This window comes from Petaurus breviceps, unplaced genomic scaffold (genome assembly GCF_028583685.1).
Source record: "Petaurus breviceps papuanus isolate PSGF00001 unplaced genomic scaffold, PetGlider_PUasm1.0 229, whole genome shotgun sequence".
NCBI lineage: Eukaryota > Metazoa > Chordata > Mammalia > Diprotodontia > Petauridae > Petaurus > Petaurus breviceps.
This window is the reverse complement of record NW_027185903.1, coordinates 19,540,415-19,679,651: the sequence shown is the minus strand read 5'-3', so window position 1 is coordinate 19,679,651 and position 139,237 is coordinate 19,540,415. Positions and strand designations below refer to the sequence as shown.

General features: G+C 36.9%; 1 protein-coding gene and 1 long non-coding RNA gene across 5 annotated transcripts; both read right to left on the bottom strand.

The window, feature by feature from the left end:
* Nucleotides 1-18,068: 18,068 nt before the first annotated feature.
* Nucleotides 18,069-90,814, bottom strand: TENT2 (terminal nucleotidyltransferase 2). 2 transcript variants are annotated; one of them, XM_069096324.1, is made up of 17 exons: nucleotides 90,364-90,811; nucleotides 90,182-90,220; nucleotides 88,974-89,000; nucleotides 86,792-86,977; nucleotides 86,131-86,244; nucleotides 84,323-84,575; nucleotides 73,399-73,513; nucleotides 73,203-73,294; nucleotides 70,877-70,943; nucleotides 65,669-65,738; nucleotides 60,773-60,849; nucleotides 60,204-60,332; nucleotides 48,183-48,226; nucleotides 37,713-37,849; nucleotides 30,329-30,420; nucleotides 21,974-22,053; nucleotides 18,069-19,554 (listed from the first exon to the last, which is right to left on the bottom strand). In XM_069096324.1, exons 4-17 carry the CDS (start codon nucleotides 86,938-86,940, stop codon nucleotides 19,480-19,482), a joined length of 1,494 nt encoding a protein of 497 aa, XP_068952425.1. In that variant the 5' UTR covers nucleotides 86,941-86,977; nucleotides 88,974-89,000; nucleotides 90,182-90,220; nucleotides 90,364-90,811; the 3' UTR covers nucleotides 18,069-19,479. The 2 variants fall into 2 exon arrangements, with proteins under 2 accessions (XP_068952425.1, XP_068952426.1); XM_069096325.1 differs by having other exon boundaries at nucleotides 65,669-65,735; nucleotides 90,182-90,814.
* An 8,553-nt stretch (nucleotides 90,815-99,367) lies between these two features.
* Nucleotides 99,368-114,009, bottom strand: LOC138167263 (uncharacterized). Of its 3 annotated transcripts, none has more exons than XR_011169846.1 (5): nucleotides 113,889-114,009; nucleotides 113,086-113,224; nucleotides 105,766-105,888; nucleotides 104,983-105,143; nucleotides 99,368-99,574 (listed from the first exon to the last, which is right to left on the bottom strand). It is a non-coding gene; the product is annotated as an uncharacterized lncRNA (long non-coding RNA). The 3 variants fall into 3 exon arrangements; XR_011169844.1 differs by lacking the exon at nucleotides 99,368-99,574 and adding an exon at nucleotides 100,862-101,148; XR_011169845.1 differs by lacking the exon at nucleotides 99,368-99,574 and adding an exon at nucleotides 103,148-104,385.
* Nucleotides 114,010-139,237: the final 25,228 nt, after the last annotated feature.

Genomic DNA, 139,237 nt, shown 5'->3' with positions numbered 1-139,237 from the left:
GGGGGGGGGGGGGGCGGGGATGAGTATGCACAGAACTCGAATTGGGGAAACATGTTTTCCCTGTGGGTGCCGCCTGCCTGTGCCACCCAACACCCAACCACCACTTCATATACATACAGCCAAATTGCAAGGGATTAATGATAGGTGATATTTATTTAGAGCTTAATATGTGCCAAGCACTGTGCTAAGCACTTTGCAATTATTATTTCATTGTATGTTCACAACAACCCTGGGAGGTAAGTGCCATTTTACAGATGTGGGAACTGAGGCAAACAGAGATTAATGGACTTGTCTAGGGTCACACAGCTAGTAAGTGGCTGAGGATAAATTTGAACTCAAGTCTTCCTGACCCCAGGCTCAGCACTCTATTCATTGCACAACTACCTGTCTATTAGTTTCATTTATAATGCAGAAGAAAAGACTGAGAGAGAAAAATGTTCCACATTAGCTCAAGGTCCAGGGCAAGTTTTCCTTTTAAAAATAAAATTTTATGAGGGGCGGCCAGGTGGCTCAGCTATAAGAGCACCGGCCCCAGTGTCCGGATGACCTGGAGATCCCATCCCGGGCTCAGACACTCAGCACCACACCCAGAAATAACTGGCCGTGTAACCTTGAGCAAGTTACTTAACCCCGATTGCTTTAAAAATAAAAAAAATAAAATTTTATTGATATCTTTTGCTTTCACATTGGGAACATTTCCTCTTATCACTCCTTCCCCTCTTCTCCCCCATCCCATAGAGTTGGAGAGCCAGTTTGAGTAACCAGGAATATTTTTTAAAAGGGGGAGGGGGAGAGAACAGCCAGAAAAAAACTGATCAATACATCAAAAAAAATTTGAAAAATATATGCAATATGCCCCACCCCTTGACCTCACCTCTGCAAAGAAGGGGGAGCAAGTATCTCATCTCTCTTCTTTGATGCCATGCTTGTTCTTTGTAAGTTTGCAGCATTCACTTTCTATTGTTTTATGTTGGCTATTCTCTCCATATTGTTGTAGGTAGTGTGTGTTGTTTTCTTGACTTTCCTAACTTCACTCTGCATCAGTTCGGGTTTTTCCATCCTTCTTTGCACTCATTAGAATCCTAGTTTCTTACAGCACAGCAATACTCCATTGCATTTATGTACCAACCTTTGTTTATCCATTTCCCAGCTGATGAGCTTTATTTCCACTTCTTTGCTACTACACAAAATACCGCTATAAACATTTGTGGGGAATATGGGGTAGGATAGGGGTTCTTAACCTTTTTGTTTGTTTCATAGACTCCTTTAGTAATCTGATGAAGCCTATGGACCCCTTCTCAGAATAATATTTTAAATGCATAAAATAAAATAGGATTACAAAGGAAACCAATCATATTGAAATAAAGACTATTTTCTCCATCTAAGTTCACTGACCCACTGAAATCAATGCATGGATCCTAGCTTAAGAATTTGGTCTAGAATTGGCCTGGAATTTCAAATAGCTACCCAAGCCACTCAAAACTTTCCCCTACACCCCAACCAAGGAGGGTAAGGGTCTGGAGGGGACATGGTGTCCAATCAACTTCCTTGGTCATACTGACCACTTTGACTTTATCACTTTGTTTAGAGATCGGAGGATTGACCCTCCATGTAGTGCCAAATTACTTCCTTGGAGCAGGCTGGATCATACCAAGCTCTTGGAAATAGGGATGCGGCAAAATGGCCATCTGCAGATATGAAATTCAGAACACCCTGCCCGATACAGCTAAAATGGCTCTGGGAGACTGAAGCCCCTTACTCTTTGTTGCTACATTATGCACTGGTGGGAAGAGAGGGAAAATTCCAGGGCTCCTTTCAGAACAATTTGTAGATAGAACTGATTATAAAAGCAAGAAAGAAAATTTCACATGCTAAAACAGACATTAAAATATGATATTAATTAATTAATAATTTATATTTTGTTAACAGAGTTCCCCAATCTACTGGCCTCAAACCTGATATGTTAAGAAACCAATGTAATAAAGTGACCACTAACTTAGGTCCTTCAACATGCTTGGGCCAAATGTCAGAAATACTCTATGTAAATACAGTCCTTTATCCAACCCTGCCCCTCAAAGACCTTTAGAATCATAAAATCATGGAAAAGGTCAGGTCCAATTACTATCCCCAGCAAAAATTCCATTTACAGCATTCTTTATTCATATGACAAAGACATATAAATTTGCCTACAATGTATAAGGCTCTTTGGTAAATAGACATTTTTGAGAAAGAAGAGAAAAATGAAACAATTCTTGCCCTTGTGGAGTTTACATTCTGTTGAGGAAATATAATTTGTACAGAGATAGCTAACCAGATGTAGAAGATAGAAAGCTGGACTTGGAGTCAGGAAGATCTGAGTACAAATCCTACCTCTCACACTTACCTAATCTGACCCTGTGTAAATACTTAACCTGCTTCTGTATCCTCTTCTATATGAGAGAACTGGATTGGATGGTCTTTGAAGGCCTTTTCTAGATCTAAATGTATGATTCTATGAACTCATAATCCCATCCAAATCAAGTTGTGTTACAAGAAGAAATAGACTGCTTTGGAAAGGTAAGTCTTCCCAGTTCTTCATACTTCAAAATACATTCCTTCCTCCCACCCCATAAGGAGCCCAACTTGTGACAGTGCTGAAAGAGATGGTATTTCTTGATCCTTCCTTTTCCACCTATCCATTCTACAATTCCACAATATCTTCCCACCTTTACCTTGCCCACAGGCTTGGGAGATACCCCTCAGCACTGAGAAGAGCAAATGACTTGAAACTAAGAGGGGCTAAGGCAGTTAGGTAAAACAGTTAATATGCAAAATCTGGACAGGCTCAAACAATGGATTTAATTTAATATGATAAATTTTAATAGGAACATGTATAAATATAGCTACCTTTTAAATTATTTAATATTTCCCCCAATTACATGTAAAAATCTTTTTTAAACATTCATTTTTTAAAATGTTGAGCTCCAAATTCTCTTCCTTCCTCTCCTTCCCCCTCATTGAGAAGGCAAGTAATTTGAGACAGGTTATACATGTGCAGTCATACAAAATGTATTTCCATATTAGTCATGTTGTGAAAGAAAATACAGATAAAAAACCCACCAGAAAAATAAAGTTTAAAAAAGAAAGCATGCTTTGATCTGTATTCAGACTCCTTCAGTTCTTTCCCTGGAGCTGGATGACATTTTTCATCATAAGTCCTTCAGAATTGTCTTGGATCATTGCATTGTCGAGAATAGTTAAATCATTCATAGCTGATTCATACAATATTGATGTTGCTATGTATAATGTTCTCCTGGTTCTGCTCACTTCACTTTGCATCAGTTTGTATAAGTCCAGGTTTTTCTGAGAGCATCCTGCTTGAACATAATTAATTTTAAAGTTAATTCTCTAATTACTGGATAGGAGAGTCATGGCTAAATAATTCGTGTAAAAAAATGTGCAGATTTTAATGGAATGCAAGCTCAATGAGTCAACAGTATATGGCAGTCAAAATAGGTATTGAAACATTAGGCAGGGGAGGCTAGGTGGCGCAGTGAATAGAGCACCAGCCCTGGAGTCAGGAGGACTTGGACACTTAACACAAAAACTAGCCCTGTGACCTTGGGCAAGTCACTTAATCCCAACTGCCCTCCAAAAAGCAAAAAAAAAAAAAAAAAAAAAAAAAAAAAAACCCATTAGGCAGCATTGAGGCATAGTATCCAGTATCAAAGAGACAACAGCCCTATGTTGGATGTACTAGTTGGATCAAATTTAGAGTGATGCTTTCTGTTCCAGGCATAATATTTTAGGAATGATGATGAAGAATGGATAAAGCTAAAATGAGCCAGAAAATTGAAGGAACTGGAATCCATGTGTGGTAGGGCCTGCTAAGTTATTGATGGGGTCATGGAACCTGAAACCTTAAAAGAAAAAGACCATATCTCTGAAAGCAACCCAGTCCCTGGATTTCCCCTGCATATTTTAGTAGCCCAGATCGCTGGTGCCTAAGCCCAAGGTATCTGGTTCACTCCAGCCCACCTTAATTACTTAAATTGGCTTATTTCACAGTCCTTAATCCTATCCAGAACCTCTTTCTGTTACCTCTGGACCATCCCAGGCTACTTGCTACTTCTTAATCCCACCCAAATTATCTCACAGTCTTTTTCTATATAAAAATACCAATCTTGCCCCCATTAAATTGCACAAATTCTTAGAATCTCACCGGCTTGTACTGGCATTAAAAATACCACAGATTTGCTGGAAATCTTGCCTGCCTCATCTGTGTATAATAAAACCTCACTACTCTGACTGAAAGAAGACTTGAGTGGTTGAATTCTTTCAAGGCAGACCTGCCCTGTACTCTTACATTTCAAGGTTCCTAGCACCCCAAAGCACAACACTGTCACCATTAATTTCATAGTGTCTGTCTTATAGTTTCTCTGGTTTTTTTCACTATGTGTATAAGGATACATTTGCTTCTTAGAATTTCCTAGTTACAAATGTCATCTAACCTCACTTAGAGGAATATAATTGAACTCATAGTTTGCTTAGAAAATAAGTGCATGCACACATACTTTTGTTTGCTGACACATAACTTTATTAAAAAGTAAGATTTTTTTTTCCTATTAGGAATTCCATATTAGCCATGTTGCAACAAAAGTAAAAAGCAAGAAAAAGTGAAAAAAGTATACTTCAGTCTGCTTTCAGATTTCAGTTCTCTCTCTGGAGGTGGATAGCATTCTTCATCATGAATCCTTCAGAATTGTCTTGGGAGATGCTATAATTCTAAGTGAAAATTTAAAGGATGATAGAATAGATCTAGAGACTAGAAATTACCCCAGAAGCCAACCAGTCCAACCCTCATTTTACAGATGAGAAAAGGGAGGACCAAGGAAGTTATTTGCCCAAGGTCATATAGGGAAAAAAAAATGATAAGAGGTGAGATCTGAACCCAGGTCTTCAGACTCTAGCATCAGGATTCCTTCCCTTGCCCTAAGAACTAATAGTACCAAACTTTTTTCACACCAAGACCTATTATTAAATGTTCTCCATCACTATCCTATTTTGGGGACTGAGTATTTAAGATCTCAGAATTTCAACAGGTTTTTGCAGGCTGGGACAGTTCACTCTCACTTGCCTCCTGCCAGGAAGCCTCTCAGTTACAGGGCTTGGAAACTTCATTATTTTGTGGGATTCCCTACCATGCCCCCTCAGTTCTAACATCTGTCATGGTCACTCCCCATATACATTCAATTCTAATGTTTCATAGTGATCTGGAAGTGAGCCTAGGTTCTGGAAAGAGAGCAAAACATAAGTGTTGGCAGAGTTCACCACTGCTCTTTGACTTTCTATCTTGTTAAACTCTGCCGACACTTGTAGTATAAAGGAAAGGTACTATGAATGGTAGTCCAGTGACTAGTAAGATGATACACTACTGGAGGAACCAAACAAAGTTCTTACTGACAGTCTAAATATAAATTAAACCCAAAAGACATGAATTTGATGTTAAGTTAATGAATTGTAAATTCCTTGAGGGCAGGCACTGTTTTGCCTCTTTTTGTATCACCAAGATTTAGCTCAGTGCCTAACAAATGTTTATTGATTGGGCTCTCCTTAGAAAAAATAAAAGCAGAGGGTGGAGTCAAGATGGCAGAGTAGAAGCAGGACCTTCACTTGGCTCCAGCTTCCACCTTCCCCAATCCATGTAAAAGGGGACTCTAAACAAACTTTGGAGCTGCAGAACCCACAAAATGACACAGAGCAGCTAACCTTCCACTGAGGACAGCCCGGCAGGCCTGCAGGAATCGGCCAGCACTGTGCTCTGGGAGCCGAGCCCAGCCCCATGCTGAGGCTTTTGCCCCAGGGTGGGCCTGACCAGCCACCAGCAGGAGGGACTCCAGATCAGCAGCAGCTTTGGCAGTTTCCAGATTTATGAACACATAGATGAGAAGGACAAAGTGAGAGGTCGGTGCAGTCTGGACTTTGGGACCCAGTAAGTGGGAGTGCATGGTTTTGGGCCCCACCCCACCCCCCCAGAAGCTGCTGAGACGCCAGGACACCCAGCCAGCCGCGGCAGCTTCAGCTCCTGGCCTGCAAAGTATAGGGGGACCAAGCACCAGTCTGAGGGGTAATTGCTCTTGCTTTAACCTTCTTGGATCTGTCTAGGGTGGAGGTCCTGGGGTGTGTGTCCAGCTTGCCAGAACATGTGGAGGCCTCAGAGAGGGCACCCATCTAATACCTCCAGCAGCTGAGAAAACCCCAGCATTTGGAATGAAAGCTGCCCTCTCTGGTGGCAGAGTCCTACTGTGGCAAAAAGCCCAAAAGTCAAGTGACTGAGGGGCAACATGACAGGCAAAGGAAACAAAGCAGACAGAAGATTCCAACATTAGACTTTTATTTTGGGGACAAAAAGGAGCAAAGCATGGAACAGGAGGAAGACAGTGAAATCAAAACTCCTGCAACCAAAAGCTTCAAAGGAAAATACGAGTTGGTTACAGGCCATAGAAGACCTTAAGAAGCAAATAAGAGAAGTGGAGGAAAAATTGGGAAGAGAAATGAAAACAATGCAAGAAAATTATGAAATGAGAGTCAACAGCCTGACTTAGGAAAATAACACCTTAAAAAATAGACTAACTCAAATGGGAAAAGAGGCTCAAAAAGGCAATGAGGAGAAGAATGCCTTAAAAAAACAGAATTTGCCAGATGGAAAAAGAATCTCAAAAGTTTAATGAGGAGAATCATTGCTTCAGAATTAGACTGGAGCAAATGGAAGCTAATGATTTTATGAGAAATCAAGATGCTGTTAAACAGATCCAAACAAATGAAAGAATAGAAGGCAATGTGAAATATCTCATGGGAAAAACCACTGACCTGGAAAACAGATCCAGGAGAGATAATTTAAAAATTATTGGACTACCTGAAAGCCATGATCAAAGAAAGAACCTAGAAATCATCCTCCAGGAAGTTCTCAAAGAAAACTGCCCTGATGTTTTAGAACCAGAGGGCAAAATAGAAGTTGAAAGAATCCACTGATCACCTCCTGAAAAAGATCCCAAAAAGAAAACTCCTAGGAATATTATAGCCAAGTTGCATTATTCCCAGATTAAAGAGAGAATATTACAAGCAGCCAAGAAGAAACAATTTGAATACTGTGGAAACACAATCAGGATAACCCAGGATCTGGCAGCTTCTACACTGAGGGATCGAAGGGCTTGGAATATGATATTCCAGAGGTCAAAGGAGCTGGGATTAAAACCAAGAGTCACCTACCCAGCAAAACTGAGTATCATGTTTCAGGGGAAAATACAGGCATTCAGTGGAATAGAGGACTTTCAAGCATTCTTGCTGAAAAAACCGGAGTTGAATAGAAAATTTGACATTCTGATACAAGAAGCAAGAGAAGCATGAGAAGGTAAACAGGGAAAAGAAATCATAAGGAACTTATCAAAGTTGAACTATTTGCATTCCTACATGGAAAAACGATGATTGTAACTTATGAAACTTTTCTCAGAAGTTGAAGGAAATAGAAATATATATATATGTCTATATATGAGGGTACATGGGCATATATTCACATAAGTGAATGTGTGTATATATGTTTACAGGTATACATAGATAGAGGGCACAGGACCAATTTAACAGGAAGGGATGATACTTAAAAGGTGAAATTAAGAGGTGAGAGAGGAATATTATGAGAGGAGATGGGGAGAGATAGAATGGGGGTAAATTATCTCATATAGAAGAGGCAAGGGAAAATGGTCACAATGGAGGGGAATAGGAAAGCAAAAGGGAATGGGTCAACCTTATTCCCATTGAATTTGGCTTGAGGAGGGAATGAAATACACACTAAATAGGGTATCTCACCCTCCAGGAGAGTAGGGGGGAAGGGGATGAGACGGGGGATGATGGAAGGGAAGGCAGGCTGGGGGGGAGGGAAGTTGGAATCACCCACTTTTGAAAAGGGACAGGATCAAAGTAGAGAATAGAACAAGTGGGAGGTGGGATAGGAGGGAGGGAAATATAGTCAGTCTTTTACAATATGTCTACTATGTTATTGTTTTGCATTAGCCACACATGTACAACCTATACTGAACTGCTTATCTTCCCGGTGAGGGTGCATGACAAGGGAGGAAGGGAATGAATCTGGAATTCAAAGTTTTAAAATCAAATACTCAAATATGTAGATATATATATATATACATATATACTATTATATATATACACACTATTATTAATACTACTTTACATGTAATTGGGAAATAAGATATACAGGCACTGGGGCACAGAGATGCACTGGAAAAGTGCAAAGGGGTATGGGAGAAAGCAGACTGGAGGAGGGGATATCCTGTGGGACTGCTATTTTGGGGCGGTAGGTAGGGAAAAAACAGGGAGAAAATTTGTAACTCAAAATCTGGCGGAAATGAATGATTTTAAATCAGAAGTTAATAAAGAATTTGAAAAAAAAGAAAAGAAAAAAATAAAAGCTGATAATTTAGTTTAATTTTATGCTCCAAAGCAAAAAGATACTGGTCATTTCTTCTTAATATGATCATAATGAATTTAAGCAAAGAGATCACTAAGAAGATAAGTGCAGTTTTGTTGCAGAGGATGAAAGAGAAATTCTATGAAGAGCTTTGCAGGATCTTCCACAAGTCAATACACAGACTGCAATGCTGGATAATTTCAAAGCAAAGTTGTCTGCGCCTATCAGAAAGAAAACTTGAGTGAAGGGACTGTTTTGCTTGCTTGTACTTATATTCCCAGCACTTAGCTTCTGGCATATAATAAGTGCTCTGTGAATTATTTTTTTGTTCATCTAAAATGGGCATGAGGGGAAGATTTTTTTAAAAGTTGGAAAATATTCTAAAGATTTTAAACATGAAAGTGACCAAAGGCTTATATAGATTACTCAAAGGTCTCATGCCTATAAATTATCACTTACTCAAGAATAAAGTTAGACCATAATTTTTTTTGTACATAACCAATGTGGGAATTTGTTTAGATTGACCTTTCATATTTGTTAAAATGGTTTGTTTTTCCACAATGGGGAAGGAAGATAGGAAGAGAAAGTAGATTTCTAATTTTAAAATTATATCTATCACACTAGTTCTCCTTGCCAAACAGAGAAGAATGTCAGCAGAGAGCACCATTAGTAATATACAAGTTCAAATTCATATTATGGAGAAGGGTAATGCTGACCAAAGACTGTATTGAGATATAGTGTTCAGAATGAGGGAAGTGATATTAAAATGCACCTTGGTTAGACTACATGTTGAGTAGTGCATTCACGTCCTGGCTACATGTTTTAGAAAGCATTTGGATAAACTGGAGATGTCAAAGAACTAGAGAGAGTAAACATAATAAAAGACTTAAGATTTATTTTAAAGTATTTTTTTTAATTTTTAAGTTGATTTTAAACATTTATTGGATCAAAAAAAAGTGTTAACAGTCTATTAAAGCATGCTCATTCAGGAGCTCAAAGAACTCTCAAAGTAGGAGTGGAGGCAATGCTGTGACTTTTTCTCATCCATGTACTAAAACTTATCAAGGGCATAAAAAAAGGGCAAGATCAGAATGAGTTCTCAATTCTTGATCTGATAATCAGATCATGGAGACCATATGCAAATCCCTTACTCTCTCTTTCCCCTACCCAGTTACAAACATATATATCAAAACTAAATTCCTGCATTGGACATGTCCAAAAACTAAACCCCTCAATTTGTCCTTCTTTATCAGGAATTATTAGACTGTCCAAAAGTTAAATCAGCTGGCTCAGGGCATGGCATGTTTCCTCTCTCACTGGATCTTTTTATGGAGTGGCTGGCTGACCACTTATATGTTGCCAAGACAATTCTCCTTCAGGTTCCAGATGATCTCTGAGGGTGTTTCAAACTGTGCCACCTCACAAAGTTGGAAAAAGACCTATGATTTCACTGTTATAAAGAACTCAGATTAGGAAACTCCCTTAAAAAAAATCTAGGTTGTTACCTTCCCTACAACTTAAGTGTCTTGAAGAATAGCTTAGAATACTGCAAGGATGTGAATTGCCAAGGGCCAGCAAAACTGTATATGTAAAGGGCAGGACTCAAATCCTCATATTCCTTGCTACAGAGTCAGCTCTTCTGACTTACTATGCCATGAGTTCCTCTCAATAGCATTTTTATATAACAGAATCACAGATTTAGATTTGGGAAGGTCCTTCTTATTGTTCAGTCATTTGGCCATATCCAACTTAGTGGCTTCATGAACAAAAGCATGCCATGGCCCTCCTCCCTCATCTCTTGAAGTCTGTCTAAATTCATTTTTATTGTTCCCATGACATCATGTATCCATCTCATCCTCTGCCATTCCCTTCTCCTCTTGCCTTCAATCTTTCCCAATATCAGGGTCTTTTCCAATGAATCCCATCTTCTCATTATGTGGCAAAAGTATTTAAGCTTTAGCTTCAGTATTTGACCTTCCAGTGAAAACAGCGTGAATTAGTTTCTTTAATATTAAATGATTTGATCTCCTTGCTGTCCTAAGGATTCTCACAAGTCTTCTCTGGCACCACAATTCAAAAGTATTGATTCTGTGGCACCCAGTTCTCCTTCCAGTCCCAACTCTCACAAATATATATTGCTACTAGAAAAACCACAACTTTGATGATTCAGACACTTGTCAGCAAGATAATGCCTCTCCTTTTCAGTATGCTGTCCTGATTTGCCAAAGCTTTCCTTCCAAGGAGCAAAATTTTTATGGCTGCCGTTGTTATCTGCTGTGACATTTGAGTCCAAGAATATAAAATCCAACACTAATTCCATTTCTTCTCCCTCTTTTTGGCAGGATGAGGTCAGTTGCCAAGATCTTACATTTTTGGATGTTAAGCATCAAGCCAGCTTTTATATTCTCCTCTTTCACTATTGTCAAAAGGCTTAATTTCTTTTCATTTTCTGCCATCTGAGTATTATCATCTGCATATCTAAGATCATCCATATTTCTCCCAGCAACCTAAATTCCAGTTTTTTGGTTCATCTAGCCTGACATTTCGCATGACATACTCTGCATATAAGTAAATAAAGTGACAATATACAGCCTTTGAGGTAATCCTTTCTCAATCTCAAACCAAAGTATTTAAGTTTCAGCTTCTGTATTTGACCTTCCAATGAAAATAGCATGAATTAGCTTCTTTAGTTGTTCCATATTTGGTTCTAATGCCACGTATGTTCCTCAGGAAGCAAGATGATCCAGTACTCTCGTACAAGATGCACTCTTTGAAGACTTTCATAGTCAATGAATCAAAAGTAGATGTTCTGGAACTCCCTTGCATTCTACATAATCCAGCAACTGTTGGCAATTTGGTCTCTAGTTCCTCAGCCTGCTCTTCTAGTAATTCTTGGTTCACATATTGCTGAAGCCTAGCTTGCAGAATCTTAAGTATAACCTTACTGGCATGTAAAATAAGCACAGTTTGGGGTTTACTTTTGGTAATTTGAACACTCCCTGGCATTGGCCTTCTTTAGCACTGAGATATAAACCGATCTTTTCCAATCCAGTGGCCACTGTTGAGTTTTGCAAATTTGCTGGCATATTGAGTATAACACTGTTAAAGATGCTGTTAAAGCATCATCTTTTAGGATTTTAAATAGCTCAGCTAGAATTCCTTATTGTTAGTAATACTTCCTAAGGTCCACTTGACTTCATTCTCCAGGATGTCTGGTTCTAGATCAGTAACCACACCATCATGGTTATTAGTGATGTTAAGAAGAGAAGGCCCTTAAAGGTCATCTAGCCCAACTGTGCCTTTATCTTGCAGATAAGGAAACTGAGGTGCCAGAGAGGTCAAAGACTGAAATATGCCACAAGGATAAGATGAAGAAATTGGCAATGGTTAGTCCAATAATGAAGACAAGATTGTCCCAGGAAGGAAAGGAGGGGTGTGTGTGTGTGTTAGGGGCAGGGGGAAGGTGGTGTTGGGATTTGATAGCTATTTCCCAAGTATTTGAAAGTAAATGAAAGAGGAATGATTTGTGCTGCTTTAGCCCAGAAAGAAGAATTAAGGGGCAGCTTGGTGGCTCAGTGAATAGAGCACTGGTCCTGGAAATAGGAGGTCCTGAGTTCAAATAAGGCCTCAGACACTCAACCATGTGACCCTGAGCAAGTCACTTAACCCCAATTGCCCTGCCTTCCCCCCTCCAAAAAGCAAAAAAAAAAAAAAAGTAAAGATGTCCTTAGGCAAAATTAAATATAGAATTGTGTGGAAAATTAGGATAACTCACATTGATAAAGATCTTTCAAGTCATTTTACATGCATTATCTCATCAGATAAAAACTAATTCTTGAATAAGCTTTTATATTTGTTAGAAGGGTACAAGAGATAAGTGGAAGCAAAAAGAGTGCCAAGAAGCTACCATACTGAAAAGTAGCAAAACAGGAGAAGCAAAATCAATCATGTCTAAAGCCCTCTGTATTGAGAACAAGAAGCTCCATATATCTTACCAGCAACTGGGGACTTCACTGCATTGCATCATAATAAAATAACTTATTAATCAGAATGACCAGTAAGAAATTGTTTCACAAACTACTGAGAAGAGGGAAGTACTTCCAATATTCAACAAGAATTTATGGGAATATAGTAAAATAGCTGGAGAGAAATTAGGTTTAGATCAATTATTTATACCACATATCAAAATAAGTTCCAAAATGATACGAGAAGTTAATATTAAAATAAGTTATACCACAAAAAGTGTCAGATTGGAAGAAGGTACATTTCACATGTTGGGTCAGGGGGAAGGAAGGAAGAAAGAGTGGAATTCTTACCTAAGCGAGGGAAGGGGGTGATAAAAAATATAACAATTTTAATTATATAAATCTTAAAAGCTTTAGCAAGGACAAAATTCATGAAGATACTATCAAATAGGAAAAACATTGCATGAAATGTCAGATAAAAGTGTGATCACACACACACACACACACGGAATGAATAAAAATATACAAGACCAAGAATAATTTCCCAATAGATAAATGAGTAAAGTATATGAACAGCTTTCAGAAGAAATGTAAATGATCAACCAAATTAAAAACACTCCAAATTACTAATCAGAAGGTAAATGCAAACAAGAACACAAGTATCCATAGCTACCCTTTCTAGGACCACTTTCACTTCTATTCATATTCCCAGAATACTTCATGCAACTCCGCCCCCCCACCCACCATTGCCACTTTCACTTTCCCAGTACCATCACACAGTGACCTACTCTCCCCTCAGCTTCATTCAATTTATGATCCAAATTTACCCCACACCAGGACACTCCTCCATTTCCCAATGAATTCAGTGCCTACCTCAGTCTTTCTCTCCTCCCCAATTCCTACTCATACCGTGTTTCCCCAATAATAAGACCTATCCCGAAAATAAGCCCTCCCCTACTGTGTAAGATTCCTCTAAAATAAGCCCTCCCCGAAAATAAGCCCTATTGAGATTGCTACTGTAGTGAAGGTGATCCCCTGCGCTACATGCTACATTACAGTACCGTCCCCCCCCCCCCCCCGGGTGAACCGCACACCACGCTCCAAGCTGCATCCAATCAGAGCTGTAGCAGTGAGCGCGTCGTCCTGTTCTTCCCCAGTGATTTGCTTATTGAATAAAGGTACATTTTTTTGTTCACATTTACCTGTTTATTAAAATTGCTGTCAATGTTCATTAAAATAAGCCCTCCCCTGAAAATAAGCCCTCCGGTGTTTTTCTGTCCAAAAAATTAGTAAGACAGTGTCTTATTATCGGGGAAACACGGTATAAGAGGACTTCAATATATATATTAACACTTCCTCAAAGCACTCTAACTTCCCAGTTCTTCAATCTGTTTCTCACAACCTATTCCTCTATCCCATCTTAGATGTAGAGATGGTCATACCCTTGATCTTGCTTTCATCCATCCTACACTAGCTACATTCTCCCACTTCTTTACTGCAATCCTTAAACCAGTTCGACGGTACACTATCCTCAACAATCTAGTCCCTTGTGCCCTTAACCTATTGTTAAACATTCCTAGTTAAGACCAACCTTGGACTATATCCCTAGCATTGTGGGAGTGGAGAGAAATCATAGAAGGTAGTGTTTGAGTCAAACTTTGAAGGAAACGAGACGCCAAGAGGAAGCCAAGAGGGCGTGCATCCCATGAATTGGAAACAGCCAGTAAAAAGACACAGAGAAAATAAATTATATGTTATGTGTCCAAAACAGCAGGTAGGATAGTTTGGCTGCACCATAGAGTACATGAAGGGGTACACAGTGATCCCACTACTGGGCAGAGATTCCCAGGAGGTCAATGACAGAAAGGTCCTATAGATAACAATATTCATTTTCGTGACAAAAATCTGTAATTGTAGTATAATAATACAATTACTAGTGTATAAAAATAATTTTAAAAAGCTTGAGACATAGGAGACATGTGGGAACTGATGTAGTCATCAGTGAGAACAATTTATGTAATGATGATAATGTAAAGGAAAATAAATGAAAAGGAATTGGTACTCTGATCAATGTAATGACCAATCTTGCTTTCAGAGGACTGACAACAGAACATACCTCTCTCTTTTGATGGAGAACAGTGCAGACTGGGATATGTGCTGTTAGGTATATTGCATAACTATGTCTTTGTTACAAGTGAAAGTTTGGGATGAAAGGGGAGAATCAGTATTGGGAAATTATAGTGTATAAAGAATCAATAGGTCAATCTTTTAAAAATGGTTTAGATCAAGTTTTGCTGCTTGGGTCAAGTTACAGCTAAGTGAGGAATTTATTTATGCAAAACAACATATTCATTCCTAACAGTACCAGATAAACAATACTTTGCATTGTAGTCAACTTTCATCTTCAAGACATGTACTAAGTGGCAAGAAAAAACTAATATTTAAGAAACTGTGTTATCTAAACAGGTTTAATGTGATTAAATTTACTTAATAAGAATGATGTTGAAAGGATTAATAAGACTACTGAAACATAAAAACAGGAACTGTTTTACTTAAGTGTCAAAAGATTCTACAGACTAGATTAGTTCCCTGCACATAGTAGATTCTTAAAAAATATTTTTTGAAATTAACTGAAAAAACTAAAACTATTTATAGGTGATAGGGAGTAATATTACAGCATTACATGTAAATCTTTAGAATCATGTACTTTTTTTTCCAAATGCTTTATTAGCTTCTGATTTACATCATTCATTTCCGCCAGATTCTGAGCTACAAATTTTGTTTTTCCCCTACCCAATGCCACAAAATAGCGGTCCCACAGGATATCCCCTTCTGCAATCTGCTCTCTCCCATATCTTCTCCCATACCCCCTTCAACTTTTCCAGTAGGGCATGGTGGATCTCTATGCTCCAATGCCTGTATATCTTATTTCCCAATTACATGTAAAATAGTATTAATAATAGTATTTATATATTTTTAAACATTTGATTTTAAAACTTTTAATTCCAGATTCATTCCCTTCCTCCCTTGTCACCCACCCTTACTGGGAAGATAAGCAATTCAGTCTAGGTTGTACATGTGTAGCTATGCAAAACATTACCATAGTATATCTATTGTAAAAGACTGACTATATTTCCCTCCCTCCTATCCCACCTCCCACTTGTTCTATTCTCTACTTTGATCCTGTCCCTTTTCAAAAGTGGGTGCTTCCAACTTCCCTCCCCCCCAGCTTGCCCTCCCTTCTATCATCCCCCATTTCATCTCCTTTCCCCCTATTCTCTTGTAGGGTGAGATACCCTTTTTAGCGTGTATGTCATTCCCTCCCTAAGCCCAATTCAATGAGAATAAGGTTTTGCCTTTTTGCGTTCCTGTTCTTCCCCTCCATTGTAACCATTTTCCCTTGCCTGTTCTATGAGATAGTTTACCCCATTCTGTCTCTCCCCATCTCCTCTCATTATATTCCTCTCTCACCTCTTAATTTCACCTTTTAAGTATCATCCCTTCCTATTAAACTGGTCCTGTGCCCTCTATGTATATCTGTAAACATATATACACAATTCACATATGTATTCATATGACCATATACTCTCCTATATATTCCATTCAACTATTTTCACACTGGGAAAAAGCTTCATCAGTTAAAATTGTCGTTTTTCCATGTAGGAATGTAAACAGTTCAACTTTGAAAAGTTCCTTATGATTTCTTTTCCCTGTTTACCTTCTCATGCTTCTTGTATCTGAATGTCAAATTTTCTATTCAACTCTGGTTTTTCATCAAGAACACTTGAAAGTCCTTTATTCCACTGAATGACCACATTTTCCCCTGAAAGATGATAACTCAGTTTTGCTGGGTAGGTGACTCTTGGTTTTAATCCCAGCTCCTCTGCCCTCCGGAATATCATACTCCAAGCCCTTTGATCCCTCAGTGTAGAAGCTGCCAGATCCTGGGTTATCCTGATTGTGTTTCCACAATATTCAAATTGTTTCTTCCTGGCTGCTTGTAATATTCTCTCCTTAATCTGGGAATTCCAGAACCTGGCTATAATATTCCTAGGAGTTTTCTTTTTGGGATCTTTTTCAGGAGGTGATCAGTGGATTCTTTCAACCTCTATTTTGCCCTCTGGTTCTAAAACATCAGGGCAGTTTTCCTTGAGAATTTCTTGGAGGATGATTTCTAGGTTCTTTCTTTGATCATGGCTTTCAGGTAGTCCAATAATTTTAAATTGTCTCTCCTGGATCTGTTTTCCAGGTCAGTGGTTTTTCCCATGAGATTTCACATTGCCTTCTATTCTTTCATTTGTTTGGATGTGTTTAACAGCATCTTGATTTCTCATAAAGTACACTAGCTTCCATTCGCTCCAATCTAATTCTGAAAGAATGATTCTCCTCAGTGAACTTTTGAGATTCTTTTTCCATCTGGCAAATTCAGCTTTTTAAGGCATTCTTCTCCTCATTGCCTTTTCGAGCCTCTTTTTCCATTTGAGTTAGTCTGTTTTTTAAGGTGTGATTTTCCTCAGTCAGGCTCTCATTTCATAATTTTCTTGCATTTTTCTCATTTCTCTTCCCAATTTTTCCTCCACTTCTCCTATTTGCTTCTTAAGGTTCTCTATGGCCTGTAACCAGCTTGTATATTTCTTGGAAGCTTTTGGTGCAGGAGTTCTGATTTCACTGTCTTCCTCCTGTTCCATGCTTTTGATCCTTTTTGTTGCCAAAATAGGAGTGTAAATTTGGGGTATTCTGTTAATTTTGCTTCCTTTGCCTACTCATATCGCCATTGAGTCACTTGACCCCTGGGTTTTTTGCCACAGTAAGACTCTGCCACCAGACAGAGGAGCTTCATCCCAAACACTGGGGTTTTCTCAGCTGCTGAAGGTATTAGTTGGGTGCCTTCTCTGAAGCCTCCACACTCTCTGGCAAGCTGGTCGCACACCCCAGGACCTCCACACTAGACCACAATCCAGATCTGAGCAGGTTAAAGCAAAAGCAATTACCCCTCAGACTGGTCGCTTGGTCCCCCTACACTCTGCAGGCCAGGAGCTGAAGCTGCCACGTGGTGCCTTCTGCGCCACATGAAGAGCCTCAGTGGCTTCCCGCCCTGGGGGAAGAGGTCCATGCACTTCCAACTACTGGATCCCAAAGTTCACAGCGCACTGACCTCTCACTTTGTCCTTCTCATTTAAGTGTTGATAATTCTGGAAACCACCAGAGCTGCTGGTAATCTGAAGTCCCTCCAGAGGGTGGCTGGTCAGGCTGCCCTGAGGCTAAAACCTCTGGCTCACATGGGCCTGTGCTCAGCTCCTAGAGCACTGCGCTGGCCAATTCCTGCTGGCCTGCCGGGCTGTCCTCAGTGGGAGGTTAGCTTCTTTGTGTCATTTTGTGGGTTCTGTAGCTCCAAAGTTTGTTTAGAGTCCCCTTTTATATGAATTGGGGGAGGTGGAAGCCGGAGTCCCACGGAAGTCCTGTTTCTACTCTGCCATCTTGACTATGCCTCTCCATGTAGTTTTCTTGAGTCAGTTATAAATGCTTTTGGGAGAAAATATATTTGTGAAATTTTCTGTGTCTTTCCCTACCTGTCCTGGATATTTATGAGAAGAACTATCTAGGAAATATGAAATTAACATAAATTCATAGGAAAAAACTAATACTTTCCATACATAAACTTTATTCCACTTGACACCATACAAAATATTAAACTTAAGAGAAAAATGAAAATGGGAACCTTCCTGAAATTAATGAAAAGCAATAGTTTAGACATATGAATTGGTCTGCAATAACAAATACAATACAGGCACAAACTGTGCTACAGCAGGTCTAAAAGAAATTTCATACAGTCTTTTTTGAAAAGTCAAAAATTTTTAATTATTTTTTATATTTCAATTTACAATAGCTGACCAATTTACAAATATTTACACAAAATTAAAAAAAAAAACAATCTTGGCTTATTTTAGCAGCTATTTTAACAGTAACCACTATTTTCTTCATGTGGAAAAGAAATATTAAAAAAAAAAAAAAGGGTACCTGATTTACTCTTTACAAATATTAAGCATCTACATATATTCATTTTACTATGGATCATTTAAAATATTTTTATAGTAATTTACTGTCTTAAGAATTCCAGGTTAGGGAGGGGGACAAAATGTAAAATTCAAGGAATTGTGGAATTGAATCCTGTAAACTAATAGGAAACAAACAAATTAATTAAAAAAAAAAAAGAAAAAAGAATTCCAGGTTAGATTATATTCCTATACTCTAGCATTCAGAAAAATCCTAATGCTGAAACTAGGATATAATCTTAACTTTGATACATATCTCTGTTGTTTCATGTTATGGGGAAAATAAAATTCAAAAATGCAGAGTGGAAGAAAAGAGCTCACTGCACTGAGCTATTATAAACACCCAGACACATTCCAGTATGTCAAAATTTGAGCAGATTCTTCTGAAGAATCCACCAAACTGGTACAATGTTCATAGAACTATGATGCAAAATGTATTATTGTTTCAACACGAAAAATTAATTCCAATAGTAACCCAAATGTACTCTCCTGTCATATGCCCCATCTATCCAAGGAATTTAAACAAAAAAAAATTATGGCAACTTTTTTTTTTGCTTCAACTTTCATTTTGTTGCTGTAGATCTGGACAATGAAATAACAACTGAATGTTGTTAAACTTTTGAGCATATTGATCACACCTTTCCCATAAATTAACAAATGTCTTCTGTGTTAATATGGTATAATTACATTTTGATCCTTCTGAAGTCCTTTTAATTGCTCTGACCACCTTCATAAATACAGTTAATTTTGTGTTCTGAAACTTATGCCACAACAGCCTCTACTATAAGTCAACAATGTATATATATTTTTAGTAAAACTAAAGTTTATAGTAGCAAATGCTATAATAAAATATGCAATTTTTTATACAAATATTTTTAACAAAATCTTAAAAAGAAAATATTTAACTAAAAAGAAACCATGATGGAGGGAACAAAATGCATCGAGGTGTTAATAATGTCCTTTATTTCTCAGAAGTAATTATGAATGCATTAGAAGCCAGTTATCTGTTCTGCATAGCAGCTCTTAAAGGTAGTATACTGTTCAAGTCTCTCTTGTTTTTCAATCTGTGCCATGACTGGGAGAGAGAGAGAAAAAAAACATTCTTAAAATCTACATTTGCTTTATTATATATTCATTAACTTTTTTTTTTAAAAAGCAATCGGGGTTAAGTAACTTGCTCAAGGTTACATGGCCAGTTATTTCTGGGTGTGGTGCTAAGTATCTGAGCCCAGATTTGATCCCCAGGTCATCCTGACACTGGAGCTGGTGCTATTACTCGCTGTGCTACCTGGCCGCCCCTATTCATTAACCTTTTTTTTTTAATCAATAGGGGTTAAGTAACTTGCTCAAGGTTGCACGGCCAGTTATTTCTGGGTGTGGTGCTGAGTATCTGAGCCCGGATTTGATCCAGGTCATCCCGACACTGGAGCCAGTGCTCTTACTCACTAAGCCACCTGGCCGCCCCTATATTCATTAACTTTTAAGGAAACAAGTAACATAGTTTAAATTTTTTCAATTGATTTAGTTCAACAATTAAAAAATGTTCTTTTTCCTAATTCTTCACCCTCACTAGCTATCTAATTTCATTTCTCCAAGAAGGAAGAGAACCAGAGCACTACTAAAATGATATATCCTATGTAACTGGGAACACAAGACCACTATTCACAAAAGAGAATTTTTATATGGGGATCCTGTTAGGCTTACTCAAGATCTGGTATTTAGCAAAGGCTTAAGTTCTTTCTACTGTGTTCTGATTTTAATTAGTGAACTTTATGATTAGCATCTGTACAAAAATCTATACATTGATAAAATCAATTAACTTTAACAAGTTAATCTTGATAAGTAAATGCTTAAATGCTATTCTAAGTGTACTTATTTACCTGAACCTCTATGCCTCAATTGCCAGTCTTCAGAAAGTGTGAAGAAATTCATCATTATTCACTTAGGGGCCAATTTTCCCAGATTAGCTAGTTTAGTTGGTATTCAAGTCTTTCCAATTTGGTAGAAACTGCCAGGGTTTGCCCACTGCTGGCATAGCCTTTGAGTACTCAGGACACCTTCCATTTCTCATTGAGGTAATCATGTAGGACTTTAAAAAAGGTGTATCTGCTTAGAAGTGAAAGTAATATGTGTTTTAAAACACCTCTCAAATACAGTATTTCACTTGATTCTTACAATAACCCTTGTAAGGTAAGTTGGGAAAAAAAGAGAAGAAACTAACGTTCAATATTGAAACAAGAAGACTGATAGTAAAACATACTTTCTACTCTCCTCTTGGTAGACAGGTTATGGACTGAAGGGGTAGAATAAGAAATAAACAGGCTACCAGAAATAGTCTATGTATTAATTTATTTTGTTTACCTCTCCTTCTTTGCTAAAAAGAAAGGTTCCATGGTAGATGAAAGAATATTACTGAGTAGGTGTGGCTAGGTGATGCAGTGAGTAAAAGTACCGGCCCTAGAGTCAGGAGGACCCGAGTTAGGTTCCGGCCTCAAGACACTTAACACCCACACAAAAAAACTAGCCATGTAACCTTGGGCAAGTTACTTAACCCCAACTGCCCTCCAAAAAGGCAAAAAAAAAAAATTACTGGGAAGTTAAGGTGAATTTTTTTTTTTAAAAAGGATAAAACTCTTTTAAAATGGGGACACCAAGGCTCAGAAAAGTTAAATGATTTGCACACTTTTCAGCGTACATAGCCATAACATAAAAACTTCTGATACTATATCCAGTGTTATTTCTATTATGTCAGAAACAATGCTGCTAGCCATACATTCACTTTTGTTCTGAGTTGCAAATCAGGGAAAGACAAATCTCAGGTACTGCTTTTAACACTCACAATGGTACTTTTAGTTATCTCAAAAACAATGTCTATTTTCTATTTTTTTATGACCCTAAAGGACCCTCACAGTTTAACTCTTTTATTCTTTGCGTTCTTACTTTACCCTTAATATAAATTTAGCAAATATTTGTTAAATTTAAATGAAATTATAAATTCTGTTTTGTGTACTTTTAAAAAAACTTTCCCAAATACATCACACTAGATTTTTATACTATGGCCTTAGGAAGAAGGGAAAGACTTCTGGTGAAAGGAACATTGGGAACATAAATATAGGGCAAAACAGAATAAGTAAAAGCTGACTTCTCTACTTTTCTTCTTGTACAAACAGTCCTTTTAAGTCAGATATCTACAGTAAAACTCCCAGAAAGCAATGAGAAGCATTCCAAAGAATATTTTTAGCTTCTGAGAGGTTGCAGTGGATATTTTCCAGAGTATAAATTACTGTGCAAATTTACATAGGCCCACATTTCCTTGGACTTCTCTACTTAATTCCAAGTAATAAATGTTTCTATTATATAAGAATCCAGGGTACACTTTACTTTAAGAGATTAGAAAAAGTAGCGTGTCATATTAAATATTTTTTATCTTCCAAATACTATTTGGCCACTTATCCTAAGAAAAGAATACCTTGAATTCTGAAGCATTGATTTACCTTTAGAAATTCATCCTTGATCATGTCAAACTTCTGCTTTTCATGCACAGCTCTGGCTGTATTTGTTCCATCAAATGGTTCTGGAATGTGAGATGCATACAGTAAGAATTTGTTAAAACTGCTGCTCATAGGGGCGGCCAGGTAGCATAGCGAGTAAGAGCACCGGCTCCAGTGTTGAGAACACCTGGAGATCAAATCCCGGGCTCAGACACTTAGCACCCACCCAGAAACACCTGGCCGTGTAACCTTGAGCAAGTTACTTAACCCCAATTGCTTAGGGGCGGCCAGGTGGCTCAGCGAGTAAGAGCATCGGCTCCAGTGTCGGGATGACCTGGATCAAATCTGGGCTCAGATACTCAGCACCACACCCAGAAATAATAACTGGCCGTGTAACCTTGAGCAAGTTACTTAACCCCAATTGCTTTAAAAAAAACAAAAAAAAAAACTGCTGCTCATATAAAATTTTACTATTTACATCTTTATGTATATGATATCCATTGGGAAAAAATAAAGTAGAAATGTTCAGTAGTTAGTTGAACTTACAAAGCCAAAGCTAAGGTGTGAAGTAAAGACAGATTTAGAAATCATAAGCATTGATGGGATAACTTGTGAGTGTGGAAGAACAAACCTTTGTAAGTTAGAAGGGAAAAAGAAGGGGAAACAAAATCTGGTTGAAGGAACAAACAACTCTAAGCAGAGACTCAAAGGAAGAAATGACTTTCTAAAAAGACTACATGAATATTAAGAAGAAATGAAGTAGGGGAGGCTAGGTGGTACAGTGAATAGAGCATCGGCCCTGGAGTCAGGAGGACCTGAGTTCAAATCCAGCCTCAGATACTTAAACACAAAACTAGCCATGTGACCTTGGGCAAGTCACTTGACTCCAATTGCCCTACCTTCCCCGTCCAAAAAAAAAGGAGAAATGAAATAAAAGAATAAAAAATGAAATTAAAAAGTTCAAAGAAAGAAGTGGAAGGAAAATAGTTTATAAGAGAAAGTGGTAAGTCTTGCCCAAAAAACAAAATCCCTGAAACCATGAAGAGACCAACTAGAAACCATCAACTCCATGAGATAGCAAGCAATATTAGAACAAAATTAAAAGATTGAAAAAGTAGGAAAAAGTTAAGATCTCGGACATCAGAAACAGCTGACTTGGGAAACAGGTCAAAAAGAGATAATTAGGAATCACTGAACTTCATGAAAACCATGATTAAAGGAAAAGCCTAAATACCATATTTTAAGAAACCATAAATGAAAACTTTTCAGATTTATTAGAACCAGAGGACAAAGCAAAGACAGGAAGAATCCAACTATCATCTCCTGAAAGGAATTTCAAATAAAAGGTCTTATGAATGTCATAGCTAATATTCAAGCTCTCAGCATCAAAGACAAAAGATTGCCAATAGCAATAGAGTTCAGAGACCAAGTTAGGATGGTTAGGATCACACAAGACCTTACAGCTTCTACTATAAAACAGGAGAACCCAGGATAAAATATTTCAAAAGGCAAAAGAGATATAGACTTACAAAAAAAAAAAAAAAACCCAAAACAATGTTCTCTGCAGAACTGAAAATAAGCCTACAAGGGAAAAACAATGGACCTTTCGTGGATTAGAGGACTTTCAAAATATTTTAGATGAAAATACCAGAACTAAAAAGAAGCTTAGAAACATAGAAAGGCAAACTAATTTGAACAAGTAGAAAGAGCTATATGATGATGAAGTACTAACATCCTAATGGAGAGAAAATAAACAAATATCCCTTTAGAATCTTTATGTCTTCAAATGGTATTAAAGAGTTAAACAAGAAAAAGAGAGGTTATAGGAGTGAACTGGTTCAGTTCTGAGGGACTGAAAAGGGGAGAGTAATAGAAGAATATACACTTGTGTGGGAAGTAGGAAGAAGAGAATGGAATTTGTTATTTCCCACAACTGGGGTGCCTGAAAAGGGTAGATGAAAACATGGAAGAAATGGAAAGAGGAATGGGCATTAGATAAATCTCACTTTTATGTAAAACAGAAAAAAGAGGGTTGAACATAACCTTATTGATGCAGAGATATATCAAATACGACAGAAAAATAAGCAAAGATAGGGGAAAGTTTAAAAGGAGGGAAATAAGAAGAGAAAATAGCTGCAAGCAAGCAAACTTCCTGAGTCTGCTGAGGAAGGATCTGTGGCATGGGGTATGGGAAGAAAAGCAAGAACCAGAATTTAAGTGTCTGCCTTAGCTTACCTCTTAGACAACTAAGGAATGGCTGAACAAATTGTGGTATATAAACATAATGTAATGCAAAATTAATGTTCTATAATAAATTATGAAAGAGACAATTTTAGAGAATTCCTAAATATTAGGAACTGACAGTGAAGTAATTAGTAGAACCAGGAAATCAAATTATATAAGGACAGCAACAGGAAAAACAATTTTGAAAGATTTAAGAGCTCTAATCAAACCAATGACAAACCAAATCTCCATGGGACTTATATGAAGCATGGTAACTAACTCTTAACAGAAAAATTACAGACACAAGGTATGGAGACATACATTTTCAGATATGACCAATATGTGGATTCTTTTTGCTTGGCTATGCTTATTGGTTAAAATGGGTTCCCCTAACTGCTTCTCTCAGTTTTTAAATGAAGGAAAGGAGGAGCTGCCAAGGAGTTTTCAAAAGTGATGTGAAAAAAAGTAGTGAGAAGTGAACACTGATAATTTTTTTTAATGCATAGTAGAGAAGAGAAGGAATTTCAGAATGAAGCATAGACCAGCAAGACAATTTTTAAAGTAGCATGTAGAATGTTCACACATATGTGTATGTATATATATATATATATACACACACACATACATACATACACAGAGAGAGTAAGCATAAGTAATATGACATTCAAATCAATGGCTTCACATAGAATTCTCATGTGCTTGGCTGTATTTATGGAAATGTTCTTTGTTGATGTTTAGAATGAAAAAAATTAGGACCAAAAGACCCCACTGGATATGGCAAATCATTGGTGATTTGTCAGATTATGGTAAAGTGAAGAAGGGGTTAAGTTAAGATTGCAGAGGGGTAAAGAATGGGTGGTAAGGAAATAGATCAAGAGATAATAGCTAGAAAGCAGTAGGGTCAACTGAAAATTTTTCCAAGCTATGTAGTATCACTGAATATTTGAAACCAGAGGGGAAAAAGGGAGGGTGAGAGGGAGAAACTGAAGATAGTAGAGACAGAGGATAATTAAGGGAACAGGGTACGAGAGGAAGTAAGAAGGCATGAGATTAAGAGCACCGATGGAAAAGTTAACCTCAGAAAAAGGCAGAGGGACACAATTTCCTTAGATAAGAGGCTAATAGGAGAGGTATATAGAGGGATTCTGAAGATAGATATGGAAGTTTACCCTGGACTGCCCTGATGTTTTCAATAAAACTGAAAATGAGGTTATCTGATTAAAGGGAGGAAGGAGATGACAGATGTAGGGATTGAGTAATACAAATTTAGAACAATCATTCTATGTAGAAGGGTGCCAATCACAGAAGACGGCTGATCAGCAGTGAGGTTGCAATTCAGTTTCTTAGGAAAGTGGGGTAAGATTAAGACAGAAACAACAGTCTGAAACTTTTCTTTGAGATGTAAAATAATATATTTTATACAAACTAATGGCCCACATTAGTGCCTCAGGTCCAAAAGTTATAGGCTAGAATAAGATCACATTCCTGACTAAAGTAGGATTTCCTTTCCAAAGGTGAAATAAATGGATGAGCATTAGTCTTGGTACTAGAAAAAGACACAGCAACTTTGTATGGGCTAATAAGAACAAGGGATAGCTTAGTGAAAGGAGATATGTACTTGAAAGCTTAGTTCCATTTGCATTTTAATTAAAAAAAAAACATATGTTTAGACTTAAAACCTCTAATACTCCTCAAAATGTATCGCCCAGATTAAAGATTACAAAATGTAGTTATGAGGGGAAGTGAAAGAAGGGAGAGGAGGTAGGAGAGGGTGGAAAAAGAGGAAGAGTGTCAAAAGAATAGGCCAGCAATGAACTAGGCCCAGAAATGAACAGAAAGAGATCAGGCTGGACTGCATTGTACAAAGCTTCTTGCAACACCCTCATGAGGTAGGCACTCATATCTTATAAATAAGGAAACAGAAGTTGAGGGAAGTTAAACTATTTTTCCAGCGTCACAAAGCTAGTGCCAGAATTTAAACCACGGGTTCTCCTAAACACTAATTAAATACTTTGTTACCTCTCAAAATTTCAAGTCACAAAGTGAAATAATCAAGGATACATATCATCAGAAAAGCTGGTAGTCTAGTCATAAAGCAGAAGTGAAGACATAACAGTGATTATGTGTTTCACTGATATCCACAAAATATTAAAAGAAGCAGATGAAGGCTTTACATATATTGGAAGGAGTCCCTAAAAAAGGTCAAGAACCACACAGGGTGAGAAATCCACAAAATATTAAAAGAAGCAGGCAAAGGCTTTTCATATGTTGGGAGGAGTTCCTAAAAAGAACAAGAATCACAAAGGGCGATAAGACTTGGATAGCTTCCATTTTCTAAGATGATGCCATGGAATCACAAATGTAATGAAACACAATTATGAAAATTTCCCTGTTTACTTGAAACCTGTGTATTTCTCTAATAGTTATTAGTAGTTAAAATCTAACCCTATCTCTCTACTAGCATAGATACCAATAGTTATAAACAGAGTCAGTAGAACACATCTATTCAGCGAATTCATCTATTTCCATGGCTTCAGCTACTAGGCAATTGTGCCCAAAGTTTCCAAAGTCCAATTTCTGTTCTTGACCTTCATTCACACTCCAGGTCAAAGGATATTTCATTTAGACAATCTAGTGTCTTTTCAAACTCTTCTTTAGAATATATTAAAGCTTATCATAGAAATGGAATGTAGGCACAGGAATTCCTAGAGGTAAAGGGAAAAAGGAGAAACCACAGGGCCAGAAGTATTTAGGGAATTGGCAGAAACTCTGCCAAAGGAGCGCAACTGGGCATAGTAGTATTATTATGAAAAAGACAGGGTACATCCAATAAGTACAGAAAGTCCACAAAACAGATAGCTTATATGATGTTACTATAAAGCTTTGCTCAGGAGCTTCCAGGAAATTAACAACTGGTATAAACCAAGTATTCTGTCACAACAGTTATAATTCTAAGTAAAAGATCTGAGAACAAAGTAATAAGCCACAACAGTGACAGATGATAAGGGAAAATTTTGTGTGACTTTTAGAGAGTGCAGTATGTTTGTGGTTTGCCATCGTTAGATAGCAGCTAGCTATTATTATGTCAGAAAACCTAGGTTGTTTTCTCTATTGGGAAAGAGTGAAACTCAAATTTCCATATTATTAAGGAGAATGAAGTGTTCCTTTAAAAACACCAAAGGGGGTGAGGGGGTGGCTAGGTGGTACAGTAAATAGAGCACCAGCCCTGGAGTCAGGAGGACCTGAGTTCAAATCCAGCCTCAGACATTTAACACAAAATTAGCCATGTGACTGTGGGCAAGTCACTTAAACCCCAATTGCCCTTCCAAAAAGCAAAAAAAACAAAAAGCACCAAAGGGCTTCATGAGGAAAATAAGGAAGAAAGAATCTTGAAGAGGCCAAAAAGAGGCCAAAGGGAATCTTGAACTGTATCAGGAGGGTGAAACACAGAGAAAGAATAGAATAAGCTCTGGAAATATGTAATGCTTAGAGGTTCTTTCTATAAAACGATCCAACCTCAAAAGGGAAGGCATATTATCTTGCTCTAAGAAATGATGATGAGAAGAGGGCAAATTCTTAAGACTATAATACAATGAGTTTGACTTTAATTCTTGGCAAAATTCTACAAAAAAATTATTAAAGTGATAATTTATGAGCAATTAAAGAAAAAAAAAACAATGATCTCTGTAAGTCAGCCCTCCATGGATTTGCCATAACTAATTTAACTTTATTTTTTAAAGACAGACTACTAGGCTGGCATATTTGTAAAGAACCTTATAGTAGATAATGACCTTAAGAACCTGAAAAAAGGTGGCAAAACCTGTGATTCTGTGATCTGGGGAAGATGGTAAAAGTAGATGGCATAGACTTCAAATGAAGATTAAAGATAATATCAGAGTTGGATGTGATTATACTTCTCAAGGTAACTTCATGCACAAGATGGAGAGATGCGGGTTATTTAATAATACAACTAGGCTGATTTAGAAATAGTAAGACGTATTCAAAAAGAAATAATTTGACAATCTGGGAGGACGCTTCTAATAGAGTGCCCCATGGACCTGTCCTTAGTGTTATGCTACTCAATATTTTTATCAATTATTTGGATAAGGACAAATGGCATACTTATCAAAATTGCAGATGGGACAAAGCTGGAGGGAAATCACTAATACACTGCAGAAAAGAGAAAAGATCCAAAAAGGTACTGAAGGCTGGCTAGATCAAATCTATTAAGATGAAATTTAACATAGATAAGGGTAAGCTCCTCTACTTATAACAAAATAATCAACTGCAAAAGTCGACCCTCATTGTGTTCATAGCTCACTAAGAACTTCTGATTTTTTTTTCATGTCAGCTGTTGTCTAGCCACAAGACCCTCATCCTATACTTCTGCAGCTGACTATTCCATTACAAGACAACAAGCTGATATAATTTTAGGCGTCATGAATACAGACAGAGTTCAGAATTAAAAAAATGAGAGCCCTGTCAGGTTAGACCACATCTGGAATAAATATTATGTTCAGTTCTGAGGTCAATATTATAAAAAACATTTTGATAAACAGCAGATATAATGGAAGGGGATAAGGACGAAAAGACCTGTAAAAACTGTTATGTGGAAGAAGGATCAGATTTATTTTGTTAGGCTTTAGAGGGCAGGGCTATCCAGAGGCAATAAATGGAAACTGCAAAAAGAGACTTCAGATTTACAAAAGGGAAAGCTTCCTAACAATTAAGAGCTGTCCAAAAGCAAAATAAGCATTCTAGTGGGTTCCTTATCACTAAGGTTAATCAAACAAAGGCTGGATGACCATTTGTCAGGCATGCTACTGTATAGGGAAAATCCTATTCAAGTATGCATCGAACTAGATAATGTCTGAGTTCTCTTTCTAATCCTGAGATTCTATGAAGATAAGCAATAAGATTGTGGTGGATTAATAGTCTTGAATCAGCACCAGGGAACAAGTGATATTAACTCCTTTGCTCTCAGAGAAATAGGAAGTGGCAGAGAGACAAAAGGAAACAAGGTAAGAACTCACAAAAGGCATACATTTGTAATGCCATCAAATTCCACTCTTTATGGTGACAAGCACTTCTTCAGTGAAACGACAAGTTGCACATATCATAATCGAGGATCAGAGTCCAGCTGACGTTTAGGCACAATCGTCAAATGCTGGTTTCTAGTTCTGAGGTAGAGGCACATGTTTTTGACAGCTCCTTTTCTCTCTCCAAGAAGCCGTGAGAAAACAAGTCCAGTAGTTGAAGGGGAGGAAGTTAGGAAGACTGACAGATAGAGAGATGTACAGATACATACTGATATGTATGAGTGGATAAAGCCCAACTCCAAATGAAATGCTACGGCAGCTCTAACACAAACATTCCTTTGGACCCTGGTGAAGGAGGTATCTATCAGTACTCTCTTGATTTAATATATGTTTCTTCAATAGAAGCTGTTTTAATTACCCATATTTAAACACTCATTTAAAATTCTTGCCAATGAAAAACTAATTTCTGCTTAAAATGGAACATGGAAATGGATAATGAAACTTGTTTAATCCAAATGCATGACAAAAATATTACAAAGAAATACTGTATTGAAATGATGTATGGAAAAAGTTCTCTACAACAATCTCAAAATATATTTTAATTCTTATCCTACAAACATATAGGATGACACTGGAGGATATACTCTCTCTCTCCTCAGAGATCTGGACTGAACTGTTTTAAGTTCTTCTAGTATTTAATTTTATGTACTTTTGGTACTTAATTTTATAAACTTTTGATACACAGACTGACTCTATATTGAATACTAAAATTTAGTGGATATCAATACCATAATTCCAGTATAACACTAATCTAATTTAATGAAATCACAAATACAATTTTTATTTAAAAGAAAAAACAATCTAAGTAAATGTGAAATTATACATTCCAGGGTTATGCTTTAAATGGAAAAAAATATTATAGTTACATAAACATATCAATAATAATTTCAAACACTGCTCTTGTATTTCGCAGCCTAAAAGAGATTTATTTTGCAATGCAGTATTTTTTAATGGGAAAATATAGTTTGCCATAAAAGTTCAAATTTTATTAGGTTTGATACTTTAAAGCAACCAATATTTAAGAAATAAAAATTACCTTCTACACAGATGAATTTATTTCTCCACTCAACACCATCAGGTCTTGGAAGGGCTTTGGCTTCACGAACTGAAATCATTTTGTTGTTCCAGCTAAAATAAGAAAAATAATTTCTGTTAATCAAGTGAAATATTTTTTTTTCCAAATAAAAACATTCTCTTTCTCACACCTGATGCCTCATATGACATGAAAGTGACTCTAGGCTCTAAAAGACTATGCCAGCAAAGTAGAAGTTCTAATAGTTTCTACTATGTTGGAAAGGCTTCAAGTGTAGTCCTAGTAATAAACTATGATTCCTTTCTGAAGACCAGCCTCGCTAAGTAGGGAAGTTAATCAAGAGGAGGCTGGCCATCTGGTTATGAGTTCTTTGGCCTTGTAATGCTTAAAATTACATAGGATTTAGACCATTTTTAAATAGTAAATTAACTCTTGGTACTTTAAATGTTAGATCCCTGTCCAAAACTGAAGCCTACCAATCATTGTTGCTATAAATGAAACCAGAAGACAAAATGGAAGTTGTAGCTTTAATGGAAGGATGCCTCCTTGGAGAGATAAAGGAATTTTCAGCATCATTTTTACTATGGATATAAAAAACAACAAACAAGAGGATCAACTCATCTTAAAGTGTTTTAAGTATTTGCAAAAAGACAACCAGAATTACTGTGTAGTTTATAAGATTACATCTATTTCACGGATAAGAAAAAAGAGAGTTTCTATTAAAAAAAAAACGCAAAGTCCTTGCAAATCAAGTCAATATATGTATATTTTAAAACTTGGTGACTTCACAGGGAGTAAGAGCGCCAGCCCCGGAGTCAGGAGGCCCCAGGATTGTTTCCGGCCTCGGATACTTAACACCCACATACAAAAAACTGGCTGTGTAACCTTCGGCAAGTTACTTAACCCCAATTGCTTTAAAAAAACAAAAAACAAAAAAAAAAACTTGGTGACTTCAATGCAAAGATGAGCATAGCAAATAACAGTGGAAAATAGGTTACAAATATGGTACAGTGGTTAAGAAGTGAGGACAAAGGATTATAGAAGCTACAGGCCTACATATCCTGAATATTTTCTTTTTCTTTTTTTTTTTGCTTTTATGGAGAGGGGAAGGTAGGGCAATTGGGGTTAAGTGACTTGCCTAAGGTCACAAGGCTAGTTTTATGTTAAGTGCCAGAGGCCGGGATTTAAACTCAGGTCCTCCTGACTCCAGTGCTCTATTCACTGCACCACCTAGCCACCCCCCTGAGTATTTTCTTAAAGAGAAATGAGAGACATTAGTGAATACCAAATAATACCACTAAATATGAAAATGATTATATTTTAAAATACAGGGAACAACTTACTGAAGTGAGTCATTTTGAATTAGCTGTCTATGTACAATCAAACTCATTAGGGCAAAGAGAAACATAAATAACAAATTAGAAGAAACAAAGATAAGAAGATATAGCACATCACTAAGGCAACTATAATCTGACCTACTTAAACTAGACACTAGGGATAGGATTAGGGTATGGACTTGTGATTTCACCACTATAGCAAACTCCTGATGAGAAGATATTATACCCATGTAGGTCAGAACCATTTGAACCATTTATGCAACTTCTAATCAGTGTTGCCTAGAGCACTGAGAAGTTAAGTGACTTGCCCAGGGTCACACACCCAATATTTATCAGAGGTAGAACTTGCATCAAGGTTTCTTTCTGGCTCTAAGTCCACCTCTTGAACCATTATAGAACATTAACTTAAATAAGCTGCTAGGCCAAAGGAGCCAAGAGGTGGAGTAAAGGCAACAACCCAGTCAAACTCTTCCAACATTTTCCTCCAAACAACTTTTAAAAACTCTTCAAATTAAATTTTGCAGTGGAAGAACCAACAAAAAGTCAAAGTTAGATATTTTTCCAACCTAAGATAACTTAGGAGGTCAGCAGGGTTATCATGTCCATAATACCAGGGTGGGAGTTCTAGCCCAAGTGTCTCAACAACACAAGGGTTGGCCTTGGTGACAGTCAGGACAGCAGCTGCACCAGTAGTGGTGGCGGCATCAGCAGCTTCTAGAACTCTTAGTTGAGAGATGTTAATGGAATTGGACAACTGGTCAGAAAGAAAGTAAAGGAGGCCAGTTACTGGCACTGGGTGCAGCAGGCCCTGACTGGCAACTCTACTGCTTAGAAGTCATTCTGGGTCAAAGTTCCAAGGTACAGAAGAGAACTTGTGGTCAGTCACAAGGGAGCAGGGTCCCTAGTCATAGTTCTAAGACAAAGAGGAGTGCTAGCACTTGTGGTTACAGGGGAGCAGGACCCTTCCTGGGTAAAGACCAGTGCGCAAACCAAGACAGCAGTGACCACATCTCTCTTCAGATCACACCACACTGGAAGCACTGAAAACAGCAGCATAAAAAAGACTAAAGCTTGGGATGGTGCCTCCCCACCCCCCTCACCCCCGGGTGATCCAAGCCCAACTTAAATATAAAGTTCAAAGTCAAGAAATAGGCTGGAAAAATTAACAAAACAAAACAAAAAACCCAAACAAACAAATAAAAAAACTTGACCATGAAAAGCTACTATGATGACAAGGAAGACTAAGATAGAAACTCAGAAGTCAGTAATGTGAAAACAACTACAATCAAAGCCTGAAGGAAAAATATTAACTGGACCAAAGTCCCAAAAGAAAACCTAGAAGAGTAAAATAAATACTGAATAACACCTAAAAAAAAAAATTGACCTAATGGTAAAAGAAGCTCAAAAATTCCCTAAAGAAAAGAATTCCTTTTTATTTATTTATTTTGCTTTTTTTTTGTGGGGGAAGGAGGGCAATTGCAGTTAAGTGACTTGCCCAAGGTCATATGGCTAGTAAGTGCTAAGCGTCTGAGGTCAGATTTGAACTCAGGTCCTCCTGACTCCAGGGCTGGTGCAGCCGCCCCAAGAATTTCTTAAAAATCAGAATTAGGCAAGTGTAAATTAATGATTCCATGAGACATCAAGAAACAAGAAAACAAAGTCAAACAAATAATAGAAAAGAAAATGTGAAATATCTCATTAGAAAAACTACTGACCTATAAAACAGATCAAGGAAAGATACTTTAAGAATTATTAGACTACCTGAAAGCCATGATCAAAAAAAAAAAAGAGCTTAATCATCATGTTTCAAGAAATTATCAAGGAAAATTTCCCTGGTATTCTAGAACTAGAGAGTAAAACAGAAACTGAAAGAATTCACCAATCACTTCCTGAAAGAGATCCCAAAATGAAAACTCAGGATTATTGTCAAAATTTCAGAGCTCCCAGGTAAAGGAGAAAATATTGCAAGTAGCCAGAAAGAAACAATTCAAATATCATGGAGCCACAGTCAGGATCACACAAGATTTAGCAGGTTCCATGTTAAAAGAGGACATGGAATATGATATTCCAGAAGGCAAAAGAGATACAATTACAACCAAGAATCACATACCCAGCAAAACTAAGTATAATCCTTCAGAGAAAAAAAACCTGGTCATATAATGAAATATAGGACTTTCAAGCATTCCTCATAAAAAGACAAGAACAAAACAAAAAATCTGATATTCAAACACAAGTCTCAAGAAAAGTATGAAAAAAGGTGGCTAGGTGGTGCAATTAATAGAGCAACGGCCCTGGAGTCAGGAGGACCCGAGTTCAGATGCGGCCTCAGATACTTTACACACTTACTAGCCATGTGACCTTGGGCAATCACTTAACCCCAATTGCCCAGCCTTCCTCTCTCCAAAAAGCAAAAAAAGAAAAAGTATAAAAAAGACAAACATGACAGAGTAATGATAAGAAATTTACTAAAGTTAAATTCTTATATGGAAAGATGATTATCTGTAACTAATAAGAACTTTATTATTAAGGCAGTTAGAAGGAGTCTACATAGACAAACAGCATGGGTGTGAGTCAACTATGATGGAATGATCTAAAAACAATGAAGGGGTGAGAAAGAGGGATGTACTAGGAGAAGGAGGAAGGGACAGGTGGATGGGGAAATTTTTCTAATTAAAAAAAAAGAAAGGCAAGGAAAAGCTTTTACAGCAGAGAAGAAAATGGCGGGGGGGAGATGGTGGGCAATGCTTGATCCTTACTCTCATAAAAATTGGTTCAAAGAGGGAAGACTATATGTATATATACACACACTTCTCAAGTAGAGTACAGAAATTTATCTTACCCATAGGGAAGGAGATAAGAAAGAGATAAGGAGAGGGGAAGTGATAAAAGAGAGAGTAGACTAAGGGAGGAGGTGGTCAGAAGCAAAATGGACTTCTGAGGAAGGACAGGATAAAAATAGAGAAAGACAGAGTAATCATGAAAATAGTAATCATAACTGCGAAAGTGAATGGAATGAGCTCAACCATAAAATGGAAACAGCAGAATGAATTCAAATTCAGAATCTTATAATATGCTGTGCACAAGAGACACACTTGAAACAGAAAGATACACACAGAGTTAAAATAATGGACTGGAACAGAATCTATTATACTTCAGCTGAAGTAAAAAGGGCGGGAGTAGGAATAATGATCTCAGACAAAGCAAAAGCAAAAACAGACGTAATTAAAAGAGATAATCAGGGTAGCTATGATGTGCTAAAAGGTACCACAGATAATGATGTAACATGAAAAAAATTTTTTTACAAAAATTTCTCTGATAAAGACCTTATTTCTCAAATATACAGAGAACTGAGTCAAATTTATTTTTAAAAAAAGGGTTATTCTCCAATTGATAAATGGTCAAAGGATAGGAACTGGCAGTTTTCAAAGGTAGAAATCAAACTATCTATTGTCATATGAAAAATGCTCTAAATCACTACTGATTAGAGAAACCAAATCAAAACAACTATGAAGTTTGTTTTTTTTTTTTGCATCTGTCACAAAGAACAAGTGCCAGAAGGGATGAGGGAAAACAGGTGCACTAATAAACTGTTGGTGGCATCGTGAACTTGTCCAAACTTTTTAGTGAACAACATGCATACCTTTGACCCAACAATACCATTACTAGGTCTATACCCAAAAGAGATCAAAGAAAAAGAAAAAGCAATTACATGTTCAAAAATATTTATAGCAGCTCTTTTCATGGTGGCATAGAATTGGAAATTGAGGAGATACTCCTCAACGGGAATGACCGAACAAGTTGTGGCATATAATCGTGATAGAGTACTTACTACTGTACTGTAAGAAATGACAAGAGATGGTTTCAGGAAAAAAAAAAACATGTCAAGGCCTGTAGGAACTGATGCAAAGCAACATGAGAAGAACCAGGAGATCACTGTGTACAATAAAAGCAATGCTGTAATGATAATCAGAAAATGATCTAAGACAATTCCAAAGGACTCCTGATGAAAAAATGTGATCTACCTCCAGAGAGAGAAATGAACTCTGCCAACGCAAGTATACTATCCTTGTTCTGGGGTTGTTGTTGGGTTTTTTTGCTTTTTTTGTGATTATGGCTAATATGGAAATGTTTTACATACATACACATGCAAAAATTATATACATGTATAACTGATATCATTTTTCTTTATCTTCTCAGTGGGTAGGAAAGGGTGAGAGGGAGAGAATTCACAACTCAATTTAAAAAAAAATAATCCTTAAAATAAGTAATAAATTGAAAATAAATTTTTAAAAGTTAAAAAAAGCTGCTAATGCCTAAAAATTGTATACAGGTGAAAGAATAGACACATTTCCTAAAGAAATTTAATCAATGTAAATAAATTTCCAGAAAGAAAACAAGAGCCTAGAAATGACTCATCCCCAAATAACTTTTTTACTCAATAGGTATGGCAGCCCAACAGTGTTTTAGAATGTTAACTAAAATATTCTAATCAGTATACTCTAATCAAAGCCCCTCATTTTAGAAACGAACAAACTGAGACTTTGTCAATTTTACCTCTGCAATACTTAGCTTCTCTACACCACTAATACCAGCCTCTAATTAGTAGAGAGAATATGATTTTGAAAGCCTGAAGACCGTGTAGAGTATTTTTTGTGAACAAATACCTTTTCTTTACACATTCCTTTAACAAGTGTGTACACAGATAATACTTATAGACACTTGGTAAAATTGGGGAAAGTAGGCATATGGGTTGATAGTTCTTATTGTCTCCGTGTGTGTGTGTGTGTGTGTGTGTGTGTGTGTGTGTGACACAGAGAGAGAGAGAGGTTTGTTTTTTCCCTATATTGCTACCCTTCTCTCAGATATTTTGAGAACTGATCATTCAACTCTATCAATTATTTCCCAGGATGGGACTGCTAGGGGGCACAGCAGATAGAGAACTGGCACTGCAGTCAGGAAGACCCGAGCTCAAATTCAGCCTCCTATACTTTGAGCAAGTCACTTAACTCCAACTGCCTCAAGAAAAGAAAAATTTCCCAGGATGGAACAAAAAGGCTACAAAAGTAGTTCATGATATACATTAATTCCATTTCCTATACTTCCTTTTAAAAATGTTTTTTTGCTCCTTAGCTTTTTTTCAAATCACTAACACATAAGACATGATACAAATATTCTCACCTTTTGGGACTTAAAATGAAGTAAATATTGTACATCACGTCTTCCTAAAACTAACAAATTCTTCAACAAAACATACTAGCTATAATGCTAGAACTTAACAAGCTATTCTATCCTCAGCTAAAGAATACTGACACATGGAAACTTCTAACTAGTATTCTATAATTACTGTGTATAATTCACCAATAAACTTTGAGGAGATGTTCTTAAAAAGAATGAACTTTTTAATATATGAAGATGAGAATTCTTTGAATGAGAATAAAAGCATTAATTTTATATATATATATATATATATATATATGTATATAAAATTCACACAGGCTTCACCATTAACACCATACTTAAATTAAATGAGGCAATGAGTACAATCTTTCCGCACAAAAATGTCACACTGTCTTTTGATGCTATTAAGGAACTGCATTTCAGAATTCTACTTAATAAAACTACTTTTTAGAGAGTTACACTGAAAAAAAAACTATTTTTGTTGTCATATACAAAATTCACTTTTTAAAGCAAATCAAAGCTGTTATGACTGGGATAGCCACTGCTTGTAAAAATATCCAAGTTTCTGTCTCTCCTTTAATTTCATAGTATAAAAGCATTCCCTTAACTCTCCCTTAAAAAGCAACTAGTTAAAAACAGGCTAATTTTGGAAATCAAAAAAGAACTAAAGTGAACATATATATTTTTGTTGACTACAGAATCAAAAGTATATTTCACTTCTTTTAAAGTATATCATGGAAATGAAAATTATATAAAATTCAGTACTGTTTTATAAAGTGCTCATTTAGGAACCAATTATACAAAAACATTTTCAGAACAAATTTACAACATACAGTTATACAAGAGTCAATAAAAATAAGTGTATGACTTACTCAAATTCTGTGGCATAATATTTGAGGAAGCCCAATAACAGGTCCCCAAGAGCTGACCCATTCTTCGAGAGGTAAGGAGGAATGGTATGTGGAGCTTGATGTACAAGGTGCAGCTGCATAGAAGAACTAAAGGATTCCTGCCAAAATGAAAAGGAAAAAATATATAGCAATTTGTAAAACACACAGCTAATGGACTTAATGTAATCTGATATAAAATGTTTTGGAGAAAACACAAGTGATGTTTTATCTTATGTGTCTATCTATGATTCCTTCTCTACCACAAACAACATGGAATTTGGGGATCTGAGGAGGCATATCTCCAATTTAGTTTTTCACCAAGATTTTGGCTGTCTTTAGTACAACCTAGGAAGTACCTAAAAAACTGATATTCCAACTCTTGGCTTGGGAAACGGTTTAAAGAGTTATAAACTGAAAGGTAGGAACCATACTGTAAAAGGAACTACTAATACTGAAGGGCCTTTACCATTATATATGGATAAGATTTCATTCATGCATAACTGAAGTTTATATAAAAAATGTTTTGTTTTGGTAAAGATGATAAAAATTTGCTGTATTTCTTTTGACATGTTCTTTTCGTTCTATTCTATCTAAAAATAAATTGTGTACAGAATTCCTTAATTAATTTTAGATTCCCTTGTATCCCAGATCACACTTTGGAAAATAAAGTACTTTAGTGTCACATACTAGGGTTCTCCACATTATGCAAAGGATAAAAATATTCTTCTCTTCTCACTAGGATGACAAGACTAAAATAAATTAAGATAGCAGCATCAGAGTTTAAGTAAAATTCCCAAATTCTCTCTAGTAGGAGATCAATATATTAAATATATCAACTCAAAATACCTCTTACTGAATAAAGCCAAAGTAAACACATCTAAAATGAAATCTGGAATTCCTTTTTTAAAACTTAAATTTACTTATTTTTAGTTTTCAACATTCACTTCCCTAAGTTTTAAATCTTCTTCCCCTTCCTCTCCCTCCCTCCTCCCTAAGATGGCATGTAATCTGATATAGGCTCTACATATACATTCCTATTAAACATATTTTCCTATTAGTCATGTTGTATAAAAGAATTAGAACGAATGGAAGGGACCATGAGAAAGAAAAAAAACAAAACAAAAACAAAAAAAAAGAAAATAGTCTGCTTCGCTCTGCATTTGGGTTCCATAGTTCTTCCTCTGGATGTGGATGGCATTTTCCATCATGAGTCCTTTGGAATTGTTTTAGGATTCTGAATTGCTGAGAAGGGCTAAGTCTATCTAAGTCAGTCTTCACACACTGTGGCTATTACTGTGTACAATATTCTCCTGGTTCTGCTCACTTCACTCAGCATCAGTTCATATAAGTCTTTCCAGGTTTTTCTGAAGTCCACCATTTCTTATAGAACAATAGTATTCCATTACAGTCATATACCACAATTTGTTCAGCCATTCCCCAATTGATGGGCATCCCCTCAATTTCCAGTTCTTAGCCACCACAAAAAGAATTGCTATAAACATTTTTGTACATGTGGATCCTCTTCCCATTTAGAAGTAGAATTGCTGGGTCAAAGGGTATGAACATTTTTTCAGACCTTTGGGCATAGTTCCACATTGCTCTCCAGAATGGTTGGAATCAGTTCACAACTATACCAACAATGAATTAATGCTCCAATTTTCCCATTAATATATTTTTCAAAGGGTAGTGGCTGCAAGCTCTCTATGCATGCTTGAGGATGCATGCTTGAGGAAAAGAACATAACTCTTGATTGGCCATGTCAGATCTAAAAATGGATGCTTCCACACTGCTCTGTAAGAAATAATTAACAATTATGTCTACTCTCATTCCTAGAAACATTAATAGTATCCTTGCACCTTCACATTATCTGTACAGCCTCCTTACTACTCTGTAACAAAAGTAATCCTGTCTTCCTAGAAAACTGATTCACCTTCCATGTGAAGAGTCTCATACTTCTTGTATCTAGGAGTTCAGAGTTTCTTTTCATTTTTTGAGCTTCTACTAATGGTACAGTGAGGGTTTGGAGTCAAGAGGATCTAGGTTCAAATCCCAGTTTGCTATTTATCACCTCAGGCAACTTGCTACTGTGAGCCTCGGTTCCCCCACCCAGAAAATGAGAAGACTATATTCTACGACCACTAGTCCTTAGTCTAGCTCAACGTCTATGATGCTATGAGAGAGGAAAGTCTCTCGTGACACATTCTTCTTTCTTTTGTTGCTGTTGTTTTGTCTAGGCAGTCAGGGTTAAGTGACTGGCCCTGAGTCACACGGCTGGTAAGTGTGTCAAGTGTCTGAGGCCAAATCTGAACGCTGGCCCCCCTGACTCCGGGCCCAGTGCTCTGTCCACTGTACCACCTACGTGCCCACGTTGACGATGGTTTCAGTCGTCCTCGGCACTTTTTTCTTCCTGTCTTCTTTCATACTTTTTCTTCTATTCTTCCAGACTGTCCCTAATTTTTGTGTATTTGAATTCCCAACAGTATGTATGTTTGAATTCCAAATCTTTTGTTCTCCCTGTTGTTTCTCTGGTGTGGTTACCAAGCTGGATTCAAATTTTCTGCTCTGTCAATTATCTCTGCTGTGTAGGCCATACATTCTGTTTTCACAATTCTTATTTTTCTCTTATAACATTCAGAAAGATCCTGCTGTGATTCCATGCTCCCATGGGAATTCACAGGGTCTTCTACTTCTTCAGATGTTGATTCATTCCATTTTCCTCTGTCTTGTAATATTTAATCACAGGTGTCTGAATTCATGTAGAAGATCTGGAGACCATCCATTCTTTTGTTAATTTTTTATCTGTTGGTCTCTCAAGCTATGTTTAAGTGAGTTTTCTTCTTTCTGAGATTTAAGTAATTTCAGTCTTTTTTCCTTATATCCCCCTATAGTTCAGGTAACTCTGATAGCAGTTTCCTGGAGCTTGCACTCAAAGCTGTCCCTGTTTCCTCCCCTGTTGGGCTATCCACATTTCATGGCCTTAGTCTCTGCTCCAATTTAGAGGATTGGGGCAGGGAATAGACTAGGGAAGGAAATACAGAATGACAGAACTAATCCCAAGCTGGATGTCAGTCTTCTTGCTTCAGGCCTGGTAAACCCATATACACACTGGATCCTACTCCACTTCCATCCTCAGTTCCTCCTAGTACTAAGTATTCAGAGACTGAGACTACTAAATCCAGCACAAAGTGTTGCTACAACGCCAGTCAGAGCAAGCTCTTGCCTTTTGGGCAGGTAGGTGGAGGCATAAGGGGGGTAGGAGGCAAGGACATATGTCTGCAAAATTGAGTTCTATTCCAAGCCTGGCAGACCAAAGTAAGGTCTAGGGTAGGGAAGAGAGTACAGAATGAGTGTATTAGGGATTAGCCAATTCCATTTTCCTTTCATTATGGATTCTGGTATCTTGGGACCAGTAGCATCAAACAGATCCCTGCTGGTCAAATAATGAATTAGTAAACCATAAATTAAGACTATCTAAATTGTCCTGTATTTTTATTTACTTTGTAAAGTATTTTTCAATTACATTTTAATCTGGTTCAGAGTTCATGATAGGCATTTGATACCTCTATCTTTAACCATCTGAAACAACTGAAATTCTTAAATTACTTTATCTCTTGTGGCATAATACTTATTTTTGGAGAGGTATGAGAAATGAGAATCAGAGAAAATGCCTAGTCCTCCTCCATTTTGCTGGTCATGTGGCCAGGAAGACCTGGTTTCCTTCACAGACTATTCCTTCCATCCACTTCAAGCTCTAATAAACACTCCTTAAACCATTTCACTTCATCCTCAAGCAAGATCACCTTGCACAAACATACCTGGAAAATATCTTCCTCAGGAAGACAACACATACTATGCACTCAAAAGCCCAACAGGTCAATGAAACAATTTGCTCAGTAATTCTTAAATGTCAAGTGGATTATAGTCTTTTGTGGTTCTCCTTGAAAACTCAATGCTAAATGACAGAGCAAGCTGCCTATTTGTTATAATACTTAGCTCCTAGTTAAAGACACTAGCAATTTAAAAAGGTTTCTACATATATATTTATGAAATTTAAGGTACCTTTTGTCTCATTAGTATAAACTTATATTATCTTAAAACTGATTTTATTACTATGTAATTTAGATTTTTCTAAAATTTACTTAATTTACTTTCCTCTGTTTTCTATCAACATAAACAGCTTTCCAAAATGAATACTATTACTTGCACTCCTGTACTTACAACTGCTATACTTACCTCCCCTCCCGACCCCCCCAAAATAAAATCAAAAGCTTTCCTCCATTTCTATAAAAATAAATAATAATATCCTAAAAGCTTGAAATTTGGCCAACTAGGCACCTTCTACCCTAAATTAAAAGCTTGTAACAAGGTCTAAGCTACTGTTTTTAAAAAAAGGACATCTAATTTTAGAATGTTTAATTATTTCTGTCTGTATAGAAAAGACCAGACTAGATAATCCTTTGAAATTCATCCAGAACCATTAGTCTATCTGGGAGATGAAAGTCATTATTAATTAAATGATGCTTTTTAATGACACCTATCAAAAAGTTAATGCAAGCTATGTTTTGTTTAAAAATTGATCATTACTAGGGGTGGCTAGGTGGCGCAGTGAGTAAAAGCGCCGGCCCCAGCGTCAGGAGGACCCGAGTTCGGTTTTGGCCTCAGACACTTAACACCCACACACAAAAAAACTAGCTGTGTAACCTTGGGCAAGTTACTCAACCCCAATTGCCCTCCAAAAGGCAAAAAAAAAAACCTGATCATTACTATATATAATGTTTGCACCACAAATTACATCTATTCTATATTCATGAAAGTTATTAAACAGTTTATTTGTCAGGGATTTTTTCTAGTTAAGAATTGATTACTTAAAATGTATTTTCATTAATTTTTAAAAAATAAACCTGAATATAAACTAAAAAAATCATACTTTAAAGGTATAATCAAATCAACTGTATAGCTTAGGTAGATCTGAGTTTTTAATTAGAGTAATGCACTTATGGAGTTCATTTTCTTTGTATTTGCAAACTAAAAGTTTTCACAACTAAGCTTATAATGTTAAAAATACTTTTGTCAGTCTATCAGTCAACAAGAATTTATTAAGAGCTTATAAGATAGGGACGGCCAGGTAGCACAGCAAGTAAGAGCACCGGCTCCAGTGTTGAGAAGACCTGGAGATCGAATCCCGGGCTCAGACACTTAGCACCCACCCAGAAACACCTGGCCGTGTAACCTTGAGCAAGTTACTTAACCCCGATTGCTTAAAAATATTAAAAAAAAAAAAAGAGCTTATAAGATGCCAGGTACTTTGGAAAATACTGAGGATACAAAGAAAGGCAACAAAGACCATTCCTGCTTTCAAGGAATTTACATTCTAATGTGGAAGACAATAACTATGCACATACAACAGGTGTAAAATAATCTCAGTTGAGACAGCAAGAGACAAGATATGGAGTGGTATTCAAGGAATTGCAAGCAGACCTGTGTAGCTGGATTATAGAGTGAATGGAGAGGAAATAAAATACAAGAAGGTTAGCAAAGAAAGAAAAGGTGAGGTTGTAAAGTTTTCTAAATGCCAAAGAAGACTCAATATCTGATCATGGAGTAAATAAGGAACCACTGAATTAGGTGGAAGAGGAGGTGAGAGAAAAAGTGTTATGTCCCCTTCTATGTTTCAGAAAAATCATTTTGGCAACCAAATGGTGCATGGACAGAGACAGGAGAAATACAAGGAAGGGAGACCTTTTAGAAGGCTACTGTGATAGTCCAGGTAAGAGATAAGGAAAGCCTACAGCAAGATTGTGGTGATGAGTGGAGAAAAGGAAATATATATGAAAGTTCTTGTGATTTTAGAAACTGGATGTGTGTATTAAATTAAAAGTGATGATCTGAGGATGACATTAAGGTTGTAATCCTGGGCAACTAGGAAAATGTTGGTGCCCTCAATGGTAATAGGGAAGTTGAGAAGAGGAAATACTTGGGGGAAAAGATAAGAAGTTATATATTCTGGAACCTGAAGAATATGCAGTTTGAGATGCTCACGATGCAGTTGGTGGCATGAGACTAGAGTTCAACAGACAAACTATGACTAGACATATTGATCTAACAAGTGGAAGCTGACACTATCATCAAACAAGATAATATAGAAGATAAGAAGGCCTGAAACAGATGCCTTAGGGGCACCTATAGTTAGCAGGGATCACAAAAGTGAAGATCCAGCAAGGGAGACTGAGAAAGAACGGTCAGATGGGTAAAATCAGGAAACAGTACTACCAAGAAAAGCAAGAGAAGAGAGCATCCCAGAGGAGAAGGTTTTCTACAGTTTCAAATGCAAAAGAGAGATCAAGGAAGATGAATATTGAGAAAAAGACAACTGGATTTTGCAATTAAGACATAACTGATAACTTTCAATAGGGCAATTTCAGTAGAACAATGAAATCTAAAGGCAACTTGCAGAAGGATTAAGAAGACAGAAAAGAGGGAGAGGAAGAAAAAGAAGAAAGAAGGAGCAAGCACCTAGTTTGTATGTAGCTTTCCCAAGAACTTGTACTGGGGGTGGCTAGGTGGCGCAGTAAATAGAGCACTGGCCCTGCAGTCAGGAGGAACTGAGTTCAAATCTGACCTCAGACACTTAACACTTACTGTGTGACCTTGGGCAAGTCACTTAACCCCAATTGCCCTGCCTTCTCCCCTCCAAAAAGCATTCCTTTTACTGAAAAGGGAAGGAATAATCCAAATATTATTCTCTCAAGATTAGTTTTATCTTATTACTATCCAATTGTTGGATATTCACTGTTGAAATTTAGTGAAATAATGCAGAAAGAATGCTGAGTCTGCAAACAGGACACACCAGTATTGGAATCCAATGCTTCTGATACTTGCAGCTACTTAAAAAGAGGCAGCCACTTAATTTCTCTGATCCTCAGCTTCTTCATATGTAAAATGGGGATAATATGTATAGTGCCAGTGTATATAAAACAATTTGCAAATTTTGAGAGCACACTACCGATATAACCTATTTTTATTATGGGAATCTCTTGAGAAAATTTCATGAGGCAAGGAATGTTCATAAGTGTAAAACACAACAGAGTTCAAGGAAGATGAAGTTTTTGAACTTGCATGGGAGTTCACTAAAGACTTTTATATAAATGTCAGCATTTGTTAATTTTGTTATTATTTATAAAATATAGTTTCTACAGTATTTCTCTTACTTTTATGTCAGCATAAATGGCTTTTTATAAAGCCAATTGCATTACAGCAGTAAAGGAAATCCTAGAATTATTCCAAAGTAAATTAAGTCTAAAAATACGAGGGAAGTCACATTAACCAACAATTATATAGTAATATCAAAATTAAGACATTAAAAATTGTATTAGCCACCTTAACATTTGTATACTTAAACTTTTCTCTGACTTTTTTCATTTTCCTATAACAAATTACTTTGTCATTGTAGCACTAAATTTTCAAACTAATAAAGATGAAGTATAAAACTGCTACAATGTCACTTTGGACAATGTTTTCAGTTTATTGCCATTTCTTTTACATAGATTTAGTGAGTATTATTATATTTTTGATGAATATTTCAGATCTTACTAGAAGTTACAAAAAAAAAAAAAAAAAAAAGAAAAATCAGTGAGGTCAACCAATTACCATAGTGAAATGTTTCCAAGAAAAAACATGTGATACATTCAGCAACAAGTTGTTTCAAGAACATGTAAGAGAAGTGTTGCTAAAAAAGTACTATCTAAACTTGATTTTTTAAAAATCTAATTATTTTAAATGAAAAAGGGGATTCCTGGGGCAGCTAGGTAGCGCAGTGAATAGAGCACTGGCCCTAGAGTCAGGAGGATGCGAGTTCAAATCCGACCTCAGATACCTAACACTTACTAGCTGTGTGACCATGGGCAAGTCACAACCCCAACTGCCTACCATCCCCCTCCAAAAAGCAAAAAATTGAAAAAAGGGATTCATTTAAAGGAACCCTTCCTTCCTTAAACTCTTCTGCAAAGGGAAAAAAACTATTCTATATGGTTCATAAGTCAAATTTTATATTAAAGTAAGATACAATTCTTTATGAATAAACAAATACACATAGATAAAAGAAAATGCTATACAAGTAAAACCCAATTTAATGGTTGTTATAATATTTGGTTTTATAAGACCAAGGTAATTTCACGGTGTCAACAGACCATAACTACTGAATAAATTACAACAAATTTTAAGAAAGTATCTATATAACAGATACTTTCTTATTCACGTAGCAGTCAATTTCTATAGTACACTGTAGTCTCTATATTATTTTATATTATTTATATCATTATTATATATTGTATATAATATTATTATATACTATAATTTTATATATTTATATTATTTCTTGGAAAAAGGAAAGAAAAGTGCTTTGTTTTAACACAAAGTAATAGAGGTAAAATGGAATTACTGGATATTCCACTGTAATGTCATTAACTGCATGCTTTTGCTTTTCTATAATTATACTTTAGTGTTTATGAAATGTAAGATTAATACAACAAAATACCTGAAAAGGGACCTTATTCTAATTAGTTTAATTCTCTCTTTTTATAGATGAGGGAAATAAGATACAGAAAGGGAATGTACTAACCTAAGGGCACATAGTTAGCAGCACAGGTAAGCATAGAGCCCTGGTATCTAGATTTCTAGTCCTATATTTAGTACTGCAATGTACTTGAGTTGTATTCATTTAAGTCTCAGACAAGGACAAGAGTTATCAACAACCAACTGTCAACACTGTGAAAAAATATTATCAAAGAAATCAGCAAACATGGCAAGAAATTTATTTAGCAGTCTTCTTCCTAATTTAAGATGAAACTTTAACCCAATTGTTATGGGGGAAGAAGGAGGTTTCAGTAGTTTCCCCAGGATCTCACTAAAATACTTCTAAAATAAAGTACCTATATTTTGTTACTTTATGTCAAATCAATAAGCTTTTACATACATACAGCAAATACTTTGGCAGTATGAATTTATTTAGTGAGACCTCTATTATTGTACAATTCCATTAATCTAAATTCTACCAAGAAATATTCATATGTATACATTACAAAAACTGCTACGCACAATGACCCAAAAGAACAACAAAAACTTGTGCCATATCAATTATCAAAGAAAGATCAAATTATATTTTAAAAAATGTTAGCATTAGGTATATTTTATCACATTCTAAGTCTCTGAAAACTGTTACACATGGCCAGACAATAGAAAGTTTATTGTACCTTATCTCAAAAGTTTTAAAAGACATAACATACTAAATTATTTCTTTAATATTATACTCAAACCAGATGCATGTCTACCCTGAGGTAATGAACAGAGCAAACTAAAAAAGGTGCTTATGAACAAGATGACTACATCTATAGACAAATGTAGCCACTAAAACATAATCTCAAAATAAAAATGTGATGATTATTATAAAGAATTCCCTATAAACAGGGTCAGTGGAATACCAATAAAATGTATATCATGAGACATGAAATTCATCCTGTCACTGATACTAGAAGTATCATCATATTAAATCTACTATATTTCATAAACAGCTCTTCTAATCAACATGGAATATTAAAAAAGAATAGTATTATTTTCCCAATTGCTTACTGATCATATGTAACCAATACCATTACCAAATATAACCAAGAATAAAGTCTAGTATAAAATAAAAAAGAAAAAAGTATGGAACTACGAAATAAGGGGGAAAAGAGGTATCTGGGAGGAAAATGAGGAAATTGGGGAGAAAAAAAAGAAAGACGTGTGTGTAGGAAATGAATAGATTAATTTCCTTTTGCTTCTAATTATTTAATACCTATCAAAAGGATTTCAGAAGATATGTTCTTAATTTCTTAAGAGTTTCAAATTAACTCCAAGACTCCCAATTTAATATATACAAGTACAAAGCATTTCTTTCTTTTAGCCAATAAAGTGGTTAGATCAAATGAAAGTTGTAAGTAACCATTTTTCTGCTTCATAATTTTTTTTCTTGCTTTCATCAAATTACAAATAAATAAGAACTGGAAAAATGAAATTCTGAATAATTAGCATTATTACAACAAAGAACTATATCCAAAATTAATACAAAGAAAACTGGGATAAAATATAGGATAGTACTGCAAAGGGGTCTTTGCCAAGTATGAATAGCTACTATTACTGATAATTTTATGCACCATGGGATAACTCCACTATTGATTTATTATAAAAATTGACTGCCAATAGAAAAAAAATACAGTATTATGAGAATCTGTTAAAAATTTTTCTACATGGAATCATGTTTTAAAATATTCTAGTGGCCATTCCAACAGCCTCTATGTGAAGATCTACTTTATTTAAAAGAAATATTATCACTTTAATATTCACATTAATCCTGTATATGATTATTTTTATATACATTTGACATACTATGAATCATAATAATTTATAAGAAACACTTACTGGGTAATTTTTTTGGAGGGATGGAAGGATGGGTTCAGGTAGGGCTATAAAAAAAAAAAGTTTAAAGCTTCCGTGATTCACATAATACATAAAAAAGCAATAGTTTGTCATCTACACCAAAGGTGTGAGACTGATAAAATTTATTATAATTGTTTATGCTAAAATTCACCAGTTTTCATATATTTTGTGAAAATAACTTGGTTCTTCAAATTTCAATTTGAAAGTCATCTATGATGGCAAATGAACATATAATTATTAACAGATTATTTCGTATTCAAAGGATAAACAATTCTAAATGCTTACTCATTTTAGAACATCAACTCATTAGAACAGGTTTTACTTTTTTTTAAAATCTGAAGGAACACATGAAATTTGGCCAGTATTTGGCATAACAAAATTACAAGTATAGTATATTATAGATTCTATATGAATAAATTTCTAAAATGAAAGTTATGTGCCTTTATGCAACCAAAAATAATTTTAAACAATGTTCCTGTCCTATAAAAAGCCTTATATGCAAATGATCATGTCCCTTTATTATTTAATTGGTGTTAGAGTAAAAACCAAAGTTAGCACAACAAAAGCTATGCTAACAGTATAACTTGTACATTGAAAATTCATCTTAAAAATTAATAACTTTGATACTGAATTTTAAAGACAGTGTTGGAGGAAAGAGATCAGAAAAGACATTCACCAAAAATGAAATACAAAGTATAAAATAAAGAGAATTTCCTTCCAAGACAGCACTGCCTTTATATAGTACCACTACATTTTAAAAGTCATTCTTCAACTTTATCCAACCTCATCCTCATCAGAAGCACTGAAATTAATGTCACACGTCATTGTGGAAGGCTAGAACCCAAAATTCCCAAGGAAAAAAAACTGGAAAAAAATCTGTATTCAAGCACTCCAAGTCAGAGCTCTTGAATTTGCAACATTTACTTGAGGCCAGGAAACTTCATATAGCACCACAACGTACACCTGAGATATAGTTAAGTAATACAATATTCCAATTCTCAGATATAAATTATATAGTTCTACATCAACACAGTACCAAATAATTACAATATTACTTTGTGAATTTTGCTGATCCACTGTTTTAATCTGTCTTTTGGCAATGTTTCTCCGAAAAAACAACTCCTAGAAAACATTAATTTGCCTGTGATGGAATAGTACATACAATTCTCTAAGGTACTGCAAAAGAGGTTTGACTTAAGTTTCCCTATAATGATACTTTGTGGATATGTGATAATCATAGGAATATGAAAGTCCTTTATCATTTTAATGGATAAATTTAGCAAGTAAAGACCATGTACACATTCAAAATACATGACTGAGAAAAACTGGCAGGAAAAAATTATTATTTACCAGTCATGTCAAGTAATCTCTAATTTCCTTAGAATAACAGAAATAAGGGCAAGTCTGGTTTTTGTCTGGTTTTTTTGGAGGGGGGGAGGCATGCAAAATGCTCAAAAATTTAGAGCGCCCTACAAATAAACTCAAGCCCCATTCACTTCAGTTCAAAACTTCTGTAGGTTAGTATCAAAAAACAAAAACTACACCTAAAAATTCTGGTTAGACTACTGAAAAAATAATGCAAATCAAGAAATCTTACTGGAAGATAACATATATACATATATATGTGCATGTGTGTGTATTGTATATATACTCATACACAACACACACACATATATGTATATATATGAATTCCTTTTCTGTACTGCTATCTTTAAATTATATTGATAATAAACTAAGTAAAAAGGAAAAGTTTAAAAAACTGGATTTTTAAAATCATAGGTTTCTTCCAAGGACAGACTAAAAAGTATACAGATGAGTAAAGGTTAAAAAAAAAAAATCAAGAATGGCACTGACTATATGCTAACTAAAAACCCATGAAGTATATTATCTGAAAAGGAAGGGTATTCCATCTGATACAATCCTTCTTTATAACCTGACTAAATGTGAAAGTATTTGCAGATACTATACTTGATTGTATGCTGCCATGGGGAGGGGAGGGAGGAAGGGAGAGAAAATTTGAAACTCAAAGGAATTGTGGTAATGAATCTTATAAACTAAGAATAAACAAATTATTAAAGACCAAAAAAAAAAAAAAAAAGGGGGGAAAAACCCCCAAAAAAATTCCCAAAAAAAAAAAAAAAAAAAAAAATCCCATATAAATCCCCTTCTATCATTCTGTGTAACATCTGGATACTGTACAACTCTTCTAGTTTCTTGGGACAGTTTATTCATTACAAAAGCCATAAAAAATACCTTACTATAACATAAAATGACCATCACCATCTTAAGGGTTTCTAACAATAAGTTAAAATCTAGAGTATTTTTATTTCTATTGTCAGAACCTACCAGCAAGCAGCATATATAACTCCATTTTATGGAAGAAAAATTAAAGAGAAGCTTGTTAATTTGCTCAAGTTCAAAAAATCAGTGTCATTACAGGAACAAAAACTCTGGCCTCCTGACTTCAAATCATCTGTTCTGTCCATGACAGTGCCCCCAAGTCCAAAATGTTTTTCTATAAATGAGATATAATACATCTTAGAAAAATAAATTTCATGGGGCGGCCATGTGGCTCAGCGAGTTAAGAGCACCAGCTCCAGTGTTGGGATGACCTGGGGATCGAATCCGGGCTCAGATACTTAGCACCACACCCAGAAATAACTGGCCGTGTAACCTTGAGCAAGTTACTTAACCCCGATTGCTTTAAAAAAAAATAAATTTCTTACAACTATTTAATCATCACCACCTTTTGGAAATAAAGTAAGCATTTTTTAAGGTATTTTAATTCGTTCTGGTTAGGTACTATTTAGTAAATTACCACTAACCCATTTGGGAGTGAGGTTGCATTTAGTGTATTACAGCAGTAATTTATTAATAACACTCTAGTAAATAGCCTAAAAGAGCTAAATATTTCCAAAAAATAACATTTCCAAGCATATATACTAAGAGGAATCTGACTGTGACATCTGCTGTCACTTTACAGCTTTGTATTTGCAGATACAACCTTTGTAAGTCTTCTCTCAAAAAGGCTGAACCTGCAAGTTTTCAGTATAGTGGTGGGTAAGAAATGCAAGGAGTACACTTTCCCAAAATTCAGAGAACTCTGTGCTTAACTCTCTACAGATTTGTGCCCATGAATTTTCCACACTATATAAATATAAACTGCTTTTAAAAACTGAAAAACTACTAATCTTTGCTATTTTTAAATAATCCTTTAGAAAAGCATTTAAAGACATAGATGTTTAAGCTACATTTTGGTATTGTCTTAACTTTCCCTTTATCAATTAAATCTTAATCCTAATTTTAAATCAAAAGGCCTTGATTTTTCCTGATCCTGTGGTTCAGACTCTAAGAGGCTGGTAGTCAGCTCTCTTAATAAGTCATAGGCTTCTATGAAACCCTGTCAAACTGTTGAAAATGATCAAAAGAAATACTTCAGTTTAGTTTTTTTTTCTGTATTCAAAGTTGCTGTTTTCTTCCTCTACATATAGCAAAAGAAAAACCACAGTAACTTAGGGGTAAGGGTCTTTACAGAGATTATCTAGTCCAAAATCCTTATTTCACAGACAAGGAAACTGAGTCACAAAGCAGTTAAACAACTTAAAGGTATTTACTGATCCCTCTTAATGATAGTGGCTTCCCTCTATTGATTATCTCCAAATTATCTTGTGCATAGTTGTTCATAGTTGTTTTTATACTGTCTCTCCCATTAGTGAGTTCCTTAAGAGCAGAATTGTCAATTGCCTTTCTTTGTAGTCCCAGAGTTTACAACAGTGACTGGCACATAGTGGGCTCTTTAACAAATTTTTACTGACTGACAAGTTAGCTGATGACAAAGTTGGAACCATAATTTATAATCTGACTTCCAGTTCTAAGTCTAGCCTACTGTCTAGCCTATTAGCTAACAAAACTTCCAAGGGCACTTTTTCTTCAATGCAATAAAACAATACTGTGGGCCCCAAAGCAGTTTCCCCACAGAGGAAGTAATCTTCTCAGTATCTCTAACTCCTCAGCTTTCTCTGAGACTGGTTTAATTTGCACACATAAGTAAAAGTTACACATTAGCTCCAAAGACAGTATTTTGCCGGCCTCAATTAAAGAATTTTCTTACTTTGCTTGAACTTTTTTTTGTTGTGGTGGTTCCACATAAGGGTTCAAAGAATTGGGAGAAGGGATGGTTAATAAGAAATAACTGGTATAACAACAGAATTCTGAAAGTAGAGTATATGGCAACAAAGGTCCATTTCCAGAGAATAGAACAGGAATATTCTGAATAAAAGCTTAAACAAAGTTTTGAACTACTTTTAAAGGGCCAAGTTCAGCTCAAACCTCACAGGTTTATTAGCTGTGTGACATGAGCAAATAATCTAACTTGCTTCAGTGTTTTCATCAATACAATGGGGATGATAATAGCTTCTAAATTTCTAGGGCTACTGAAAGGATAAAATAAAGTATTTATAAAGCATTTGCAAATTGTAAAGAACTATATAAAAGTTAGCTATCACTTTTAATATTGTCATCATTTTTTTTTTGGCTATTGTATGTGGCAGCTGGGGTATATAAAGAACTGACCTCAAGGCCTGAAAGAGTTGGATTCAATGCCTTCCTCTGACACATACTGAATGGGACCACTGACAACTTATGTAACCTCTCAATGCTCTATCTAGTGGTGTCATACTCAAAACAGAAATGGAATCCTGAAGGTTAAATATTATCTTAGAAAACCAGATCATGGGGCAGAGTCAAGATGGCAGAGTAGAAACAGGACCTCCACTTGGCTCCAGCTTCCACCTTCCCCAATTCATGTAAAAGGAGACTCTGAACAAACTTTGGAGCTACAGAACCCACAAAATGACACAGAGCAGCTAACCTCCCACTGAGGACAGCCCGGCAGGCCGGCAGGAATTGGCCAGCACAGTGCTCTGGGAGCTTAGCCCAGCTCCATGCTGAGGTTTTAGCCCCAGGGTGGGCCTGACCAGCCGCTGGTTGGAGGGACTCCAAATCAGCAGCAGCTGTGGTCATTTCCACATTTATCAACACATAGATGCAAAGGACAAAGTGAGAGGTCAGTGCAGTGTGGACTTTGGGACCAGTAGTTGGGAGAGCACTGGTTTTTGCCCCCAGGGTGAGAAGCCACTGAGGGCTGCGGCACAGCCTGCGCCATATTGCAGCTTCAGCTCCTGGCCTGCAGACTGTAGGGGGATGAAGCAACAAGTCTGAAAATCGCTCTTGCTTTAACCTGCTTGGATCTGGATTGCAGTCTAGGGTGGAGGTCCTGGGGTGTGCAACCAGCTGGCCAGAATGTGTGGAAGCTTCAGAGAGGGCACCCAACTAATACCTCCGGCAGCTGAGAAAACCCCAGCGTTCGGGATGGAAGCTCCCCTGTCTGGTGGCAGAGTCCTACTGTGGCAAAAAGCCCAAAAGTCAAGTAATTGAGTGGCAGCATGACCAGGCAAAGGAAGTAAAACAAACAGAAGAATCCAACATTAGACTCCTATTTGGGGGACGAAAAGGATCAAAGCATGGAACAGAAGGAGCACAGTGAAGTCAGAACACCTGCAATAAGGCTTCAAAAGAAAATACCAGCTGGTTACAGGCCATAGAGGACCTTAAGAAGCAGATAAGAGAAGTGGAGGAAAAATTAGGAGGAGAAATGAGAACAATGCAAGAAAATTATGAAATGAGAGTCAACAGACTGAGGAAAATAACACCTTAAAAGACAAACTAACTCAAATGGCAAAAGAGGCTCAAAAAGGCAATGAGGAGAGGAATGCCTTAAAAAGCTGAATTTGCCAGATGGAAAAAGAATCTCAAAAGCTCACTGAGGAGAATCATTCCCTCAGATTTAGAATGGACCAAAGGGAAGCTAGTGACTTGAGGAGAAATCAAGATGCTATTAAACAGATCCAAATAAATGAAAGAATAGAAGGCAATGTGAAATATCTCATGGGAAAAACCAGTGACCTGGAAAATAGATCCAGGAGAGATAATCTAAAAATTATTGGACTACCTGAAAGCCATGATCAAAGAAAGAACCTAGAAATCATCCTCCAAGAAATTCTCAAGGAAAATTGCCCTGATGTTTTTAGAACCAGAAGGCAAAATAGAGGTTGAAAGAATTCACTGATCGCCTCCTGAAAAAGATCCCAAAAAGAAAACTCCTAGAAATATTATAGCCAGGAAGAAACAATTTGAATATTGTGGAAACACAATCAGGATAACATAGGATTTGGCAGCTTCTACACTGAGGGATTGAAGGGCCTAGAATAGGATATTCCGGAGGGCAGAGGAGCTGGGATTAAAACCAAGAATCACCTACCCAGCAAAACTGAGTATCTTGTTTCAGGGGAAAATATGGTCATTCAGTGGAATAGAGGACTTTCAAGCATTCTTGATGAAAAAAACCAGAGTTGAACAGAAAATTTGACATTCAGGTACAAGAAGCAAGAGAAGCATGAGAAGGTAAACATGGAAAAGAAATCATAAGGAACTCATCAAAGTTGAACTATTAACATTCCTACATGGAAAAACAATAATTGTAACTGATGAAACTTTTCTCAGCATGAAAATAGTTGAAGGGAATAGAAATATATATATATATATATATATATATATATATATATATATGTCTACATATGAGGGTATATGGGCGTATGAATACTTATGTGAATGTGTGTATATGTGTTTACAGGTATACCTAGATAGAGGGCACAGGACCAATTTAATAGGAAGGGATGATATTTAAAAGGTGAGAGAGGAATATAATGAGAGGAGATGGAGAGAGACAGAATGGGGTAAATTATCTCATTTAGAAGAGGCAAGGGATAATGGTTACAATCGAGGGGAAGAATAGGAAGGCAAAAGGGAATGGGTCAACCTTATTCTCATTGAATTTGGCTCAGAAAGGGAATGAAATACACACTAAATAGGGTATCTCACCCTACAGAAGAGTAGGGGGAAAGGGGATGAGAGGGGGGATGATGGAAAGGAGGGAAGCCTGGGGGGAAGGGAAGTTGGAAGCACCCACTTTTGAAAACAGACAAGATCAAAGTAGAGAACAGAACAAATGGGAGGTGGAATAGGAGGGAGGGAAATATAGTCAGTCTTTTACAATATATATACTATGTCAATGTTTTGCATTAGCTAATTAAACATGTACATCCTATAATGAACTGCTTATCTTCCCAGTAAGGGTGGGTGACAAGGAAGGAAGGGAATGAATCTGGAATTCAAAGTTTTAAAATCAAATGTTTAAAATTTTACATATATATATATATATATATATATACACACACTATTATTAATACTATTTTACATGTAATTGGGAAATAAGATATACAGGCACTGGGACATAGAGATCCACCATGCTCTACTGGAAAAGTCGAAGGGGGTATGGGGGAAGATATGGGAAAGAGCAGATTGGAGGAGGGGATATCCTGTGGGATTGCTATTTTGGGGTGGTGGGTAGGGGAAAAACAGGAAGAAAATTTGTAACTCAAAATCTGGCGGAAATGAATGATGTAAATCAGAAGTTAATAAAGCATTTGAAAAATGAAAAAACAAAATAAAGATACAGATGGACCAAAAAAAAAAAAGAAAACCAGATCACACTCTATTGCAACTGCAGGCTTGGTTGTCTGGACCAGAGTTATCAAACTTACTGTTCTCTTTAACTTCCCAGTGGGCCAGAACAGATTAAAATGTAATTGGGAAATGTCTAACAAAATAAAAATATAATACAACAGTAAGTTTGATAACTCTAGTCCAGACAACCAAGCCTGCAGCTGCATTAGAGTGTGACCTACATCTATAGAGGGAGTTTCCTCATCAGTGAGTTCCCTATACTAATACAATCTACAAATCCCATGTCTATACCATGCTGGCTATTAATTTTTTTCTAGTTTTAAAGTTACCAGAAGCAGTACTACCTTGAAAGAGAGGTGATTAATAGTTTCTTTGAAAACAATCATTATTGAGGAAGCAGGAGGATTTGGAGGGAGGGAAGAAGAGGAGCAAGATGAAAAGAGAAAAACATCTACAAAATTTCTGCTTGAATTGTTCAAGTAAATCCCAATTTTTAAATCTCTATAAAAATTAAAAGAAACAATTGCACAAAAAACTATTACAAAGTATCAATATGTGTCTTTTGCAGACTGAATCAATGGAAAAAATATACATTGCCATAGAAGTAAAGAATATTCCAAAGCTGTTCTGTCATATAAAAGACTTTATTTTAATTATCTATGATAGTCAATGGTTTATGGTTAAAAAATGTCATCAAAACAATATATTTCCAATTCGTTAGCTCTGAAAAACACAAGTATTTATGTCTGCCCAACTCGAAAGATTTTTACTTAAGCCTAAGCCAATCAATATCATGTGGTGACTCATGATGAATATAGATCCAAGTTCAAAGAATCAAATATTTAGGGACCTGAGAAAAATTCCTCAGCCAACACCTTCATTTTAAAGATGAGGAAAATGAGACTAGATGTGCAGCCCCAAGTCACAAAGGTAATAACAAAGAAAGGATCTGTACCCAGATCTTGTGACTGCAAACACACTCACATTCCATAGTGCCAAACTGCCTAATATTATTATTTTTGCTAGGTCTTGATCTGATACTCTTCTTCAGACAAAAAATACATTTTGCGTCTTCCCATCATACAGTGTTGTCCCAAAATTGCACTAAGACTTTTGGGATATTGTATAAGCAGAGAGTTGTAAAGCATCTGTAAATTTTACCACAATTCTTTCTGCTACATGTTGCTAAAAATAAAAAAATTACATTACTGTAGAGGACTGAAAAGTTCTCGTTTCTATCTGGTAAAAACAAACCAAAAAAACTTTCTCTAGTCCCTAATCACAAATGCATTAACCATATTAAATATAAAGCTACTTTTCAAAAGTCCAAGTATTCAGAATTATTACTAAAAGATATGATTTTTAAAAGGCATTAAAATGCTCTACCTTTTGGGTATGCCTTAAAATACTAAAACATAACTGATATATAACTAAGAGTAGTCTTAATTTTTGTTGTTACTGTTGCATTATCTTATTGTAATACGTAATCAAGTAGCAGTTCAATAAGAGAAAAAAATTATGTTTATAATTCAATTTCAAAGAAGAAAGCTGAAGTGGCTTTCATTTAACACTTTCACTAACACAGATGATCCCAAACTTCTAAAAGTCATTGGAATGGACATTACTATCAGGCAGCAAAATACTTCCCAAAATCAGTTAATCATAGGAATAACCTAGTATTCACAGAACCCTTGCTTGCTAAAATAAAGATTATATTTTATAAATAACTGAGTAACAGGAGGTAGTGCAAAAAGTATCTCTCACAAATCCATGATATTTCTAGGATTTTTACAAAGATTTTTTGGAAAGCAGTGGAAATTTGACCAATGGTAACCAAATACAAAATGTTTCTAGGTCAAGGAAATTGAACAGAACAATGTTTTGCTTAAGAAAGTACCTACCACTTCTAAAGAATTTGGAATTACACAGATGATTTGGTATTTAATCTAATTTACATACTTAATCTTTACAACAGAAATAAATTTCTAAAACTCTAAACTGATTTTAGAACTATAATAGCAAAACACCAGGACAAAATAATGTATTTACAACATATAATCAGAAATCTCTTCTCCCATCTACTGAAGCAAAACTATTAATGCTAACAAATACCAAATAGTTCACTGAAAATCCATTTAAATCTTATGAATGTTTTGATACTCAGGCTGAATCAGACCTTTATGTAAATAAGAGTATCACAAATTACTAGGTTTATAAAATCTTCCCATTCTTAAACCTTTAACGTCTAATGACTTTATGTCTATTAAATTCAATGGTTTCCTCTCAGTTCTCATTCTGCATTTGCCACTGATCCTTCTACTACCTGAACATTACATTCGTCTTGGTTTCTCCACCTTCCCGATTTTTTCTATATCTAACTATTCTTTCTATTTTATTTAGGGACACCTCTTCTTCTTCTCTGACTTCAACATGTTGATCTGTAAAAGTTCAATCCTTAACACACTGCTTTTTCTATCAATACTCACTACTCTGGACAATTTTTCTATTATCAAACCTCTATAGAAACTAAACCCCACCAAATTTTTATTTTGAGCTATGATCTGTCACATTATTCAGATGCCTACAGAGCACATAAATTTTGTATGTCTAATACTCAACTTATTATATACCCTCCAGCACCTTATTCAAACTTCCCTATTACTGCCACTGGTGCTTCTTCTGAAACATCACCCAGATTAATTTCTTGTCTTTATTTCTACAGTCACCATTACTATCCAGGTCTTCGTCATCATCTCATACCTCTTTTACCATAAAAGCTTTCCAACTTCCTTACCTCTATTCTTTCTCATTCATCTAACAGTTACTGAGTGCCTACCTGGTAAGCAAGATGGTAGGCATGATGAGAGATACAAAATTTTCCTGCCCTCCAGGAACTTACACTCTAATATAAAAAATTAGATATGTATACACAAATTTCAAGTGTCTCCAGTGTACCCTATACATTAATATAACCTATATTTAAGAAATCTTTCTTTATGGTTTTTCCTTACAATCACTTTCTACCACTTCTCAGATCAAATTTAAATCCAACAACTCAATATTAATAAGGGTTACTAAACTAGTCCCATAACATCATAGAATAACAGAATTTAGAACTTAGAGCAACAAAGGACTTTAGATGTCATCTAGTAATTTCCCATCCAAAGGAAGAAATTTAACTAACTAATTTTAACAAGTATTTATCAAGTTAAATAGAAAAGATTAAAAAAATTCAAAGCCAAACTACCTTAGCCACAGGTTGAATGAAAATACAAGTATCTTTCCTTTTGTGAGTATAAAAGAAAAATATATAAATGCAGTAGCATTTCCAACAACAAAAAAAAAGAGCACAGATATAAGATGATTTTATTCAGTGAAAAAGTAAAAGCAAAAATCAGTAGTTCACCTTACGTCAAATTAGCCTAATGAATAAACACAAAAATATACTAAACCTTGTGAATGGTTTTTAACTACCCTGCTCTTCAAAAGGAAAGCACACAAAAAAGAAAATAAGGAAAATATTGTGTCTAAGTAACTAAGCAAAAACTATTCATCATAAATGACAGTATTTCTAAGACTAGATTTACTGCTAAGTATTTCTAAGGCAGGGTACAGCTATATACTAAAGTACAAGTTCCCATTCTGATCTGGTCATCAGCCTGTCCTACTTAAAGTTTTCAATATGAATCAGAATTTTCATTAGACTTTGAATAGTGTAAAGCAAAAACTCATGTTTATTTATTACTTTAGCCAGAAGTTGCTTCTTCATAACTGAGCCAAAAGTAATGATTTTGTGTTACAATGGCCCAAAAAACAAGAAACAGAATAAATGGACACAACTGGACTTTTCATTCTCATCTAACTCAAAAGTCTTATAATAAATGAGCCTGGAGATACTAAAAATATCACAGAATATTAAAGCTCTGAAAGAGACTTTAGCCAACAACTAAATCAAAGACCATTAATGATTTCAAACCTACTATGGGATAAAATTCCTAAATAGGTTCATAGAAATATTATCTAGCTCTTGCCTAGCATGAAAAGAACTAAGATGACTGGTGCTTGAGCATATTGAATGGGCCACCTGAGCATTCATTTGCATCAAGGTAATGAATCCACTAGTTAATACTGGTAAAATTTTTTCTAAGATATAACAGTGCTGCTAATGCAAATAAGGCTGCAGGTGAGAAAAACTATGAAAGAATGAAAACACAGTCAAACTTCTTTATGTTTTCCAGGGAGTTATCTTTAGCAATACATTCACTGCCATATGAGGTATTTAAAATATTTCCATAAACTTTAAATGGAGTTTTGGAAAATGTCTCTAGTGTGTAGTTAAGGTCTGTGCAGAGGACATCATAATGAAGTTTAACTGCATTTTAATTTCAATAATGGGGGAAAAAAGCTGATTGTACTTACTTTGTAAATAGTGCAAAACCATCAATACAAGACTATAGCTGTTTAATGTGCCACGACTAGCATCATTTATCTCATGGTGACTTGCCCACTTCTTAACCACCAGTACTAAGGGACGAACTCGACTCTCAACTGTAAGTAAAATTAAGACTTAAAAATACTGAAAGAAAAAGATAATGAAAATACTTTGAATGTTTATATAACTTTTAAATTGCAGTCTGACCAGAAATTTCATAACTCATTCTGCACTTATCACCTGCGCTTATTATAAACTCTGCTATGACATATTCTAGAACTAATTCACAAATTTAACAGTGTACCCTTAAAAAAAATCAGTCTATCAAAATAGATTTGCTATATCTAAACTTTTGAAGCAGATGATTTCAAAATAACAAATGTGCAAACAGTAAAATGATAATACCTGATCAAATATATAAACAAATATAAGAAATTATATTTTTAAAACTATGTATAAATCAGTATTTATCAGAAAAACTTTTGCTAGGTACCATTTACATTTTAAAGAAAAAAGAAAACAAACTCATAAATAGAAGTAAAATGAGAAAACTTACGATATGCATAGGTTCTGAGGAGGAATGTGTTTCTTATTCCTACAATATTGTTTACATTCAAATCAAACTCCACACAACTAAAGGGAAAATAGATGATCAAACAATCAAAATTACAACTTTAAAAAATATCAACTCCCTAGTGACTGAGTTAATATTTAATCATATAAACTAGCATGAAACCAGAACTCCAAGAGCTATAATTTTAAGATCAAGGATAGAGTAAAAATAAATAAAAATTGGACACATCAGTTTCTAAATTTTTAATGGACTTATTTCTATTTTCTCTATTACAATGAGGAGTAAGTAGTTTGGGCCAATAGGGTAGAAACACTTCCAGAAGGAGACTGGACTCTGGGCCTAGCATTTCCTAGCTTTGTGACTTGAGCCAAATCATTTACCTCTCTAAGCATCAGTTTGCTTATCTGTAAAATCTAGAACATATTATTTGTCCTACCTACTTTACAAGGTTGTTGTAAATAAAATGCTTTAAAAATCTCAAAGCATAACAGAAATGAGTTGTTGTTATTAAGTTCAGGAAGAATTTATGAAGATTTTAATAAGTAAAACTTACATAGAATTTGCTTCCATAGAAAATGCTTTATCACTTTAAAGACATGTTAACATTTTATTGCTTGACTGGAATTTAGTTATACTGGTTATTAATGGACTGACTAAATGGTCAGAAAGATATGAACAGATTATTTTCAAAAGAAGAAAGACAAATTGTTAATAATTATTTGAAAAAATGCTCAGACTAACGAATAATGAAAAAGAAAAAAATTAAAACTCTGAAGTGCTCATAAAACTGCCAAAAGGCAATTAAAACCAATGAAAATCAATGCTGACAAGCTGAAGGAAGGAACAGAAGCATTTTTTCATTGTTGATGAAATGTAAACTGGTAGAATCTTTTTGAAAGGCAATCTGATAATCCAAAGTTAGAAAAATAATTGTACCCTGGCATCCAATCATTTCATTTTTGGGAATATACTTAAAAGGTTATAAAAAAAAATAGAAGAGATAGCTTTCCAATGACTATCACAACAAGATTTTTTCTAAGTGTAAAAATCTGGAAACAGTCTCCTAAACTGTGGTGCATTCATGTAATGGAATACTTTGCATAATTCCGTGTAACAAGTATGAGGAACAGGGAGAATCTAAAAAGACTTTAATAAAATAATGTAAATAAAACAGAAGAATGAAGCTCATTAATACACCAAATATGAGAAATTAATGCAAATCAATGGACAAAGAATTATAATGAAATCTTAGAGGATGTGACTATAAAACTTTTATGATATTTTATGCCAAAGGTTTTAAAACTTTTTTTTTAATCAGGGACTCCTCAGAATAATGTTTGTTGCCTACATTTGTAATTAAAGGAAATGCTAAATTTCAGTAGGTTAGCAAGAATAAAGATGTAATTTCTACCCAAACAGGTTCATGGACCCCCTGAAATCTAACCACAGACTCCTGGGTACAGGGGATTTTAAGCACCCTAGTCTAAGAACCCGTGCTTTATGCTTTGAAATACTTTAAATGAAAATAATTACTAGAGCAAGTTTAATTATTTATATCCAATGGAAAGTTTTTTATAAACCATTTAGGTTTTTTTTTATCAAAATAGCTGCAAAATATATAGTTATTACTGAGACAATATTTTTCATAAATCATTTTAAGAATAAATGGATTGAGTTATAAACCTAGTTATTACAGGTTTTCCTCGTAACAATATTTTCTACAATAGCAACATTTAGTCTGAATTTAAATTTAAATTATCTTTTAGAATTTCTTTGTAGTAATCCTCCAAATATATAGCTACAGGGATATGTGGGATTAAAGGACACAACTACAAAGATGAATAAAGTAGTTTAAAAATTTTGTAAATTTTTTTTCCCATGTAAACCAATATTAGACCAAGGATTTGCAAATGTTAACTATCTCTCATTAAACTATTTCTGAATAAGCTATCTGATTGCTTTTCATATTCTAAAATAATATGGAACTATAAAAATCATTACTTTAAAATCCATGGGACTAAGGAGGCAAGTATCGTTCAGAGCAAAAATAAAGGCTCCTGCCAAGATATTAAAGTGTCCAAATGAATAGAATAACAAATTAATTCAACAAGCAAAACAAAATAGCTCATGACTTCTGTGAAGGAGCAGTATAATTAGACACAAAAGGGGAAATTTTTTTTTTAAAAGCAAGGGCAACATTTAAGCCAAGATACCAAGAAGCAAAAAATAAAGACAAGCCCTACAAACAATGTCAACAGATCAAAGAATAGATCCCCTGCAACTTATATAGAGGTCAGGTATGCATCATAAAAGCAACACTAAAGCAATCAAATTTATCTACAAGATGCCCATATTTAAGGTAACAACACTTGTTTATAAATGATGATGATGATTTAAGTTTACTACTATTCAACATGTTTCTTTTTCAAGTATTTAATAATTCCTGTCATATTTAAATTATCCACACTAACAGAAACAGTGTAGAAGTATTATAATATATATGTATATATGTGTATATGTATATAAATGTTTTTTCTTAGGCTATCACTGAAATTAATTTGTATCCCCTAAAAACAAAATCTGAAATCTAAGAATAGGAACAGAGGTGGAAACCAACCTGGAATTTTTAAATTTGGCACAGATAATCCATAAAGTAATTAATCAACAGATAAAACACTTAAAGGTTATTTCAGTAACTCTTTTTGAACAGTTATTACACATAAGAGGCTAGTACAATACCTATAAAGGATTCAAGGCCTGAGCTAATAAATAGGAAGGAAATTTAACTGCTTAGTATTGTGGCATAACCATAATAAAGACGAGGTGATTCATTTTATTTAATTTTATTATATAACGGGCTTTATTTTCAGGCAAAATAATATGCCAAAGTAGCACATTCTTGAATGACAGAATAAACTGGGCTCAAGTTCACCACTTTCTTTAAGATTACTTTTTTCCTACCCCCACTTCCCATCCCTTCAAAAATTTGATTTCTATAAAGCTAAAATAAAAAGCAAGCATGGTTCATGAACTAGATAAATCCTGCTCCCCTGATACTATTTCAAAAGTGTATGAACTCTTTAAGGTCAATAGAGAGTTATCAATAAGCAATTACTGTGCCATTATACTGATACCCTAAAAATGAAGGCATGAAATGCTAATGCTTTAAATCTGATCCAAAACTAAGTAAGCTCTTCCAATGACAGAATATGGTCTATTAAAACAGTAGTGTCAAACTCAAAATAGAAACTGGAAACCAACTATCATATCTTGAACACTTCTGTGCCATTTAAGCATAGCTACTTATGAAAATGCTGAAATAACATCATTATTTCATTAAATGTATTCTTTATCACGATCTAAGATTAAATGACTAAATCCTGTAGTACCCACAAACTATAATATATGGACTATAAAGGGAGTGGAAAAGAAACAAAAATTAAAGTAGAATAGAGCAAATAAAAGTTCTATTTTGATATAAGAGTCAGCTTTATTGCAAGATAGTTTTTATTATTTCTAAATATTTTTATATTATATAAACATGTCTTATGCAGTCTTTATTTACACTTTACACCAATTTCATCTCGTACTCTGCAATGAGATACAAAAAAAGGTGTGGATGTGTGTGTATACATATATATACATATATATTTATATTTATACACATGCATGTATAAACTAAATCAATTCCATGGCAACAATAAACAAAACATCATTCCTAGAAATACAAGTTATGAACACTCTAAAATATAAAATACAACTGTGTGCCCCCATTTAAATACTATAAAATTATCCATTTACTTTTTTTCTTTTTTTTTTTAGGCAATCGGGGTTAAGTAACTTGCTCAAGGTTACACGGCCAGTTATTTCTGGGTGTGGTGCTGAGTGTCTGAGCCCAGGATTCGATTTCCAGGTCATCCCAACACTGGAGCCGGTGCTCTTACTCGCTGAGCCACCTGGCCACCCCTTATCCATTTACTTTTGCTTCCTTTTTTACATCAGCATAAATTATATATGGGCATCATGAAGAGGAAGAATTTTTTTCAATCATAATTCATACCAATTAGCACATATAAACACTGAAATATTCACAACAAATCTCTCCAAAGACCTTCCCGCTACCAATTAATGGACTTCCCTCTGTATTCAAAAATTAAGATGATTCTTACTTTCATTCTATTTTCATTACTGATAATGAATTTGCAATGATCATCTTTTTTTAGTCTTACCTCAGTTCTATTATGACCATGGCACATAAACAAAGACAGACCTGGGACTAGGGCTTGGGTATACAGTACACGAGCGAATTCACACCTGTGACTTTTTCTTTAGTGCCTGTGGTCTAGCTTGCTACCTAAAGAGACTACTTATTACTAGACAAGGCTAAATAATTCTAGGATATAAAGATCTCTAGTGAATGACATCACATAATCTGAATCCAGATATCATTCTGGATTTCCATCCTAGACCTGCTTTTACAACTTACTTAAAACTCAGGAAAGGAAGCTTTTATTTGTAATCTAAAATTCTTCTCTTGAAAATTTTGTTCTCAATAAAGATATACAATGGAATACTGGATGTTTTAAAGGTTCTAGATCATTTAACAAGTTGTGATATAAATTTAGTTTATGTGGACATTTTTTCAATAGATAAAAGTACTTAATTCACAAAACACAGATGGGAATAATCAAACAACATCCCAGAAGCAAAAGTACTCTGTTCAGATATTTCACAAAAATGAGTACTGACAATTTAATAAAAAGGAAATTGTGAAAACTGTTAAGACAAAGCTATCCACCAATAGTGAATAAAAATTACAGTTAAGCAAGTTATCTACAAATGATTCAAAGCAAATGAAAGTGTACACTAATTACTTACCTGACTTTATCCCTGAATTTCACAATTGGCACTTTTGCTGGAATCAGCTGAGGTCTCTCAATGTAGCCTGCTGAAGAATTAATAAAAAAAGTGAATATATTTTAAACATTGATATACTTCTCAGTGATCCAAGTTCCTCACCTACAATTCAAGTATTTGCTATGCTGAAATCATATTTTTTTTAACAGACAGACAGTCTTGAGGGATAAAGGGACCAAACCACAACCCCAGATGACAGTGATCTCTCCATCTCAAGTCTCCTCACACTTCATCTGAAACTCTTGTACTTTCCTTTGGCCTTCTAGCAGTTATGGGTACCTGTCTTTCCTCTAAGAATTCTGATTCTGTGTTCAATGGTCACCATAATACAATTAAGGAAAAAGTTACTCAAGTGTATTTGATTGTGAAATGTTTTTTAACCCATGTAATTTCCCTCTACTACCTTCCCTCAATTCTGTTAATTTCACTCTCAAACAGAAGTAGTAATTATTCATGGATCTGGCTGCCAAGGACACATAATATCCAAGGATATCTACAACACCTGGCAAATTGTCAAAGCTACAGATCACAAAGTTAAAGAAAGAAAGTAACTTGTCTCAGGTCACAGGATAAGAGAGGGAAAAGAACTATTGAATCTAGGGCTCTTGTCTCTGAAATATGCCTCCATCCAACCTCTACTCTACACTCGGCCCCTGCTCTTGGGGTGCTTTTTATGCATTGTCTTCCCCCATGAGAATGTAAGCTTCCATGAAAGTAAGAACTATATTTTCTTTTTCCTTGCATTTGTATTCTTAGAGCTTAGCACAGTGCCTGGCGCATAACTAAACATTTAATAAATGCAAGTTGACTTAACAGCGGGACCCCCTCCCCCATTTATTCAAGAACAGTAAGTCACACCAAATCATCTAGCCAACATTGGCCTACCTTGAATCTGTATTTCAAAAGTACTTTTGAAATAAAAATTCACATGAGTTAAATGGGTAAGTTTCATTGTGATTAATGCCATTTCCAATATATCTAAATAAGAATTCAGCTTAGAAACAGAGAGAACTTGGCTCAAATAGTGTCACTTGATTCCAAAAAAGTTAACATTAAATCCATGTATTCTGAAAAGAAATTACCACCCCCCAAAAAAGTTTTTTAAATAAAAAATGCCTGATTCTACAAAACAGGCAATGCAACTGACACTTTGTTATCCTTTAGTTACATTAAAACAAACAGAAAACAATGATAGATTTCAAAAAGAATTTAATCAAAAATTCAAATTACTAATTCAATTCAATTAGTATTTATTAAATGCCTACTATGTGCAAGGCATTACACTAGCCAACAATGACACAATGAATCTATGAAAATAATCCCTGCCCTCAAGCTTACATTCTACTGGGGAGATATATAGTATGTATATAAAGAAGACTAGTGTAATGAAAATTGAGGGAGGAGAAAACGCAAATTAAGTTACCTATTTTCCTATACTCAGTTTTATCTTCCAAGTTCTTTCAAATACATTAAGCAAATTCATGGTACAGTATTTTTCACCTCCAAAACTAACTGGGCCTCAATTTGCTTATATGTAAAATAAGGTTGGACCAAATCTATAAAAAACAAAGTTAGACCAGATGTCACCTGAGATCTCTTCTAGCTCTAGGGCTTTTTCTTATAATACATACATAAGGTATTTTCTAACTCTAAAACCCTGGGGCTCCATGATGCAACAATAATCTAATTTTTTCACACAAAACCTTCAGCCTCAAACTTTACACTTCAATACACCTCCCCTATTAAATGTTGGCGCTTACTGATGAAGTATGTTACAGCCTAATTGTAAGTGATATAAATGGTCAGGCAAAGGGAGAAAGAAGAGAATTACACAAGAGCCAGAAATATGGAGTGAGGAGATCCAGAGGTACCAGAGAAAGTCCTCACAATGTGCCTCCCCTCTACGTTCTTTCCTAATTCCCCCATTTGTTAGTGTCCTCCTCCAAACTGTCAAGCATGGGTGTGTGTGTGTGTGTGTGTGTGTGTGTGTGTGTCCTGTACTTACTCATCTGTGACCATATTATATTCCTTAGTAGAATGTAAACTTCTTAAGGCGAAAGACCGAGGCTTTTGTATCTCTATCCTAGCATTGAGTACAGTGTCTGAAACGTAATAGACTCTCATTAATTTTTGTTGACTGATAAACAAGGAGCAGAGAAGTAGGAGAACCAGAAGAATTTAAAGAGTACAAGATCTCTGACTGATAGAGAACTTCCTAGGATCTGAGAAACAGCAGAGCAGTGACGAAGTAAGAAAGGAAGATGATACTGTTGGGAAAGCTCTGAGGTTTCAGAATTTTCTTCCAGCATTACAATACCCATTACACAATGAGCAGGTCAATAACTTAAAAGGTTTTCCTTTACCCTGGGTTCTCTATTGCCTGCTGTTCACTGCCCGTGATTCTGACCTGCCCATTTAGCATCATCTCATACTACTCCTCTTCACGTAGGTCCATGTTCCAACCAAACTTGACTAAGAACCCCTTATTTCTGCCCTCTCCTGTCTCTATCTCTTTGGTCATGCCATCTCCTAAACCTAGAATGGCTTCCTCTTTTTCACCAATATCATCCCCACATGCTACAGTCCTTTCTACCCTTCTAACTTCCAAATCTCACATTACCTTATCCATGAAAACTCCCATTCTCTACCACTAGCAAAAAGTACTACTCCATCATAAAATTTCTCATGAGACTTTGCCTGTACCTTTGTTTTGTGCTGATTTCACTTGTCCTTGTCTTATTGTTAATAGTATACTTGTATTTCCCCCATTTAACTATGAGATAAGAGCTTGTGTCAATCAATCAAAAAGCACTTATTAAAACATGCACCATGTGTCAGACATTGTGCTAGTTACTGGTGATGAAATATGAAAAAAGAAACAATTCCTACTTGCAAAGTGCTTACATTCTTTTAATGAGGGAACTGTATCCATAACTATATATCCTTCCATGTAATAGGTACTTAATGGGATCAAAGATTTAGAACTGAAATAGACCTTCAAAGTTCTTATCACAGTGCCTAGGTGCTTAATATTTATTAATTTATCGACCTAGTTCACCCCCTTCAATTTCCCCCTTCATTCAAGGAAAATGAGACCCAAAAAGATTAAATGATTTGTCCAAAGTCACATAGATTTGTTGTTTTTTGTTTGTTTCAGTCATGTCCAATTCTTTGTGACCTCATTTGGGGTTTTCTTGGCAAAGATACTAGAGTGGTTTGCCATTTCCTTCTCCAATTTATTTTACAGATGAGGAAATGAAACAAACAGGGTTAAATGACACACTCAGAGTCACACAGCTAGTAAGCATCTGAGGCCAGATTTGAACGCAGGAAGATGAGTCTTCTTGACTTCAAGCACAGCACCCCAATACTGACTCTAAATCCATCCCTCCTACTACAAGGGTCAGCAAACTACTGTGCCACAGGCCAAGTTCAACCACTGCCTGTTTTTCACAGCCCATTTTTCAACAGATTTTTAATTTTCAAATACAGATCAAATGCTTTCTCAATCAATCAACAAACATTTATTAAGCAGTCTACTATGTTGCCAGGAACTATGCAAGGCTCTGGGTATACAAAACCAAAACAGAAATAGACCCTGACCTCAAGAAAAGTACATTCTATTGGGCAAAACGTACCTATTACAATATAATTTTCAAGAGGAATGGCAGCTCATGAGATCAGGAAAGGCTTCAAGAAGGCTACACTTGGTGATAAGTCTTGAGAGACTAAGTATTCCAAGAGGAAGAGCTGAAAGAAGAGTACATTTCAGGCCTGGGGGAAAGCCAGGGCATAGTGACAGAAGGCAGAGTTCAGAAAACAGCAAAAAAGCCAATCTGTATGGACTAAGGAGTGGACAACAGTAAGTACCTTATAACAAGGCTAGAAAAACAGTCAAGGCCAAGTTTTGAAATGCCAAATAGAAGTTTGCATTTTATTCTAAAAGGCAGATGGAGCTACTAGAGTTTATTGAGGAGGGGAACTGAAACATCAGATCCATGCTTTAGGAAAATCACTGCGTGAAGGATGGAAGGGCTTTAGGAGGCTAGGTGAGAAATGTAGAGGGCCAGAACTAGGATGATGGCTGTGTGACAGAGGGAAAGTGACAAAAGAGTTACTGTGGAGTAGTATCAAGAAGCTGTGGCAATTATCTGAACCCATGGGCTGAGGGAGAGTAAAGAGTTGAGGATGAATAGTAGCACTGTCAACAGAAACAGGGAAGCTGGAAAACAAGTGGGTTTTAGGGCAAAGGTAAGTTCTGTTTCAGATATGTTGAGTCAGAAACAGCTACCAGAAATCTAGTTCAAAATATCCAATGGAAAGCTGGTGACATGGAACTGGAATTTAGAAGGGAAATGGGCTGGGTAGATAAATCGAGAAGTAATGTGCACAGAGGCAATTAAACCCATAGAAGATGAGGTCACCAACAGAGTGTGTAGAGAGAATAAGAGTATGCAGGACAAGGCTTTAGGTTTTTCTTAATTACCATAGGCAGAATTATAGTTATGTGATTGTACCATGTAAAAGCTAGCTAATACAACAACTGTGTACCATAAGAGGTATTTTGTCACCTATCTTTTTATAGCTCTTCATGTACATCTTATCTCCTCTATTAGACAGTACAGTAGCTGTCAAAGGGGACACATGTAGTATATATAAACTGTTTTAAAAAAACTTAAAAGTGCCATATAAAAGTTGGCTATAGTGAGGGGAAGTCAAGTTGTGTAGTGGACAGGATGCCAGAAGTCAGCAAGACTCATCTTCCTGAGTTCTGCCCTCAGAAACTTACTAGTTGTATGACCCTGAGCAAGTCACTTCACCCCATTTGCTTCAGTTTCCTCATCTGTAAAATGAACTGGAGAAGGAAATGGTAAACTTCTCCAGTATCTCTGCCAAGAACACCCAAATGGGTTCAGGAAGAATCAAACACAACTAAAATCGACTGAACAATATTAACTTCAGAAAAAAGATGGTATCATAAATTGTTATATCCCCACAGTATCTAGTGTAAGAACTTAAATACTTGTGTTAAATGAATCATCACTTCTCATACATACAAGTATGCTGAAATTCACTGGAAAAATAGAATTAACTTTACTGGAATACATATTATTTACAACATCATGGCGATGTGGGGCAATATATGAATTCAAAGCATCTGAGACTTACAAAGTCTAGTACAGAAATGTTTTTGGACTAAGCTGAGTATATATCTTGCTTCGGTCTTCTGGTTTACCTGAAACAAATATTAAAAAGTTATAAATATATTTTTATACCCTTCTCATTTTCCATACCTATTCTTTAATTTAAAGGGAGCATAATTTTTAAAGAAAGATTCTAACAGAACTGAGTTTTTATTTTTTCTCAAGTCTGAAATACACAAACATAAATCTTATGAACCTTAAAAATTTCTAGGTCACATCTTGAATTTTAAATCTAAATTTGAATTTGAAGGTGCACATTGAAAAGCAATCATGTAGTTCCTCTGACCTAATAAAATTAAAAAGCAACCATATTTCCAACAAGATAGACTACTAGTCTAGATTCTGTGAGCTGTTCATGTATTAACAACCATAAAATTCAATGAGAAACACTAATAAATAACAAGTTAAAGTTTAAAGAGCAGAGTGATTACAGTTTTCCTTAAATGCCCCAAAGAAACTGCAATCAATTGCAGCTAGAGAATATGCTAAAATTCACAATTCTGGTCAAAAGAGTCATACTACTCTTTTTGTTGGGATTATCAATTTTCAGGGAATTAAAAACAATAAAATAAGATTAAGTTTTGTTGAAAGTAACGAAATCTTTATTTGATGAGAGAGAAAAAGAATCTCAGAATCTTATGGTGCCTCTGGGTTATCATTATGAACATCAATTATCACTGCACTATAGATCGACAAGAATGTTTGTTAACAGGAAAGTTCTTAATACTTAAAAGGATCCCTGATAACATAATTTGATACACTTGGACAATAAGGAAAATAGCTTGTGGCAAAACCTAGAATAAAAAAAATTAAGAGTTTTTTTTTATTAAGAGTCTTTCATTTAAATTAATTAGTTGAGAAGTTTTCATTTAAATTATAATGCATTCTTTCTTTTTTTTTTGCCTTTTGGAGGGCAATTGGGGTTAAGTAACTTGCCCAAGGTTACACAGCTAGTTTTTTTGCGTAGGTGTTAAGTGTCTGAGGCCGGAACCGAACTCAGGTCCTCCTGACTCCGGGGCCGGCGCTTTACTCACTGCGCCACCTAGCTGCCTCAAATTGTAATGCGTTCTTAACTGAGCCTTTTGCAATTTCTTTTTAACATTTCAGAATTATTTTCTCACTTTTTATACTGTTCCAAAAGCTAAAGATATACCAATTATTTTTTAGAACAAGTCAATTTTCTGACTTGCAGTTACTAGAACCCATTATTGTCAGGGGAATCATGGAAATTACTAGTGAAAATTCTTATTATTCAATTTTTTTATTATCCCAAATAAAGGAAAACTTTTTAAATATCAAGGAAAATAAATATTTGTAATATGCCATTACTAAAAATCTAAATTTAGAGGAAACAGGCCATTTTTCTTTACCTAATGTTCTTTTCTTTCCTGTACATTATAATCCTGCTCAGTGACCTTCCAAAACAGAAGCTGTTTCCAAAAAGTGCACAGAAATAACTATCATTTTCTTTTCTTTTCTGTTTGTTTGGTTTTTTTGCTCTTTGGAAGGTGATTGGGGTTAAGTGACTTGCCTAAGGTCACAGGGCTAGTTTTTGTGTTAAGTGTCTGAGGTCGGATTTGAACTCAGGACCTCCTGAATCCAAGGCCGGTGCTCTATTCACTGCACCACCTAGCCACCCCAGCAACTACCGTGTTTCCCCGATAATAAGACCTATCCTGAAAATAAGCCCTCCCCTTATTATGTAAGATTCCTCTAAAATAAGCCCTCCCCCGAAAATAAGCCCTATTGAGATTGCTACTGTAGTGAAGGTGATCCCCTGCGCTACACGCTACATTACGGTACCCTCTGTATGCACCGTCCCCCCAGGGTGAAACGCACGCCGCGCTCCGAGCTGCATCTAATCAGAGCTGCAGCAGTGAGCGCGTCATCCTGTTCTTCCCCAGTGATTTGCTTGCTGGAGCCATTGAGAGCAGTGCTGTGGAGGAGAGCTGAGGAAGGACAACATAAGCCCTCCCCTGAAAATAAGCCCTCTGGTGTTTTCTTTCCAAAAAATTAATAAGACAGTGTCTTATTATCGGGGAAACACGGTATCATTTTCTGATCCTAAAATTATATAATATTGGGAGTGCTTTAACTTCTGGTTAACTTCTGTAACTTCCTCCTAAATGTGCCTTAAGAGAAAAAGCATTTTCCAGTTTCTCTTAAGTTATATGTAAGCAAGAAAATACTAGTTATTAATAAAAGATCATTATATCATTATTAGCTAACATTTATATTTTTGTATGGTTGACCTTGAAAATGGAAATTTTAAAAAATGTTTAGTTACTTACTGGCTCCTCCTTAACAACCAGGCACAAATCACCATCACTGCTCCTTGTACCAAATCCGTTCAATGAGGATCCAACCAAGAAGAGTCTGCTCTCTAAAAAAAAAAAAAAGTCATAGAATTATAAAATGCAATTTAGTTATTAAATGATATTAAAATTTGAAATATGAACTTGATTAAGGATACATAAAGAAACATACGTGGAAATATTAGTTGAATTTCTCTCTGCAATTGAGCTCGACAGAGTTCTTTCTTCTTCAAATCACATGTTCGCTGCTGACACACTTGAAATACGTTCAATACCTGCTGACTCAACTTTACACCCCCCCCAAAAAAAATACTTTATAAATTCTGTATTTTTAGAAATTTAAAAACTCCTGTTCAAAATTTTAACAAATCTATTATATTAAATTATAATTTAACAAATCTCTCTATGTGTTCCAGCTACCTACTATCATCTTAGTATTCTTAAAAAGTCTATTTCATGTTCTCAAAAGCCCCCAAAGACATATTTCTACAACTTTTCTAAGTTTGATGGATAGAAAGGGCCTTTTTAGAGGCTATAATTCCTTCCTTAAATGGGAAAAAGAAAGAGGAAGGGAAAAGGTTTAGACAAGACTGCAAGTGTTGGACTTGTGGACAATTTCACCATCACATTGCCCCTTTTTCAGTATGTAATCAACATTCAAAAGTTAATCATTCAATTCAATTGAACACATTTATTAAGCACCTACAAGTATTATGCTAAGTGCCATAAATACAAATGTAAAAGATAGACTGTCCCTGTCTTCAAAGATCTTACATTCTCCTGTAGGGAAATATTTACACAAAAAAGTAAATACAAAATGTAGACAAAAGTAAATATAAAGTATTGGTGAGGGACAATATTAACAACTGCAGAAATCAACATAAGATTAAAGTGTCCTCCAATTCTAGCATCTTATGAATCTATGGACAAAGTTAATCATACACAAATACACATTACTAAGAACAGCCAAGTGAGGATTCAAATCCTGCTTCCAAAGACCAAAAAGAAATTCTAAACATTCTGAACACATACTGAGTTTACATATATAACCCAACACAACCTGATCTCCACTCTGATATTAAGAATGCTAAGCCATCCACTTCAAGACAATTCCCTTACACACTAACACTAATACCTCTTCTGATTCCAACTTTACTTGTAAAAACCTGACATTACTATGTTAAATCAAGAAGCAGGATCTCTGATAAACATTTCTTTAAAAAATGGGGAAAAGTTAGTGGAGATAGTTTGAAAACACAACATAAACAGAAGATCTGTAGAGAGCATTTAGCATTAATAAGGAACACACTAGAATTCTGGTACAGTAAAATGTGGATTATTTGGAGAAAGGTTAGAGGGCTGAGAGTTGAGTGGTAGTTAAAGGAGATGAAGAAAATAACCTAATACAAAAGACTAAGGGAAATATTACTATTTAAGAAGGAAAAATAAGGTTGAAGTGATTTAACAAAAGGCTTAAAGTACAGTAGGTTACATAAGATGTCAACTACTAGTTCCCCATCCCTGCAGATAAAGAAAGAAGTGGACTTTAATGACAACTTCAGTAATTTGAGATATACATGCGGGAAAATGTCTTGACTGTAATAATTTTTTTCAAAATAATTTATATAGGCACAGATGGTACATCTGGTTCACCTTACTTAACGTTATTTCCCATCACTACAATGCTATATTTCAAACAAAGTAGACTACTCTGTTCAGTTCCAAACTGTCAATCAACAAGCATTTCTTAAGCAATTACTTCATGACACACATTGTATTAAGTCCTGCGGGTATAAAGAAAGGAAAACGGAGATGGCATCTAAATAACTAAATACACACAAGTTACATACAGAATAGACAGGAGGGATAATATTAAAGGAGAAAGCCCTAGCAGCTGGGTCTGTGGGGGAAGTTTAGGAGGAATGGCCTCTTGTAGAAGGTGGGGATATGATCTGAGTCTTTTTTTTTTTTTTACTTTTTTGGAGGGCAATTGGGGTTAAGTTGACTTATCCAAGGTCACACGGCTAATTTTTGTATTAAGTGTCTGAGGCTGGATCCGAACCCAGGTCCTTCTGACTCCAGGGCCGGTGCTATATTCACTGTACCACCTAGCCGCCCCGACATGATCTGATTCTTAAAGGAAGCAAGGGAAACTTATGAGGTGGAGATGAGAAGGCAAAGCATTCCAGAAGTGGAAGATAGTCCATGCAAAGAGACAAACAAACAATGAAATGTGCTATTCAAGAAACTCCTATTAGGGTTATAGAGATGGATCATAGAGTGAAGGAATGGGAGTAAAGTAAGTATAAGAAGACTAAAAAGATAAAGAGTTGAAAATGACAGAGGAGTTTATCTGTGATCCTGGAGGTAATAAGGAACCACAAGAGCTTACTGAGTAGGAAACAGGCCTGCTGTTTTAGAAAAACTACCTCTAGGTAGTGTGGATGGACCAGAGTAGAGATTTAGAAAAAGAAGACCAGTTAGAAAGTTATGGCAAAAGTCCAGGCAAGAGGTGGCTGTGACACATGTGATGCTGTGAAGTTAGAAATGACAAGACTCTACAATAGACTGTGTACATGGGGTAATGTAGAATGAGGAGTCAAAGACAGCACTGCAGGGCTGAGTGACTAGAATGCCGGTACCTTCTACAGTAAGGGGGAGCTCAAAAGAGAAGGAGATTTGGAGGAAAGATATTGAGTTTTGTTTTGGATATACTGAATTTTTGATGCTGCAGGACATCCAGTTAAGAGATGGCCTGGAGGCAACTGGTGAGGTAAGCTCAGAGGTTAGAAAAGTAATCGATTCGGGCTGGAGATAAGAGATCTTGGCATCATCTGCACAGAAATGAAAACTGAATCCATGGGTACTCAAGACCATCAAATGAAATAATATCCAAGGTGGTTATCAGGATCAAATGAGATAAAATAATATAAAATAAATGAGATAATTTATAAAGTACTTAGCATAGCACATTATAGCTACTAATAGGTATAAATGTTATTATTGTTGCTGAAGTTCTTATTGTAATTATTTTTTAAGCAATAATTTTTTAAGCAATTTTTAAGCAAAATGGGTTAAGTAACTTGCTCAAGGTTCCACAGCCAGTTATTTCTGGGTGTGGTGCTAAGTATCTGAGCCCAGATTCCATCCCAGGTCATCCCAACTCTGGGGCCAGTGCTCTTACTAATTGTGCTACCTGGCCGCCCCTCTTACTGTAATTATTAAAGGAAAAAAAAAGATGATGGTCCAGGACAGAGACTTAGGGGACATTCAGAGTTAGTGGGCATAACATGAAGAACCTGCAAAGGAAGACTGAAAAGAAAGGCTGAATAGACAGAAAAAAAAAAAAACCAGGAGAGAGCTGCATTACAAAAACCTAGAGAGGGAAGACTATCTTAGGTGGTAATCAATTGTGTCAAACGTTACAGAAAAATGAAGAATGAGGATCAAACTGTTCCCTGAGCTCAATACTCCAACCTGTGTACTTGTACGAGCTATCTATTTATTCCTAGAATGGATTCTCTCAGATTCTCTTCCTTAAGCTCAATTCAGTAGCCATCTCCTCCATGAATCTTTCTTTCATTCACCCATTAGTGTCCTCTCCCTCCTCAGTTTTCCACGTCATATAACTCTGTGTATATGTTATGTGTGTGTCTCTCTCTTTGAGTATGTCCCTGAGGACAGAGATAGTTCTGTTTTTATACTTGTACCCCTAGTCCCAATATAGTGGCTTGTACATAACATGTACTGAATGCTTGTTGAATTAAACTGAATTTATCTAATCTTAGAAATTTAAGTTCAGACTAGGAAGGGCCCATAGGGTTTCATCTGAAATCAGATTTTCAAATTAGTTACATATTTATTTATAAATAACAAATATGTACTACTTCATTAATAATTGCATTATTAAAATTACACAAAAGTAGAAATTAAAGGATCATAAATCCTGGAACCAACAGAGAATCACTAGATTTAATTAGTAGAGAGTCACATGATCAGATCTATGCTCTAAGAAAATAATTTCAGCAGCTATGTGGAAGACAGATTGGAGAGGGGTGAGTCTGGAAGCAAGGAAACCAATCAGGAAGCCACTGCAATAGTCCAAGTAAGAGTAAGGGGTAGTGAGAGCCTGAACTTGGGTGGAGACCCTGTGAATGGGGCAATGGATTATGTTGTTGGAGGCAGAAATGGCAAAACCTGGCAACTTGTTGGATATTAGGGTTGGGGGGAAAGTGAGGAGTTAAGTGTTAACAACACCTAGGTGACTGGGAGGGATGGCAGTAGTATAGACAGAAATAGGAAGTGTGTTTAGAAGTAAAGGTAACAGAATAGAGTCATCCATTTCTCCTAATACCTTTGCTTTTCAGTCTTTACCACCAAAAAATGAATAGTGAGGGGCCTGTGGTCTTATTTACCAGTCAAATCACACAATAGCCTTCCGCCCCTGCATAACAGACAGACACACACACACACACACACACACACACACACACACACACACACACACTATGGGGAGAAAAGGGCAGAAAATGTTGCCTTTGTAGCTGCTGAGGGAGCCTAGATCTGATCAGGTAATAAGCTCCCTGAGAGGTCCACACCACTCAAGTCACACAGGAAGTCAGTAGTGGGAAAGGTTAGAATAGGAAAATGTTAAAAGAGTGGGGTGAAGGTGAAAGTGTTGGAGAAAAGTCAAGAAAGACCATAGCTAATAGTAATAATAATAGCTAGCACTTACTACAGGCCAGACACAGAAGTCTCTTATCATTATTATCATCTTTATCTCATTTGCTCCTCACAACAACCCTGGGAGGTAGGTGCTATTATTATTCCCATTTCACAGATAAGGAAACTGAGGCAAACAGAGATGAAACAAGCTGCCCAGGATTACACAGTAAATGTCCGTGGCTCTGGGAAGTGGGCAGGGGCAGAGGAAGTGAAATGTGACCTATCTTCCTATTCTCTAAATGACTGATCACATTCTCCCCTAAAGTCACATCTTGCCCTTAACTTTGGAGACTAATGTTTTGGACCATGAATGACTTGGAGCTGGGTTAATAATCAATCTTCTGTTAGCTACAAAGGGCTCAAGGGTAGAAGCTCAAGTTAGTAGAATTGCATATAAAATAAGAAAATAGGCTCCAAGGTAAGGCTTTCCCTGCAGAGCAAGGTTCATAGTGGTTTAAGAGATCAATCAATCATTGAAGAGTCATTTATTGAACTGCTTACTATGTACCAGTAATACATACATAGTACTCTGTACCAGGCACAATACTAGGCAGACAGAGGAGCAAAAACAGTCCTGGCTCTCAGGGAGCTCACAGTCTAATGCAGGAAGTAGCATACACGCTTCTATTCTACATTTTAGTAATTTTGAAAATAGATTGAATATTTACAACCTGTTCTCTTCTGAACTCCAGTTAAATATCTTTATCTGCTTGCTATCTATCTGCTCCTGGATAACACAAAGGCATCTCAAATTCACCTTGTCCCCAAAAGAGAATTAAGTATCTTTCCCCCTAAACCTACCCTTCTGGCAAACTTTCTCATTTCTGCTTAGAATAGCACCATCCAATGTTCCCAAAGTAACCTCAGAATTGTCCTTGACTCTTCCTTTTTCATCAATCTCTACAACCAATTAAGTTACCAAATATTGCAGTATCTCTCAAATCCATCCTCTTCCTATCACACAGCAACTACCTCCAGGTTCAAGACCTCTTCATCACTTACATGGAGCACTATAATAGCCTCCTAATTTGTGCCCTTGCTTCTAGACTCTCTTCTCTCCAATGCATCTCCCACAAAGTTTTCAAAATAATCCTCCTAAGGTTAAGTCTGATCACATAACTTTTCTCTGCTCAACAATTTTTTGTTTAGTGGCTCTCTATTGTTACTAAGATAAAATGCAATTAAGACTGAAATTTAAGGCCTTCAACTGTCTTACTAATTTTCCAGCCATATTTCACAATATTCTCCTACATTCCAGACAAACTAGAATATTAATTATTCTATAACCCTAATATGCCATCTCCCACCTCCATGCATTTACACAAGCCATTCCCCCATACCTGGAATGTACTCTATCCTTATCCTTGCTGTTCAGAACCTTTACCTTCCTTCAAGGTTTCATTTAGGTACCACCTCCTCCTCTAGGAAGATTTCCCTGATCTCAAACCCCACCCCCCCAATTGTTAGTTTTTTCTCTTTTATTTCCCTTGTCTTCTATTTGCCTATGCACAGGTGTTATTCCCTTAGTAAAATAAAAGCTTTCTGAGTTAAGGTTGTTCCATTTTTGTCTTAGTATCTCCAGTGCCTAGTAGGTGCTTAACAAATAAATATTTGCTGAATCAAAATTTAATTATCTTGGAATTCTAAAATTCTACCCTTTTTCATCTCCCTTTTCTCTTTTGGCTACTGTGAACAGGAATAATTCTCCCTCCCACAAAGTTTCTGAAGGAAATTCCTTGCAAGAAAGAGAAGCTTCTTCAGTAGCTAGCTGTTCACTTAGGAATCCTCATTGCTTCTGTTAGGCTTGGTTCTTTGTCATCAAGTAAACATAGAAAGTAGAGTAAGCTGACAGGATAAGATTCAGACAGATGCATATATGCTTGTACCAGATGCAGAGAAATATTTCAAGAGATAGCTCAAAGTTCATATCTTTAGTTAAATGATACGAATTTTGAAATGAACAAGCAGTGGTAGGTACGTGGGTGATACAGATTATACTTATCTACACAAGTATCAATGTTTTTCCAGAGAAAAAAATTTGATTGCTGATGGTTTAGGTAAATAAAATTTTAGTTTCTAGTTTAAAAGCATTATTTTTATCTCCAAAGAGTTCTCCATTCTTCCATGTACAAGAAGAATTATACAGAATGCCTTATCCTTTTGGGGATCTCATAAAAATTTAATTACCTTTTTTTTCCACTTAAAATTAATTATAGGAACAAGTAAGCATTGCAGTTGGGTTACTTATGCTCAAAATGAGACAACACATTTGAAAAAGGTATAGAAAATTTGGAAGATTAAAAATTGATTTTTCATCTAAGTATACACTGTCCAACTTCTAAATAACATCATAATTTATTTCCAAAGCCACTTTTAAAACAAAATTAGCAATAAAGTTACTGTTAGAGCAAGTACATTTTATTGTAAGGAACAGTGAATATATTTTAAGGCTTCTACTTTTTTACATTCTTCTGGAAAATTTGTGAATATCTTGACAAGTGTAAAGCTGAAGGGGATAACTTTTACATGCTGTTCTCAGTACACATTCTCCATCTGTCAGCTGTGAGATGGTTTTCTAAGTAAAACTGTCTTGGGGGAAGAGGCAGGAAAAGAGGTATTTTTCTGATGGGAATGCCAAACAAGATCTGAAACTACACAAAAAACAGTAGAGTTTTCTGCAGAATGTTACCTGCTAGCTTTAAAGGTACAGGTGCGAGCCATGCAAATTAGCACTGTTGTAGAAAGAGCACTGGATTGGAAGTTCAATTAGAGAGTTAGATTTGTGGATCTCTAACATATTGCATCTTTTAGATTCTATGAGTCCAGCAAAGAGCCACAAATCCAAACTAGGAATAAGAGAAATTGGAATTCAAGAAACTGGTTTTCTGGTTAATTAAGAATTTCAATATAAATTGGCATTTATTCTAGTTTTCTCACTGCTATCAGACTCAATGTACATATGGAAAATGCTGATAAAAATTTTCCAAGAAAATAAAACCTTTTAAGAATTGACTTGTTTCTTGGAATCTCAAATAAGCAAACTACAAATTAACAGGCTAAGATAGTAAGGATATCTGAAATAACACAATAATCTTTATAAAAAATGATGGTTAATTTTTCTACATTATCAAAATATAAGAAAATCTTGCTTATTTGGCCTATGTTGGACAGGAGGCTTTCAGTTATTTCTTATCCCGACTGTTCTCCCTCCTCACTTCCTCTGCTTTTGCCCTCTTTCAACCATTCCTTTAAAATTAAATTCAAAAGTTACTTCTTCTATGAATCTTCCTCCTAGACCTCATATTGTATTTTGCCCTACAATTCTCTAATACACGTAGCACGTTATTGTATTTCATAGCTATTTATATGTCTTAGAGCTCAGAGATAATAATCTCTTGCTAATAAACTATAAGTTCCATGAGAGAAAGAGATCTAATAAACTTATTATCTCTAGTACCTAACACAGTGCTCTACACACATGTATTTATTAAATGTTTGATGTATGTATTTAAAATATATACAAAGAAATTTAAATAAATGAAATGTTATTGCTTTGCAATGTATAATTTGAATCATACCAACAATGAAATCCTCTTGAGGAGGAGAAGCTATTTTAATAAAAATAATTATTTGTAATTATTGTATTGGTTGTTAGTATGGTAAGCAGGCCCCTATAATCCCTGGTAACACCTATAAAACATTTGTTCATTTTGGTAATATGAAAAATCTTCCTACAATTTTACATTACTAATACAAACCATTTCTTTATAGACCATGAAAAAGTAAATCTCAATCTAATTTCAGAATATTAAAAAACTTCTTAATCAATTAGGTTTTATTATGTCAATGCAAATAATATCTATGATTAAAAATAAAACTATCTTCTTTTACTAGAAGTATGATTTAACAAAGTGATAACAGAACACAGTATTTTTTCAAGAGACATATGACAGATGGAATGCAGTATCATAAAAGAATGTCCCTCACACTTCTATGGTTATATTTTTATTGACCAGAAAAATCACATATTTACCTACAAATCCAAGAAGGAAAAAAAAACATCACAATATAGTGATCTGAAAACACAAAAAAATGCAAGTTTATGGAATTAAGGAACTCCTGGCCCAGAAATAACAAGCAGGAAGAGTTCTGGCAGGATGGTACTTGGGAAACAGGGCAGGAATTCAATAACACCAAACTGATTAGTAATGCAACAACCTTTACCTAATGGTATTTTCCCATTTATATTACATGGCTATAAATATTGAAATACCACAACCTTAGAAGAATTAAAAAGACAAATAAGCCAAAGAGCAATGGGAGTGCAGAAACATTGTAGAAGACGTCTATGATCAGAAAATGGTGAGGGTAAGTCAGGTAGAGAAAATGAGAATGGTAAATTGGCATACTGGGTATATCTTCTATGAAGGATTTACAATTCATAAATTTAGAGCTAAAAGAGACCTAGAAGGTCATTGAGAACAACCCTCTAATTTTATAGTTCAGAAAAACGACACACAGAAAATATAAGTGCCCAAAGTTTGATGAAGTTGCAATCTATTATGTTAAATGGGCAGTATACCATTAATATAGTGATATACTGAAATAAATAAATTTTATAATCAAGAAAAACATTTCAAAGATATCAGTGTACTGATCTAAGAACTAAGCCTTTTACAAGACATACACAAAATGGATCGTAAAGTTGAAAAAGAAATTATGTTCTAGGGAATGTCACACATTAGAAAATAGATCCCATTGCTTCTTTTGATTCTCAGACTATTAATGCAAACTGACAGTAAAGGACAGAGAAAAGTGGGTGCTATCCCATTTCCCACTCTCATTTCTGCAATGATAAATACCTTGATCCCTAATGTCTAGGGTATAAGAGAATTTTCTCCTATGTTAGAAAGTTAAAGGAAAAGGTACTGGTACATACTAATAACTAAACGACATCAATTATCTGTTCTTGAATTAAGGTGAAAAATATATATGTCTATACTGTGGATGTATAACTAAGACTTATGAATAACAATTATCTATTAGAAACATAATGCAAAAAAGAATAAAGAACTTCAAATGAATTTTACATAACGAAATCCATTTAGAGTAACACCTGCCCACAAATAATATGTAGTTCACACAGACAAGATTTCTTATGGTTCTGAACTATTAGAATATATATCTACTAGACTAAGCTTTAAAGGAAGAGACTAGGTCTCTTCTCCAGTGCCTAGCACACTGTCTATAATACATATTTAATTGTCAAGTGAATAAACAAAATTATCATTAAAGGAAATCTCATCCATCCCTCAAATCACAAAACTAGTTTGTGCAATGTGCCAACTCCTTAATGCCTTTAAAAAATTCTCCCTTTCAAAGGTGAGTGAAATCAAGAAGGAAGAACAAAGAAAGTCCTTTAGAACACCCCAAATTTATCATTTCTAATTTGAGTCTTTCTTCTTCTTGTTTTTTGTCCTATTTTTCCTGGCAAGCAAAGATGGAAAAGTATACAATTCCAAGAATCTCAGTTAAGAACTGGGGCAAGTTCAAAACTACATGAAAATTAAATGTTAAGTCCACAACAGGCCAAGGAATAAAGAAAGTTATATAATGATTTTTCTTCCTGATTGCCTGGTATTTTTAAAGTTTAACTGAATATGGAACATGTACATATGCTTCTAAATTTGGATGCTTAAAAAAAAAAAAACACATTCCTCCATGTTGATGGAATTATTTTCCAAGAATACTAATTTAAATAATTTTATTTCATCTAAAATGTTATTTGGCAAATAACATTTTAGATATATACTATTCTTCCTAATTCTAGTTTCGTCACTTAGTAACTTAGTACAAGTCACTTCTCAGTAACTGTTGGGATTCTCAATGCAAAAAAAACCCCCAAAAACCTAAATCCTTTGATTAAAAACAACTGTCCCAAAAGGAGGTAACTTTACAAATTATTACAAATACCACTTAAAGCCACTTTAAACTTCTCTCAAGTTTAAAAGATAAGATTCGAGTTCAACGAATTATAAATGGACTAGAGAATTAATTACTTTGAGTTCTAATCTGTACTGTTCATGAATATGACAAAATTATAAGCTACAAAGACTTCACAGTAGAATAGCTAACAAAAACTGTAAAACATGTTGCTATAAGGTATATAAAGACTTTAAGAAATGTCAAAAAATTGACCTACTTGTCATAAAAGAATAGTTGACTTTCCTGACATCCATGAAGATTTCTTCTTCTATTATTAACAATTTAATAGACATTTATTAAACACTTACTATATGTAAAGCATCTAGTTCAAAAAATGCAATTAAATAAACTCCCAAAAGACAAAATGAAATTTGTATCCATGTTACCTCATCTTTGGCCACTGGAAGCGTTATTTCTCTAGGTTCTGAAAATGGTGCCTCTCGAAAAGGTGGAACAGATCTGACTAAATCTGGTACATAATAGGAATGCAACAATGGTGGAGTAACTGATCCTGGTGCTGAATATCTTCTTTCATCTGGTAAAGGCACTGTTTGGTTAGCTACAGTTGATTCATGGTGGGGTGAATGAAACCGCTGACGTTTAACATCAAGGGGAACATTTTGTTCACTGCTTAATCTCCTGTAAAAAAAAAAATAATTTTGATTAAGATTCACTATGATGACATCCAGAAATAAACTACTTAAAGACTAAATTAAAAAACACAGGGACATAACTGTAATACTTTCAACATGGCAACATTAGTTATAGATGGAGTCAAATCCCAAATGAGAAAGCTAAGAAATAAGGCAAATGCACACCTTCATTTGCAATAAAGAACATAATGTTCAGACTGAACATAAAGAAAGTGACATGAAATATGGAAAAAAGCACAATTATACACACGGGAATATAATGAAACTACAAGAGCTAACTAACAATAATCTTACAAAAGTGCCAGCCATGACCTTTTTTTTTTTAATCTGACATATTTTCCCCAATCAAAATACAGTTTTATAATAAAATTGGTGCAATAAAGTGAAAAATCTGATTAAATGAGGCTTAAAAAGATCCTTTACCATAAAAGCCATTCAATATAGAGAAGTTTTCTGTTAAAGTTTAGAATAAACTTCTCATTTATAATTACATATTTTTTAATCAACTTGTTACATAAATTTAATGCCTTAGTTTCAAATATTAAACATGACATATTTGAGGAATATTCAGACCAACCAGAAACATTTAATTTAGAAATAAGATAAAATTGACAAGATTCCTTTAGAAAGAAAAGATTTATGTAAGTGTAACTTCAATATATTTATTATTACTCTTTAAAAATAATTTTTTTTTCTAGTCTCCCAAGTTACTTGAACCAAAGTCACTAACTTGTAATGTGATCTTCAACTAGACACTTAGCCTTTCTGGGCCTCAGTTTTTTCATTACACAATGAAACTAAGGACTAAACAGTCTCTAGAATTTATTTTAGAAGGAAAAGAAATTTTAAAATTCTCAAGTGTAGCATCACTACCATACTATCTTCCTTTCAACAATGGGAGAAAGTTATCAAATCCACAGAAATAATAATAAACCAAAGAATTAAGGACTAAATTTATGTCTCAGGGATTAAGTGCAATATTCAAATGAAGAAAAAATTCAAAAAATGAAAATATTCAAAAATTTTTAAAAAGCATGATATAGTGGCAAAATATTGGACTGGGGAGACTGGTTCTAGTTCTAGCCATTGCTAGAACTAGTTAAGTGTGGGACCTCAGCCAAAACCCAATGCCTGTGGGTCTGGATTTTTAGCTGTAAAATGGGGGGCAGGGAGAGTGGGATGGGCAGGTCTTCTCAACATGACAATTCTAAGTTTCTAAGCTAAGTCAGAGAAGCACAGAAAATAAGATACTATTCTTTCTATATCCTGCCCATTTGCCTTTCTAAGCCAGTATTTTAACCTAATCCTCTGACTTCAAACCCAGTGTTTTTTCTAGTATACCACAGTGCCTCCCTGTTCCAAACCATTTTGCCTCCTATATACCCTTATCCAATTAACTTGTTCAGATGCCTAAGTCACCAAAGCAAAATGTGGTCCCCAACTCACTGACAAACTCAGAAAATAATTACAAATACCACTACACTACTACCATAATTGGTCCTTAATAGTTTTCAGAATAATTATTTTTTAAAAGTACTTACTTCCTTCCTCGGAATACCGGAGAAGTTGATGTTCGTATTGGACTTCCATTTCCATAAGATAATGACTGTGTTGGGACAGGTGAAAGGTTCCCACTTAAGAGAGTTCTTGGTAGACTATTAAAAAAAAAAGAATGTTCACAGGATAATGGTTAATGGTATATTTTGTTTAAAGAAAAAATTTCAGAGCGACAACAGACTTTCCAAGCTAAAGCAAGTTCTCTAATGAGATGGGACTCATTATCTCCTAAAGTAGAGACCATTCTCCTTTTGGATAGCTCTAATTGTTAGAAGTTTTTCCTTATATGTATTCAAATTTAGTTTTCTGTAACACTACCTACTGTTTCTGGAACAAAATGAAATAAGTTTAATCCTTCTTCCGTATTACACTTGGATGTTCAAATACTGGAAGATAACTATCCCTGCCCAAGTCTTTCTTCTTTAGTTGAACATACACAGTTCCTTCAAAAGAGCCTCATATGATCTCAGCCCATACTGACTTCATTTAGATTTCTCTAGCTTATCAACTGACTTTCCTAAAATGTGGCTCCCAGAAATGAACACAAGATATGGTCTGACCAGGGCAGAATAAGGCAATACTTTTGAGCAACTCCATAGCCCAAAAAGGTTTTGTGTCAAAATTCAAAAAGCCATTAATACTTACTCTACATTTTGACAGTTGAACTGGGCATCTATAATCTGCTGGTGAGAAAGGGTTGGGGACAGGTTGAGGGGAAGTTTGAAGAAGTTATTGGGTTGCTGATACTTTGGATGGAAGGGTGGACGACCCAAGTTCGAGGAGTTTGGGAACATGCTCTTGTTCACTAGACGTGAACATGTATTTTGGTACCTACATTAACACAAAAAGAAAATATTACAATTTTCTGTTCACTAGTCAATTTTTTAAAAAATTAGTTCACATTATATACATCTAACTACTGCATTGATAATCAATTTTAAAATGCTCTGATAGCTAAACTTAATGTCTGGTATCTTCTAAATATAATTCGTATAGGATGCTTTGGTTATCACTGTGTCTTAATCTTAAGTTACCAAGTTATATCAAAAAAGGAGGTAAGCCAGGTAATAAGGGAAAGGGATACCAGGCAAATAATCACTATACTACTCACGGAACATAAAAAACATAAAGGAACATCTCTACTAAATTTTTCTGTCATGTAAAATTTAGGATCAAACACAAAAACATTTTACCTTTATTTAGTCTATCTTATTTATAAACATCTCTCTAATGTACCTTACAGTCTTATAGAATTGGTAAAAACAAAGGAGGGATTCAGGACAATATGTTACCAGAGGTAAGCTGTGAAAATAAGTTCTCCTCAATATCTAAATAATATATACAAACTTTGTCCCTTTTTCCCTCAATACCATAATATATAACTATGTACCAGGCACAGTTCAAGATTCACAGCACATTGAAGGCTCCTACAATGTACTGTAAATCCTACAACATATTATAGGATAGATACTATAATGCCTTACCCCTATCACGTCCCAGTTACCTGAGCAACGTCTACTGCAGAAATTAAGCATCAGGACACTAACCCCAAGAAAAGTAGTTAGCCACCCTAGCCAAGTGAAGTAAGGTGGAGAAGCCTGGCTTCTTACTTTAATAACCAGGATTCAGTACAGTCAGTTCTGATGACTCGAGTCCTAGAATTTCCATGACCCGCTGCCTCAGTAAAGAATGGACAGGTGGTACAAACTCAATGAAATTCCAAGAGATCCTGCTATAGGTACACCCTGCAACTCTCTTGCAAGTCATTGTTATCTGGCTCAGTACTGAGCCTACATATGTCCAACAAAATGCAACTTCTGGCTTATGTAACATGAGTTGACGGGGAAACAAAATCAAATAAGATTCAGCATAATGAATTAGGCCTTACAGCTGATTCTGTTTCAATATATGTGTTCCATGTTATCAAGAAATGTTATTAGATTTTAATTCTAATTTAATTTAACTTAGAATTTAATTTAAAAGGCCAAAAATAGCCTTTTAAATTAATTTCTATCAACTAAAACTCTATACATATATCTTATTTGTAACTATATGTTTTGATTTTTCTTTTGAATCCATGTCAGCAATCACAAAATATTCTAAAGTCCTATACAGATTTACAGCAAATCTTACATCAAAGGATTTGCAGCTGAAAAGGACCTCAACATTAGCATTAGTGCTGAGGCAGAGCTGACCTAACTGCAGGCTAATACTTCAAATATGCCTCACTCACCATGATCCTGATCCCAAGACACCACCAACTCTTAACCCTGACATCCTATGCCATTTCCCCATCCTCCAGTTCTTTCCTCAGGAACTGATAAGAAAATCATCTTTGGCATTTTTCCCATAAAGTGAGTGACTTTCTACTCCTCTATGGCTCCATTTAGAACAGACTGAATGTAGGATTCCTAAGCCTATGCTCCCTTCCCTAACCATCTCCCTTGTTCCTCTCCATGCTCAACCCCATCCCTATGGTGTCTCTACCCCACTCTTCTCTATCCTTCCATTGTGGCCCTGGAAACCCCTGTTCTATTGTTAACAAACTGCCCTGCATATTAGAACTGAGTCCTCCCTTCCTCACAGAGATTACTTTCTAGATTTTATTTACATGTTGTTCTCCCCTCTCCAACACTGCATAAAAGACAAACTTCTCTAGGTTAAGGACCTTGGCACAGGGCCCAGAATAGTAAGCACTTAATAAATGCATAATGAATTGAAATAAATTCAATACAATTCCCTGATTTAAGAGATGAGTCAGTCCTCTGACTCTAAATTCAGTGCTCTTTCCTCTGTACCATACAACCTAACCCAAACTTCAACTTACCTCTCAATCCAGTCCAGGGGTTCAAAGCTGAAAAGAGTTCAAGAGATGGTCTGTTACTGAGGTAACATTAAGAGAATTAATGACCCAGTCAATGACAAGCCCAAGTTCAAGAAAATTCCCAGAAGATTGGCTGATTCCATAGTTACAATTTCATTATAACGAAGACATATTATTAGTACAATCCATCCCAAACTCCCAGAAAAACCCCTAAAACATCAGTTTCTCCAAACCAGAGAAAATAAGCTCCCTGCTCCCCTATCAGGCCAAAAATCAGACAAGCTTTGGGAAACAGACGAAGCATCAAGTCCAAGATAGAGATCAATAGTATTCAAAGCTAGTCTACTAGTAACTTCAGGGAAGGCTAATTATAATTAAAGAGCTTAAACAAAACAAAAACAAACCATAAATCCCAAGTCCTATTTTTTTTTTAATTTTTAAACATTCAGAAAAAGTGAGGAAAGCAAAATGAGAAGTGAAAATTCTTAACTAAAACCATGACAAGAATTTGCTTTTGTTTTGTTTTAAGATTAATACTTGAAAAGTGTAGTTTCACAACACTTAAGTGCAAAGGCATGACACTGGGCTTTTAAGTTTCGATTTCCTTTATTCTGTTAAGTAAAAAGAGCCCTGCAGTCACTTTATATTCAATACTCTTCAATAGTACTGAGTCACTTTATACTCAATACTCTCAAAAACAAAGAAAGGGTTGTTGGAAGGAGGAGAAAGAGTAAATTAAAGAACCAACACAATCAAACATAAGCAAAGGGACCAAAAGATATAAGAGTGGACACTCCAGGGTAGGTAGGGCAGGAATCTCATTTCCAGTGCTGGGAGAAATGGGAGGGACGCATACATAATTAATTACCAGGTGTCATCTAAGCACCAGAGAGACACAATAGTTGAGATAATTCTTGCACAGACACAGACATGTACACACAACTTGCAAGCTCCCTTCTCTCCCTCAATTTCAGAAATGCAACCTCCTCCAAACCAAGCACGGATTGCCTCCTCAACGTCCCATGCCCGGGAGCTCGGGAAAGCTTTCTAAACCCGAAGGAAGAGGAGGAGGAGGAGTTCTGGGACAAAGGGGACTGGGGGCCTGCGGAGGGGAGAGGCAGGGTGCAAAGTCCTGGGGCCGGAGGAGCCCAGGAGCCAGGCCCGGGAAGCAGTGCGGCCGGACCCGCAGCCCGCCCTGCCCGGACACTCACAGCAGTCCTCGGGGAAGTGAATGGTCACCGGCACCAGCCGCCCCGGGACCCTAGGAGGCCGGAGGAGCGACGACGGTGGCAGGGGGGTCGGTGGCGGCGGCTGCTGCAGCTGAGGCGGCGGCTGCGAATGCGGCGGGCGGGGTCCCGGGTCCACCCGGGGCAGCTGGGCCGCGGCTCCAGCCCTGGAGGTTCGCTCGCTCTGCCGGGAGGCCGAAGGGCGCAGATTCTGCTTGCTCCAAGATGAAACGAGGGACGAGAGGAAAGAGGAGGCGATGGAGAAAGTGGGAGACACACAAAAGGAGGGGACTGAGGACGGAGAAGCGACCGAAGTGAAGCTGAGAGCCGAGCACCGGGCACGGGGACGGGCCTTGTCAGGCAAACCCGGAAGCGGGCAGCGACCCGGAAGGGAACACCCGGAAAGGAGGGAACACCCGGAAAGGAGCGGGAGGTCGCGCGCTCGGTCCCTCCTCTGATGCGAAGTTCGGCGACAGTCTGCGCATGTGAAGGAGGAGCACGCCCTGCGGGATGCTGGCCTGCGGTCCCTCCCGGCTCCTCGCTCCTTCTGAGGCTGCGCGAAAATAGTGACAGGGTTGGGGGAAGGGACCGGGGCTGATGGTAGGGGAGGAGAGTCGGGATGGATGTTGACTCTCTTAGCACCTCCAGATGGAGTATTTTGCACCCAACACTGCTTTTGGTAGCCTCGAAACCTGGATCTTAAGGGACTTAGTCTTTCCTGGAAGTCCTGGAGAGGCTCCCCGACTGCCATCTCCATGGACACTGTCGTCCCCGCCCCTGGACTGGAGCGTCACTAATGTGTCTTTGTGGCTTGAGACGTTGGCCTTGGGGGTCGCTGTGGCTGCCAAAGCACGCGCCCCACCCCACCCCAGCACACCGTACCCCGGCCGCTGGTCGTGCGGGCACTGGTGATTTGAGGGCTTAGTTGTTTGCTTGCTTTCTCTTGCCTTGAGACTGCAGCCCATCTTCCTTGATATGACTCTCTGTTATTCCTGCTTCTGGTCTGACCGGGCTTCCAAACATTTTTCTGTGTTGTTGCTGGGAAAGTGATCTGTCAGAGAGGGATGGAGGAGAGGTATTAACAGACCCAGTTATCCAGCGATTGCATGCAAGACTGTCTATCCTTTTCCCCCTCCACTTTTTAAAAAAATGAACATTTTATTAAGTGCCTACTAGGTGCCGGGCACTGTACTAAGTGATAGGGATACAGAAAAAGGGCAAATGACAGTCTTTGCCCTCAAGGAATTTTACAATCTTAATTCCAGAGCTGCTGCAGGTACACATGAAAGAAAGGTGTCTCCAGGGTTTATCAGCGCAAGGCTCACTGCAGGACCTTTAATAGATTTTGAGGTCAGGCATCAATTTCTGGAGGCCTTCCTTGATTTCCCATCCCCACTCTACCAGTTGCTAGTAAGTGCATCATGACAGGCCTTTCTCTCTCTCTCTCTCTCTCTCTCACTCACACACACACACACACACACACACACACACACACACAAATTATCCTGTACTTCGAATGGATTTTGGATTTACCTATAGGCCTTAGAGATTGTTTCCCCATACAATGTTAGCTTAAGAGAATGGACTATTTAGTTTTTGTCTTTGTATTATAAGCAACAGAGTAATAAATACTTGTTCATTGATTAAATTCAGGCATTGAGAATTTAAGGGTCTACTATGTAGACCAAGCACAGTGCTGAGAACAGGAAATTCAGAGAAAGGCCAAAAAAAATACCCAATAAAACTTAGTCCGGGTTTTCAGGGGGCTCACACTCATAAAAGAGACACAAAACTATGTATACACAAGATATGTACAGAGTAAATTTGAAATAGTCTCAGGGGGGTAAAACACTTAAGATTAAAGACTGGGAAGGGCATCTTCAAGAAGGTGGGGTGTAGCTGCTTCCCTTAAAGAAGCCAGGCATGGGAGACAGTGAGACAATCAGTGAAAATGACCTGAGATGGAATATTGACTGTCCTCTGTGAGGAGCAGCAAGAAGTCTAGTATGGAGGAGAGAAAGGAATAAAAAGACTGGAATGATAAAAAGGGATCAAGTTATGGAGGGCTTTAAAAATCAAACAGGATTTTCTCTTTGGCCCTGAAGGAAGTAAGGGGCCATGAAGTTGATTAAATAGGGAGTGACAGGGTCAGACCTGCATGGGGTAGTCAGTAAGCATTAAGTGCCTACTCTGTGCCAGGAACTATGCTAAGCTAAGCACTGGCAAGGAAAAAGGCAAAGCTGGTTCCTGCTCTCAAACTCAGCCCAATGGGCCATGAAAATAACTATGTACAAACTAGTAGATACAGAACAAACTGGAAATAATAAGCAATAAAGAGAACTACAATTAAAGTACGATCAGGATAGGATTCCTGGAAAAGGTGGAATTTTAGCTGGGACTTGAAGGAAGCCAGAAAGTAAAGAGAAGGGAGAGCATTCTAGACATATGGGAAGAACAGTGAAAATGCCCAGAATTGGGAGATGGAATGTCATGTTAAAGGAACAGTATGGAGGCTGGTGTCCCTGGGAATATGTAGAGGGAGGAGGGGTATAAGGTGTAAGAAGACTAGAAAAAGGAGGAGGAACAGGTTATAAAGGACTTTGAATGCCAAACAGGATTTTATTTTATTTTTATTTTTTAGTTTACATCATTCATTTCCACAAGATTTTGAGTTACAAATTTTCTCCCCATTTTTCCCCTACCCACCAACCCAAAACAGCAATCCCACTGAATATCCCCTCCCCAATCTGCTCTCTCCTATATCTTCCCTCATCCCCTCTTCAACTTTACAGTAGGGCATGGTGGATCTCTATGTCCCAGTGCCTCAAACAGGATTTTATATTTGATTTTCGAGGTGATGAAGAGCAACTGGAATTTGTTGAGTAGGGGGTGACATGGTCAGACCTGCATTTTAGGAAGATCACTAGCTGTTCAGTTGAGAATGAATTGGAGTGAGGAGAGACTTGTGTGGCAGGGACCACCATTATTGTTATTGCAATAATCCAGTTGTGAGGTGATGAGGGGCTGCATCAGAGTTGTGTCAGAGTCAGAGGAGACTAGGGAATATATATTTATGAGATGTTGTGAAAGTAGAATCTACATCACTAGCAACAAATTGGGTATGGAGTATGACAGTAAGGACTCAAGAATGACACCTAATTTGCAAACCTGGGTGACTGGAAGAATGATAGCATTCTTGACAGTAAAGGGGCTTTTGAACAGAGGGCAATGTTAATAACATACTTCATCAATGAGGGGGGAGGGAAAGAGAATTTGGAACTCAAAATTTTTTTAAATGAACATTAAAAAAAATTATTGTTATATGTAACTGCAAAAATAAAATTGAGTCAGATAAGGGAAAAAAGGAAGATAATAAGTTGAATTTTGGACATGTTGAGTTTAATATATCTACAGGACATCCATTTTGAGATGTCTGATGGTCAGTTGGAGATGTAATTCTGGTGGTCAGAAGACAGGTTAGGGGTAGATAAGTAGAACTGAGAATCATCTCTATAGAGGTGATGGTTGAATCCATGGGAGTAAAAAAGGTGAGCAAGTGGCATAATATAGAGGAAGAAGAGAGGGCAGGATAGAACCTTAGGGGACTCCCGTGGTTATGGAGCATGACCAGGCTGAAGGTCAAACACAAGAGCCTGAGAAGGAGCACTGAAGCAGATAATAAGCGAACAAGGAGAGAATGTTATCACAGAAAGCCTAGAGTATAAAGGAGAAGAACAGGACTTCAGAGAAGTCAGGGATGAGAATGGAGAAAAGCCCATTCGATCTGGCAATTATGGAATCATTGGCAATTTTGGAGAGAGCGGTTTCTTTTTCTGGTATGAGCTATTTCCCCACTTAGGATGTGATTTTCTCTCAAGCACTTGCAAGGCTTCCCATTCTCCCCCCCGCCCCCAGTAGTTTCCTCTCAAACTAAGTCTAAGGTAAAGGTGGATGTCCGATTCATCCGGCCAGTTCACATCCCATATTGTTCCTGACTCTTTTGATGCCCAGAGAAAACACTGTAAACTCTGCTCTAGGAAGCTGTTAAAATAAATCAATAACTCTCTCCTTTAACTACAAGCCCTCAGCCAGAAATCTCACTTGGGCAGATGCGGCTGTTTTAAATCTTTCTTCCAGGGTCATTCCCATTTATCCCCTCCCCTAACACTGCATTCAAGTAATAGCACAGGCCATTTAGCAATTTCATTGCTTGACAGCTTTATCTATCATGTTTTCCAGTTTATGAAACAAAATAAACTTTTAAACATACAAGAGTAAAAACCTGGAAGCATCAGGTTCAAAGTTAGTGCACTCACCCCATGGGATGTTTGGGAAGGAAGGAAGGAAAGAATATTGGATTTCAGCATTGTACAGATCTCATCCCAAACATAAGCTTCTTGCTTCTACCACAGCACCTTGGAATCAGGTGTCCCAATGCTAGCAAATGCTTGTCCATTCCCCATGACAGCAGCTCTCCTTATTTTCACCTTCCCAGCTCCCTCCATGACTTCAGCTTCTGGTTCCATAAGTCCAGAAGGTGAAAGGAGCCAGCTTCAGAGTCAGCAGACTCCTCTCTCTTGAATCATTGTTCCTGGGGAATGCTAAAAAGCCTTTGTGGCTTGAAAGAACAAAGACCTTTCCTCATAAAGTGATAATTTTCTACTATTTCAGAATTAAAGGTTTTTATATCTGGTCTACACATTTGTTTTTATATTCTATCTGCCTAACTTTATGCCCCATTGTCTTTTCTTGAACTGAAAGAAGCCTCAGATCAGATGAGAATATATCAGAGTATTGCTAACTAGATGGCTATTTCTAATCTTCCCCAGGAAAATGCAAAGTAAATCTTAAAACTAGCAAGGAAACCCACAAGGTTTGCTGAGAGAGAAAAAAGAGACTCAAATACCAATGGTTTAAATATATTCTTCAAGCTACAAGCAAGGTATCTTGCAAAATGACATTAGACTATGCCTTCAAGTTTGCAGAAAATAGAAATATAATTTCACAAAAATTAATGAGATATGTTTTAAGTTCCATTCAGAAACAAAAATTATATTTGCCTCTGGATTTTATTACTCTGTAGTATCAAAAAACCTTAACATAAATGGCATTCTAATTCAACACAAGGTAACAAAAAGGAATAGCAATTGCATCTCCTTTTACATTAATTCCCTGTAAAATTTAGTTAACAATCCCATTGAAATTCATTTTATTTACTAAAGATTCATTAAGTTTCATATCTTGTGAGTTTTATATTTCATATTTTCCTGAGAATTTTCTATGTGGAAAGGAAGCAACAAGCACTTATTGTTGTCTTTGTGACAGGCATTGTACTAAGCTAAAGATACAAAGACAAAAGCAAAACAGTCCCTGACCACAACGAGCATACATTCTAACTGGGCAAATAACACACAAAAATAGGCTGTAGTAGCAAGAAGGATCTAGAATGGCTTGGTGCAGAAGGTAGCCCTTAAACTGGGTCTTGAAGGAAACCAGGGATTTTAAGAGTTGGAGGTAAGGATGAAATTCCTGGCATAGGGAGATTACCAGTGCAAAGATAGGAAGATAAAGATACAAGCAGACCAATTTGAATATTCTACAGACTAGGCAGAGGATAGTATTACAAGAAAAATATTCCCACAGAGCTCTTGTGATAGATAAATTGGTGCTACACAATCACCACACAGAGATTCCAGAGGTTAAAAATCAGTTTTATTGTGTTTAAGCACAGGTTCAGTGCTCAGAAAAATAACGCTGATCTCTGATTAGAGTTCTAACAAGACATATATAGTTTCCAATTATGTCAAAGAGAGAAGTAATTTTTGTTCATTCACCTATATCAAAGATGAGGCAATTACACACACATCTTCCAAGACTGTAAAATTTAAAACAGACTTCTTGTTCAGTTGTGTTCCACTCTTCATGACTTCATTTGGGGTTTTCTTTCTTTCTTTTTTTTAGTCAATTGGGGTTAAGTTAACTTGCTCAGTTATTTCTGGGTATGGTGCCAAGTATCTGAGCCCGGATTAGATCCCCAGGTCATCCCAACACTGGGGCCAGTGCTCTTACTCGCTGAGCCACCTGACCGCCCCTAAGCAATTGGGATTAAGTAACTTGCTCAAGGTTACATGGCCAGGTGTTTCTGGGTGGGTGCTAAGTGTCTGAGCCTGGATTCGATCCCCAGGTCATCCCAACACTGGGGCCGGTGCTCTTACTCGCTCTGCTACCTGGCCACCCCCATTTGGGGTTTTCTTGTCAAAGATACTAGAATGGTTTGCCATCTCATTTTACAGATGAGGAAACTGGGGAAAACAGGGTTAAGTGAGTTGCCCAGGGTCATACAGCTAGAAATTATCTAAAGCTAGAGTTGAACTCATGAAGTCTTCCTAACTCCAGACCTGGCACTATCCACTGAATCACCTATCCACTGAGTCACCTAGCTGCCCCAAAACACTTACTTTGACTCTATAGATAGTTCCCAATTGGCTAATTTAGAGGAGAAATTTACCTGTCAGAAGCTGATCACAGGTTTGGATCCTGTTGGGATCCTTCCACAAATAAAACAAGTCAAATTACTTTGGGAAACCTGACCTCTTTTGGTTTCTTATCTCAGGAAGGGCTTTCACTAAATTTTATTGTCCCATGAGATAGACTTTAGACAGTCAAATAACCTAAACAGGAAAGGCAACCCTGAACCCAAGGAATAAAGACTAATAAAAAGAAGTAAAAAAAATTCTTGTCATAGTAGCAATATGACTGTATTACCAAAGACTGGCCAACTAGGGCTGAGACCTAGGAGCATGCTCAAGGGAATTACATGACTGTTTGGTGATCTTGCTTCTGGAAATTCATAATGAGTTGGAATGAAGGGTCTCAGTTCTTCACTTCAAAGGGCATGTGTAGTCTGCTTTGCCTGTTGGTAACAGAGTGGGTGCTTGGAGAACCTACTTCTAGAAAAGTAGAATGGAGACCTATTCCAAAATGTGTGCAAGAATTCTGTGACTCTTTCCTAATGGCTTATTGCCTACCTTTTAATTGGCTGCTGAGCCTTTACAAGGTGTACATATAAAAGGTGCTAATCCAGCCAAATTGAGCCCTCTCTCTCAAGTTTGCCTCTTGTGATTTGGGAGTATTTTACCTATTAGCAATTTGAAAGACTGGAAGTCAAATAAACTACTGAAAGGGAAAGAAATTTATTAGCACACCAAGGGAGACTACCCACAGATACCCTCTTTCCTATTGTATATATTTAGTTTATATGCCTTTTCAAGCCCATTTAGAGTACCCAGCCAAACAACAGTGTTCTGTGGTGGGGAGTTAAGCTTAACTAACCAATAAGTGTTGGGTTCACATATTTGGAAGATATTTTGAAAAAGAGTAAAAACCATGATACTCAACCAGGGTTATTTGAACTAGATGAGGGACCTTGACAACACATCCTTCAAAATGGTGTTTGTTAGACACATACATCTCTAGAATAGTGTTGTTCTGCTTCCCCGTGAGCAAGGAAAGGACCCCAGGTTAAGATAAGGGAGCACAAACTGTCTACTCTCTTTACCTGACCTCAAATAAAATCATGAGTGAGTAGACAATGAGGCTGTTTTTCAGTCTTCCTTGTGTTTCATTCTTTCTTGCTCTTAAGTGAATGAGAGTTAGAATTGGAACAGACTAGGTTATGACCTTGTGAGCTTTGAAAGGTTTGAAGAGCCAGGAACTGGGATTCATATGAGACTCTGGTGGCATCTGAGCCTTGTGGATGAGAACAGCCCTAAGGAGTGTCCTATGAAATCCAACCGAAAACTGACCTAGCAGCTGACACATCTTGTCCTACAAGTAGGGAAAGAAATCATCCATCAGCTATGCCACACTTGACATGAAAGTGAACTTGTTGAACAAATGTTTTGTGTCCTCCCATAGGAGAGAAGGCTAAATGGAAGGGTATACCCAGATTCAATGGAATGGTTTTATACTTTGACTCTTTCTATATGTTTTAAATAAATATCTCTTTGAAACAGAATTGATATTGTTTATCAATGATATTGAGAAGATAATTGGGGGCATACACACCAGAATGGGGGTTGAACTGATAGCCTTAGAAAGAATCACCTTAATCTTTGGAGTGTGCCCCCCTTGAACCCTGAGGGAAAGATGTGCCCCTGCTCCAAAGGATTGCCAGTGAGAGTAGGGTTAAGGACCAGAGTTCATTTAGGCTACAGCTGGAAAGATAGGATGGGACCAGTTTGTGAAGAACTTTAAATGAGAAACAAAAGAGTCTGTATTTGATCCTAGAGGAAGAGTGCATGTGTATGTGTGTTAGTGTGCGTGCATGTGTGTGTAGGGGAGTAGGGTAGGACAGATGATAATGTCAGACTTGAATTTTAGGAAAATCACTTTGACAGCTGTGTGCATGATAGATTGGAATGGAGAAAGACTTGAGATGAAAGACCAATTAAGAATCCTTTGTACTAGTCCACACAAGAGGTGAGGAGGTCCTGAATTAAGGTGGTCACTGTGTGAGTGGAGAGGGATTCTATGGAAATTATAATAATTCATTGGCTACCTGGGATTCGTGAGCATGAGTAGTCAAGAATGATTCTGAGGTTATGACCCCAAATGACTGGAAGGAGGGCGGTGTCCTAGATGGAAATAAGGGAGATGGGAGAAAGTGGTGTTTTGGAGGGAAAGGTCAGTTCTGCTTGGGACATACTGAGGTTGAGTTAGGGGATAGGGACTTGGCTTGCAATTTCATTAGTATAGGGAACTTCCACATGAAGGAACTTCCTTCTACCAACATGATCAGCATGATCTCTATAACTCTCATAGTCTTAAAGAGTTTCCTAGAACAGTAAGTTAACTGGTTTACCCATAGTTATATAACAAGTATATGTCAGAGGCAGTACTTGAACCTGGGACTTAGTGGTTTCAAAGCCTGCTCTGTAGTCCCTGCATGACACTAATTAGTTTAACCCAGGCATGTTTTGGCATGCTCAGTTGACTTACCAGTGAGGTACCCTTAAAAGGCCTTTAGTACATGTCCAGATTGCCTAACATGGAGGCCTTTGCATCCACCTACCACCTAGATGGGAGAAGCCTACTTTCATTGACTGCCTGAGTCTTTAAAACTGGAGAAACTGAGAAAATTGTTCTCTTGGCCATTACTCTTTACTGCTGTATCCAGAGGGTGAAGATTATAATTCATTTACAACACAGGTGCCATGAGCCAAACTGGTAAGAAGGACTTCCTTCTACTGTTCTCCCCTTTTACTCCAGATATGAGAAATTACTTTTCTCCAGGGAGAGAAACCAGGGGGTGTTTGTTTCTGTTCCATGTTGTTTGTCCTCCTCATTTGCAGATGTCAGAGGTAATCCTCACGGGACCTGCAAATTTCAGTTGTGACAAACTTGAAGACAGGATTGCAGGCAGTATGGTGTAGCCAGCTAGTCCAGCATAGAAGCCCTGAGAAGTCAGGGTGCTTAGGACATGAGCCTAATAGGGGATCTGGATGTGGAATTGGTATTGTGCTGTATGGGAATCAAGTTAAGCTATGAACCTCATCCCTGTCCCCTCCACAGAGACTGAGTTGGTACAGAGGAGGGGAGGAAGAATTTCATGCCGCCCATGTATTGGGAGGGGGAACTAAATTTTTATATCTGTGATTATACCTTCTGAAATAAACATTTCTGTGCAAAAGCTAATCTGATTTAGTGGCTAAATGGAACTGGGGTCCAGGGGCCTACGATTAAGAGAACACTATCAGTAGGTGACAACTATTTGAAGAGAGCCCAGACACCTGCAGTAGGACTAGAGAATCCTGAAGGAGGAAAAATCAGGGCAGTAGTGGGGGTGGGGGTTGAGTGAAATCTAACTTACCAACCGTTCAGTTGGTAGTAGTCAGTGTTTCATTAAGTTTGAGGCAAATTTGAGATACACACAGCAAATCCAGTTTTAACTGTTCAGTTGGTGATGCCCAACTGAGGCTAAGGAAACAGATTAGGGATCTATATGTAGAACTAGGAGTCATCTATGTAGACATGATCATTAAACTCATGGAAACCAATGAGGTCACCAGGAAAGAGAGTCTGAAGAGAAAGAAGAAAGAGGTCCAAGACAGAGCCCTGCAGGGCACTTGCAGTTAGGGGGCATGGTATGGATGATAAACCAGCAAAGGAAACTGAGGAGAGCCAAGAGAGAGCAACAGCAGCAAAATGCAGAGAGAAGGAAGTATCTAGGAGGAAAAGGGTGACCAACAGTTCAAATGCTACAGAGAGGTCAAGGAAAAGCAATTTAAAAAGCCATCAGATCTGTCAAGTAAGAGAGCAATATGTATTACAGTCATAGTCTCCAACTGATAAATGGTCCAAGGATATGAAGAGGGAGTTCTCAAGGGAAGAAGCCCAAGCTAATAACTATATGAAAAAGTGCCCCAAGTCACAAATAATAGGAGAAATACAAATTAAAACAATTCTGATGTTCCACTTGAAACCTATCAGATGGGCAAAGATAACAAAAAATGAAAATTGATCATTGTTGGAGGAGCTGTGGGAGAACAGGCACACTACTCATTTTTTTTTGTCTTTATTAATTTGTTTACTTTTAGTTTACAAGATTCATTTCCACAATTCCTTGAGTTTCAAATTTTCTCCCCCTCCCTCCCTCCCCCCCATGGCGGCTTACAATCAAGTGTAGTATCTGCAAAGACTTTCACATTAGATGTTAGTCAGATTATAAAGAAGGATTGTATCAGATGGAATGAACAATGGGAAAGAGGAAACAAAACCAAGCAAGAAAAAGAAAAAGAGCAGGTAGTTTGCTTCAATCTGGGTTCAAACTCAGTTCTTTCTTGGGATGTAGACATCTCTCTCCATCATGAGACTTTTGGGGTTGACTTATAACCCTGGATTGCTGAGAAGAGTCCAGTCTATCAATGCTGGTCATCACACATATGTTGTGCCTGTAATTGTGTACAAATTTCTCCTGGTTCTACTCCTCTCACTCAGCATCAGTTCATATAAGCCTCTCCAAGTAAATGTGAAGTCCATCTTCTTGTTTCTTATAGCACAATAGTATTCCATAACATGCATATACCACAACTTGTTCAGCCATTCCCCAATTGATGGGCACCCCCTTAATTTCCCATTCTTTGCCACCACAAAAAGAGCTGCTATAAATATTTTTTGTACATATGGGTCTTCCTCCCACTTCTATGATCTCTTTGGGATATAACCCTAGGAGTGGTATTGCTGGGTCAAAGGGTATGGAATTATTTATAGCCCTTTGGGGATAATTCCAGATTGCTCTCCAGAAAGGCTGGATCAGTTCACAACTCCACCAGCAATGCATTAGTGTTCCAATTTGCCCACATCCTCTCCAGCATTTGTCATTTTCCTGTTTTGTCATCTTAGCCAATCTGACTGGTGAGATGTGGTACCTGAGTTGTTTTGATTTGCATTTCTCTAATCAATAGTGATTTAGAGCATTTTTTCATATGCTTATAGATATCTTTAATTTTTTCCTCTGAAAACTGCCTGTTCATATCCTTTGACCATTTATCAATTGGGGAATGACTTGTATTCTTATAGATTTGACTCAATTCTCTGTATATTTTAGAAATGAGGCCTTTATCAGAGACATACATTGTAAAAATTCTTTCCCAATTTTCTACTTCTCTCCTAATCCTGGTTACATTGGCTTTGTTTGTACAGAAGCTTTTCAATTTAATGTAATCAAAATTATCCATTTTGCATTTTATAATGCTCAAGAATTATTCTTGTTTGGTCACAAACTCTTCCCCTCTCCACAAATCTGACAGGTAAACTATAGGCTTTCTTTCCCAGATTGCTCACAGTATCAGCCTTTATACCTAGATCATGCACCCATTTAGACTCAATTTTGGTATATGGTATTAGATAATGGTCTATGCTCAGTTTCTGCCATACTATATTCCAGTTTTCCCAGCAGTTATTGTCAAATACTGAGTTCTTATCCCCAAAGCTGGGGTCTTTGGGTTTATCAAATAGTAGATTACTATAGTCATTGACCGCTGACACTAACTACTATTGATGAGTTCTAGATTAGTCCAGCAATTTGGAATTTTGTCCAGTCACTAAGCTGTGCATACCTTTTGATCCAGCAATAACCCTACATTGAAAAATACCCAGACAGCATAAAAGAAAGGAACCTTATGTATAAAAATAATAATGGCAGTTACCTTTTTTTATTACAAAGAAGTGGAAATTAAGGTGGTGACCATTAAGGAAATTACTGAATAAATTGTACTATATAAATGCAAAAGAACATTTTTATGTTACAAGAAATTACGAAGGGGCAGCTAGGTGGCACAGTGAATAGACCACCAGCCCTAGAGTCAGGAGGACCTGAGTTCAAATGCGGCCTAAGACACTTAACATAAAACTAGCCATGTGACCTTGGGCAAGTCACTTAACCCTGATTGCCCTGCCTTCTCCCTCCAAAAAAGCAAAAAAAAAAAAATATGAAAAGGATGGATACAGAGAAAATTGAGAAGACCTGTACGTAATGGAGAGTAAAGTGAGTAGAACCACAGAAACAATATACACAATGACTACAGCATCATAAAGAAAAAAAGCTTTGAAAGATTTAAGAATTATGATCAAATCAGTAACCAACAGTAGTATTCCACAAAACTGGTGATGAAAATACCACCCACATCCTGACTGAGATGATGGACTAAAAATGAAGAATAAGATATTTTTGTATTGCTTGAGTATGCTTATTGTTGTGAAGGAAGGATTTATTTTTAAAAATTCATAGGCAGGGGGATTCAGGAGAGAAGAGTATTATTGATAATGATTCCAGAAAAAGAAGAAAAGAGTATCATAGAAATATTTTAAATGATACACAGAGAACAGAAGGAAGTTCATAGAAAGACATAGACAAGCAGGACAGCTTTGAAACTAACATCATATACTTTAAAAATATAGACTACAGAGATGCTTGTTTTCATATAGAATCCTCTTCTTATTTTTTTCTTTATAGTAATGTTCCTATTTGTTGGTACTTTTCAAGTTCAAAATAATAATTTTTTTTAAAGAGAGCATTAAGGGGAAATCATGTGAACAGAAAGATCACACATTACTCACTTTCTCCAGATCTTTAATTCTCTAACCCTCTGAAAAATGTTATATGTACTGGATAGAAAAATTACAGTAGAATTCACAAGACAAATCACAGAGAACCCAAACAAGGTAAAATCCTTATAAATTAACACTTGAAAACTCTAAATTGTTAATCCTTAGAGTGATCAGCAGCAGCCCTCACCCTCTAGCTTTCATGGTTCTAGCAGGGAGACTAACTGATTTGTATCTAGGGCCCAACAAGGGACACCCTTTGATACAGAGCCTCTGCAAGAACACATCTTCCTTTTCCCTCTCCCACAACAAAGAAAAAATTGAAAGCTCAGTTATATGAGGAGATAGAGAAGAGAGAGGTTGAAAATATTTTGACTTCTCATTGGGGCCAGCTCTAAGTTAGAGACTACTAAAGTTGTAGAGAACATGTCTGAAATACACTCCCCACTATCTCTGTAACCTGTAAAAAAAAAATCAGACACTGATTTAACCTAGCTATAAAAATGAAAGGAAAAGAGCAAACAAATGAATTAGTGCAGTAGACTGCTGTCTATTGCTGTGGTAGGCCTGAAGGAAAGTACATTGAAACTCAAATATGGCCAGTCCTGTCATTCCAGAGGGTACTGAGCCCAGGACCTTAGGCCAGTGAACCCTATATCCCTGAAAGCAGAGTGACTGAGGCAACTTTTACAACCTAGACTTTGAGGTATACCCCCCAGCAAAAGAGGAGGAGTCAAAAATTGAGTTATGGGGGAATATTTTTAAACTGCTAAACCACCAAAAATTTCAAGAGAAAAACACTCAATGAAAGCCTAGACTACAAACTGATTAATTGCATTGTGAAAGGTCATAGAGGAATCCAGAGCTCCCAAGAAACCCCAACAAAAACATGAAAGTAGTCTTAGAAAGATTAAGATAAATTCAGAAAGACTCAGAATCTTCTCTATCCAGTTTAGAACTGCAGGAAAAAAAGAAAAAAACAAGAGGGCAGAATCTTGTAGAGGGACTGAACCAGAGAAGCTAGACCCAAATCAGGTAAGTGGAGGCCACGGAGGTCAGGCAAGTTGGTCCAGGAAAACCACCTAATAAAGGCAGAAAGAATATAGCTGTGCCAGATATCTTACAAATCTGATCAAAAGGGCATTCAAATGAAAAAAAAAAAAGATAAGAAAGGTAAAGGCCAGTGTATATACTCCAAGCTAGATATCATAAAGGAATGAAAGAAGTTAAAATAAACGAAGAATAGCAGTTGAGACAGAAATTTACAGGAGAAAATATCCAAGGAAGGAGGTAGTATAAATCCCAGGATATTAAATGCCTATACACAGTGTTGTGCTGATTAACTGAGTTAATTTGTTAAATGAACCCTTAATATTCAATGTGATAAAAAATATGGTTTTATGATGAAAGATTTAAAAGGTATCAAAATCTTGTTAAGCTCAATATTAAATCATGATTGTAGAAAAAAAGATTTTGATTCTTCTTTGACACTTGCTTGTAAGCATGGCTTTAACCCCAGTGTCCTCTTAGTTCAGATTTGATCAGAAGGAGGAACTAAAAGTTATCTTTGGTTTGTCCTTCCTTCTCAAAGAGGATCATTACCTCAGGAATATGATGTCATAACTTGCAAGTGAATTGGATTTAAGTGAGGCAGGACTGTGCACAGTGACCAGACTCACCTTCTCCTCCAGAGCTATCTGGTTCCAGTGCCAAGATATGTCAGATATAATCAGGAGGACTGGAGATGGCCCAGGATGTGGTGGGAGATCTTGGCTTTTTCCCAGGTCTCAGTTTGATTGAAAATAGGTTAAGAAATGAGGCAAAGGATGACTTCTTTTACCTAGTCAAAAGAACAAAAAACAAATTCAATCTGGGAGGGGAAGACCTTTTTTGCCAAAACAGAAACAATAGCTATTTACACTCACTCTGTGGGCATCAGAGCTTAAACAATAACCAGTGAGGCTTGGGCTGGGACCTATCATTAGCAAATTGAGGAGAGACAGAGTGATTTGGGTTTAAGGCATGGTCCTTAAAAAAGAAATCTAGCCCATAAACCCCAAGATATTTTACAAGGTTTCCAAGATCAAGATTTACATTCCTTTGAGCAGAATGTCTACAGCTAAGAGTAGTAATTCCTTATGGAGACAAAGGGAAAGAAGGGAGAGAAAGGAGGGAGGGAGGAAAAGTAGGAGGGAAGAAAAGAAGGAAGAAAGGAAGGAGCTGTGTCACTCAACTTGAACTGGCCAGTTGGGTCCTTAGTGGGGTGGCTACTGCTACTCACATATCATTGTGTTATTGAACGTATAACAAACAAGAAGATTTACTTTACCCTAGCACAGCAAGTTTATATGATAAGGACATGATGGCACTTAGCTTCTCTGATCATGACCCCCTCATCTCCATCTGGGAATATATCGGCTCTATATATCATCATGTTGGCTTACATGGTCTCGGGCACTTACCAAGTCTGAAGGGATCCCACTACAGAAGATTGGAACCTTTTGTTCCCTAATGCCAGAAAGTTGTGTCAGAGAACCAATCAGATTGTAGAGGAAGCTTCCTCAGGAAAGTCAGGGAAGCAAGTCCTATCACAGAAACATATTCTTTAATTCTTCATCATAAAACCACACTTTTATCATATTACATATTAAATGTACCTTTAACAAACAGTACACTTTTCCATGTTTAATCTTGATTACAGCCCATAGGTTTTCAATAAGCTTTAAATCATGTGAGTTCCAAGGTAATTAAAGCAGATTCTGGGGCTCTTTAAGATATGACAAGCCTGGGGTGGAGCCAAGATGGCAGCATAGAAGCAGGGAAACTCTGCGAGCTCCCCCCATAACCACCTCAAATACCTATGAAATATGACTCTAAAATTTTAGAGATACAGATCCCACAAAGTGACAGAGAAAAACAAATCTCCCACTGAAGGCAGCCTGGCAGGCTGGCAGGAAGGGTCCCCCACAGCATGTTGGGAGCTGAGCCCAGCCCAGCATGAGCCCAAGGTTTTAGCTCCAGGGTGGGCCTGACCAGTAGCTACAGCAGACTTCAGGAGAGTAGATCACCAGCAGCAGTGGCAGTTTCCAGAATTATCAACTCATAAATGCCAAAGGCAAAATAAAAGGTCAGTGTGGACTTTGTGGAAACAGGGGGTCCAAGAGTGTGATCTGGCCTCTGCCCCTGGAGGGAGAAGTGGCTGAGGTGCAAAGGTGCCATGGCACAGCTGCTTCAGAACTCTTGGCCTGCAGATCATAGGGGGAACAAGCGACCGTTCTGAGGGGAAATTGCTCTTGCTTTAACCTGCTTGGATCTGTATCACTGTCTTGGGTGAAGATCTGCCAGAGCCTGTGGAGGCTTCAGAGAGGGCACCCAACTAATAGTTCTGGCAGCTGTAAAAACCCCAGCAATTTGGACAAAGCTCTCCTCTCTGGAAGCAGAGTTCTACCATGGCAAAAAGCTCAAAAGTCAAGTAATTGAGTGGCAACATGAGCAAGCAAAGGAAGCAAAGCAAGCAGAGCAGTCAAACCTTGGATTCCTTTTTTGAGGACAAAAAGAGTCAAGGCATGGAGCAGGAGGAAGACAACGAAGTCAGAAATCCTTCACCAAAAGCTTCCAAGGAAAAATATGAACTGGTTATAGGCCATGGAGGAGTTTAAGAAGGATTTTGAAGACCAAGTAAGAAAAGTGTAGGAAAAAATGGGAAGAATGAGAATTATGCAAGAAAATAATGAAAAAAGAGTCAACAACTTGAGTGAAGAAAATAATACCTTAAAAAATAGACTAACTCAAATGAGACAAAAGAGGCCCAAAGCCAATGAGGAGAAGAATGCCTTAAAAAGCCAAATTTGCCAGATGGAAAAAGAATTTCGAAAGCTCATTGAAGAGAATCATTCCTTCAAAATTAGATTGGAGCAAATGGAAGCTAATGACTTTCTGAGAAATCAAGATACTATTAAACAGATCTAAACAAATGAAAAAATAGAAGGCAATGTGAAATATCTCATTGGAAAAACCACTGACCTGGAAAATAGATCCAGGAGAGATAATTTTAAAACTGTTGGCCTACCTGAAAGCCATGACCAAAGAAAGAACCTAGAAATCATCCTTCAAGAAATTCTCAAGGAAAGTTGCCCTGATATTTTAGAACCAGAGGGCAAAATAGAAATTGAAAGAAATCACTGATCACCTCTTGAAAAATATCCAAAAAACCAAACTCCTAGAAATATTATAGCCAGGTTCCATAGTTCCCAGATCAAGGAGAAAATATTACAAGTAGCCAAGAAGAAACAATTTCAAATATTGTGGAAACACAATCAGGATAACACAGGATCTAGCAGCTTCTATATTAAGGGATTGAAGGGCTTGGAATATGATATTCTGGAGGTCAAAGGACCTGGGATTAAAACCAAGAATCACCAGCAAAACTGAGTATCATGTTTCAGGGGGAAACATGGTAATTCAATGAAATAGAGGACTTTCTAGCATGGAAAAAATCAGAGTTGAATAGAAAATTTGACATTCAAATACAAGAAGCAAGAGAAGCATGAGAAGGTAAACAGGAAAAAGAAATTATAAGGAACTTATCAAATTTGAACTATTTATATTTCTACATGGAAAAATGATAATTGTAACTTATGAAACTTTTTCAGTATGAAGATTATTGAAGGGAATATAAATGTATATATATGTATACATACATATATATGTCTTATAGGAGGGTATATGGACATATGAATACATATGTGAGTGTGTGTATATATATATGTGTACAGGTATACATAGACAGAGGGCACAGGATCAATTGAATAGGAAGGGATGATATTTTTAAAATAAAATTAAAATGTGAGAGAAGAATATAACGAGAGGAGATAGGGAGAAACAGAATAGGGTAAATTATCTCATATAAGAGGCAAGGAAAAACTGTTACAATAGAGGGGAAGAACAGTAAGGCAAAAGGGAATGGGTCAACCTTAATCTCATTGAATTTGGCTTAAGGAGGGAATAACATACACACTCAAGTGGGTATCTTACCCTACAGGAAAGTAGGGGGAAGTGGACAAGAGGGGGGATGATAGAAGGGAGGGCAGATTGGGGGAAAGGGTAGTTAGAAGCACACACTTTTGAAAAGGGGCAGTGGTAAAGTAGAAAATAGAACAAGTTGGGGGTGGGATAGGATGGAGGGAAATATAGTCAATTTTTCACAATATATACACTATGGAAATGTTTTGCATAACTACACATGTACAGCCTATATTGAATTGCTCATCTTCCCAGTAAGGGTGGGTGATGAGGGAAAAAGGGAAAGAATCTGGAATTCAAAGTTTTAAAATCAAATGTTTAAAAAATATTATTATTATTTTTTTACATGCACTGAGAAATAAGATATACAGGCACTGGGGTATAGAAATCCATCTTGCCCTACTGGAAAGTTGGAGGGGGAATGGGGGAGCATATAGGAGAGAACAGATCAGGGGAGGGGGTATTCAGTGGGATTGCTGTTCTGGGGTGGTGGGTAGGGGAAAGACGGGGAGAAAATTTGTAACTCAAAACCATGTGGAAATGAATGTTGTAAACTAAAAAGGAACATAAAATTTAAAAAAAAAAAAAGATATGCCAAACCTGGCCAGATTCACCAGTCAAGAGAGCAAGCCAAAGTCAGAGTAATTCTGAGATGAACAAAGTTTGTGAGGAGGTGGAGTAGTTCAAAAAGTCAATGAATTTGGCATAAGAATGCAGGATTCAGATGAGACATTGAGTTTAATTCAAAGGGGGGGAGGGAACAAAGATTATAGATGTTGAGGAAATACAGTGAGGAGGGCAACTGGCCATGGCTGGTTTAAAGTTTGACTATGATTGGTGGTGGTGATAATCATGGTGATGGTCATCGTCATAGTTCTGAAGAGGACCCATGACATCACAAGGGTAATATCTTGACTTGTGAATGTAAATTGGATTTAATGAGACAGAGCAGAGCAAAGTCTTCAGGCTCACTCTTGACTAGAGTTGTCAAAGTCCAGTGGCAAGACAAAAGTCATGATGACTGGTGATGGCCCAAGATGCAATGGATGACCTAAGCCTTTCTAAATTAAGGTCTTTGCCAGGCCTCAGTTTGTCCAAGGCAATGGTTACTCAATGACTGAGGGCTAGGTAAGAACTGAGACAAAAAATTGCTTAATTTACCATCACAAAAATATCAATCTGAGAGGGAAAGACCCTTAAAGTTTCTGACCAGAAAAGAAAACAATTGCTTTTTATATTCATTCTAAACCATCAGATTCTTGGAGCCATAGGTGAGAATTGGGTAAATCAAGTGGATACCAAAGGTGGAAAGCAGTCCTGAAAAGGCCTTGGTAGCCCTCATATCAGAAATATTAGTCTTCTCTGAACATCCCATACACCCCAAGATACTTTCCAGGGATGTACACATAGATGATGAAGTTGATACACTGATTGTCAGAGCTACCTCTAAGAGAGAGAGAGAGAGAGAGAGAGAGAGAGAGAGAGAGAGAGAGAGAGAGAGAGAGAGAGACAGAGAGAGACAGAGAGAGACAGAGAGACAGAGAGAGACAGAGAGACAGAGAAAGAGAGACAGAGAGAGAGAGAGACAGACAGACAGAGACAGAGTCAGAGAAATAGGAACAAAAGTTATTGATGTTGGGGAGATAGTATATGTATGTATGTATATGTATTGGGAGAATCCAAAAGAAAATGTGGGAGAGAATAGATATTAGACTACCTACCAAACTGAAGGTCTATAGAAACATATTGACTTCATTGTTGTATGCCTTTGAAACCTAGGCAATATACTAGTGATTTGCTAGGAAACTGAATCGCTTCCATTTGAATTGTCTTAGGAAGATTTATGAAAATAAGTTGGCAAGATAAGGTAGGTTCTTTCTTAAGCTGAACTGCCAAGCATTCAAACTTCACTATAGACAGCACAACTCTGATCAGCTGGTCATGTTGTTGAATGCCAAAAGACTATTTATAGAGAGCTCGTACAAGGCAAGTGCTCACATGGAGGTTAGAAGAAGCAATACAAGGATACTCCTAAGATCTCTCTGAAAAACTTTGGAATCAATTTTGATACATGGGAGGTACTGGCATAGGACCTCCTAGCATGTGTGCCTGCATCAAAGAAGGCACTGTGCTCTATGGGCAAAGCAGAATTACAGTAGCTCAAAAGAAACATGAGATACACAAATTTAGAGACATCTCCTTTCCAAATGTTCATATGAACTATTTGTGCAAGATCTATGGTAGAGCCTTCTGAGTTCATATTGGTCTGATCAGCCATAGTTGGACACACTATAGCTTGACCCCAACAAAGCAATATCATTTTGGTTCTCTGAGAATGAAGGACAACAACCAACCAATTCCATCATATTCATATACCATAATTTGTTTAGCCATTTCCAAACTGATGGGTACTCCTTCAAGTTCTAATTCTGTACCACCATAAAAAGATCTACTGTAAATATGGGTAGGGAAAATTGTGGGATTATGGGAGCTAAAGGTTCTAGTTGTGATAGCATTTGAAAATGACAATTCCTACACCCTAAAGAGAGTGTATAAACTTTGAGTAGTAGGAATTCTCTTAGAATGGAAGTATCAGAACTTAGCAGGCTCTTGTCCTTCATTCTCAAAGAGGATCCAAATGACATCACTATGTTGGGGTCAAGTTATAGCGTTTCCCACTGTGGCTGATCAGACCAATATGAGCTCAGAAGGCTCTACCATAGTACAGGTACAAATACTTCATATGAACTTTGGAGTGGAGATGCCTCTAAATTTGTGTATCTAATGTTTCTTTTGAGCTAATGTAATTCTGCTTTGCCCATAGAGCACAGTGCCTTCTTTGATGCAGGCACTACATGCTAGGAAGTCCTATGCCAGTATCCCCCATGTATCACAATTGATTCCAAATTTCTTCAGAGATCTTGAGAATATCCTTGTCTTACTTCTTCTGACCTCCATATGAGCACTTGCCTTGTATGAGTTCTCTACAAAAGTCTCTTCAACAATGTGACCAGTCCATTGGAATTACACTTTCTAAAGTAGAGTTTAAATGCTTGGTAGCTCAGCTCAAGAAAGGACTTACCTTATCAAGTGATCTTCATAATCTTCCTAAGACAATTCAAATGAAAATGATTCACTTTCCTGGCAAATCACTGGTATACTGTCCAGGTTTCACAGGCATACAACAATGAAGTCAGCACAACATCTCTGTAGACCTTCGGTTTGAGAGGCAGTCTAATAACTCTTCTCTCCCACTCTTTCCTTTGGAGCCTCCCAAACACTGATCTAGTTCTGGCAATGAGTGTATCAACCTCCTTATCTATGTGTATATCCTGGAAAGTATACTGCCAAGGTAAGTGGACTTAACAACAGCATTCAGTACTTCAATTATTGTTAACTAATGGTTCCACATATGTGTGGGAGAAGTGCTGGCTCATGGAGAATCTCTGTTTTCTTGGTGTTCATTGTCAGGCCAAAATTAGCACAGGCAGTAGAGAATCAATCCATATTTTGTTGCACCTCAACCTCAGAGGTTACATCAAGTGCACAATCATCTCTAAATAAAAAAAAAACATGTACCAACTCTCCCTCTACTTTAGTCTTGGCTTGTAGCCTTTTCAAGTTAAATAATTTACCTCAATATGTTATTTTACCAAGGTAGTCTCTAATGCAAGAACAATGAAACAGTGGGCCAGAGACAGAGTGCCAGCAATCAGGTAGCTATTTAATTAATTAGTTTCATTATGAGGAACAGATTTGCAAATCAGAAATTCTCCCGATCAGAATCCCACCTTGCTAAAGTGAAGATGAGATTATATACATAAATCACAGGTGGGAAGGGAGGGGAGGAGGGGGAGGGAATTAAAAACAATTGTTTCCCAGCACCAGAGAGGTTTCCCACAAAAAACCCAAGAGTGGAAAACAACATAACAATTCTGGAGTCCTCTGGGAGCAAAGAGTTAAACACAACTGAAACAACTAGGCAACAACAAAAAACTAGACTCTCAATCTATTATATTCCTCGTATAATTTTTTAAAAATTGATTAATGGGGGGGGGGGGGGAGTTGGCTAGGTGGTGCAGTGAATAAAGCACCAGCCCTGGAGTTAGGAGAACCTGAGTTCAAATCTGGCCTCAGACACTTAACACAAAAACTAGCCATGTGACCTTGGGCAAGTCACTTAGCCCCAACTGCCCTCCAAAAAGCAAAAAAAAAAAAAATTTGCTTAATGTTCTTTTTATCTATGGAATTAAAAGTACTTCTCTACCTAATTCATGTTTATACTCTGGGTACCTTTCTTTATTTGTTATCTGTCTTCCTCCCTTAATCTGGATTGAAACAAAACTGGAACTGTTCCTATTTTTGGTGGGAATGAAAGTGGAGTCCTGGGAGCCTAGCCCCATTGCTGAGGAGATAGGCTACTCCAGAGCAATGAACCCAAGGAAAATGGTGAGTTTGAGAAAAAGTTTGGGACTGGCAAAGGTCAGCAGCCTCTGTAGTCTCTGTACCTGGTTAGCTATAGAAGACCACAGGCCAGTGGAACTCTGACCCTGATGGCTGAATAAGCCCTCTCAGCTGAAGAGCCTGCTTCGGGCCTCCATCAGTTCCCCATCCCCCAGGAAGGAGCTCAAACACACAGATGTGAGTATTATATCCTCGAGATAAGCAATAAGTATGGTATACACCCTGGCCTGGGAACAAAGAAGTGTGCAGTTTCCTCAGTGGAAAATAATTAGCAAGCATCCTATAAAGGCTTGTACCTGGGGTAACAAAGATGGGCTCTATTTTCCACTACTCCCAGAGTCCTGTCTCTTTTGTGCAGTCTCTCAGCCTCTGGGTAAGCAACTCTTTTTCAGCCCTGCTTTGGGATGGCAGGGCTCCCCACAGTTAGCCTCTGAGCTAGATGGAGAATGAGATAATAGCAGTGATGTAGTAACAGTTCACATTTATAAAGCTTGTTAAAGTTTACTTAAATGCTCAACTATATGACACAAATACTTAAATAACAGTAAATGATAAGACAGCAATTTCACTGCACAGCTAATTAGTTGGAGGTGGCAGCATTTAAGCTGGTTTTTAAAGGATGAGTGAGTTCTGAGTAAACATTAGACTCTCCTGGGAAGGTAAGTACATTGGGGGAAGGGGATAGTGGATTTGACTGTCAAACAAGTATTCCCCATTCTTATTGGACGTATGTTGTCTGAGCAACTCATGGCCATGGCAGAGTTAAACAAGAATAGGCTCTCTTCGCTTTTCATAGCATGCCTTTAACATTTCAGCGGCAGGCCAATCCTCTGGTAAGGATCCTTTTATTTATTTAATAGGTCAAGTTCCAATTACCAGTTGTAAGTCAGCAGGGAGGGCAAAAACTCAAAAGGGTTTACTTCCTCTTTGTTACCATGGAAGAATGCCTAAAAGGTAAGGACTTTTGTGTGAGTATTTTTCTGGGGGGTTGGGGGCACACTGCTAGGAGGTCAATCCACTACATAATAATGTAATACAGGAAATGCACATCCTACTTCCGAACCAGCCTTCCTGTCCCCCATTGGAAATGTGTACTCACACTGTGGGAATCACCTTGGGCTCTGATATATCAGTTTTTGCTTTTATCATCTCCAGAATGAAACTTCTACCTTGATTCCTGGTCACCAGCTCCAAATCACATTCCATCATGTGCATATATAGCACACCCCGTACCCTCCCTCCCATCCCACTTCTACTTTGTATGTCCCCATATATGTGTGGGAAACTCAAATCAACCGGTTTTGTTACCCAGGAATAACACTGGTGAGGCAATGGGGTGAGGCAATCAGGCTTTTTGCTGGAGAGTCTACAGCCAAGAGTGAAGTCAAGCTAACTCCTGCCTTCCTTAATCTAGATGAGACCATCCCAGGGGTAACTAAAGCCCACTCAAAAGGACTCTCTCTGGTGAACATTTGCCCCTTCAGAACTGGCAAATACTGAAAATCAACAGATGAAGTACTCACAAATCAGCAAATGCTTGGTTTATTGTTTATTGGTTATTTAGACTTAAGAACACAATAGAGAGATGTTAATTATGCAGATTAAAGTTTAAAATGTGTCCTGGGTACTTTTTTTTTTTGGTGGAGATTCAGTTGCTAAATATTTACCAGCACACGAGTAACACTATCTCGGTGTTCTTGACCTATACTACATTGGTTCCCTCTGATGGGGGAGGGGATCCCAATAGGTTCAGCAGATATTCTGATCTTATCCAAGACCAGAAAACCTGCAATATCATCTGGAAAGAATTCAAGGTCTCAGGCTTAATTGGAGTGAGAGTTGTAGAAGTTTATTGTTAAACTTCCAAGAGAAGCGGGCAAGAGTCCTTTAGGGGACCTGCGAGTGAGAGGGGTACAGGCTTTTACCTTTAAAGGGTAGGGCTGCCATTGTCAGGGCTGACCAGACGGGAGGGGCCTCAATGCATAGACAAAGGTCAGAGCTGACCCAGAGGAGCATGTGAATAGATAGTTTAGATAAGATTTGGGCCAGGTCTTTAAGGAGATAGAAGGCAAGGATAAAGGAGGGTGTGGGCCAGGCCTGGGAAGAAATCAAGAACAAAAGGGGTCGAAGGGTGTTGCCTAGGTGGAGTGTGGGATAGGGAGAAGGGGCAGATCTCAAGGGTGGGAAAGGACAAATTACAACTTCACAGACTGGTTTTACAAGTTGGTTTGACCTAGACCCCAGGTACCCCATCACCTCCACCTACCACCCCTCCCCCCAAGGTATCAATTCCATGACACATCTCTCCCAGGGCCCAACTTCTCCCCAAGTCTCAGAGGGGCCACTGCCAGGCTGCCCCCCTTTTCAAGGCATGACTTGAACAATACAACTGAACTGCCACAGGAGGTAAACGTTTGAAAGCTTAAAAATAAGGGTTATTTAAAAGATGTGAAGGCACTGAAGGTCATCTTGAAATTCTGCCCATTCAGTAACTCCCTTGTTTTACACAGGGCTGCCTCTTGAGGATCCTGAGCCTACTTTTTAAAACTTCCATCAGAATCCTGATGAAGGAGATTGTAGACTTTGATTTTTGAAGTCAGCAAAGTTATCCATATGACCTGCATTTGATATTTCTTTTTTTTTTTGTTATTTCGAGTTTAAGGAGAAGGAACTTTTCATTGATTCAGTTATTTTAAAAGATGTTCTTTTATTTGAAAAAAATTCTGAATGATTTCTGAATATCCAACCCCATGTTTAACTAAACCCGATAAACCCACTATAGCTGCTATAAATCAGAGGTCAGTAAAATATGACCAGAGGACCTGTCATCTGTTTTTGTAAGAGAAAACTAGGAATGGGTTTTATATTTTTAAATAAAATAAAACCTTGTAGTAGTTTACTGAACTCTTTTATAAACCATCAAAATAACTTTCTCCCAAACATTGAAATATATATTAAAATATATATAAAATTCAACATACATAGAAATATATGTATTGTGCACACATATACATATCGTGTTTCCCCGATAATAAGACACTGTCTTATTAATTTTTTTGGACAGAAAAACACCAGAGGGCTTATTTTCAGGGGAGGGCTTATTTTAATGAACATTGACAGCAATTTTAATAAACAGGTAAATGTGAACCAAAAAATGTACCTTTATTCAATAATGAATTCAATAAAGAACAGGATGACGTGCTCACTGCTGCAGCTCTGATTGGATGCAGCTTAATGTAGCGTGTAGCGCAGGGGATCACCTTCACTACAGTAGCAATCTCAATAGGGCTTATTTTCGGGGGAGGGCTTATTATCGGGGAAACACGGTAGATACATATACTAATGTTAAAGAGAACCGGTGAATGAAGGTCTTTTAGCTTGTGGCTGAGAGTTTGACAAAATTTGACAAGAGGATTATGTGGACTAGTAAAAAAGCTGCTTGTTGCTAAATACTTTGATATAGGGCGTTGTGATTGAGAGTAGTGGAGAACATTTAGGAGTGAAGGTGTTTACTGTATGCCGGAAATAAGGACCATATTTGAAATCTGCATATTTCCTTTTCCTGGGGACAAATGGATCTGATCGAAGATAACATAGGCACTCCTATCAAAAATGGATACTTCTTTTCTTGAACACAGTGAATTAATCACACAGCCTGATAGCTTGTTAAATGTTATTGCTATTTGGATACCCATGATACATATCTAGCAGAGGATCTGGGTTTGCCCTGGAAGACTGGGTCCCCAGAGGGTCAGTGATTGCTTCTCCCCTCAAGGTTCTAGGGGTAACCCAGAGCCCTTGGGGGGTATCTCATTTACAAGAGCTTTTCATCTTTTTGTGTGTCATGGATACCTTTGTCAGTTTGGTAAAGCCTATCGACCTCTTTTTAAAACAATGTTTTTAGATGCATAAAAGAAAAGATATAGGCTTACAACAGAAACCAATTACACTGAAAAAAGATACAATTTTTTCAATCCAAGTTCATGGGTCTGAGGACCCTAGGAGCAGTACCTCTGCTCTAATAGCATTGCTCGAAATACCCAACCAGTGTGATCTCTCTAGTGATTATCAAGTTATGTCAATTTGATGGGGTACCTGGGGTCTAGGTCAAACCAACTTGTAAAACCAGTCTGTGAAGTTGTAATTTGTCCTTTCCTACCCTTGAGATCTGCCCCTTCCCCCTATCCCACATTCCACCTAGGCAACACCCTTCCACACCTTTTGTTCTTACTTAATCTCTTGATTAAGTAATCAAGGCCAGGCCTGACCCACACCCTCCTTTATCTTTGCCTTCTATCTCCTTAACGACCTGGCCCAAATCTTATCTAAACTATCTATTCACATGCTCCTCTGGGTCAGCTCTGACCTTTGTCTATGCATTGAGGTCCCTCCCATCCGGTCAGCCTTGACAATGGCAGCCCTACCCTTTAAAGGTAAAAGCATGAACCCCTCTCACTCGCAGGTCCCTTAAAGGACTCTTGCCCGCTTCTCATGGAAGTTTAACAATAAACTTCTACAACTCTCACTCCAATTAAGCCTGAGACCTTGAATTCTTTCCAGACGATATTGCAGGTTTTCTGGTCTTGGATAAGATCAGAATATCTGCTGAACCTTTTGGGATCTCGTTTCCCCCCCATCAAATTAGCCAGCTAGACTTAATTAGCTTTTAGTAATAGGTACTTACGGAGGTGGCATAATAAGAAAAATTGATACAAAAATCCCCCTTACATGGGTGCACACCCTTCCACAAGTACATAGAGTCCAGGGGAGAGTGGGCTCAGGTTTAGAAAGCACCTGTGACAAAGGAGTAACTCAAAACTCTTAGTTGCTTGGAAGTCCTTTTCTCCCCTTCATGCTATACTCCTAAAGTTCCCCTTAAATATGATTCAGCTTTCTGTTGGGCTCCTTGTAGTGTCCTGAAGCTGCTTTTATCCAGTATAATTCATTTGTCCTTGACTCCTGATGCAGGCACTACTGGCAGCCACTGCTATGCTGGGGATGCTTCTAGGATGCCCATGAGAAGACAAGTCTTCCAGAATTTTCAAAGTTGTGAAAGGTCTTCTTCTGGTTAAGAGAGATGGGGGAAGGGAAGAGACAGGAAGTCTTCCGTCTCCTCACCCGCCACAAGCGATTCCCTTTCAGGGGCCTGGCTGAGCTACTTACTCCTCTAGAATAGCTCACCAGACTCTAGAATTCAGGGTTCCTCACTAACTTGCTATTTGATATAAAGCCCCATAGACTGTGACTGAATCTTCCCAGTGAATCCCGATACACTTCTTGTATGGTATTATTTAATTTCAAATAAGCATCTTAGTCCTTCCCAAATGATTAACCAGGTTGGTTGCACTTATCTCAGTACTCCTGATGAACTGATTGATTCAATATATATATTCTCACCTGACAAAGGGTTAGAGCATTCTGTCCGCCACCTCAAGTGGAGTGAGGGAGGCAATTGATTCAATTGACACCCTCTACCTTTAAATAAAAACTCAGATTTTTTAAAACCACTTAAAGGGTTTTGAGGATATTCTTCAGTGAATTTCCAGTTCTCCGTCAGACAGCACCTCTGCCACTTACTATCTGAGTCACCTTGGTCAAACTCCTCAACTTTTCTGGTCTTCAATTTCCTCATCTGTAAAATGATGACTAGATGACCTCTAAGAGGTTAGAGGTCAGACTAGACTACCTCTAAGGTCTCTTGCAGCCCTAGATCTATGATCCTATGATACCTCTTGCTTCGTTTTATGAGGGTCAGCATCAGTTCAGATGCTACCCTAGAACTCCCCCCTGTAACTTAAAGCTGTGACTTAGCAGAATAGAATTGGTAGATCTCTTCCAACTCCAGGAATCATTCTGATATTTTCTCTTAGGCCCATAACCTTGAAGAATCACAGTCTCAGAGTCAGAAGGGACAAAAGAGACCATGTGGTATATATAGAATGTGATTAACCAGCTTTTTTTTTCTTTTTTATAATACATTTTTTCAATTAGTAGACATTTATTTTTTTTCCTCCCTCCTACATCTCCTCCTACTAAAAAGAAAAAAAAATTAGTCTTTTAAATTATGCATAGTCAAGTAAAATTAATTCCTACACTGGGCATGTTAAAAATGTATCTCATTCTGCATACTTTCTTAGTCCTTTAGTACTCTCTTCAGAGTGGGTATCTTTTTTCATCATTAAGTTCTCTGGAACTGTGAATAGCTGGTCTGTACATTGAATAGAATTTCTGAGTCTTTTAAAATTATTTGTCTTTACGATGTTATTGTCCTTATATAAATTGTTCTCCTGGTACTTCTCACTTCAGTCTGCATATATTCACACAATTCTTCTCAGGTTTCTCTGAAACTACCCCCTTTATAATTTCTTGTGGCATATTCTATACTCTGTCCAGCCATTCCCCAACTGATGGACACTCTCTCAGTTTCCATTTCTTTGCCACTACAAAAAGAGTTGCTATACATATTTTTATACATATCAGTCCTTCTCCTTCTTTGATCTCCTTCATCCATCTTTTTCTTAAAAGACTGTAACCAAAGAGGAACCCACTCTTCCTTAGGCAATGGCAAGCCACAGGAGCCTACTTAAGACATATATAGTTAACAAAAAATACTGGTGACCATGACTACTACATGACATTGGTTTACATGTCCAGTCACTTGGAGATTGGCAAGAATATATACCGGAAGAAGCAGATATTTTGCTCAGTTTTTACAAGGGGAATTGGGGGTCAGTTTCTACCACCTCAGAATTTTGTAGAACAGTGATGTAGTACTCTCCTTAGCAAAGAAATAAAGTAATGCACATGTATGCATACCCATACCCCCACACACCAATCCTTGGTTTCATTTTTATTCAGTGATTCTGACAAAGAGGTACATGCTGGATCACATCAGTTCTGTCCAGAGTGAGATCTGTTTTCTTTTGGGTCACATCCCTCCATCAAGCCCAATTAGTGCTTGTTCCTGGTCCCCAGAGGGTAGATTACCCAAGCCTCTGTCAGCTAACACAGTGAGCCCAAAGCCTTTATGTTTCAAAGCATTACAGAAATTGACTTGATCTGAGGGATTCCCTTTCCCCCTGGGGTTTATCTCTATTTCTCTGCTTTTAGGTCTATAACCTCAGACCACAGAGCATCACATTTGGTTGAGGGGAGTGAAAAGGGAGCTAGCCTGGCTTGTGATTTGCCTTGCAAGTTACCATAAACAGTACTTGTATCTGACACATGGGAGACACACTTACAAGCCCATGTAAGTCTGTTTTCTATATAAACATGTAACCTTAATTTTCTAGCCTAGAGAATTTCACAGGCTGCTTTTTATACATGACTCTGAAATGATGGAGAGAATGCTGAGCAAAACCTATCAGTTAGGGGCAAAGCTGGTGGAAGAGCTTCAGAAAAGAAAGATATTTACTCTTTGAGAAGATATACATGGTGCCAGAAACTTTTGAGGACTGACACCAGATATATGAAGAGACAAACAGAGAGACTTTGCAAGCTACAAATATACAGGGGAAACCAGTTCTTCAACTCATCCCTGATTTCCAGTTGGTCTCCATAAAGACTTCAGGGAATTTTCCCTGCTGACTGGGAGTATAGTATCTGTCTTGGTTTGAGCTCAGATAATTTGCTCCCAGCAGGAGAGCTCATTCACTTTGTGGATTTTTGGTATATTCTAATCTGTATATTCTGTCAGATTTTTGTTTTCTATTTGCTTGGATAAAAAAATTTTTTTTACTTGCTATTCACTAGTTGTGGTGATTTTGTGTGTAACTAGCATTTGGTAGTAAAGGTTAAAAAGGTCCTAAGTTTAAATCTGCTCACTTGTAGGACTTGCAGTTAATGTGATCAGCCACCTAGAGGCCACCTCTTTTGGAGGGATAGAAAATGACAGGATTATAACGGAAATATTTCTACCACCTACATGAGGTCATTTCTTTAATGTTTCCCATTCAATTCCCCTATCTGTAAAATGGAGGGGTTGAACCCTTCCAGCCTGAAATTTATGAAGCTACTCATATCTGTTCACTTGGGATTGATTCAAAATTCAGATATGCCACTCAGAGCACCCCATTAGGCAGCCTGCCCATATTATAATATTTCAACAGTAGCAAGTGCCCAATTGGTTCAGTGCCCATTGAACATTTTGATAAATCTCTTTAGAGGTTCCAGCTCTAAAAACTGTTCATATACAATAGATCACATAGTCATCATAATAATCCAAGTCAAATAACAACAGGGCCAAGTTAATAGCAGTAAAAAGTAAAACAAAAGCATTATAGGATATTATATAGAGTAGATAGAACAGTTAAAATTAATCTAGATGATTAAATCAATAAAGTCAATCCATCCTTTTGTGCACAGGAGCCAATATTGTACAAGTTGCAAAAAAAGCCTAGATATTATCCACACGGCATTCAAATTTCTAGGAAAGAATCAAAGTTCCTAGTTAGCAGCCCTGATTCAAGTTGGTTCTGCTAGTTTAGACTTAGTATTAAAAACAAAATGAGATACCTGTAGGTTATTCAATGGTGAACAAAAGGAGGTTTACTTAGCCCTAATTTCCCTTTTAATTTCAAGGATACCATCATCCTCCCAGTTACCCAACCTGGCAGCCTAGGTATCATCCTTATCTCCTCACTCCTCCCTACCCCCAATCCAATGAGTTGCTAAGTCCGGTTCATTCTATCTACATAAGAGATCTTCTATATCTCCCTTCTCTCTTCTGACATCACCATCACCCTGGTGTAGGACTTTATCACCTCATTCCTAGACTATTGAAATAGCCTATTATTTGGTTTCCCAGAAATTTCTCTCCACTCCAGCCCATCCCTCTTTGAGTTGTCAAATTGACCTTTCTAAAGCACAAGTCAATCCTACTTACTGAATGAACCCTGATACTTTGAGGATCAAATATAAAACCTCTGGCTTTTAAACCCCTTCAAGCCTGGTCCCTTCTACTTTTCCAGTCTTCTTGGTTTTTGTTTTGTTTTGAGGGGGTATGCAGGGCAATTGGGGTTAAGTGACTTTCCCAAGGTCACATAGCTGTTTTAGTGTTAAGTGTCTGAGGCCAGATTTGAACTCGGGTCCTCCTGACTCCAGGGCTAGTGCTCTATTCACTGTGCCACCTAGCCACCCCTTTTCCAATCTTCTTACATTTTACTCCCCTCCCCATAATCTATGATCCAATGACAATGGCCTCTTTGGTTTTCCTCATTTTTCCTCATTCATCTCCCAACTCTGGGCCTTTTCACTGACTATCTCATTCCTGGAAATCTCCCTTCTCATCCCCTCTCTTGTCTTAAAGACTCTGCTTAAATCCTACCTTCTGCAAAAAGTAGGTAGGTATTTCCCTGGTTTACCCCATATATATCTTATATGTATATCATTGTTTTCATGTAACTTCCCCCAACCTCCAACCTCACCCTAAGCTCTCCCTGTCCCCACCACAATCTCATTAAAATGCAAATTCCTCAAAGGGTCAGGATCAAAAATAGCCTTTCTTTGTATTCATAGCCCTTAGCTCAGGACTTGACACTTAGTACTTAATATATACTTATTGACTAACTCATCCTTGATTTTAGAGTCAGAAAGTGAGAGGGTATTATTCTAGGTTTAAACATCTAGCTCCAAAACAACGATTACAAAAGTAATTCTTCATTTAAAGGAAGGAACAAATAGATAAAACACAAATAGTTGACAATGATACAATACTTGAGGATTGGTAAGGCACTTTATGTGCATCATCTTATGTGCTCTTAAAAGCGCAGCTCACTCAGTCTTCACAACAATTCTGTGAGATAGACATTATTTTTCCTACTTTATAGGAGAAGGAAAGAAGGCCCAAGATACCAAGTGACCTGATTGTGGCCTCACAGTTAGTCAACATCAAACCAAGTTTTACAACAAAGTTTAAAGTCTCCCCCAACTGGTTTGGACATTTTAAAGTTAAAACTATATGTATATCATCAGTTGCAGCTAAAGAATTTTTCTGAAGTGGTGGTTACTGTTCCATAAAAGGGAAATTTGGTTGGATATAATTACAAATAACAATTACTATCCTTAAATCAAAAGGCAAGCTGCTGGTTGTTCCCGTAAGAGAACCTACCAAAACAATAAGCCAAGTAATGACGGTCAATCAATGAGAGGCACCACGCTGGACAGAAGCAGAGGCAGTCCTGGAAGGGGCCTGATCAATTTGGAGGGCAAGTTGTCCCACCAACCACAAGGGCCACAAGGGCCTATCACCAAAGGGCTGGGATTGGAAAGGGCAAGGTAAGAACCAAATACAAGGGCCCCTGTCCTGAACAGCAAATACTCCTGGGGCTACCACTTCATAGCCCAGAAATTTAAAAAAAAAAATCCCTATCAGGACCTCCAAAGACCAGGATGACAGAGTGAACCTTTCCTGCTCCAAACCCCCACTCTGACCCTGAAAACATAGTATCTCTTACCCCAGGGCAAAACCCTCTACAGCAAAGGCTTGGGATCCCTAGAGGAAGGGCGTGGCTAGGGCCCTGCCTCAAAATGGATAGAAAGCAGACTACAAAGACAAACACTCTGGAGTCCTACTATCCTCAGAGGGAGGAACCAAACTCAGAGGGAGACAATGTGGACTCCACACCCACAGATGAAACATCAACAGGGAATGGGTCCCAAGCACAGAAGGCTCTCCTAGATGAGCTAAAAAGGAACTTTGAAAACCAAATGAGAGAGATAGAAGACAAAATGAATAATTCTCTCAAAACCAAAATAGCAGAATTAGAAAAAACATTATAATGAAGAAAACATCTCTCTAAAAAGAAAAGTGTGTGATATGGAAAAGGAACTCCAAAAATTAACCAAGGAAAATGATTTGCTAAAAATTAGAATCAACCAAATTGAAACAAATAACTCTACAAGGAACCAAGAATTGGTCAAACAAAACAACAAGAAGGAAAAATTAGAAAAAGAGGTAAAATAACTCAAAGAAAAAATAACTGACATGGAAAACAGATCCAGGAGAGATAATCTGGTAATCATAGGCCTACCAGAAAATCATCATGAAAAAATGAGCCTGGACAACATTTTCCAAGAGTTCATTAAGGTCTGAGATACTAGAACCCGAGGGTAAAATGGAAATCAAGAGAATCCACTGGACACCTGCTGAAAGAGATTCCAAACTGAAAAGTCCTCAAAATGTTGTAGCCAAACTCCAGAACTACCAGATAAAAGAGAAAATACTTCAAACGGCCAGAAAGAAACAATTCAAATATCGAGGGTCCACAGTGAGGATCGCACGGGATTTGGCAGCCTCTACACTGAAAGATCGGAGGCAGTGGAGTACAATTTTCCGGAAGGCAAAAGAGCTCAGGTTACAACCAAGGATCACATACCCAGCAAGACTGAGCATATTCTTCCAGACAAAGAGATGGTCATTCATCGATAGTTGAATTCAACAGAATTCCAGACCTTCTTGATAAGAAAGCCAGAACTCAGTGGAAAATTCAACCTCCAATTACGAGATGCAACAGTGACATAGAAAGATAAACAAGGAAAACACACACACACACACACACACACACACACACACACACACACACACACCCTGCCATTTGATAAGAGCAAACTGGTTATATACAAGTAGAGGGTATGAGTATAAAATACACAAAATGACGATTAAAAAAAATCTTATTAAGGGCTACAAAGGGACTGCAATGGAAGAAAGGGAATGAATGAAGTGGAAAAGGGTAAATTATGCCACACAAAGAGGCATAAAAACTGTATAGCAAAGGAAAAGAAGGGAGAGAGATGGGAATCATATGAGCTTTTCCCTCATTGGTTCTGGTGCAAGGAGGGAATAACAACCAGTTAAGCATAGGACTCTATGGAGAAGAAATGCAAAAAGTTTTAGAGGGAAAGAGGGGAGGGAGAGGAGCTTCGCATATTTGTTCGTGTCATTCTTGGTGCGAAGAAGAAATAACATACTTCATTAAGTATAAAAATATCCTACAGGCAGTAGGAGGGGGAAAGGGCTATGAAAAAGGGGGGAGGTGGCTAGTAGGGAGGGAAGAAGTAAGGGGAAAGGGGAGGAAAAGGGAGGGGGGCTGATAAGGGAATACTGAGGGAGGCAGTGGTCAAAAAGATAACTATTAAGGGGGGGAAAGGAGAAGGGGGGAAAATATGAACTTTAACAGGAGTGGGAATAGGATGGAGGTAAAGAAACAGATAACAATCATAACTGTAAATGTGAATGGAATGAACTCTTCCATAAAACAGAGATGGATAGCAGAATGGGTTAGAAATCATAATCCTACAATATGCTTTTACGAGAAACACATGTGAAACAGAGGGATACCCACAGGATAAAGGTAAAAGACTGGAGTAAAATATATCATGCCTCAGCTAAAGTAAAAAAAGCAGGGGTAGCAATACTTATCTCAGATAAAGCAAAAGCAAAAATTGACCTAATTAAAAGAGATAAGGAAAGAAACTATATCCTGTTAAAAGGCACCATCGAGAATGAAGCAATATCATTACTTAACATATATGCACCAAGTGGTATAGCATCCAAATTCCTAGAGGAGAAGGTAAAGGAATTAGAGGAAGAAATAGATAGCAAAACTATACTAGTGGAAGACCTTAATCTCCCCCTCTCTGAACTTGATAAATCTAACCTCAAAATAATTCTTTCTTGTTTATTTTGGGGTTAGATTTTTTTAGAGAGGAGAGGTATGATAGATCTCTGGAGAAAACTGAATGGGGATAAAAAGGAATATACTTTCTTCTTAGTGGTTCATGGCCCATACTCAAAAATTGACCACGTTCTAGGGCATAAAAATCTCACAATTCTATGCAGTAAGGCAGAAATATTAAATGCATACTTCTCAGATCATGATGCAATAAAAATTATATGCAATAAAGGGCCATGGAAGACAGACTAAAAACTAATTGGAAATTAAACAATTTAATCCTAAAGAATGAGTGGGTCAAACAAGAAATTATAGAAACAATCAGTAATTTCATTCAAGAGAATGATAATAACGAGACAACATACCAAAATTTGTGGGATGCGTTAAAGGCAGTTCTTAGGGGAAGTTTTATATCCCTGAGTGCATACATGATTAAATTAGAGAAAAGGGAGATCAATGAATTGGGCAAGCAATTGAAAAAGCTAGAAAAAGAACAAATTAAAAATCCCCAATTAAATACTAAATTAGAAATATTGAAAACCAAAGGAGAGATTAATAAAATTGAAATTAAGAAAACTATTGATAAAACTATTAATAAATAAAATTAAGAGCTGGTTTTGTGAGAAAAAAAAATCAATAGACCCTTAATATGATAAAAAAAAGAAAGAAGAAAACCAACTTACGAGTATCAAAAATGAAAATGGTGAATCTACCTCCAATGAAGAGGAAATCAAAACAATAATTAGGAATTATTTTTCCCAATTGTATGCACATAAATTTGACAATCTTAGGGAAATGGATGAATATTTACAAAAATACAAGTCACCCAGATTAACTGAAGAGGAAGTAAATTACTTAAAACCCCATCTCAGAAAAAGATATTGAACAAGCCATCAGTCAATTCCCTAGGAAAATATCTCCAGGGCCTGATGGATTTATAGTGAATTCTATCAAACATTTAAAGAACAATTGATTCCAATACTCTACAAACTATTTGGGAAAATTAGTGAAGAAGGAGGCCTACCAAATTCTTTTTATGATACAAATATGGTATTGATACCTAAATCAGGAAGAGATAAAACAGAGAAAGAAAATTATAGACCAATCTCCCTCATGAATATAGATGCAAAAATTCTAAATCAAATACTAGCCAAAAGACTACAGCAACTTATCTCAAGAATAATACACTTTGATCAGGTAGGATTTATTCCAGGAATGCAAGGATGGTTTAATATTAGGAAAACCATCAGTATAATTGATCATATCAACAATAAAACTAGCAGAAACCACATGATCATCTCAATAGATGCAGAAAAGGCTTTTGACAAAATACAACATCCATTCCTATTAAAAACATTAGAAAGTATAGGAATAAATGGAGCCTTCCTTAAAATAATAGGTAGCATCTATTTAAAGCCATCAGCAAGTATTATATGTAATGGGGAGAAGGTAGAAGCATTTCCCATAAGATCAGGGGTGAAACAAGGGTGTCCACTATCACCCCTCTTATTCAATCTGGTACTAGAAATGCTAGCAGTAGCAATTAGAGAAGAAAAAGAAATCACAGGAATCAAATTAGGCAAAGAAGAGACCAAGCTATCACTCTTTGCAGATGATATGATGATATACTTAGAGAATCCTAGAGAATCAAGTAAAAAACTATTTGAGACAATAAATAAATTTGGCAAAGTTTCAGGATATAAAATAAACCCACATAAATCCTTGGCATTCCTATATATTTCCAATGAAATTCAACAGCAAGAGATAGAAAGAGACATCCTATTTAAAGTTACTGTAGACATTATAAAATATTTGGGAATCTACCTGCCAAAACAAACCCAGGATCTATATGACCACAACTACAAAACACTTTTCACACAAATAAAGTCAGATCTAACTAATTGGAAAAATATCAATTGCTCATGCCTGGGTTGAGCCAATATAATAAAAATGACAATTTTACCTAAATTAAGTTATATATTTAGTGCCATACCAATTAATTTACCAAAAAACTACTTTATGGAGCTAGAAAAAATAGTAACAAAATTCATTTGGAAGAATAAACAGGCCAGAATATCAAGGGAATTGATGAAAAGAAATGCTAGGGCAGGTGGACTAGCTATACCAGATTTCAATCTGTATTATAAAGCAGCGGTCATCAAAACTACTTGTTACTGGCTGAGGAATAAAGGGGTGGATCAATGGAATAGATTAGGCACATGAGAAGTCAATGACTATAGTAATCTATTGTTTGATAAACCCCAAGACCCTGGTTTTTGGGATAAGAACTCACTATTTGACAAAAACTGCCGGAAAAACTGGAACATAGTATGGCAGAAACTGGGCATAGACCATTATCTAACACCATATACCTAAATCAAGTCTAAATGGGTGCATGATCTAGGTGTAAAGGTTGATACTGTAAGCAGTCTTGTAAAACAAGGAATAGTTTACCTATCAGACTTGTGGAGAGGGAAAGATTTTATGACTAAACAAGAATTAGAGAACATTATAAAATGTAAAATGGATGATTTTGACTACACGAAATTGAAAAGCTTCTGTACAAACAAAGCCAATGTAACCAAGATTAAGAGGGAGGTGGGAAATTGGGAAAGAATCTTTACAACCTATGTCTCTGACAAAGGACTCATTTCTAAAATATACAGAGAATTGAGTCAAATTTGTAAGAATACAAGTCATTTCCCAATTGATAAATGGTCAAAGGATATGAACAGGCAATTTTCAGAGAAAGAAATTAAAGATATCTATAAACACATGAAGAAATGCTCTAAGTCACTATTGATTAGAGAAATGTAAATCAAAACAACTCAGGTACCACATCTCACCAGTCAGATTGGCTAAGATGACAAAACAGGAAAATGACAAATGCTAGAGAGGATGTGGGCAAATTGGAACACTAATGAATTGCTGGTGGAGTTGTGAACTGATCCAGCCTTTCTGGAGAGCAATCTGGAATTATCCCCAAAGGGCTATAAATAATTTCATACCCTTTAACCCAGCAATACCACCCCTAGGGTTATATCCCAAAGAGATCATAGAAGTGGGAGGAAGACCCATATATACAAAAATGTTTCTAGCAGCTCTTTTTGTGGTGGCAAAGAATTGGAAATTAAGGGGGTGCCCATCAATTGGGGAATGGCTGAATGAGTTGTGGTATACACACGTTATGGAGTACTATTGTGCTATAAGAAACGAGGAGCAGACGGTTTTCATATTTACCTGGAGAGGCTTATACGAACTGATGCTGAGTGAGAAGAGTAGAACCAGGAGAAATTTATACACAATTACAGACCCAATGTGTGATGACCAACTTAGATAGACTGGACCCTTCCCAGCAATGCAGTGATATAAGTCAATCCCAAAAGACTCATGATATAGAGAAATATGTGCATCCAGAGTAAGAACTAGAAAGAACTGAGTTCATATACAGGTGGAAGCAAAATACCTGATCTTTCTCCTTCTCTTGTTTGTTTTTTTGTCCTCTTTACCATTTTTCATTCCATCTGATACAATCCGCCTTTATAACCTGACTAATGTATAATGTGAAAGTATTTACAGATCCTGTACTTGACTATATGCCGCCATGGGGGGAGGGGAGGGAAGGGGACAAAATGTGAAACTCAAGGAATTGTGCAATTGAATCCTGTAAACTAAAAAGAAACAAACAAATTAATTAAAAAACTAAAAAAAAAAAGAAACCTACTCCTCCCCAAATTTCTAAATGCTTTATGCTCTCTTAAAAAATGCCACTGTCACTTCCTGTCTTACATAAATGAACTCTTCCCTTGTTAAAAATAAGGAAAACCAATCAATACAATGGTCATGTATGAAAATGTATGCCTCTTTCTGCAGCTGTAGTCCATCTCCTCTCTATTCTCTAATAAAACACAAAGACATGTTTCACTATCAATCTTCTAAAGTAACAACCGATCACTATTAGAGGTTTTTTTTAAGACTTTCAATGTTGCTTTCCTTTACAATATGGTAAACAATTTACAAATTGTTCTTCTTACTCTACTTCTCTTTGCATCAGTTCAGTCTTTCCAAGTTTCTCTGAATTCATCAGTCATCATTTCTTAAAGAACAATAATATTTCATTACACTTTCATATACTATGGCTGGTACATAATGGATACGATAACTGGTTGTCGATTGATTGATATACTTCAATTTGTTTAGCTATTCCCCACTCAAAAGGTACTCATGTTCTTTTCAGTTCTTTACTACCACAAAAAGTGCTGCTATAAATATTTTTGTGCATATGGGACCTTTACCTCTCTCTTTAACCTCCTTAGTAGTTGTATCAAGAAGTCAAAGAACATGTGCATCTCTTAAAAAATTAAGAAATTGATATTTTGCTTTTTAAAAACAAGCCTTTCATTAGTTTTATTACTAAGGATCAATTTTTCAGAACAGTACCTTGTGTAAATAACTTTTTGAATCTGCAAAGCTGAAGACAAGACTTGCAGCCCATGGCAGAAGCCACGTGAGGAAACCCTGTCAGAGTAGACAATCAAGCAGTTTCTCCCTTGTTCTAAACATGACCTTTTATCTGTGCAACAGTTTCACACTTATAACAGAGACCAGAAATCATCATTTTTGTATTTGCTAAAGAAGGCTTACCATTTATTGTTATGTTCTCATTTTTTGCAACAATGAAAAGGAGATATTTGCGTCAACACATTTTTTTTGGTAGGCCAATTTAAATATAGTTGCATTCACAGTCTCCTCTTTAGATCTGACCATGTTTAGATTTCCTATTTAGATTTGACCATATTTAGATTTCCTATCCATACTGCAGGCTTTAGTTCTCTCAATGTTATACTCATTCACTGTACTTTGAGAAGTTTTAGTTCTCATTAGCTTCTGAATGTACATTAAAGCTAAGAATTGATTCCAAAGAAAATATTTTTGTTTTCCTTGAAAAAAATAGATTTCTTTGTAATGCTAATAGTCTAGACAGTAAGATTACAGAATTTAGAGCTGGAAGGGACCTTAGAGGGCAAGTAGTCCTGCCTCCCTCATTTTTTAGATGAGGAAATCAAGATCCAGGGTGGTTAGCTCACTTGCCATAGGTCACATAGGTAATAACAGAGCTGAGATTCCAGCCCAAGACCTCTGGCTCCAGGTGCAGCCAGATGGCGCAGTGAGTAAGAGGGCTGGCCCCAGAGTTGGGAGACCTGGGGTCCATTCAGGCCTCAGATGCTCAGCACCCACACACACACACAAAAACTGCCCATGTAACCTTGAGCAAGTTACTTAACCCTGATTGCTTTATAAATAAATAATAAAAAAGAAAAGACCTCTGGCTCCAGATTTGGAACTTTTACTATCAACCCATGCTATCTTATTATTCAGCAAAATAATTGAATTATAGAATCAAAACTATACATGCTTAAAGTTTATAATATTTTTTTTCTTTTTGGAGGAGGGAAGGTAGGGCAATTGGGGTTAAGTGACTTTCCCAAGGTTCACACAGCTAGTTTTGTGTAAAGTGTCTGAGGCCGTATTTGAACTCAGGTCCTCCTGACTCCAGGGCTCTATTCACTGCACCACCTAGCCGCCCCCCTATGATAATGACACATTTATATAGTACTTCAAAGTTTATGGAATTCTTTCTTCACACCAATACTTTTAGACAGGTCATTCAATAAACATTTATTTAATTCCTACTATGTGCTGGGCATAAAGCCAAGTTCTAGAGATACAAAGAAAGGTAAAAGATAGTAGCTGCCCTTGACTAGCTCATGATCGAAGGAGGAGGAGGGGAGGACAACATGCAAACAACAATGTACAAGCAAGCCATAGAGAGCACAAGTAGAAAATGCTCAAGCAAGGGGTGGAACTAGAATTAGGAGGAGGTATTGGCAAAGGTTTGCAGAAGGTGGGATTTTAGCTGGGACTTAGAGGAAGCCAGGGAAGTCAGGGGGTAGAGATGAGGAGGGAGAGCATACTAGACCTGGGAGACAAGCAGAAAAAATGACTGGCCAGGGGTGAGAGATGGAGTGTCTTGTTGAGAAACAGCAAGGAGGCCAATGTCACTGGATCAAAGAGTATGTGGAGGGAAATAAGACATCAGAAGACTGGAAAGGCAGGATGGAACTAGGTTATGAAGGGTTTTGAATGCACAACAAGAAAACAGAGAGCTTGTGTAGGACATAGGGAATGTGCTAGGAGTCAGAGTCACCTCCTGCTGGATCTCATCCAAGGCTAGAGGTTTCATAACAATTGTCAGTTGGACTCAGTCTCTCTCTAGTCTAGACTATACTACAACCCCAGGTCCAATCCTACTGGTCTAGCCCTACTTCCAGTCACTGACTTTAGTTCTTTGTTGCAGCTGCCACCGTTCTCCAGGATCCATTCCAGGGCATTTGTCATTACACCTAGCTTGGGTAGCAGTGGTACTAATAGTAGGGGCCATGGCCACAAGTAGCAAACAGTTACTGCCCCCTTCCCACCAATAGTTTTAGTTTCAGAAACCTCTCCACTTCGATTAATGGGGAAAGAATGGCCTAGAGTGGCCAACCAGAAGTCTCTTCAAGGGCAAAGGATTTTCAAGATACTCACCTGCATACAGCTTCCCTTGGTGTCTCACTGATATTTCTGGTCAATAATTCCAGGAAGGGAAGGGACCATTAGGAATATCTTACAACATGGAGAAAAGTGTTTTGTTAAACCTTAAAGGTCTATAGAAATTTGAATTGTCAATTATATTATCAGAAAAATAAAAAACCACTGAAAAATTCTCATAATTGTGCTCACTGCTTCTAATGGAAATGCAGTAAAAAATCTTCACATTTCAAAATGGTGTCAGAAGAAATTAACAAATATTCCTTTTGGAAAAGGTCATTTAAAAAAAACCTAGGAAATTCTACAGGGAAGAATTATTCTAAGGGAGCCTGGGGAAGGGGTGGAAAACTTGTGATGTCATTTTTATGAAGTATACTATGGCAAATTATGCAAGAAAGGTGAATGAAATAGGAGGGACTTAGAGGAACTTTCTATATTGATTGTAAAATATATAAGAAATGTTAAATGTTATCTAAGATACATAATAAAAATTTTTTAAAAGAATGCATTGGAAAAGAACATCTCTGAACACCCTCTAGTGGTTTTCTCTGGCCTTCCAGCTGTGTCACATGGTTATTACCTTTTCTCAAAAATGTCCCTGTGCAATATTTCCCTAAATATTTTCCTAAAAGGCATAAATATTAAAGGTCCTGCAATGACTTCCAGGTAAACTGTTGTTGTGAGAACACACTTTCTTTTTTTTTTTTGTTTTGTTTTTATATAATGTCACTAATAATATTAACAATACCTTTCAAAAAAGTTTTTTTCTCCATCATTATCCATTCCTAAGATAAGTGCTCTATGCAACTTGCTTAAAATTTTAAGTTGAGAGAAGGTGCTGACCTGCCCTGGTAAAAGGAATTTCTTCATCCCTGTCACAAGATACAGAATCCTGACTTAAAAAAACAGTTACTTCATATATGCTTGATTAAGTTCATTAATAAGAAAACAAATCACAGAGTTAAATATTTGCAGTTCACATGAGCTCCTGGAGCTTCTTATCCTAACTCCTACTCACACAAGTTCACAAAGCAAAGCTACATCTCCCTCTGAGGGTTCTAAACAGTCAAGGGTGTCTTTTTCTAATAATGTTGGCTCAAGCTCCTATTTTGAAATGTTCCCTTCAAATTTTTTATTTTATTTACCTTATTTTCAATTTATGAAATAAGACAAGCATTTCTATAACTTAACAATTTTTTAAAAAGATGATTGCACATAAAACTACAAATCTATGAACAACTTATTATTCCTTTTAAATATATAATGAAGTTATCATGTAAATTTATTTTTTCCTTTTTTAATTTGCTCACTCACCCTGGCCAGGCAGGAAGGTGGAAATACCTTGACCAGCTAGTGACTTGAATAGCCTCTCAGTTCTGGCTTTTCTGCTGATTAAAAAGTTCCTCTTCTTTATATGGTAAACACAATGGAAACAGTTCCTGTGCATGCTCTAAAGGGGAGAGCCAGGACCTTTCATTCTATATCATCAGATACTTCAAGAATTAGGCTGCCCAAACATGTATGTTCACAGGACTCATTGGTCAGGCCCCTGATACATATTAATAGCTATCAAGATGGAGGAGAGAAGATTGGAGAAAAGTGAAAAATATTTTGTAAGCTCATATGTATCCACAAAGTAAGGGGAAAAGCATTTATTAAGCACCTATTATATACAAGGGAATATGCTGAGCATTAAACATTTTTTTTATTACATGTAAAAGAAATTTTTAACATTCACTTTTAAAATTTTGTTATTTTAAAATTTAAAATTTTATTATTTTATTATTTTATTATTTTGTGATCCAAACTCCCTTCCTTCCTCCCCTCCCTCCTCATTGAAAAGGCAAGCAATTAGATTAAGCTATACATGCTTAATCATGTAAAGCATATTTCCATACTAGTCATGTTATGAAAGAAAGCATAGACAAGAAAAATAAGGAAAAAAATTTAAAATATATGCATTCACTCTCCATCAGTTCTCTAGAGGTAGATAATATCTTTCATCATAAATCCTTCAGAATTGCCTTGGATCATTTTATTGCTGAGAATAGCTAAATTATTCACAGTTGACCATCATACAGTATTGCTGTTACTGTGTAGAATGTTCTCCTGGTTCTGCTCACATGGCTTTGCATCAGTTTTCATGTAAGTCTTTCCAGGTTTTTCTGAAAGCATCCTGTTCATCATTTCTTATAGACGTGTTAAGCATTTTATAAACATCATCTCATTTAATCCTCACAACAACCTTGGGAAGTAAGTGCTATTACTACCCCCATTTTATAGCTGTGGACACTGAGCCAGGCAGAAGTGAAGTGACTTGCTCTGAACATAGAACTAGTAAGCATCTGAGGTCAGATTTGAATTCAAATCTTCTTGATTCCAGGACCAGTGCTCTGCTCTGTCCACTGCATAACCTAGCTACCTCCATATTATTAATGTACCGTGCCCTTCGGGAAATTGATGTTGCTTTAGTTTTCTTATTTATAAAAAGGAGAAAAAAAAATTGTGTTACTATTTGAAATGATAGATATGTCATAAAAACTAGTGAGTTGGACATTTGTAAAGAACATTATTCTACTCAGAACACTGGTGTTACACAAATATTGAATTTAATTTTCTTATTGACAGGCTATGAGGGTGCTTTGAAATGCATTTAATTTTATTTTTATAATAGAGCACAAATTCTCAGCAGAAAAAACAATAGCTCATAAAACTATAAAACATCACTTTTCTCCAAAAAGGGTGATAGTTTTTAAAAAGACAATCCTAACTTTATGCTTAAGCCTCAGGTAGAAGGTTTGGGGAAAAAAGAAACATAATATTTAAATTATGAACAATAAATGTCACTTCCATTTTTTAGCATTTGAATTAATGAAATATTAAATATTATTATGCAAAAATCGTTTCCGCATTTACATTATTTTTTGTGTCCATTCCTTGGGTTACTTTAATTTTTTTTCTCTTCCTTCCTGTATATTTCCATTTCTTCTCTGTACCTTCCTACTCCTCTCCAACCATAGTATTTTAGTTCTCTTAATGTCCAAACTGACTTATTTTACATGTGACAACTTTTCTCATACTCTTGATATGAATTCTGTGCATTAGCTGCTTTCTTCTAATAATATTACTAATACTACAAATAATAATAACAATATGTGTTTGTAATACTTACTATTTACCAAGTACTATATGCTAAGTGCTTTACAGTTATTATTTCATTTGATCCTCATAAGAACCCTGGGAGGTAGAAGCTATTATAATCTCCATTTTACAGTTGAGAAAACTGAGGCAAACAGAGGATAAGGGATTTATTTACCTAAGGTCACACAGATACTGTGCCTGAGGAAAGATTTGAATTCCTGGTCTTCCTGACTCCAGGCCCAGTGTTCTATCCACTGCTCTACCTAACTACCTAAACCTTAAAATGTTTGCTGTACAGGCTTTAAGACCCTTATCTCAATTAAACATGACTAGAGAGTTCATTTATTTTTCAAACAAATATTCCTGCATTTCCATTTGCCTTATTTGATGCATAATCACTTTTATGTATTTTCAAGATATTCTTCAATCTTCTTATTATCTATATCTATGTATCTAAGTTAAATGAAAGACAAAATAATCTTCTAAGCACACATAAACTTGAAAGAAATTAAGAAAGACTGAGACAATTTATTGTTGTTTGTAGGATCTAAAGCTTATTTATGCCTTAATACAAGGTGAAGGACCTTTGATTCAAGGGTTAGATTCATCCTTTGACCTAATTTTCTCCAGAAGACAAGGTAAGTATTCAGAAGTGACATCTCCATACCTATAACAACAAATACTACTCATATCAGTGGGGCTCGTGCACCCTCTCCCACTAAGGGTTTCCAGCTCTAGGATCTAAGGAACCAAAGATGGTCCTGGCAAAGCCTGGGACTCTGAAGAGAAGGATCAGGCTCTTTCTCATTGTCTGTCTCTTATCTGCTGCCCCAGAGTCTGTGGAAACATCAACTTAAAGCCTAGGTTTGGTTCAGATATAGGATCTCCTCAAAGAACATCAGAAAAGTATTGTACAAAGTCATTTAAGAATAGAAGAGCTATTTATATCCTCCACAGAAAAGAAATGTTTAAAATGTAAAAGATTCATAAGTGCACATCAATGAAGACTTCAAACACATAAGGAGAGAGTGTGGCCCCCACATGTGTAGTGAGGTCCTCCTGTGATGAGGGAGCTATCCTTGTATATAGTTCAAAGAGAGGAAGAATAGACATCACTAGCCTCTTCTCTCTCCCTCCTCTTCCCCATCCTTCTGTAAAGGAGACTTTCATTCCTGCCAAGAGAGAAGCAGGAGGTTGGGGTAGGGGGCCACCACTCTGCTCTCTTTAGAGAGAGGGTGTGCCAGGCTAAAAGTATATCTATTTGCTTCCTTAAATATTATTAATCTAGGGGTGGTCAGGTGGCTCAGCCAGTAAGAGCACTGGCTCCAGTGTCGGGATGACCTGGATCAAATCCGGGCTCAGACACTCAGCACCTCACCCAGAAATAACTGGCCGTTAAGTTACTTAACCCCTATTGCTTTAAAAAAAAAAAAAAGATATTATTAATCTAGAGGATTTGATTGGGTTCCATCTAACTTCTGATTTCTTTGTCATTTTAGGGAGGAAGGACTCCAAACTATATAGAAGGCTTGACCACCTTCCCACTTAATACCAGTTCCACAAAGAACACTTAAAGAATAGCAAAGGAACCCATTTATCAAATCAGTAATAAAACAAATCAGAGAAGGTACACATAGGGAAATATATAGTAGACAATACAGAGTGAAGGAGGTCTCCCATTGGGAATGAGGTGACTCATCACAACCAAGAAAGAGGGTCCTTGATCTTACCCAAGGGGAAATTTCCCTGAAGTGTCAAGTAGCAATCTAGAAATAGAGACATGGTAGAGACTGCCAGTTCCTCATGTCTTCCTAGAGTCCTTTCCTTCAGCAACCTGACTCACTTGAAAAAGATTTGGATGAATCCACAAATGGGACTCTTCCTGAAGAGTCCTGAAGAGGAACTGGAAAAGGCTTTCTCACCTTTTGCCAGATCCACCCCACCCTTGTACAGGACAGGTCCTTTGTCTTCACCAAAAACGAGAGAGTTCCAAACCAACAGGCTTTGGGACAGGGGTCACACATGAACTAGTAACCTATTATATTCTCTTAGGAGGGTGATGCTTAAAACCTGAAATGTTTTCCCTGCCTGTTGAGTAGTCATTTCACCTTCACCTTGGATCTGCACTTTCCCAACAATTTCCTCAAGGTTTAGATCTTCTGGCAAACCTGTACTTGGGTTGTACTCATTTTCCTAGCTGTGATTGTCTTCTTCCAAAAGGGTGTAGTTGCAGAAAACTTTTCTTCCTGCTAGTCAGCTCTGACTGAAGAACCCAGGAACCCCTTAATTCTTGAATTCCTAAGATTGCCTCTGAGGCTAGAAATGTCATCTATGATCAGGAAAAGAAGCATCAAACAGAAGAGGCAGCCAGGGGCCTGAGGAGGCTCTAGCTTACCTAAGACGCACATATGCTCACTGCCATGTCTGAACATGGGACATCCAAGAAAAATCCTACAAGAGTCCTCATGTGTTTGGCAGATGGGGAGAGAGAGGGAGAGAGGAGAGTGCGCCAGAGGTCAGAGTCACTGTTTGGGGTCTTCTGAGCAGTCTACCCTTCCTGGCTCAGTGGATGATGCTAGTCATGGTTCAGGGTGCACATGTCCTTTAGCAAAGAGTCAGAATAGCTTCTCTCCAAGAGGCCAAAGTACATGCTCCAGTGGGATTGCCTCTGTTTCTTTCTCTACTTTCTTTCTGTCCTTTCTCTTTTTCCTTCCTTTCCTTCCTCTTTCTTTCCTTTCTTTTTTCTCCTCTCTTTTTAAAATTTTCAGTTCAAATTTTCTCCCTCTCTCTACCCTCTCCCTCGACCATTGAGAAGGCAAGAAATATGATACGCATTATACATATGAAGTCATGCAAAACATTTCCACATTAGCCAGTGGGTCAGTTGCATTCCTAGAGTAGTCTTATCACATAGAACTTTTTTTTTGGAGGGCAATTGAGGTTAAATAACCTGCCCAAGGTTACACAACTAGTTTTTTTTGTATGGGTGTTAAGTGTCTGAGGATGGAACTGAACTCGGCTCCTCCTGACTCTGGGGCTGGCGCTTTGCTCACTAGCCGGCCCCCACATATAACTTTTAAGGTCTATAAACAATTAACACTAAAAGAACACTTGGATAATAATCCTTGGAAGTTTTTCTGATTCTTTTGTCTTTTTGTGTATCACAAAATGTCAGAATTAGAAGGGACTTGAGAATCTATGTAGTCCAATTCCTACCTGAATGAGAATTTCCCATTTCCCTCTGTTTTGGGGGTACATTTGCTAACAATATACAGGTCCAAGTTTAGAAAGCTAACTCTCCAAAAATTGTTTTATTTCTTCTTTGGCAACAGTGGCTTGGTGTCAAAAACTTAAGTAGTGGTACCTACGTAAGGGCTCATGATCTCATGAAAGTTTTCCACTTGGTATAAAACCTTTTCTTTTTCTACAAAAATATTAATTTTAGTCATCTCAATGGTACCAGTGTTGTGGGTTGTCTGTTTCTGGGTCATTTGGTTGGTTAAAGTACCAAAATCCCGGGTTTGTTTCCCATGTAGACCAATTGACCATAGACCGAATCTGATCAGCTGTCCTGCAGATATATTCTGTTGAATATAAGGGAGACCAAGTAAGTGTGAATTGAACAATACAAATTCATCACTGCTAGTAAAAATCAAATAAAAATGACTGTTTTGCTAACCATTCAATATATGTTTATATCAGTTGGAATTTTTGTATTTCTGTGCAAAGGGAAAAAAATCCAAGATTTAGTCATCCTAAATGGGTGAAATTAGAAGGTTGAATCAGAAGATCTTTTGAGATATCATCAGTTTCCTGGTCTTCTGCATATTTGAGGACCCTTATAACTACTGAATCCTTTTTATATATAAAGTCTTAATAAAGGTGAGGAATTGAGAACACTGAAAATTTCAGTAATTCTTCTGGTGAAGGTAGAGAAGTATTGAGAGCTCTTGACTCAGAAGGGGGAAAAATAACTATTAAGAGGTGAATAAACCAAAAGTACTTTGCTTTTCCAGATGTACTTTATTTTTTTTCTAGCTCTATA

Excerpts from the sequence above, each read along its gene's own strand:
- TENT2 (XM_069096324.1), bottom strand. The coding sequence starts at position 86,940 with ATGTTCCCAAACTCCTCGAACTTGGGTCGTCCACCCTTCCATCCAAAG. Across the intron at positions 86,245-86,791 it reads TTCAACTGTCAAAATGTAGA|TCTACCAAGAACTCTCTTAA; the intron begins GTAAGTATTAAT and ends TTTTTTTAATAG. Across the intron at positions 37,850-48,182 it reads CCCTCCAAAAAAATTACCCA|GAATCCTTTAGTTCTTCTAT; the intron begins GTAAGTGTTTCT and ends TCATTTTGGCAG.